This window comes from Nycticebus coucang, chromosome 3 (genome assembly GCF_027406575.1).
Source record: "Nycticebus coucang isolate mNycCou1 chromosome 3, mNycCou1.pri, whole genome shotgun sequence".
Classification (NCBI taxonomy): Eukaryota; Metazoa; Chordata; class Mammalia; order Primates; family Lorisidae; genus Nycticebus; species Nycticebus coucang.
The window spans coordinates 59295840-59417735 of NC_069782.1; the positions used below are offsets into that span (position 1 = coordinate 59295840).

The following is a 121896-nucleotide window of genomic DNA, read 5'->3' on the forward strand; positions in this document are numbered from 1 at the left end:
GCAGTGGAATATTAAATAGTAGTGAAAAGGAATGACCAGTTCTCTCTCCGTGTGTCTCTCAGTCTCTGTATTTCTCTGTCTCTCTCCACATCTCTCTCTTGCTCTCACTCCCACTCTCTCCAGCTCTACCTCTATTTCATCACAAATGTGGTTGAAAAACAAAAGCATCCTGCTGAATGAAAAAGAAATTCAAGTTGTGAAATGCTAGTACAGTGTGATATTGTTTACATGGATTTAAAACACCATAGCACTCTTCCTTGTTTGTGGATACAATTCTGCATGTGAAACAAGATACAGATTACAGAAGTGATAGTATCCTTGGTGGACAAAAATACAGTGGTATTTTTTTAGCTTTCAAGGAAGAGCAGACTGCTGCAGGTCAGTGGCCAGAACAGAATGTGAGCAGATGATTAGCACAGCCAGGCGGTCAGTATGATTGGGGTGGCCAGTGTGACTTGATGCAGTCATCTGTGCTGGGGTCCCCTGAACAAGATAGGGCTTTATAGGAAAGGGCCACTCAGGCTGTGAATTCTGGAAATTGTGCACAGAATGTGAGATTGCATACATTTTCTGGATTTTCTTTTTTTGCGTTAATTTTTTTTAAAAAATTATAGTACACCAAAGAAAAACACAGGCTTATCTTTAAAAAAAATTTTTTTTTGCAGGTTTTTGGCCCGGGCTGGGCTCAAACTTGCCACCCTTAGCATACAGGGCTGGTGCCCTACTCCTTGAGCCACAGGCGCCACCCCTCTTAAAACTTTTTTTTTTTAATTTGAATAAATTATAGTAGTTGGCACAGTGATCCACACCTGCAATCCCAGCAGGGGAGGCAGAGGTGGGGGGATCACTTGAAGCTAGGAGTTGGGCCCATAGCAAGATCCCATCTCTAAAAAAACAAAAAATTAGGCATGGTAGCACATGCCTATAGTCCCAGCTACTTGGGAGGCTTGAGACGGGAGGATCACTTGAGCCCAGGAGTTCAAGGTAACAGTAAACTATGACTGGACCACTGTACTCCAGCCCGGGTGACAGTGCCAGACCCCATTTTGAAAAACAAAAAAAATTACAATAAAGAAAAATTGACTTTTTCTTCCTTTTGGTACAGACCTCTGTGATTGTGGTGATAACCATGCTCTAGTTAAAGAACAGTATTTCTTTTTCAGAGACTTTATTATTTATTTATTTTTGAGACAGAGCCTCAAGCTGTTGCTCTAGGTAGAGCTCTGTGGCATCACAGCTCACAGCAACCTCCAACTCCTGGGCTTAAGTGATTCTCTTGCCTCAGCCTCCCAAGTAGCTGGGGAGAGCCCATCACAATGCCCAGCCATTTTTACTTTTGGTTGTAGTTGTCATTGCTGTTTGGCAGGCCCAGGCTGGATTTGAACCCTCCAGCTCTGGTGTATGTGGCCGGTGCTTTAGCCGCTTGAGCTACAGATGCCAAGCCCAGAGACTTTATTTTTTAAAGCAGTCTCAGATTCACAGCAAAATTAAATGGAAAGTACAGAGAATTCCTACATATCCACTCCTAGCTGCATAGCTTCCCCCTTATCAATTGTCCCCCATGGAGCAGAGCATTTGTTACAGTCACTGAGCCTCAGGCCCTGCATGGTGGTTCACACCTGTTCTCCCAACACTCTGGGAGGCTGAGGTAGGTGGATTACCTGAGCTCACAGGTTTGAGACCAGCCTCAGCAAGACCCCCATCCCCCCACCACCACCCCCATCTCTAAAAATAGCCGGGCATTGTGGCAGGCACCTGTAGTCCCAGCTGCTCAGGAGGCTGAGGCAAGAGAATCGCTTGAGCCCAAGAGTTTGAGGTTGCTGTGAGCTGTGACACCACAGCACTCTACCCAGGGCTACAAAGTGAGACTCTGTCTCAAACAAACAAGCAGAAAAAAGGAAAACAATCCCTGAGCCCCCATGGACACATCCTCATCACCCAGAGTCCACAGTTCTCATTAGGGCTCACTGTTGGTGCTGTACGGCCTGTGGGTTTGGACAAATGTACAGTGACATGTCTCCATTATAGGATCACACAGAGCAGTCCCGCTGCCCCCAGAATCCCTTGGGCTCCGCCTGTTCCTCCCTCTTCCCCACAAAACCTGGCAACCACTGATCTTTTTACTATCTACATGTGACTCTTCCAGAAGGTCTTAGAGTTGGAATCACGCAGTAAATAACCTTATCTGATTGGCTTCTTTCACTTGGTAATTTGCATTTGTGGTTCTTTCATGTATTGTTTATTTATTTTTCTGAAACAGAGTCTCACCATGTCGCCCTTGGTCGAGTGCTATGCTGTCTCAGCTCACAGCAACCTTAAACTCTTGGGCTCAAGTGAACCTCTTGCTTCAGCCTCCCAAGTAGCTGGGACTACAGGCACCTGCCACACCACCTGGCTAGTTTTAGAGGCGAGGTCTTGCTCTGGCTCAGGTCTCAAACCTGTGAGCTCAGACAATCCACCTGCTTCAGCCTCCCACAGTGCTAGGATTACAGGTGTGAGTCACTGAACCTAGCCTGTCTTTTTTTATTTTTCGAGAGATAGACTCTTGCTCTGTTGTCCAAGCAGGCTCATAGCTCACTGAAACCTCCAATTCCTGGGCTCATGTGATCCTCCTGCCACACTACTGTAGCTAGGATTGCAGGCTCACTACTGTGCCTGGCTAATTTTTTTTTTTTTTTTTTTGTAGTGACGGGGTCTCACCATTTTGCTCAGGGTGGTCTTCAACGTCTGGGCTCAAGTGATCCTCCCATCTCAGCCTCCCAAAGTTCTGGGATTCCAGGAGTGAGCCACTGTGGGTGGTTTCAATCATGTCTTTTCATGGTTTGATAGTTCGTTGTTTTTTCGCAATGAATACTCATCGTTTGTCTGGATCTACCACAGTTTGTTTATCCACTCACCTACTGAAGGACATCTTGGTCACTTCCAAGTTTTGGCAGTTATGGATAAAGCTACTATAAACATCCATCTGTACAAGTTTTTGCGTGGACATAAATTTTCACCTCCTTTGGGTAAATATCAGTAAGTACAATCGCTAGATCAAATGGTAAGAGTGTGTTTAGTTTCTAAGAAGCTGACAAACTGTCTTCCAAAGCAGCTGTGCCATTTTGTACCCCACAGCAGTGAAAAACTGAGACTTCCTGTTACTTCACAGACAGTGGGATTTTTAATCACGGAGAAATCTAGGGAGAAAGAAGTGATTTCTTTGATATTCTGCTTTTTAAGAAAAGGTAGTATGAAAAGACTTTTCATATTGTTTTTAAAAATCTACAAACATTTAAAATGGCTGCATAATGGACCTTATCTTATTATTGTATCATAGTTTACCAAGGTTTTGTGTTAAATGAAAATTATAATAATGATACCACAAGTATTGTTATGTGTAAATATTTGCATATTTCTTCAAAGTGGATTCTCAGAGTGGGAAATACTGGCTTGAAAAAAGCAAACATATTATGATTCTTGGTACATATTGCCAAGCGCTCTCTAGAAGGCTACAATTTATGCCAAAAGCAGTAAGCTGAAGCAAGATTCTGTAATTTAAAAAGAAAAAATTACGATGAAAATAGACAAAAGAGGCTAGGCACAGTGGCTCATGCCTGCAGTCCTGGCATTGTGGGAGGCCAAAGCAAGGGGATTGCTTAAGCTCAGGAGTTCGAGACCAGTCTGAGCAAGAGCATGACCCTGTCTCTAAAAAAAACTAGCCAGATATTGTGGTGGGTGCCTGTAGTCCCAGCTACTCAGAAAGCTGAGGCAAGAGGATCACTTGAGCCCAGGAATTTGAGGTTGCTGTGAGCTGTGATGCCATGGCTTGAAAAAAAGCAAACATATTATGATTGAGAAGACTTTTGTGACAGAGTGAAATTGTCCAAAGCGGACAGAGTGAAATTGTCTCGCAAAAATAAAAAATAAAAATAAATAGACAAAAGATGTCTCATTTTCAAATAGCAACTCATGTCTTTGGAGTCTCTATGAAATTGAATGTCTTCTCTGGTGTGTCAGGGTGATTGATTTGTTTGTCTCACCAGGGTATTTGTGATTTCTCTATGTTTTTTTCCGTCTCTTTGAAGGAATATTAATACAAATTGATTCCAATTAGCTCTTTAAATTTTAGGGCTTTTATTTTATTTATTTATTTATTTGCAGTTTTTGGCCAGGGCTGGGTTTGAACCCTCCTCTGGCATATGGGGCCGGCGCCCTACCCCTTGGAGCCACAGGTGCTGCCCATAGCTCTTTGAATTTTAAAGAGGGACAGCTCAGTCCATTCCTTTACCATTTCTCCCACTGCTGTTAAATTTAGAGAAAGCTTTGACATTTCAGAGAAGGAAATCCAGTTCTTTCCTTTCTTTGTAGTCACTTGGAAAGTGTAGTTTGATCCTCAGTATTTAACCCTTCAGAGTACCTTGGTATTGATAGCACCTTAGCTATGGGCTCCATAACAAATTACTCCAAAACTTACTGGCTAAAAGCATCTATAAAAATTTATCATCTTGGCTCGGCACCTGTGGCGCAAGTGGCTGGGGCACCAGCCATATACACCTGAGCTGGCGAGTTCGAATCCAGCCCCGGCCGCCAAACAACAATGTTGGCTGCAACCAAAAAATAGCCGGCAGTTGTGGCGGGCGCCTGTGGTCCTAGCTCCTTGGGAGGCGGAGGCAGGAGACTCGCTTGAGCCCAGGACTTGTAGGTTGCGAGCTGTGATGCCATGGCACTCTACCCAGGCGGACAGCTTCTGGCTCTGTGTCAGAAAAAAAAGAAAAATTATCATCTTTCACTTTTCTGTGGATCAAGAATTCAAGGGTGGGTGGCGCTTGTAGCTCAGTGGGTAGGGCCTGGGCCACATATACCCAAGCTGGTGGGCTTGAACCCAGCCCGGACCACCTAAACAATAATGACAACTGCAACAATAACAACAATAACAAAAATGTAGCCGGGCACCTGTAGTTCCAGCTACTTGGGAGGCTAAGGAAAGAGAATTGCTTAAAGCCAAAGAGTTTGAGGTTGCTGTGAGCTCTGACACCACGGGTGACTGTGGCTGGTGCCCTAACCACTGAGCTATGGGCACTGAGCCTGTTTATGTGTTTTTTTATAGTTGTTTTTATGCTACAACAGCAGATCAAGTGGTTGTGATAGAGGCTGAATGATACACACACCTAAAATATTTACCTGTTAGCCCTTTACAGAAAAAGTTTGTAAAAGACCAAGGCAGAAGCTGCAATTTCTTTTATGATCTTACCTTGGAAGTCATATCCCATCATAGTTTTTTCTCACATACTTATTCATATCAGAACCAGGAGTCTAGGGTACATTTCCATAATCAAACACAATGAAAACATTGATAATCACGCTGGTCCTCTATCTTGTAATTTTGCCTATACTGGGACATAGTAAAATACGCTGAAAATAGGCCCAGCCTATTATTATTTTGTAATTTCTTGGCACATGAAGGCTGGGCATGGTGGCTCACACCTGTAATCCTAGCACTCTGGGAGGCTGATGAGGGTGGATTGCCTGAACTCATGAGTTTGAGACCAGCTTGAGCTAGAGCGAGACCCCCTCTCTAAAAAAAATAGCCAGGCATTGTGGCAGGCACCTGTAGTCCCAGCTACTTGGGAGGGTGAGGCAAAGGAATTACTTGAGCCCAAGAGTTTGAAGTTGCTGTGAGCTATGACACCATGGGAGACACCGTCTCCAAAAAAAAAATTCTTTTTTCTTAGCACATGGAGCTTGGAATTATTCGTACGAGAATTAGGAGAATTGAAGGTCACATAAGGGGTATAAAAATACTGAGGCCTAGGCTATAAAAATATAGGCCTATTGGCTCAGGCCTATAATCCCAGCCCTTTGGGAGGCTGAGAAAGCAGGATCACCTGAGGCCAGGAGTTTGCCATCAGCCTTGGCAACATAGCAAGATCCCATCTCTTGGCCAGATGCAGTGGCTCACGCCTGTAATTCTAGCACTCTGGGAGGCCGAGGCAGTTGGATCGCTTGAGCTCAGGAACTTGAGACCAGCCTGAGCAAAAGCAAGACCCCATCTCTATTAAAAATAGAAAAAAGTAAGGCAAGAGGGTTGCTCGAGCCCAAGATTTGGAGGTTGCTGTGAGCTATAATGCTATGGCACTACTTGAGACTGTCTCAAAAAAAAAAAAAAGACCCCATCTTTAAAAAAAAAAAGAAATAGGCTTGGCACTTGTAGCATAGTGGTTATGGTGCCAGCCACATATACCGAGGCTGGCAGGTTTGAACCCAGCCCAGACCAACTAAACAACAATGACAACTGCAACAAAAAATAGCTGGGTGTTGTGGCCAGAGTTTGGGTTGCTGTGAGGCTATGTGTTAAAAATAGCTGGGTGTTGAGCCCAAGAACTTGAGGTTGCTGTGAGCTGTGACACCACGGCACTCTACCAAGGGCCACATAGTGAGACTCTGTCTCAAAAAGAAAGAAAAGAAAAGAAATATCAGCAGGGTGCAATGGTATGTGCTTGTCGTCCCAGTTACTCAGGAGGCTGAGGCAGGAGGATCCCATGGAATCAGCCCAGGAATTGAAGCCTTCGGTGAGCTCTGATTATACACTGCACTCTATCCTGGGCAGAGTGAGACCCTGTCACAAAAAAATAAAAATAAAAAAAAGTATGATGTTATGGCACTCTACTGAGGGCAATAAAGTGAGACTCTGTATTAAAAAAAAAACCCTTTGGACAGCACCTGTGGCTCGAAGGGGTAGGGTGCCAGTCCCATTTGCCAGAGGTGGCAGGTTCAAACCCAGCCCCGGCCAATAAAAAAACGACAAAAAACAAAACAAAACAAAAAAAACCTTTTTTTTGTAAACATGGGGTCTTACTATGTCACCCAGGCTGGTCTTGAACTCCTAGCCCCAAGTGATCCTCCCACGTTGGCCTCCCAAAGTTCTGGGATAACCACTATGCCTGGCCTTGAGACAGAGTCTCACTATGCTGCCCTCGGTAGAGTGCCGTGATGTCACAGCTCACAGCAACCTCAAACTCTTGGGCCCAAGAGATTCTCTTGCCTCAGCTTCCCAAGTAGCTGGGACTACAGGCCCCCGCCATAACACCCGAGTTTTTTTTGTTGCAGTTGTCATTGTCATTTAGCAGGCCTAGGCCAGGTTCGAACCCTGCCTGCCTTGGTGTATGTGGCTGGTGCCGTAACCACTGTGCCACAGGTGCTGAGCCCATTCCTACCTTTTTTCACTTATTCCTCTTCCCCTTCTTGCTGTAGGGAACATCGTCATGATGTCTGGGAGCATAGCAGCTATTCCCCAAGGGGAATGCTTCGAGGGTGACCATAGTGATATTCAACGATAAGGTATGTAGCACTTTTTTTAGCATGAGTTAATGAATTTAGTTGCCTGATCTTGTACATAGTCAAATGTAATCTCAAAGTTTGATGTAGTTTGAAGTAAAGGTCTACTTCTTTCTCCAAAATAATTAATTCAAGCCAGGCATGGTGGAGCATGCCCGTAGTCCTAGCTACTCAGGAGTAGGTGAGAGGATTGCTTGAGGTCAGGAGTTTGAAGATGTAGTACACCACAATTGGGCCTATGAATAGCCACTGCACTCCAGCCTGGACAACATAGCAAGACCCCATCTTTTAACACTACTACTAATAATAATTCATTGTCTTTCACCATTCACTGAGCTATATTACCAACTTCATTATGTAAAAATTGTAACACACATACACATAAGACTTGGTTCATAGATTCTGTCTCTACTTTTGTAGGTAGGACCACATAGTTGTAATTCTTCTAGCTGTGTCATATGTTTTTGCATTTAGTAAGGCTGCCTTCCTCCTTTTAATTTCATTTAATTTCCTTCTTCTCTTGATTCTTCTGCATGAAAATCTGAACTGATTTTTCTTTTTATTCTTTTTTTTTTTTTGCCCTTGGTAGAGTGCTGTGGCATCACAGCGCACAGCAACCTCAAACACTTAGGCTTAAGCAATTTGCTTGCCTCAGCCTCCAGAGTAGCTGGGACTACAGGGACACGCAACAACACTTGGCTATTTTTTTGTTTTTAGCAGGCTGGGGCTGGGTTTGAACCCACCAGCCCTGGTGCATGTGGCCGGCGCCCTACGCACTGAGCTATGGGTGCTGTGAGCTGATTTTTCAATCGTCCTGCCTTTCTTCCTCAAAATTTCAAGTCAGAGTTTAGGACTTTAGACACCTCTTTATGTTGTTTGGTTCAGGCCTGCTATCTTCCAGAAATGAGTCACTTCCTTTTTCTCTTGTTATTTTTTAGGCTATTCTGGGGGTCCACGATGGATCTTGCCAGCCCCTCTGGTGACGTGTCCACCATTATCTCACTTGATCGGCACCATCCTCTCTAGAAAGAAATGCTCTTATCTCTCCCATGGTACAGATGAAGAAGTCAAGGTTCAGAGAGATTCTCTAAGTTGTCCACTGTTGTGTGATTCAAACCTGGGCACCTAACTCTGGAAGCTAATTTAACTCCTGCGTGGCCTTGCCTTCTTTTTGGAATGTGACTACTCCCGTAGAGTCACTATCTTCTAGAGTCTACTCAAGGAATAGAAGCTCATCAGCAGCCACAGAAGACTGCTGAAATCCCCAAACCCCTGCCCTGTGGCTTCCCCCAACCTTGTGTCTCTGGCCTCCCAGGGGGAAACTGAGGTGGCTTGGACAGTAGCCAATGCTCCCAGAAAACAGCAGAAAGGAACCTAGAATTTTCCAGGGCAGAGGGAAGTATCAGGACACACAAAGCAGGGACCTATTACTCAGGGGCAGTTACCAGTGTGTCCAGTCCCGCAGAGCCCCCAGTAGAATGTGCCTTCACCCACACCCAGAATCAATCACCTCTCCTGTGACCTGTAACTAATGACATTTCTGTAAACTCTTCATCTCTCTGATCCTTTCATCCTCATGACGGCTTTACCCAAGCTCCTGAGCAGGAGCAGAAAACCCACTAGTTTAATGTGTCAACACACAGGAATCGAGCGGCTACCATGTGCCAGCCACACTGGCAGGGACTCCGCAATGAGCAGGATTAACACTGTGCTCCTTCCGGGGACAGCTGGCAGTCTAGAAAGTAAACAGACCAGGCTCAGAGACGGCTTGTCCCTCTCTGAGCAACACCGAGACCAACAGCCTCCTTGTTCCCTGGAACCTGTCACCTGCCTCTCAGGATTATTCCATCAGTCTGAATCATTCCATCAATCCATACATCAGTAGGAGAATCTGGCATCACTGGGGATCCCCCAAGGAGGTGGCTATTGGCAGGCTGGCTGCCCACTGACCACCAGCCAGATCCAGGTCTGTGTCCCAGGAAGGGCATAGACTTAGGTATTGCCTGGTTCTCTCAGCTACCCAAGTGGCTCTGCAGGGCTGACTCATCCTTGAGACACTGTGCCCAGGGCCTGTGAAACTTTTAGGGGCTTACGAACATATTTTAATTTTAATTTCTTTTAAAATTAGAAGAAAGAGCTGGGCACGGTGGCTCATGCCTGTAACCCCAGCCCTTTGGGAAGCTGAGGCAGAAGGATTGCTTGAGGTCAGGAGTTTTAGACTAGCCTAGGCAGCATAGCAAGACCTCATCTCTACAAAAAATTAAAATTAGCTAGGTGTGGTGCACATACCTGTAGTCTCAGCTACTCAGGACACTGAGGCAGGAGAATCGCTTGAGCCCAGGAGTTTGAGGCTACACCACTATACTCCAGGGTAGATGGCAGACCAAGACTTTGTCTCCAGAAATAAATGAATAAACAAATAAAAATAAAGTTAGAAGAAAAAAAGAAATAAAATAATGACTATATAATTAGACTTCGGTCTGGATTGTATTTATTATTATTATTATTTTTTTTTTTTTTTGAGACAGAGCCTCAAGCTGTCTCCCTGGGTAGAGTGCTGTGGCATCACAGCTCTCAGCAACCTCAGCAACCTCAGCAACCTCCAACTCCTGGGCTCAAGCAATTCTCCTGCCTCTGCCCCACCAAGTAGCCGGGCATAATGCCCGGCCATTTTTTTTGGTTGCAGCTGTCATTGCTGTTTGGTGGGCCTGGGCTAGATTCGAACCCACCAGCTCAGATGTATGTGGCTGGCGCCCCAGCCGCTTGAGCCACAGGCACCGAGCCTGGATTGTATTTATTTTTATATGACTGCAATTGTAAAATATAATTATTGCTTTTTTTAAAATGAAAGAAGGAGACCAGGAAGGCAAAATGCCTGGGGCCATAAATCATAATGTAGCCTTAGTGTTCTATGCCCAGGAACTCCAGCCCTCCCCAGGCTTCTGTAGGGAGAGCTGACCTTTAAAATTTTTCTTTTACTTTTTAGAGACAGACTCACTTTGTTGCCCTTGGTAGAGTGTGGTGGCGTCACAGCTCACAGCAATCCCCAACTCTTGGGCTTAGACGATTCTCTTTCTTGCCTCAGCCTCCCTGGTAACTGGGACTATAGGTGCCCACCACAACGCCCAGCTATTTTTTTTTGTTGTCATTGCAGTTTGGCTGGGGCTGGGTTTGAACCCGCCACCCTCAGGATATGGGGCTGGCGCCCTACCCACTGAGCCACAGGCGCCGCCCGGGAGATCCAATCTTAATCTCTGCACAGTTATTACTCTGTCACTCAACTCCTCAGCACACTCAGAACAAAAACTTCAATTCTTGTGACCATAGCCACCAAAGCCCCATCATCTTCCTGCAACTCTCCCCAGCCCTCTCTACTCCAGCCTAACTGGCTTGCCTCCTCTGTGGTCACAGAGCTCATTCCTGCCCCAGGGCCTTTGCACTTGCTGTTCCTGATGCCTGGAGTGCTTTTCCTAGTTCTTATCACAAGTGACTCCTTGTTGTCATCCTTCCTTTAGGTTTGGCTTAAATGCCATCTACTTTGAGAAGCTCTCCTGGATGCCCCCAGCTAACGCAGTCCCCTCAAGTCACTTGACTCTGCCTTAATGTCTCCATATCATTCACTGAAATTCTCTCATTTGTTCATTCACTGTCTCTTTTCTGGTTCTAGTTATCTATTGCTACATAACAAGTCACCCCAACCTTTATTATTATCTCATGCAATTTCGGGAACTGACTGGGCTCATCTGGGCAGTTCTTGTTCATGGCCTCTCATGGGGTGATGGTCAAATGGTGGAGGCTTCCTGGTGCATACATCTGGTGGTTGATAATGGCTGCCCACTGGCAGATCAGCTGGGGCTACTGTCTGCAACACCTACACGGGATGTCTCCATGTGACTCAGGCTTTCTCCCATCATGGCAGTGGAGTTCCAGGAAGGAGCGTCCAGAGAGGCAGCAAGGAAGGAGATGAATCATCACTTATGACCCAGACTGAGTGGAGGGGTGGTGTTACTTCTGCCATATCTATTAGCTAAGGAGGGCACATAGGCCTTCCCAGGTTCAAGTGGGAGGCCCTAGATCTCAGCTCTTGTCAAAGTGCATGAAGTTCACAGGAAAGAAGAGCCAGTGGGATGGGAGAGATCATTATAGCCGTGGGGTTTTCTTTCTCCTTTTCTTCTGGTAAAATATAAATAACATCATTTACCTTAGCCATCTTTAAGTGCACAGTTCAGTGTTGTTAAGTACACTCTTAGTGCCTCCAGAACTTTCCACCTTCCCAAACTGAAACGGTGTCCCCATGAAACACTAACACCACCCCTGCCCCCGCACTGACCATTCTCCTGTCCAGCTCTGTAAATCTGATGACTCTAAGGACCTCCTGTGGAATCATACACGGTTTGTCCTTTGTGCCTGGCACATTTCATGGAGCACAATGTCCTCAAAGGTCATCTGTATTGTAGCATGTGACAGGATCTTCTTTTTCCTTCTTCTTTGTTTTTTAGAGACAAGTTTTCTCTCTGTCACCCAGGCTGGAGTGGTGCTCACAGCAGCCTCAAATTCCTGGGCTCAAGCAATCCTCCTGCCTTTGCTTCCCAAGTAGCTGGGAGTACAGGTGAATACCAGCACACCTAGTTAATTTAGAAAATTTTTTTGGCCAAGCACAGTGGCCCATGCATGTAATCCTAGCACTCTGGGAGACTGAGGTGCATGTATTACCTGAGCTCACAAGTTTGAGACCAGCCTGAGCAAAAGCATGACCCCATCTCTACTAAAAACAGAAAAGCTGAGGCAGGAGGATCACTTGAGTCCAAGAGTTGGAGGTTGTTGTGAACTATGACACCATGGCACTCTACCTAAGGCAATAGCTTAAGACTCTGTCTCAAAAAAAAATTTTTTTTTTTAGACACAAGGTCTTGTTATGTTGTCCAGGCTGATCTCAAATTCCTGGCCTCAAGTGATCCTTCTTCTACTTAGGCTTTCCAAAGTGTTACTATTGGTGGTGGTGCCTGTGGCTCAACTGAGTAGGGTGCTGGCCCCATAAGCTGGAGGTGACGGGTTCAGGCCCAGCCTGGGCCAAAAACTGCAAAAAACAAACAAACAAACAAACAAAAAAAAACACACAAAAAACAAAAACCAAAGTGTTACTATTGGTATTGGTATTATACGCATGAGCCCTGCACCTGGCCAAGATTTCCTTCTTTTTTTTTTTTGAGACAGAGTTTCACTATGTTGCTCTTGGTAGAGTGCTGTAGCGTCACAGCTCACAGCAACCTCAAACTCTTGGGCTTGAGTGATTCTCTTGCCTCAGCCTCCCAAGTAGTTGGGACTACAGCACCCGCCTCAACGCCCGGCTAAAGATTTCCTTCTTTTTAAAGGCTGTATAATACTCCATTGTATGGATAACCCACATTGTATTTACCTATCCTCTGTTGATAGACGTGTGGGTTGCTTCTACATATTAGCTACGGAGAATAATGCTTCTAACAACACAAGTGTCTTGGTCTATTTGTGCTGCTGTAGCAGAATACTTGAGTCTGGGTAATTAATAAAGAACACAGATTTATTTCTTAGTACCTGGTGGCTGGGAAGTCAAAGGTCAAGGGGCCAAATCTGGCAAGGAACTTCCCCGTGGTGGAAGGTGGAGAGAGAATGTCTCAACTCATCCTTTATTAGGAACACACCCAGTAAAAATAACTAACCCACTCCTGAGATAATGGCATTAATCTGTTCACGAGGGTTTTGGCCACTCACCTCTTAAACATGCTGCCTCTCAACGCTGTCGAATTGGGGATTAAATTTCCAATATACGAACTTCGGGGAATACATTCAAGCCATGGTAATGAGTGTTCACATAGTTCTTTGAGACCTTACTTTCAATCCTTTTGGGTATATACTCAGAAGTGGAATTGCTGAATCAGATGATAATTTTACTTTTCTTTTTCCTTTTCCCTTTTTTTTTGTGTTTTTTGGCCGAGGCTGGGTTTGAACCCACCTCCTCCAGCACATGGGACTGGCGCCCTATCCCTTTGAGCCACAGGCGCCGCCCTTTTCTTTTTTCTTTTTATAGATAGTCTCATTCTCTTGCCTAGGCTAAATTGCAGTGGGGTGGTGTCATCACAGCTCACTATAGCCTCAAATTCCTGAGTTTAAGCAATTCTCCTGCTTTAGCCTCCCTATTAGCTAGGACGACAGGTTAATTTTTAAATTTTGCAGACGCTTAATATGTTGCTCAGGCTAATCTCAAATTCCTGGCCTCAAGTAATTCTCCCGTCTTGGCTTCCCAAAGTGCCAGGATTATAGGCACAAGCCACCATGCTTCGCCCAGTATGATTTTTCAGAAATCATACTATTTCCTGCAAGGGCTGTACCACTTTACATTTCCCCATTGCCCAGTGTTTTCAATTTCACCATATCCTTACCAACCTTTACTATTTTCTGCATTTTTTTTTTTTTTTGGCAGAGTCTTACTCTATCACCCTGGGTAGAATGCCGTGGTGTCATAGCTCACAGCAACCTTAAATTCTTGGGTTCAACCGATCCTCTTGCCTTAGCCTCCCAAGTAGCTAGAACTACAGGCACCTATCACAATGCCTGGCTAGTTTTTAAAATACTTTTAGTAGAGATGGGGTCTTGCTTTTGCTCAGGGTGGTCTCAAACTCCTGAGCTCAAGCAATCCACTTGCCTTGGCCTCCCAGAGTGCTGGGATTACAGGCGTGAGCCCCTGTACCCAGCCTATTTTCTGTTTTCTGGTAGTACCTGTCCTAATGGGTGTTAGCTGGTTGTTAATGCTACTGCTAGAGAATAGAATCTTCCTCATTCCCCCTTGGAATGTCATCTCCAGGAAGGCAGCTTTCCCTGGGGTGTACAGTGTAGGTGCTCAGTTACCGCAATTTCCCAGTGCTTTCCTGAAAAATCCCATGTTCCGTAACATCACCCCCTGAACATAGCAGGGCTAATTAAGGGGAAAATAGAGCTGGAAAGAGAAGATAACAGCGCACAGCACTTTGTGTCCAGAGCACTAAGAAGACCAATGAGTATCCTGCTTAAATATCTACCCCAGGGAAACCTCCCCTGGCATCTGTGTGCCTGCCTCCCTTGAGATGAGGGCATTTGCTTCTGGGACAGATTGTTTTCAACCCAGTTCAACTCTGAACCAGCCTGTGGACTTTATTAACATATTGCTCCAGCCTACAATGTCTTTAGTGGCGTCTTTAGCTGAACTTGAACTTCCCCAGGGAAGAGAGCAGAAAGTATAGTACTTCTTGAAGCTCTGAAGAAACCAGGGAAACCAGTCAGTCATAAGACTGTGAAAGCCAAAAATGTAACTCAGCCACAAAATTCAGCCACAGAATGCAGCCGTGGAGCCCAGTGCAAAATCCAGCCACTACTTGCTCCAAAGGAAAGCACTTGTGTAGCTCTTTGCTTTTCTCTCTCTCTTTTTTTCCTTTCCTTTCCCTTCCCTTCTTCCTTCCTTCCTTCTTTTTTTTTTTCATGTCATAATGATGACTTCTGGGAATTTTATTTTAGTCTATTATATTAACATCTTTTAAAAATTTTTATTTTTTTAAATTGACAATAATGGTATATATTTGTGGGTACAATGCGATTTTTTTAATTAAATCATAGCTGTGTACAATAATGCATTTATGGGGTACAATGTGCTGGTTTTATATACAATTTGAAATACTTATAACAAATTGTCTTTCCTTCCTTCCTTCTTTCTTTTCTTTTCTTTTCTTTCTTGACAGGGTCTTGATCTGTCACCCAGGCTAGAGTGCAGTGGTGTGAGATCACTGCAGCCTCCAACTCCTGGGCTCAATTGATCCTCCTGCCTCAGGTTCCCTAGTAGTTGGGACTACAGAGTTGTTTCACCACGCATGGCTAATTCTTTCCAATTTTTGTAGGGATGAGATCTCTCTATATTGCCCAAGCTGGCTTCTAACTCCTGGTCTCAAACTATCCTTCCTCTTCAGCCTCCCAAAGTGCTGGGATCATAGGCATGCACCACCACATCTGGTTCTCTCTAAGATTCTGAGGGCTGGGCATGGTGGCTCAAGCCTGTAATCCTAGCACTCTGGGAGGCTGAAGCAGGTGGATTGATCGAGCTCAGGAGTTCTAGAACAGCCAGACAAAGAACGAGACCCTGTCTTTAAAAATAGTTGGGCATTGTGCCTATAGTCCCAGTTACGTGGGAGGCTGAAGATAGAGGATCACTTGAGCCCAAGAGTTTGGTGATGCTACAGCACTCTACCCAGGGCAAGAAAGTGGAACTCTGTTTCAAAAATATTCTTTTCTGGCTCAGTGCCTGTGGCTCAAGCGGCTAAGGCGCCAGCCACATACATCTGAGCTGGTGGGTTCAAATCCAGCCCAAGCCTGCCAGACAACAATGATGGCTGCAACCCAAAAATAGCTGGGTGTCGTGGCAGGTGCCTGTAGTCCCAGCTACTTGGGAGGCGGAGGCAGGAGAATCCCTTGAGCCCAGGAGTTGGAGGTTGCTGTGAGCTATAATGCCATGGCACTCTACCCAGGGTGACAGATTGAGGCTCTGTCTTAAAAAAGAAAAAAAAAAATCTTTTTTTTCAAACATTTGTTCCTCTTTAATTCTGAAATCATGTGTGAACTTCTGAGTCATCCCAACGTCTACCCACTTTCAACCAGTTTGGCCTGGATGAGTTATAGTGAGAAAACATGTGGTAACATTCTGTGGTGATTGAATTTGTCATTGGAGGCAGGATCCCATGCCATGCTCTAACAGGCAGCCCAGCTGGGTCTGTAAAAAAAGTGGGGGTGTTGGTGGCTTGGCTCCTTCCTAGCTGGGCATGCTCAGGCATGTCACTTTCCTGTTTCATCATCTGTAAAAACGCAACACTCGGACAGCTGTGCTTACCCAAGGGCCCTGAAGTTAAACACTTGGTGAATGTCCTGATGTTGATGTCTTGAAATTTCTAATTAATTTACCTTTGAACTTGTGCTTTGTAAGTTGTTTCTGACGGAACAACAGAGCATGCTCCAGAGCAGAGGACCCCTGTGTGTGTAGGATAGCATTCAGTGTGTTCCGTGAGCACAGAATTCCAGGGGACTCATTTTCCTGGGAATTCAGCAAGATTCAAATGAGTGTATTGTGTTTGGGACCGGATGAGCCAGACTGACAGCCCTGAAAGGTGATGCTTTCCATGTGAGCCAAACCTTTCCATGTTGCTTCTAACTCTGGAAGAAAGCAACAGTGTTCTAATAAATTTGCATGGTCAAGGATCCCTATTCTACCTTTTCCTACTCAACTTACTGTCCCATGTTTGCCAACTCCTTATGCTGAGGGCAATAACAAAGCAAAAGTGATTGACAACAAGCGGCTCCTCTTCGTTTTCATTCTTAGCAGAAAGCCAAGAGCAGAGCCGCCTGGTAAAATGTGCACAGATCAGGAAGGAAAATAAAAACCCTGTGTTTGTTCTGTGTAGTATTTCTACTGTGCTGATGAGAACAAATATACATACTCACAGACAAACTTCAAAATATGAATTGTGTCATTGAGTTGTTGTTTTTAAAGGGACAGGGTCTTGCTCTGTTGCTCAGGCTGCAGTGCAGTGCTGTGATCATAGCTCACTGCACCCTCAAACTCTTGGACTCAGTCATCCTCCATCCTTGCCCTCCTGAGTGGCTGGGATTACAGGTGTACCAACACACCTAGCCAATTTTAAAAAATTTTATTTTAGACAGAGTCTCACTTTGTCCCCCTCAGTAGAGTGCCATGGCGTCACAGCTCACAACAATCTCAAACTCTTGGGCTTAAGCAATTCTCTTGCCTCAGCCTCCTCAGTAGCTGGGCCTACAAGTGCTTACCACAACGCCCGGCTATTTTTAGAGACAGGGTCTCACTCTTGCTCAGGCTGGTCTTGAATTCATGAGCTCAAGCAATCTTGCCTTCCGAGTGCTGGGATTACAGGCATGAGCCACCATGCCTGGCCGTAATTTTAAATTTTTGAATGATAGGGGTCTTTCTAGGTTGCCTAGGCTGGTCTCCAACTCTTGGCCTTAAGTGATCCTCCTGCCTCAGCATCCCAAAGTGCTGGGGTTACATCTGGCCAACATCCTTCTTTTCTTGGCTGCCAGCCAACCTTGTGCTTGCTTCCTGGTGAGCTGCCTGGTAAGATTCTGCCCTCTGCACATCCCCACTGCCAGCCGCCATGCAGGTCACAATGTGGGAGCCTTGGTCCCGTTGCTGGCTATTATTGGCTGTCCTGAGCTCTCCTGCAGCATGTGTTACGGTCCACCTTCTGCACTGTTTGAAAGCCTCTAATTTTTAAATGCAACTAGGGTTTGTTTTAATTAGTTGAGATATGCAGACACACCAGACACACATGAAGATGTCAGCACCCAGAACAGAGGCACACCATACCACATGGGGCCGTACAGGTCAGTCGGGGGCACAGGGAGCATGGAAAAACGTGTCCTAGAGTCTTTATCGTGATTTCCATAGGAAAGGCAAGGCAGGGTATGATTTAGGATAGGCTGGTTTTGAGCATTTTAGCAGGCCCTGGGGCATAAAGGCTGTCCTTACTTGCTTGGTACCTGGCTCCAGAATAATTAGGGCAGAGGAATGTTGGCCTGAGGTGTTGGAGCTCTGTAATGGAGGTGGGGGTGGGAGCTTTGCATGTGAAACTCATATACCTGGGAAATCCAGCTGTTTGTGAACTCTAGAAATTAGCTAACCCTGGGAGGGGCTGCCTCTCTGGAATCAGTAAGTCTCAAGTTAGCAAAACCTCAGAAAACACAGAAACTAAGACAGGTGTAATGCTTACAGTCCCCAGACTCCAGAGGCGGGAGGAATCACTTGAGCTCATTAGTTTGAGGCTGCTGTGAACTATGATCACACCATTGCACTCCAGCCTGGATGACGGAGCAAGACGGACGGACGGAAGGAAGGAAGGAAAGAAGGAAGGAAGGAAGGAAGGAAGGAAGGAAGGAAGGAAGGAAGGAAGGAAGGAAGGAAGGAAGGAAGGAAATGTAGAAACAAAAAAGGCACAGTGAAAGACCTCCCTTTCCTTGTGATTCTGCTCACCCACTTCCCTGTACCGCTGCACCTTGCCCTGGGTCCCTTGCTCTGCCTGCCTTCTTTTTCTTTTTCTTCTTCTTTTTTTTTTTTTTTTTTTTTGCAGTTTTTGGCTGGGACCAGTGTCCTACTCTGTTGAGCCACAGGCATCGCCCTGCCTGCCTTCTTTTAATGACAAGACTCTGTCCTCAGCCCCATCTACCACTTCTAGTCACCAGCTATCACCTTCATTTCTTGTGATTTCTGCAGCTCTGGACTTTCTGGGAGGCCCAGGCCTATGAGCCCAGCTGCTGCCCAAATGTGCTTTTGTGGACTTCCCTAGTAGTTCTGGGGGAAATACTGTCCCTCAACCCCCAGGCCCGATCTCCAGGTAGCATCATCCTGAACCTTCACCTTTGCTTTCATACAGTCCTGATAGTTTTACCTGCTTTTTCTTTTTAAAGACAGGGTCTCATTCTGTTGCACAGGCTGGAGTGCATTGACACAGTCGTATCTCACTGTAGCCTTGAACTCCTGGCTCAAGGAATCCTCTTTCTTCAACCTCCTGAGTAGCTGGGTCTGCAGGTTCCCACCACCATGCTTGGCTAATTAAAAATATTATATTTTTTCTCTTTTTAGAGATAGAATCTTGTTACGTTTCTCGGGCTGCTCTTGAACTTCTGGGCTCAAATGATTCTCCTGCCTCAGCCTCCTGAGTTGCTGGGATTACAGGCTCAGGGCACTTGCGCCCGGCTTTACATGCTCACGATCTCTCGATCTCGAAAGCCCTCTCTTTGCTCCGCCTTGGCTCTGCATGCCTGCATTTTCCAGGCCCAAGGCCAATTTCCTGGACTCACTGCAGAGTCCAGGACAGTCATGGTCCCTGCCCCAGGGAGTTCATGGTCCATTGGGATCTGGTATTCCGCCTCTGATCAGCACCCATGCCCATAGCTCACCGCAGCCAGAGGGGGCACCTTGAAATCCACCCGGGAAGCTGTTGATCCAGATTAAGGCCAGTGAGGCTGAATTATTTGATAAAGTCTTACTGAAAACCAAATTTGAGGATCACCCTGGGAAAAGACATACCAACCAAGTTGTGTGTGTTTCAAACTCTGTTATAAGTTGGAATGCTTGTATAAGAAAGTTTAGAGGCTGGAAGTGGTGGCTCACGTCTATAATCCTAGCACTCTGGAAGGTTGAGGTGTGAGCTCAGGAGTTTGAGACTAGACCGAGCAAAAACAAAAGCCTATCTCTACTAAAAATAGAAAAACTAGCTGGGTGTGCTGACAGGTACCTGTAGTCCCAGCTACTTGGGAGGCTTGAAGCAGAAGGATGGCTAAACCCAAGAGTCTGAGATTGCTGTGAGCTACGACAACACCACTCCACTCTAGCCAGGAGAACAGAAAACAACCAAAACAAACACAAGCTTGGGAGTAGGGAGGGGGAATTCCTCATGTCACAGTTACTGCCTTTTTTCATTGGAGGCTACAGATTGCAACGTAGAGGTTATAATATTCCAGGTGTGAAACAACCAGCAAAACTTCATGATTCAGAAACAAATCAGCAAAACATGATTTAATAACAAAAAAGGGCTGGGCAGGGTGGCTCCTAGCACTTTGGCAGGCCCATGTGGGAGGATTGCTTGAGCTCAGGAGTTTGAGGTTCCAGTCAGCTATGATTGTACTACTGCACGTCAGCCTAGGTGAGATGGAGCAAGGAAAAAAAAAAACGTACTTTATATTCATGTACCACTTACAAGTGAACTTGTTGCCTCCTTCTGGAGGCAGAAGAATTTCCCTTCTGAACCAGAAGCCCCCTCCGAGCCTCCACTGGCTCAGGCTTCCCTTCTGTTTCTAGCCCTGGCCACACATGTCCCTATTTTCTGCTTCCCCAAGGAGGCAGTTGCCAGGAGACTGAGCAGGGGTGTCTTCACCTGTTCTTGCACAGTGCCAGAAGCAGTGTTCCCTGTGCCCTAGCTGGCATGGGTGCGGTGGCAGAGAGAGAGAATGGCCAGGCTTTCCCTCTCACCTTGCTTTCACTGGGACTTGTTTTCCTGCTCCACCAGGCTCCTGGGTCCCCAGAGAGTTGGCCAATCAGCCCAGGAAAGGGACTTTACTTGCAAGTCTTACTAGTGCTAAGGGGCAAAATCCAAATTACCACCCACCTGTGTACCCAGCCTCGCTGCAGGGCTTAATAGCTGGAACCTGCAAAGACATCCAAATCAGATTCCAGTAACTTCCTTTTACGATCTCCTAGAAAGAAGCAGCCAGCCCAGAAAAAGGGAAGTGACCATCCAGGGCCACACAGCATGGGGGTGGGGGATGTGGTGCGGTAGGGAGTGGGGAACACAGATCAGGGCAGAAACAGGGAGAGGAAAGCCCAGGAGCATGGCCAGAGATAGTCCCTGACTCAGCCTGGCCCAGGGCAGGGAGTGAAGGTCCAGATGGATTCAAAGCTCAAATATAAAAATATAAAGCATCAGCTGTGCATGGTGGTTCATGCTTGTAAACCTAGCACCTTGGAAGAAGGTAGGATCACTTGAGGCCAGGAGTGACCAGCAACATAGCAAGACCTTGCCTCTACAAAGTGTTTAAAATTATTCAGGCATAGTGGCATGCACCTCTAATCCCAGTTGCTTGGGAGGCTGAGGCAAGAGGATGGCTTGAGCCTAGGTTTTCAAGGCTGCAGTGAGTTATGATGAAGCCACTGAACTCCAGCCTGGGTGATGGGGCAAGACCCTGTCTCTAAATAAATAAATAAACAAACTATAAAAGAGTAAAAATATCTTCCCAGAAAATCAAAGCAACTGTCTACCTGTACAATTTAAGTACCAAAGAGACTTTTGTAAGCAAAAGTACAAACTCAAGCTTGCAACAGAAAAAGAAAAAGACATTTCCTCCTGTAAAAACTAAAAACTCTGGATGATAAAATATACCACAAAAAAAAAATTTCTGTTTTTCTGAGATAGAGTCTCGTTTTGTCATCCTGGGTAGAGTGCCATGGCATCATAGATCACAGCAACCTCAAGCTCTTGGGCTCAAGTGATTCGAGTAGCTGGGACTATAGGACCCTGCCACTAAGGCTGGCTAGTTTTTCTGTTTTTAGTGGAGACAGGGTATCACTCTTACTCAGGCTGGTGTCAAACTCCTGAGCTCAGGAGGTCTACCTGCCTCAGCCTCCCAGAGTGCTAGGATTACAGGCATGAGCCACCACTCCCAGTACCACATAATTTTAGAGTCAACAATTCAAACAAACAGGCTCAGTGGTCAGGATGCTGGCCACACACCCCAGGGCTGGTGGGTTCGATCCTGGCCCAGGCCTGCTAAACAAACAAATAAACAAATAGCCTGGCATGTGGTGGGCAACTATAGTCCCAACTACTAGAGAGGCTGAGGCAAGAGAATCACTTGAGCCCTAGATTTTGAGGTTGCTGTGAGCTGTGACACTAGGGCACTCTACCAAGGGTGACAAAGTGAGACTCTATCTCAATAAAAGAAAAAAAATTCAAACAAATGGCAAAAAATGCATATGAATGGAAAAAACATAATTCCATAGGGGAAAGAAAAGGATAAGAAATGTGAATAAGTAGTATCCAGAAAACAAATTCATGTCACCTGAAATCATATGAAGAGATACTCAAATAGTCTGGGGTCATGAAAAGTATATTGGCAAAAATTTAAAAAATGGTAACACTCATTGCCCTTCCCTTGTGGCAGGTGGGCCCGTGTTCTCCAGGAAGGTTTGAACACTTCACCTAGCAACATGCAATTTGGATCAAGTCTGGTCTTGTCTCCTAACTGTGTCATTCACAGAGCAAACGGATCTAATTTTCATAAAGGTCAATAGCATTTTTTTCTATATAGATCATCTTTCCATTATTACATATAGTCATTGCCAAACTCGGAGTCACCTAGATTTTCTCCTAGGATTTTCATTGCTTTATGAGATTTTTTTTTTTTTTGAGACAGTCTCGCTATGTCCCTCAGTAGAGTGCTGTAGCGTCACAGCTCACAGCAACCTCCAACTCCTGGGCTTAAGCGATTCTCTTGCCTCAGCCGCCCAAGTAGCTGGGACTATAGGCGCCCGCCACAATGCCCGGCTATTTTTTTGTTGCAGTTGTCATTGTCGTTTTAGCTGGCGCCGGCTGGGTTCGAACCCACCAGCCTGGGTGTACATGGACAGTGCCATAACCACTGTGCTATAGGCTCCTGCTTTATGAGATTTTTAAAAAATCTGTCTTTTTTCCCTAATAGCTTGAAACAGACATCTGAAGTTTTTTTTTTCTTCTCCCTGTCCTTTCTTTCTCCTTCCTTCCCTTCCTTATGTATTTCTCTCTCCCTTTCTCCTTCCCCCTTCCTCTTGAACCACCCCTTAGAATTTTGTGTTTTATATCTAGGTCTATGACCCTTTGCGTGTGGTAAAATACATATAACATACAACTCACCATTTCAGCCATTTTTAACTGTGCAATTCCACAGGTCACATGTATTCATATAGTTGCACAACCATCACCACCATCCATCTCCAGCACTTTTTCCAAATAGAAGAATTTGCTCTGTTAAACAATAACTCTCCACCTCCCTCCCCAGCCCCTAGTAACCTATAGTCTACTTCCTGTCCCTGTGAATTTCCTTATTCTAAGTACTTGTTATGATCCCTTTTGTGCTTGTTTTAGTGAAAAGCGTAAGGTCTATATCTAGCCTTATTTATTAATTGCATATCCAATTGTTCTAGCACCATCTATCAAAAAGACATCTTTTCCCATCAGATTGCTTGGGTTCCTTTGTCAAAGATCAATTGCTTGAATTTGTGTTGTGGACTTATGTTATAGTTGTGGACTCTGTGTTCTGTTCTATTGATCTATGTATCTGTTCTTTGCCAATACCATGCTATTTTGATTACCGAAGCTTTCCAGAAAGCCTTGACATTGGGTAGCCTCAAGTCCTTCAACTTTGCCCTTCTTTGGTATTGCATAGACTATTCTAGGTGTTTGCCTTTCTATAAACACTTTAGAGTCAGTTTTGTCAATATCTGCAACTTGGCAACATCTCTTACAATTAAAAATACATAAACTCGCTACTGTCTGTTTCTCTGAGAGATGGTCACTACTCTGTCTGTGAGGCACCATCCCTTAAAAAAAAATCCCAAGACATAGTAACCCTTCACCCAGCAATTTTGCTACTAGAAATCTTTCCCATAGAAATACAATCATTGGCACCTATGGGTATAAATATAAAAATATTTATTGCAGCATTTTTGGGTTTGTGGTTTTAGTAGGGGAAATAAAACCTATAAACAAGTGAAAACCCATCAATAAAGGTGTGGTTGAATAAATTAAGATTAATCCATATCATGGAAAATTATCAAGCAATTAAAAAGAATTAATTCAGGCCAGGCACAGTGGCTCATACCAGTAATCCCAGCAGTTCAGGAGACTGAGGCAGGAGGATCGCTTGAGGCTAGGAGTTAATACATCAGCCTGGGCAACACAGAAAGACCCTATCTCTAAAAAAAAAAAAATAGGAAAAAAGTAGACAGTGTGGTAATGCAAACACCTGTAGTCTCAGATGCTTGAGATGCTGAGGTGGGTGGATTGTTGGAGCCCAGGAGTTTGAGGTTGCAGTAAGCTATGATGATGCCACTGTATTCCAGCCTAGATGACAGAGCAAGACCCTATCTCAAAAAAAAAAAAAAAGTGAATTCAGACTTTAGAAGGTGGTTTTCATAAAATATAAAGGCTTTCTGGAATAAAACGTATACTAATATGATTTAATATTTATAAAACAATGACCCTATCTTTTCTACACACACACATACACACTTACATATATACTTACACAGACAGACACACATCTGCCTTCCTTCAGTGAGCCAGAGAACAACCAGTAGAAAATGCCATAGATTTTTAACTTGAAGAATGACCAAAATTAGAGAAAATAAGAGAAAAAGAGAAAGTAGCTTATTATTATTTAAAAATAGCAGCTCTTCTCTCTAAACCAGTCCTGTCCAATAGAAATACGAACGTAAGCAAAATAGGTAATTGGAACTCTTTTAGGAAGCATTTTTTTTGTTTTGTTTTTGACAAAAGGTCTCACTCTGTTGCCCAGGCTGGAGGGTAGTGGTATAATTGTAGCTCGCTACATTCTCGAACTCCTGGGCTCAAGCAATTCCTACCTCAGCCTCCCAAAGTGCTGGGTTTACAGGTGTGAGCCACCATACTCAGTCACAGAAACCACATTTTAAAAAGTAAAACTCACACCTGTAACCCCATCACTTCTGGAGGCCAATGCAGAAGGATCAACTTAAGGCAAGAGTGGGACCCCGTTTCTACTAAACATGGAAAAATTAGTCGGGCGTTGTTCTGGCCACTTGTAGTTGCAGTTACTTGGGATACTGTGACAAGAGGATCACTTGAGCCCGGGGGCTTGAGGGTGCTGTGAGCTAGGCTGACGCCATAGCACTCTAGCCTGGGTGACAGTGTGAGACTCTGTCTCAAAAATATACAAATAAAAAATAAAAACAAAAGTAAAACTGTATTCCTGAAACTAAGAAAAAATTGGGCTCATAGTCCTAAAGTTAAGAAGAAAAAAAAGTAAAACTGATATGTGTCATTGATATTCTTTCTTCCTCTTCTTTTTTTTCTTTTTTGAGACAGTCTCACTATGTAGCCCCTCAGTAGAGTTCTGTGCCGTCACAGCTCACAGCAACCTCAAACTCTTGGACTCAGGCAATTCTCTTGCCTCAGCCTCCCAAGTAGCTGGGACTACAGGTGCCTGCCACAATGCCCGGCTATTGATAGAGACAAGGTCTCGCTCTGGCTCAGGCTGGTCTCAAACTTAAGAGCTTAGGCAATCCACCCGTATTGGCCTCCCAGAGTGCTAGGATTACAGGCGTGAGCCACTGTGCCCGGCCCTCTTTCTTTTTTTCTGTGTCAGAGTCTCACTTTTGTCCCCAGCCAAAAACTGCAAAAAAAAAAAAAGATAGTTGGCTTGGCGCCTGGAGCTCAAGTGGCTAAGGCACCAGCCACATACAACCTGAGCTGGCGGGTTCAAATCCAGCCAGGTCCTGCCAAACAACAATGACGGCTGCAACCAAAAAATAGCCGGGCATTGTGGCGGGTGCCTGTAGTCCCAGCTACTTGGGAAGCTGAGGCAGGAGAATCGCTTGAGCCCAGGAGTTGGAGGTTGCTGTGAGCAGTGATGCCACAGAATTCTACTGAGGGGCGACATAGTGAGACTGTCTCAAAAAAAGAAAAAAGTTCTGTGGCCTAGGTTCAGATTTGCTTGAATGACTCTGGTGAGTGATCTGGTGGCAGTATGCCTCAGTTTCCCCATCCATGTAACAAGATGATAGCAGAGCTTGCCTTGGGGGATCTGTTGTGACTTATCTAGCCTGACCCCCTCTTGGGCCTTTCCAGGTCGCCCACCAACCACCCCCCTCACCCTTACAGCCTTACTTCCAGGCATGCAGCCAGATTCTTGGTCATGTCCTCAATATTCCCTGCTGCCAGCTGCTTCCTGTGATCAGACAAAGAGGGCTCTGTCCCAAGCCACCCCAGCCACCCCAGCCAGGTCAGGCCCAGCGCACCCCACACACCACAGACTGCAGGAATCTAACCCCTCCATTGTCATGTCTCCTTGTCCCCAACCTTGGCCCTGTGCTCCTGGACACACCCTGCCTGCCCTGTCTCCATCCCTTCCCCAAGCCAGTGCCAATGGACAGCTGGGAGTCTCCTGGCCCTGGGCACACAAAAGGAGGCCTCTGGGACTGCTCAGAAAGTCAGAGGGAGGGTGGGGCTGAATGGACTCTGAGTGTCTTTACTGGGATGACAGTGGCAGTGGGGCTGTGGGTGTGGCTCAGGGTGACAGTAATAGTGTGACAAAAGGACAGCAGCAGGTGACAATGTAACAGGTACTGGGAATGATGGAAAGATAGTTTGACAGCAACCAGTGACTTTGTAATTTTTAAAAAACCACTAGGGATTGGCCTCATGTTGGCAGGCAGGCTGTGATACAGTGACAAAAGACCATAAAGACAAAATGTATTAATAAAGGGCCAGGGACTGCAGGAGACTGTTGCAGTGAGAGGCCACAAAAAATTACACAACAGTAAGACAGCCTGAGACCATGGTTAACAGCAGGGAAGTGGCTGATGGCTTTGATGACAAGGTAAGACCAATGCAGGACTTTGCCACCTCTAAGGCCATCAGGGGATTTGACCCTCTCCCTGGATCTGGAAATTCTCCCCCCTCCACAAGACAGATCCCACAACAGAACCTCAAGACACCAAATCCCTGGCTGGGCCTCTTGGGCTCCATTTTGCCAAGTGTGAGTGACGCTGGTGTCCAGTGTGCAGGGTCATTCAGCAGCATCAGAGTCAGGGGAGTAGGGAAGTGATGGTTGGTGTCTTCGTGGGACCAGATCTGCAGGCAATGTGGATGGACTCTGCTGCCTACAGAATGTCCAAGTGTGGTCACTCTTTCTGGTGATGTCTGTTGTTTCTGCTGGCAGTACTACTGTTAATGGGTAACAAGGTCACAGCAGCAAGGTGCAAGTGTAAAAGTGACAGAAGATGGTATGATGTACGGGGCAGCCTAGTAACCAGAATGATGTCTCATGGACAGGTGACAACGACACAGGGCGTGGTAACAGGTGGCCAAGGAGTAGGAACTTGGCAATGATGCAGTTTTGATGAGGGACTATACGACGTGCTTTGCCTTTGTCACAGACCTGGGGTGGCACTATGATATGGGGGGCAGGATTGAGAGCCTAAATGACCCTTTGTGACAAGGAGAAGCAATAAGGAGGCAGTTGGGTGACACTGTCCATGTGACCACATCGGGAACAGGCAGCAACACACATCACAGAGCAGGATAGTCATACCACTGGCCTCTTCTCACAGTTCCTGTCCTCCCTCATGCCCTCTCCTCTTCCTCTCCCCCACAGCTCCAGCCTCACTCAGTTCTGGCATGTTCTAAGCTCTCTCCTTAGGCCCTCTTTTCTGATTTGCCCCTTCTATTGAACCTCCAAGCTCCCCTTCCTAGAGAGAGGACTCCTCCCTTCCCTCCCCTCTTAGGGTCTGTCCCTCTAGCTTGGGAGTGTCCAGGTCTGTTTACTAAAACCAACATTGAGAGACACTCGAGAGTTAGACCAAGACCTTCCCTGCTGGGATATGGAACGCTGAACAGGGGCTGGGGAAATCTCTGTGTGAGATGCCTTCTCTCTCCCCTTTCCCAATACTCCCAACCCTGGCTGCAAACATTCTTCACAGACCCTCCGCAGACTTGACAGTCCCTTCCTCACTGTACCACTCCTGGGGACCACCGCCCTGCCTTGAAAGTAATCTGATAGGATTTTGTGATGTGGGCTAAGCTTACTGGAGTTAGATGATATCTCAAAGTAGTTTTGATTTGCATTTCTCTGATGATTAAGGATGATGAGCATTTTTTCATATGTCTGTAGGCCATGTGCCTGTCTTCTTCAGAGAAGTTTCTCTTCAAGTCCCTTGCCCAGCCTGAGATGGGATCACTTGTTCTTTTCTTGCCAATATGTTGGAGTTCTCTGTGGATTCTGGTTATTAAACCTTTGTTGGAGACATAGCCTGCAAATATCTTCTCTCTGAGGGCTGTCTGCCTGCTTTATTTACTGTGTTCTTGGCTGTACAGAAGCTTTTTAGTTTGATTAGGTCCCAGTAATGTACTTTTGGTGTTGCTTAATTGCCTCGGGGGTCCTCCTCATAAAATATTCTCACAGGCCGATTTCTTCAAGTGTTTTCCCTGCACTTTCTACACCATGGAATATTATGCAGCCTTAAAGAAAGATGGAGACTTTACCTCTTTCATGTTTTACATGGATGGAGCTGGAACATATTCTTCTTAGCAAAGTATTTCAAGAATGGAATAAAAAGTATCCAATGTACTTTGCCCTACTGTGAAACCAATTTATAGCTTTCATATGAAAGCTATAACCCAATTATATCCAAGAGTAAGGGGAGAGGGAGAGGAGGGGGGGAGGATGATTGGTGGGATTACAACTACTGTGCATCTTACAAGGGTACATGTGAAATTTACTAGGTGTAGAATATAAGTGTCTTAACACAATAACTAAGATAATGCTGCGAAAGTAATCTGATGGGCTCATGTGAGAGACCCATCTAGCAAAAACTACGAACCCCAGTGTAGGGGTCTGAATTACGGTGAGGCTGGACAAGCTATGCAACTCTGCATGCCTGAGTCCACTCATCTATAAAGCAGGGATTATGAGAGTATCTCCCTCACAGGCTTTGTCTGGTCATTAGACGAGATAATGGGTATGAAACTCTTAGCACCAAGCCTGGCATTTGCAAGCACCCAATAAATACCAGCTCAAATTGTGATATGCTATGTACTTATTGCATTCTAGAAGTGTGATGATGGAAGCACGGTTAGCACAATAAGCTTTGGGAACACAATAGGGTAAACTGACAATTTAGGGGGTAGGGAGAGGCTTTTTGAACTGGGCTTTGACAGATGTGTAAAAGTTTTCTGGGTGGGGTAACAGCTTCAGGCTCAACAAACAACTTCTGACAGATTCCCATGTTAAGGGTTACCTGTGCTGTCAGTTCTCAAAGGTGGGAGAGTGGCGAGTAACCTAGAAATTTTACTTTCAATAGGGAAATTTACTTTCAATTCTTAAGTGTGCCCCCCACCCCCTTTAGCAGGTGGAGAAACAAAGGCTCAGAGATGTGAAGGTGCAGACATTTTGGATTCTTTACTTCCTCATGTTGGGAATCAGATGAAAAATGTAGGTCTTTGACCCAGGAAACGCATCCTCATCCCTTGTTCTGGTTACATTTTTAGGGGCCCAAGGAAGGATCTTTTAGGCGCCCAGTATAGTTAAGAACACAGGCTTCAGGCTCCAAGTAAGTTTCCGATGTCAAGCTCCTAATTCTCCTCGCCCAGGAGAGAGGGAGGCGGCTTGGGAGGATGTGGGATGGCTCCCAGGTGAGTCCTGGGGCCTCCGGGCCCTGGCTGGACTCCAGGATACCCCAAATAGGAGCCCCACCTCAGGGCCCCCTCCAGCTTGATCTCGATCGGAAAACACGGCCCCGGCAGGCGCCCCTCTTCCCTGAGCCCCTCGCCCACCCGCCGTCCTACCCATCGCGTCCCTCGAAGTTTCACTCAGAGTCCCAGACCCTCCTTCCAGCCTCAGCTTCTTTCTCCGCCCCGAATCAGATCCGAGTCCCCCGCGGGATCTAAGAGGTGCAAACGCGCCCTCCTCCACCCAGCTCCTCCCGCCCCGGGAACGCGGCCGGGTCGGCCTCCAGTCTTCGCGTTCCGGTCCCGGCCCCTGGCGCGGCCGGAGCCGTCCCTCCAGCACCCAGCCCCGTGCGCTCACCGCCGCGCCCGCCCCCACGCGCGCTGCCTAGAAAGTAGGTGAGGACGCGGGGCGAGAGCAGGGGCGCTGGTGGAGGGTGAAGAAAGCGCGGACCTGAGAAGGGGGACCGGGCCGGGGAGGGGGAGAGGATTCCTTTGTTTGCTGCTGGGCAGCCCGGGGCCCAGCCCCCTCCCCTCTCCGTCTACCGAGTAAGACTCGGGGATCCGGCGGGAGGGGCTCCTCCCGGGCTCTCGGCCTTCACCCTCAGGTGAGGGCAGAGCCAAGCGAGATCAGGGCCCGGGGGCCTCTCCGTCCTCTTCCCTGCCGGGTGTAGATCGTCTCAGCCTGCGGGCTCCCGGGGCGCCCCCTTCTTGTCTGCCCAGGCCGGGACTCGCCTCCCTCGCTCGCCAACTCGTTTCCCCTCCTGTGCTCCGCGCGCTGTCCCTGCTCATTCATTCCACAAACGCCGGGGCGGGCTCACGTAGGCGGGCGGGCGGAGCGGGTACCCGGTCAGGCCAGGCCAAAGACCCCCGCCCGGGGCAAACTCGGGTGGACGGGAGCGTTTGCGGGCCCCTAGGTTGCCTGGAGAGGGCGTCCTCGGAGAGCTCACTGGCTTGGGCAGCTTGGAAGCAAGAAGAAGGCGTTCCTTTCCAGCTAGACGACCTTCCAGAGGGTCTCTCGCTTCTTCGGGGACCTCGGGGCACCCTGTCCGGCTCAGAGAGGGGCGTGCCCACCGCTACACAGCGTTCTCCCAGCCCATTCTCACCCGGCCCTGATCCCCTCCTCCCTAGGACCTGAAAAGGACCAGGGGTCAGCGGGGTCTGGCTTCCACCCTCCAAACTTGGGCTGGTCATCGCTTCCGCCCTCTCCTCTTCCCATCCTTCCAGGCTCAGGAAAGAGCCACAAACCAGGGTTAGGGGGGAGGCGCCCTCTGCCCCCTGCCCTTTCTCTGCTTGGGCTTCAGCTGAGGCCTGGCACCTCGCTGATGGCGCCGTGGTCTCAGTCTGCCCAACTGGGAAGGGGCATTGAAAGCCACCCCTTCCGTGCTGGGCAGAGGCGTGAGCTCTGCGTTGGGAAATGGCAGAACGTCCAGCATTCTGCAAGTCTCCCGCAGACCTGCTACCGCCTCTACGCACACGCCTCCCTCTCCACTCAGCCTTCCCGTCTGGATTCTGGGAGTTTCCTCAATGCCACCCGCTTCCCACGGCACCAGCTTCCTGCTCCTCTCTCTCCTCTTTCTCTCTCTTTGGACTGGACACCACCCCCAGCCTCCTGACTCGCCTGTCTCCCCTGGGGCCCCTACAACCCCTGGCCACCCCATCTAACAAGTATTTCTGACCTTGTTCTTCTCACTTAAAGCTTTTCAAGGGCTTTCCATTGCCCTTGACATACAAGGAGAGCCCCCAGTACACAGCAACACCCACCCTTGCAGGGCCTGGCCCTCTCTCCTCTGCCCTGCACACTCCACACTCTCCTGCCCCAGGACTCTATCTGTGAGACATCACACTCCTCCTGGAAGCCTCCTCTGCTGTTCACCTGCTTCCACTCCTCAGGGTTGGACATGACCTGGGAGCTGCCCCCTCTGGCAGCCAGTACACTCAGTTCCCCTGATTGCATCAGGTATCTGGTGGCCAGGGACTGGGGATTCCTCTGGGCCTGAATCTGCTTCCATTCCACAGCCTCCAAGGAACACATCATGGCTCTGGAGAGGGGTCAGCATTTGGCAAGGGAAGGTGCCGGAGCCCTCACCTTGGCACAGGGCCACTTGGCTCAGCTCCTGCTGGCTTGGACGGCCCTGTCGTGTGTGGCCGGTGGCCAAGGCCGCTGGGATGGGGCAGTGGAACCTGCAGGTCCTGGACGTGTGCGAAGGTGGGGCAGCCCAGGCATCTTGCATGGATGCGTGGTACCAAGGATGTTTAAAGACCCCTTGGGGTGTGGGCTGGGCTTTCCTGGGGCCAGAGAACACCCTGGGGATGTCCAGGCTGGCAGGGGCTCACTAGACACATGTGCTGTCCCTGAAGGCCCCACATGTGTGGCTCCCATTTCCACGCCTACTGCTGCCCTGGTTGGAGGACACTGCCTGGCGGGAGCCAGTGTATTGTTTGTGAGTGCATGTCCCTCTGGAGGTGGGGGGTGCAGGCCAGAGTGCTGGAGCAACTTCTGTACCTGCTGAAAATCCACCCTAATGTACAAGGGGACTTGGCTAGCATACTCTGGCTGAATCACAGGAACTGCCCTCAATCTTTTGGGCCACGCTGCCAAATTTATTTTCTCTTTTTCTGTCAGTCCATCTCTGTCTCTCTATTCCTGTCCATACCCCCAATCTCTCTCTGTCTCTGGCATTTGACTCCACTCCCCAGGAGGGCTCCCCACCTACTTATCCAGGGCCCCAGTTGCTTTTGCTTCTTTTCTCCCAGCTCAGCTGTTCTGGCCCAAAGAGCATCTCTTTTCTGATGGCTCTAGTAGAATCCTAGAGGGGGCCAGGTGTGGTGGCTCATGCCTATAATCCCAGCACTTTGGGAGGCTGAAGTGGGAGAAACCCTTGAGCCTTGGAGTCCAAGTCTGCTGTGCACAATGATCCAGCTACTGCACTTCATCTTGCGTGACAGAGTGAGACCCTGTCTCCAAAAAAGATATATATGTATATATCATTCCACCTACCTAACCCAGACTGAGAGTCCGAAGATACCCCATGCAAAAGGGGGTGGGGCTGTTGTGAGCAGAGCCCAGGGTGTGGACAAGTAGTGTCCACTTCAGTGCTCCAGCCAGTCTGGGCACTGACAGAGTGGGGATAGCGCTAAAGCTTGGTTCTGCCTTACCTGCCATCGCTCTGCCCATGCAGCTGTCTGCAGGTGCTCCTGTGGGGAGGGCTTCTGCTTTCAACCCAACCTGTGCACCTGTGTGGATGGGACCCTGGCCCCCAGCTGTAGGGGGGGGCAAAGGTGAGTGGGAAGCAGCCCCCAGAGAGGGGAGGAGAAGGTTACAGGCTTCCAGATGCCACCAGAGCGTTCCCTGGCTCCACCTTACTATTTGTCCCTTCTCCCTGTCCTTAGTGTCGGGGTGCAGTGTGAGCTGCATGAATGGTGGCAGCTGCCGGTGGACATCCTGTCTGTGCCGGCGGGGCTACACAGGCAATGTGTGCGGGCAGCATGAGTAGCCCACAGGGGTCCCCTTACACACCTGGGCCTGGGATCTCAGAGGGTCAATCTCTGTAGCCACCTGCCAATTGCCACCCCTCCCCACCCCGTCCCTCTTCCCAGATCAGAGATTGGAGGGGGCATGCTCATCATCACCATCTTATCACTTGGTCTTGGCCAGATGGTGCAGACCTGGGTGAAGATACTCTGTTGCCCTCCCTTCTCCCTCCACAGCTGTCTGTGACCATGGCTGTTACAATGGGGGCCGCTGCATTGGGCCCAACCTCTGCACCTGTGTGTATGGCTTCATGGGGCCCCAGTGTGAGAAAGGTACCAAGTGGGCAGTGGGGATAGGAGACTGGCAGGGGAGGGGAAGGGGTTTCCTGGCAGCTCCCAAAGACGTGGCTCAAGCAGCCTCCTTCCTGTTGCTGGGGCAGTCTGAAGACATTTACTTGTCTGTTCTCCAAAACATCTGTCCTTCCCTGACTCTGAGTGAGGACCTGTGTTGGAGCCTGGTAGGAAAGAGAGAGAGTGCACTATTCTGAGAGGCAAAAGAGAACATTCTGACCCAGGGATTTCAAGGCTACAATAAGGATAGAGGTGGCACAGCTCTAGAGGGTGCAAAAGGTACAGAAACCATCTACTCCAGGGAAGAGGAGGCAGGGAGGGCTTCCTGGAGGAAGGGATCCCTCAACTGGAGCTCACAGGTCTGGTCTGAAAATTGGTGGAAAAGGTGGTCCCCCGGGGCAAGTGTTTGGCTGAGGGACCTGCAGGCCGTCCAAGAGGCAGTGGACACCCAGACCTGGGATAGAGGGGGGATTGGGCATTAAAGAGTAGACAAAAAGAAAAAAAAAAAAAACGGAACCCACAGGGGACTGAGAAGGAGAAAGGGAAAGGGAGCAGTCATTTCGTGGGAGCCCAGGTTTGTGAGATTTTCAGACTCAGGAGATGTCAGTATGCCCAGCATGGTTGAGGAGCTAAAGAAGACAAAGGTGGGCAGTGTGCTGGGACTGATGCCAGTGGTGGGAGTGGGGGAGGGGCAGTGCATCTGTGACCGAAGATAGGCTGGACAGAGGGCAGCAATGGATTAGGTGCTGGGGGAGCTGGGGTGGGGAAGGTGTCCTGGGCTCAAGGGTGGGGCTTTTGGAAAGACTTTGATAAGAAAGCAGAACTGGAATATAGGCTGTTTGGAGGCCGGGTGAGCATGGAGTGCTGAAGGGATGTAGGGTCTGTGGGGAGGGGTGAGAGAAGAGAGACCCGGAGTGAGTGGTGGACAGTGAAAGCCCCATAGGGGCAGGGCTAGGTGCCAAGGTTCCTGGAACTGGGTTTTGGCTTAGGGAGTCAGGATAGCTGGGGGGGTCTCTGTGAAGCCCCTCCTCTGTAGAGGCCTAGAAGGGGGTGACTTTGGCTGCTTCTTCTGGGAGGGGCTGCCCTTGGTTGAGTGCCAGTCCCTTTATTGGAAACATCTGGAGGATGGAGACAGAAAGTCATTTCTGAGCTCATGTATACAGGGGGTTAGGAGAGGCATGGCAGCCACCTTGGGCCAGGCCCTGGAGATCAGTGATGTGATGTGGGCTCAGAGCATTTTGGGAGATGGTGGGTCTCTCTTAAAATTTAAGAGATCTGGCAGGGCCAAGCAAGTGTCAAGGATTAGACAGGCTCTTCAGCTGAGCACTCATGGGCCCCTGCCTAGGTCTGAAGGGGAGTGTGGGCTTGGCAGGGGATGGGGGCTGTTAATCAAACAGGCCCTAAACTTTGTGGGCTTGGAGGTCCTGGCCACCCTTTTGTAGGTTGGTCAGGGAATTCTTTGAAGACAAAGGGTTTTAAAGGCAAAATAGGAGTTCGTTAGGTAGGCAAAGAAAGGAAAGGCATTCTATCCAAGAAGGGGAACAGCATGAGTACATGCTCTTGTAGTCAGGAATAAGCCTAGCATGTTGGTGCAAAGAGGCTGAGAAGGTGGTAGAGATGCAGAGCCTGATCTGGGTCAGGGACAGCCCATATTCAGCTGTCTATATCTGCCCTGCAGACTACCAAACTAGACCCTGCTTTGGCCAATTGGGCCCTGAGGGGTGCCGCCACCAGCTGACGGGCCTTGTGTGCACCAAGGCATTTTGCTGTGCCACCGTGGGCCGTGCCTGGGGCCTTCCATGTGAACTCTGCCCTGCACAGCCACACCCCTGCCGACGAGGTTTCATCCCCAATATCCACACGGGGGCCTGCCAAGGTGAGTAGAGTCAGGGATGGAAGCCCTGGGAAGCCAGGGCTGAGTGGAAGTCTTTATCCACCTTGGTTCTTCCTTCTGACAGGCCTTTCACTCCCTTGCCCGGCTCTATCCTTGCAGATGTGGATGAGTGCCAGGCCATCCCAGGCCTTTGCCAGGGGGCCAGCTGTGTCAACACAGTGGGCTCCTTCCTGTGTCGCTGCCCAGCTGGACACCGGCTCAGTGACAGTAGTGCTACATGTGAAGGTGGGTGACCAGAAGGGACACAACCTGGGACCTCCTCTACGTTCTGGGTAGCCCAGTCTTCCCTGCAGGGAGGCAGAGGGGTTGGTCTATGTGGAAGTGGATGAGTATCTCTGTGCCGGGCCTGTGCTGTGGAGGCGACTGCACCAACGTAGTTGGTAGCCAAGTGTGCACCTGTCCCGTGGTTTCACCAGCAGCCTGGATGGCACCTGCTGCCTGGGTGATATGGGTGTCTCCAGGAGGGGCTGGAGGAAGCAAAGGCAGGTCCCCTTGGGCATTCTGGCTCTCCACCCATCAGCCTCTTTGCTTTCACAGACCCTGGTCTGGGAGCCCTTCTGGCCCCTCCACCTCACACCTTTTAGCCTTCTAGTCTCCTGTCTTACACTCTTTATTTTTTTTATTTTTATTTTTTATTTGGGACAGAGTCTCACTATGTCACCCTGGGTAGAGTGCCATGGCGTCACAGCTCACAGCAACCTCAAATTCTTGGGCTTCAGCCATTCTCTTGCCTCAGCCTCCCAAGTAGCTGAGACTACAGGCAGCTGCCACAACACCCAGCTATTTTTTGGTTGCAGTTGTCATTGTTGGTTAGCTGGCCTGGGCTGGGCTTGAACCCGCCAGTGAATGTGGCTGGCACTGTAACTGTTGTGCTGCAGGCGCCAAGCCTGTCTTACACTCTTAACTCCATGTCTCCTAAGCACCTCTGTCTCTTGGTCTCTCTATCCCCCTCTTTCCAGCCCCAAAGAACACCTATGTTTCCCTCTACTCTGTCTTTGGAGATGGGGAAACAGGCCTTGAGAGGAGAGGTTTGCTTGAGTCAACTGAGCAAGTCTAGAACTCATAGATAATCACACACAGCTCCCTAGACCCCCTCCCCACCACTTCCAGGGTGGGGGTCTCTGGGCTTTGTCTGCCCCTGAAAACCCACCCTCTTGCAACTCCCCACACTCCACCTGGTGGGGGGATCCCACCCTCTGGGTTGTCACTTCTTTTACTTTTCTTTTTTCTTTTTTGAGACAGAGTCTCACTATGTCGCCCTGGGTAGAGTGCCATGGCTTCAGCTCACAGCAACCTCAACCTCTTGGGCTTAAGTGATTCTCTTGCCGCAGCCTCCTAAGTAGCTGGGACTACAGGCACCTGCCACACGTCCTGTTATTTTTTGGTTGTAGTTGTCACTGTTTTTTGGCAGGCCCGGATTCAAACCTGTCAGCTCTGGTGTATGTGACTGGCACCCTAGCCACTGAGCTATAGGTGCCAAGCCCTGGGCTGTCACTTCTCGTTTTGCGTCTTGATGCGATAGTGTTCAGGTTTGTAGAGGACAGGGCTGCTCAGGAATTGGATGCTGGCAGTGGCGGGTGGGCAGAATCCTGGCTTGGGGAGAGGTGAGGGGGCTTGGCAGTTTCCTAGCATCATCCTGGGCCCCTCAAACTGGGTCTGTACCAGGCAGGACTGAGAATACTGTGTTTGGAGATCAGCCAGCGTGCTGTGGCCAGCTCCAGACTTTCCACCTCTGGGGTCTTGGCCAGCACAGGGGGGCAAGGGGTACTTTTGGTCACATCCCTCGATTGCCAACCAGCAGAGGCTGGATTTGAACCAAGTCAAGTTGTCTCTGAATATAGCTTTGGAATCAGTGGTGGGTTCCAACTGTCCACTGAGCTGCTGTAGACTGCAGGGCCTTACACAACTGACTTAACCTCTCTGTGCCCCAGTTTCCTCATCTGTAAAGTGGGAGATAATAGCAGTACCCAGCTCATGGAGTCATGCAAGATCAAGAAGTGATTTGAGGAGTGATTTGTAGAGGCGGGTACATGGTGGGATGCTCAGTACATATATACAGCCACACTGAAGTCAAGGCTGTGACTGCTTAGCTTGCAATGGGTGCTTAAAACAACGATGGCCTCATTTTTGGTAAAATTCTTTTTTATTTAAACTTTCTATCCTTTTTTATTTAGAGATAGGGTCTTACTCTGTCATTCAGGCTGGAGTGCAGTGGTGTCATGACAGCAGCCTCAAACTCCCAGGCTCAAATGATCCTCCTGCCTCAGCCTACTGAGTAGCTAGGACTATCCAGCTAATTTTTGTAGATGCTGGATCTCACTATGTTGCCCAGTCTGGTCTCCAACTCCTGGCCTTAAGTAGCCTCCTGAATAATTGGGATTATAGGTGTGAGCTGCCACACCCAGCTGCCTGTTGAAACTCTAATACTTTGTCTCTGTCTCTCCTACTTGACAGGCAGTTATTTGTCAGCTGCCTTGGAGGGGACCTGACTTCTCACCCTCCTCCCCCACATACACACACTTTTGCAGCTGTGTGACCTTGAATGAGTCTGTTGACCTCTCCTCATTTGGGCAGGCCCAGCTCCCTTTGAGGGGTTGTGATGCTGCTGGGAGGAAAGAGCTCTGACTCCCGCATATGTTTCTGGGGAGACACCCAGTGCACAGGGTAGGGCTGGGGAGGAGGAAACATTTGCATATCTCCCTAAGTTGGAGTAGCTGCCAGTTGCCCTCCCAGCTGATGGGAGGGGGTTCCCAGCTGTGAGATGCTGGCCAAGATTTGTGGGGTTTTAAGCCTAAAAATACACTCTTTGAGTCAGAGCCTGAGAATCTGATCACTGTATAAAGCTGCTGGACTCAGGGGTATGGTGGGAAGCGGAAGAGTGTCCATGGTTTTCAGACACAGGGAGCCTCTGCCTCCATCTCCCCAGGGAGCCTCTTATTTTCATCCCTGTAGGTTTCCTGTCAGTCCTGTAATGCTCAAGGCCAGCAAGTGAGGACATAGCTGAAGATCTCACTGTCCCTGCCTGAACTCCTACCAGGGCAGCCCTCCCCCACCAGCGGGATCTTCCTCAGTGTGGTTGAATACCTGCAGTGATGGGGAGCTCACTGCTAGTACCAGCTTTGGATATTGGAACACTTGCTCAGAGTGAGCCCAAATCTACCTCTGTGATAATTTGAATATCTTGGTTATGAAAGCTGGTAGCGAGTGAGAATTGGCCACATGCTAGACTTTTCATCTAGGCAACCCTCTTCTAATGTGAGATGAGTGCTCAGAGTGTGCCCAACTTATGGATGGGGTAACCGAGGCACAGAGAGGTGAGACCAACTCTACAGGCAGTGCCCAGTGCAGCTGGGATTTGGGTCCAGGTCTCGTAACTGATGTCCCCTCCCCATACTCATTGGCCTCACACTGCCCTCCTGCAGACCACCGGGCAGGAACCTGCTTCTCTGGGCTCTTCAGGGGCCACTGTGCTGGAGATGTCACTGGCCACTACACTCGCAGGCAGTGCTGCTGTGACAAGGGCAGATGCTGGGCTGTTGGGCTGGTCCCCGAGCTATGTCCTCCTCAGGGCTCTGGTGAGTAAAGCTTGTTTGTTTAGATTGGGGACCTAGGGCAGCAACAAGGACCCGGCCTCACCCCTCCGTCCTTATAGATGAGTTCCAGAGACTGTGAACCCAGGAGCTCCCCCTGCCACTTGCCCGCCATGGCCTGTTCCCTGGCTTCCCAGGCATTGGGTCCAACGTCAGGGGTCCTGGCCTTGGGCCAGCGCGACACAGTCCCCATGTGTCCAGTGGGCATGGGGTCCCCAACCTGGGCCCTGGCAACTCCAACATTGGTGAGTCCTGAGACTTGTGGGGAGGGTTCCAAGACTGGGGGTGGGATGGACCTGGGTCTGAACAGCAGGGAAGGGGTCTAGGCCTCAGAGAGAAGATCAGGGCTTTGCAGGGGAAGTCTGGGCCCTGGCACAGGGGTCTGAGGTGGAAGATTTAGGTCCAGAGTGGGAGTCTGGGCACCCCTGAATGAGGGTCTAAGTTCCAGCCCTAAGGCAGGGCTCTCCAGGGCATGGGGGACAGGGTCCTAGTGTCAGAGTGGGTGTCTGGGCCCCTCCCATAGGCACAGCTGCCCTGAACCAGACCGTAGACATCTGCCGGCACTTCACCAACCTGTGTCTCCGTGGCCGCTGCCTGCCCACCCCTTCCGGCTACCGTTGTGAGTGTGGCATGGGCTACACTCAGGACCTGCAGGGCGAGTGCACTGGTGAGTAGTGCAGCCGGGTGGAGAGGGGTGGCATGCCCTGCTGAGGCTGGAGCTCAGGGTCCTCTGCCTGCAGATGTGGACGAATGCACCAGCAGCCCCTGCCACCATGGAGACTGTGTCAATACCCTGGGCTCCTACCACTGCCGATGTCACCAGGGCTTCCAGGCCACGCTCACCAAACAGGCGTGTGTTGGTACGGCCGCCATCCATCCGTCCATCTGAGAGTGGGGATGATGGTGAGGAGACCCAGCCTGGGCTGGGGACCTCCTGAGTGCCCACATTCCTCCCTGCAGATGTGGATGAGTGCATTGCCAGTAGTGCCTTTGCCACCTGGGCCACTGTGTCAACACAGAGGGCAGCTTCCAGTGTGTCTGCAATGCAGGCTTTGAGTTCAGTGCTGATGGCAAGAACTGTGTGGGTGAGTTGAGGGTGGACAGGTGGGCAGAAGGCTTCTGGGCCCCACTAGCTGCCCTTTGTGGCCGCTTTGAATCTTCATTCCTGCACCATCACCCACCTCCCTCTGGTGATGTCTCCCCAGCTCACCTCTGAGCCCAGCAGCCCACCTTAGACCTTTCTCGTCACCTATGCACCTCAACTCATTCCTCCTTCTTGAACTTCCAGTGGCTCACAAGACCATGCCAGTAGCCACCTGACCCGGGTCTGAATGAATCAGGGTCCCTCTCCTGTCCTCTGATGGGCGAGAATGGACAGGGAGGGATCTGGACCTTGGAGATCACCCTTCATTCAGGCTTCCCGTGGGCTACAGGTGGGGCATGGACCTGTGCTCCACCAGCCACAGCTTGTGGGAACTAGTGGTGACCCTTTTCACTCTGTCACCTGGCTTAAGGAGATCTGCCGTAAGTTCTCTGTCATGTGAAAGGACTTCATCCTTTCTATGTTCATTCATCTAAAAGAAATTTTTTTTTTAGCATTTTTATTGATGTGTAATCACAGGCCATGAAATGGGCCATTTAAAGCATGCAATTCAATGGGGGTTTTTTTTGGAGACAGTCTTACTTTTTCATCCTGGGTAGAGTGCTGTGGCGTCACAGCTCACAGCAACCTCAAACTCTTGGGCCCAAGTGATTCTTTTACCTTAGCCTCCCAAGTAGCTGGGACTACAGGCGTCTGCCACAATGCCTGCCTATTTTTTTTGTTGTAGTTGTCATTATTGTTTGGTAGTCCTGGGACAGGGTACAAACCCGCCAGCCTCAGTGTATGTGGCCAGCACCCTAACTGCTGAGCTACAGGTGCCAAGCCTATTTCCACATTTTGCTGTGAACATTTATTTATACATTTTTGTGTGGGCATTCATTCATTCATTCATTCATTTTTTCCCTGTATATACCATCCTTTATTGTTTAAAACTGACACTTTGGAAAAGAACTAATTTTTGTACCTGCCACCTTCCTTTAGATTAGACTATTTTCTTCCACTTCATTTACTAAAACACCTTTTTATTTTACATTTTTAAATTGTGCAAAAATATATATAGAATAAAATTTGTCATTTTCTCCATTTGTAACGGAACAATCTGTTGGCATTAAGTAGGTTCACAGGGTTATGCAACCAGCACCTTGTTTATTCAATTTTTTTGCATTTTTTTAATCATGGAAAATTACATTTAACAAAATGTATCATTTTAAGGAGTTTTTAATTAAAAAAATAAATTAAGGGACAGGATTTTACTCTGTTGCCCAGGCTGGAATGCAGTGGCTCGGTCATAGCTCCACCTCCTGGGCTTAAGCAATCCTCCTGACTCAGCCTTCCCAGTACTTGGGACCATAGTTTAATACTACTGAACCCAGCTAATTTTTACAATTTTTTTTTAGAGATTGGGTCTTGCTGTGTTGACCCAGCTAGTCTCAAACTCCTTGCCTCAAGGGATCCTCTGGCCTTAGCTTCCTGAATTGCTGGGATTATAGGCATGAGCCACTATGCCTGGCCTATCTTTTTTTTTTTTTTTTTGAGACAGAGTCTCAAGCTGTTGCCCTGGGTAGAGTGCTGCGGCATCACAGCTCATAGCAACCTCCAACTCTTGGGCCCAAGTGATCCTCTTGCCTCAGTTTTTCTATTTTAGTAGAGATGGGTCTCACTTTTGTTGTTGTTGTTTTTGTTTTTAAGCAGGCTTGGGCCAGGTTTGATCCCACCAGCCCCAGTTCATGTGGCCAGCACCCTAACCACTGAGCTATGGGTGCCCAACCCCATCTTCTTTAAATGAATATTCAGTAGCATTAAGTAGCAACCACCACCTCATTTGTATTAGTATTTGTTGAAAATCTACTGTAGATATATCTGAAGCCATATCTGAACAAGCAGCTCTGGTTGTGCCCCAGAGAGCTTGCGTCCCAGCAGACAGACTAACCAACATACAAGCAGACACTGACACCCTCAGTGTGTGCGGCTTCCACACCCTAGGAAGGGGGTCAGCCCTGGGACCTGAGGAGTGAGAGGGAGGGCCCAGAGTAGATCTGGCATCCGGCCTCACTGCCTGGACCCAGCTTACCCTGGTGAGTGTCCCCAGACCATAACGTGTGTGCGACCAGCCCCGTGTGTCTCAACGGCATGTGTCTCAACAAGGATGGCAGCTTTCTGTGCATCTGCAACCCTGGCTTCCTGCTGGCACATAGTGGCCACTACTGTGTTGGTAAGGCTCAGGACAGCAGAGGGAGACGAGGGAGATTGGAGGAAGAGAAAGAAGAGAGGGATGAGGGGAAAAAAGGGAGGAGAAGAGAAGGGCTCCTTTGAGCCACAGGCGCCGCCCGGCCTGGGTGAATATTTTGTGAGGAGGACTCCCCAAGCAATTGAAGCAGTGGGTTCAAACCCAGCCCTGGCCAAAAACTGCAAAGAAAAAAAGAAAAAAATATTCACCCAGGCCGATTTCTTCAAGAGTTTTCCCTGTACTTTCTTCAAGTATTTTTATAGTTTCATGTCTTAAGTTTCAATCTTTAATCCAGTGAGAGTCTATCTTAGTTTTTTTTTTTTTAATTACTTGTTTTTTTTTTTTTTTTCTTTGTAGAGATAGAGTGTCACTTTATGCCCCTCGGGTAGAGTGCCATGGCATCACACAGCTCACAGCAACCTCCAACTCCTGGGCTTAAGCAATTCTCCTGCCTCAGCCTCTCGAGTAGCTGGGACTACAGGCGCCCGCCACAATGCTGCTATTTTTTGGTTGCAGTTCAGCCGGGGTCGGGTTTGAACCCGCCACCCTCAGTATATGGGGCTGGCGCCTTACCGACTGAGCCACAGGCGCTGCGAGTCTATCTTAGTTAATGGTGAAAGGTGTGGGTCCAGTTTCAGTCTTCTACAGGTCGCCAGCCAGTTCACCCAGCACCATTTGTTGAATAGGGAATCTTTCCCCCACTGAATGTTTTTAATTGGCTTGTCAAAGATCAAATAAGAGTAAGTAGCTGGATTCATCTCTTGGTTCTCTATTCTGTTCCAGACATCTACTTCTCTGTTTTTGTGCCAGTGTAATGCTGTTTTGATCACTATCAATTTATAGTACAGTCTCAGGTCTGGTAGCGTGATTCCTCCTGCTTTGTTTTTATTGCTGAGTAATGTTTTGGCTATTTGAGGTTTTTTCTGATTCCATATAAACGAAGTATTATTTTTTCAAGATCTTTAAAATATGACAATGGAGCTTTAATAGGAATTGCATTAAAATTATACATTGCTTTGGGTAGTATAGACATTTTAACAATGTTGATTCTTCCCAGCTGTGAGCATGGTATGTTTTTCCATTTGTTAACATCTTCAGCTATTTCTTTTCTTAAAGTTTCATAGTTCTCTTTGTAGAGATCTTTCACGTCCTTTGTTAGGTATACTCCCAAATATTTCATGTTCTTTGGCACTACTGTGAAAGGAATAGAGTCCTTGACCGTATTTTAGGCTTGGTTATTGTTGGTATATATAAAGGTTACAGATTTATGGGTGTTGATTTTGTAGCCTGAGACATTGCTGTATTCCTTGATCACGTCTAAAAGTTTTGTAGTAGAATCCCTAGTGTTTTCCAGATATATGACCATATCATCTGCGAAGAGTGAAAGTTTGATCTCTTCTGATCCTATGTGGATACCCTTGATCACTTTTTCTTCCCTAATTGCAATGGCTAAAACTTCCATTACAATGTTAAAGAGCAATGGAGACAATGGGCAACCTTGCCTGGTTCCTGATCTAAGTGGAAATGATTTCAATTTAACTCCGTTCAATATGATATCGGCTGTGGGTTTGCTGTAGATGGCCTCTATTAGTTTAAGAAATGTCCCTTCTATACCAATTTTCTTAAGTGTTCTGATCATGAAGAGATGCTGGATATTATCAAAAGCTTTTTCTGCATCAATTGAGAGAATCATATGGTCTTTTATGTGCTGAATTACATATATAGATTTACGTATATTGAACCAGCCTTGAGAACTTGGGATAAATCCCACTTGGTTGTGGTGTATAATTTTTTTGATGTGTTGTTGGATTCTGTTTGTTAGGATCTTATTGAATATTTTTGCATCAATATTCATTTTTCTTTTGTTGTTGGGTCTTTCCCTGGTTTGGGGATCAAGGTGATGTTTGCTTCATAGAATGCGTTGGGTAATATTCCTTCTTTTTCTATATTTTGGAAGAGGTTTAGTAATATAGGTACTAGTTCATCTTTAAATGTTTGGTAGAATTCTGACATAAAGCCATCTGGTTCTGGGCTTTTCTTTTTAGGGAGATTTTGTATAGTTGATGCTATTTCAGAACTCAATTGATACAGGCCTGTTCAACATTTCCACTTCGTTCTGGCTAAGTCTTGGTAGGTGGCTTACTTCCAGGTATTGGTCAATTTCTTTCAGATTTTCATATTTCTGAGAGTAGAGTTTCTTGTAGTATTCGTTAAGGATTTTTTGAATTTCTGAGGGGTCTGTTGTTATTTCATCATTACCATTTCTGATTGATGAAATTAGAGATTTTACTCTTTTTTTCTTGGTTAGGTTGGCCAAAGGTTTATCTATTTTATTGATCTTTTAAAAAAACCAACTTTTGGATTTATTGATCTGTTGTATAATTCTTTTGTTTTCAATTTCATTTAATTCTGCTCTGATTTTGGTTATTTCTTTTCTTCTTCTGGGTTTGGGCTTGGAATGTTCTTCCTTCTCCAGTTGCTTGAGATGTTCCATTAAGTTATTAACTTCCTCTCTTTCCATTTTCTTGAGGATGGCTTGAAGTGCTATAAATTTCCCTCTTAGGACTGCCTTTGCAGTATCCCAGAGGTTCTGGTAATTCATGTCTTGATTGTTGTTTTGTTCCAAAAATTTGGTGATTTCCTTCTTAATCTCATCTATAACCCATCTATCCTTCAGCATAAGGTTGTTTAGCTTCCATGTTTTTGTATGAGTATGCAGATTCCTGTTGTTACTGAGTTCAAACTTTTATTGATGCAAGTAATCATTTCTATTTTTTTAAATTTGCTGAGGTTAGATTTGTTGCCTAGCATGTGGTCGATTTTGGAGTATGTTCCATGGGCTGATGAGAAGAATGTGTATTCTGTTTTTTGGGGATGAAATGTTCTGTAGATGTCTGTTAAGTCCAGATGTTGAATGGTTACGTTTAAATCTAAAATTTCTTTGCTTAGCTTCTTTTTGGGGGTCTACTCAGCACTGCTAACTGGGTGTTAAAATCTGCAACTACTATGGAACTGGAGGAAATCAAGTTGCTCATGTCTGTTAGCTCATGTTCTCTTATAAAATGAGGTGCATTCTGGTTGGGTGCATAAATATTAATAATTGAAATCTCATCATATTGAGATTACCTTTAACAAATATGAAGTGTCCATCCTTATCCTTAATTATTTTGGTTGGTTTAAAGCCTATTGCATCTGCGAATAGGATTGCAATGCCTGCTTTTTTCTGCTTTCCATTTGCCTGGAGTATAGATCACCATCCCTTCACCTTGAGTCTATATTTGTCTTTTAATGTAAGATGCGATTCTTGTATGCAGCAGATATCTGGCTTGAGTTTTTGTATCCAGTCAGCCAACCTGTGCCTCTTTAGAGGACAATTTAAACCATTCACATTAATTGAGAATATTGATAAGCCTTTTGAGAGTCCGCTGGACATTTTTAATCCTTTTGCTACTGTGGAAGTTGGAATTTGATCAAAATTTTCTGGGTGGGTTTACTTTTGTGGTGGGTTTACTTATGCTGGTCTTTATGAAGGATAGGTCTGAGAATATCCTGGAGAGCTGGTTTAGTAATGGCAAATTTCTTCAACATGTGAATGTCATTAAAGTATTTAATTTCCGTCGTAAATGAAACTCAGTTTAGCTGGGTACTGGATCCTGGGTTGAAAGTTATTTTGTTTTAGGAGATTAAAAGTCGATGACCATCCTCTTCTAGCTTGAAAGGTTTCAGCAGAGAGATCTGCAGTTATTCTAATATTCCTCCTCTTGTAGGTGATGGTTTTCTTTCATCTGGCTGCTTTCAGAATTTTCTCCTTCATATTAACTTTAGTGAAATTGATTTATGATGTATCTGGGAGATGTCTTGTTCGGGTTGAGTCATGCTGGAGTTCTGAAACTGTCTGCTATCTGAATTTCAGAATTTCTTGGCATGTCTGGAAAGTTCTCCTTCATAATCTCATAGAGAAGAGACTCTGTGCCTTTTTTTTTTGCAGTTTTTGGCTGGGGCTGGATTTGAACCAGCCACCTCTGGCATATGGAGCCAGTGCCCTACTCCATTGAGCCACAGGCACTGCCCCGAGACTCTGTGCCTTGTGAAGGCACTTCGTCACTTTCTGGGATCCCTATAAGACGAATATTGCTTTTCTTCGAATTATCCCAGAGCTCTCTGAGAGAGTGATCTATTTTTGCCCTCCATTTCTCTTCCTCTTTGAGAGTTTGGGAGTGTTTGAAAGCTTTGTCTTCAATGTCAGAAATCCTTTCTTCTGCTTGCTCCATTCTGTTACTGAGGGATTCTACTGTGTTTCTCAGATCTTTGAGGGCTGCAACTTCTTGTCTCAATGTGTCAAAATCTTTGGTCATTTGGTCTGTGAATTTTGTTGAATTCTTGAGATATCTTTTGGGTTACTGCTTGGAGTTCTAATTCTATCTTATTTGCTATCCAGATTCTGAATTCGATTTCTGACGTCTCAGCTATTTGTTTGTGTGTGGGATCTTGTGCTGTGTCTGTCCCATTGATCCTTGGGGGAGTTGATCTACTTTGATTATTCATATTGCCAGAGTTTTTCTGTTGATTTTGCCTCATGATTGTTTTTCACTGTTGCCTCTGGCCGTCCTCAGAGTTGGGGAGGTGTCTCTCCAAGATTAGACCCCGGCGGGATCACTCTATTGTTGCTGGATCTTTGTAGGGAGTGACCCTGTGCAGTTCCTTTGGGGCTGCCCCAGCCAGGGAGTTCTGGTTGTGGGAGCAGCTCCGGAGTGTGACACACCCGGATCCAGCAACAGGGTGGGGGGTGGTGCACACGGTTCTGGGAGTGTCTGGTGCCCAGTGACTTTGGCACAGAGGGTCCAAGGCTCCAGCAGTCTCTGGCCAGGAGAAGGGCTCCACGCAGAGGCAGGAAAGGCTCCGGAGGGCACGCAGAGTCCCTGGCCAGATGAGCAGGCCGGTGCGGAGGCAGGGAGGGTACAGGAGGCAGGACGCGGGGCTATGCAGCTCCGCAGTTCCTGGTCAGGGCCTGCGGAGGCCCGGCGGGCGTAGGTCGTGGGTCGGTGGTCATGGGGCAGCTCTTATGGAGGTCCAGGCGGGCGCTGATCGCAGTTGCGGCGCAGCTCTTACCTGAGCCCTGTTTTTTGTTGAATTCACTCTCCTGCCTCTCTTGAGAGTCTCCAATTTTACAGAAAAGGTCTCAGCTCCAGGTGACTTTTCTGTAAAGTTGGAACTTGAAAGGAAAGGAAATTCCCTGTATGTGTGTCTCTTTTCGCATGTCTGCTGATGCTGCAAACATGCTTGCACACACATGGCACATGCACACACCTGCCCCGTCCCTTCCCAAACAGTCCTTCTGCCTGAGTGGAAATAAAAGGAGCTGGGACATGGCCACGTTCCACCACCTTCTGGGCCAGTGGGGCAGGGAAGACACCTGACTCCCCCGTGAAAGCATATTTTGGAGCCAGACCACTCAGAGTTCCAGTTCTGACCCTACTGTCTCCTAATTGAAAAACCTTGGCAAGTTAACTTCCCCTTCTGTCTCTGCTTCTTTGTGAAGCAAAGATAACAGGAGGATGCAGTTCAGCAATGTTGTGAAGATCAACTGCGTTAATATATTTAATTTATGTACAACAGTGCTTGGCAGGAAAAAGTAAGCACTCTTTAATGTTAGCAGTTATCATTGCTTTTATTTTTGTTATGGTACTGCCGTACAGAAGTCTGCTCCACAGGTTCCAAACTGGGGACAGATTTGCCCCCCAGGGGTCATTTGGCAATGACTGGAGAAATATCAAGGAGAGTCCTACTTGGATCTCATCGGTAGAGGCCAGGGATGTGCTGGACCTTCTGCAGTGCACCAGACAGTCTCATACCAAACACTGACCCAGCCCCAAATGTCAGGGGTGTCCAGGCTGAGAAATCCTAGTTAGGGGGAAACGAGGCAACCTCGGGGCAGAAGCTGTGGGCTTGGAGAGTCTAAGATCTCTGGTGACATCATCCTCCTTCCATAGACATCAACGAGTGTGCACTTGACCCTGAAGTCTGTGCCAACGGCATGTGTGAGAACCTCTGGGGCAGCTACCGGTGCATCTGCAGTGTGGGTTATGAGGCAGGCACTGAGGGCCAAGACTGCAGAGGTAGGCAGGCCAGTGGGCAGGACGGGCAGGTGGCCTCTCCCACTGCAGACCCCTCATCTCTCTCTTCCCTCCACCCCACAGATGTGGATGAGTGTGCTCTCAGCAGCCTTCTGTGTGACAACGGGTGGTGCCGGAACAGCCCTGGCAGCTATAGCTGCTCCTGCCCTCAGGGCTTCAGCTTCCAGCAGGACACAGAGACCTGTGAAGGTACAGAGTTCCATGTTTGTGCGAGCACATGCCCACACACACAAACAGTGCACACACACGTATGCTGCGTGTATGCATAGGCACACACGTGCTCAGAGGTCCTTAATTACGATTAAAGACTGTATTTGCACACACATATTTACACACTCAAATACATGTGCTGCATGAGATGTGTATCCACAGCTGTGCATCCACATGCCCACACTCTTAGGTTGCACGTGGTGTGTACACACACAGGCTGCATGTAATTCAGCTGCACACTGTGTGTGTGCACACAGACACGTGCTCAAAAACACTTCAATATACACCTGCATTCACACACACTCAGACATGCACCCAGACACACGCACAGGCACACATAATGCACTCAGGCACATGTGCAGCATGTGCACACACACAGGCTCAAAGACACGTGTACTCCTGTTCATATGCACTCTCAAGGACACACATAAACTCCCATCCACACACACCCACACTCTCCACACTCATGCTCACAGCCACACAAGGTGTACTCAAAGACACACACTTACATGCACATCCACACCCTGTGTGCATTGTTAACACTCAGTTACACATTCTTGCGCTCACTCAAGACACACACATTCCAAGCCACTCCCCCACCACCACACACTCAGGACACACACACTCAAAGGCAGCATGTAAGCACACACATTTGGACAGTCACACTCAGTCACACAGGTGCACACTCAGCAACACCTGTGTACACATGAGCCTCTGGAGTACCTGCCCACCCACCCTGCCCCAGTGTGACTCTGTCCCTGTGTCACCAGTGCCCTCCACATGTCCTCCTTGGATCCATTATGTCAGCAGTTCTCAACCTGTGGGTCACAACCCCTTTCGGGATCAAACAACCCTTTCACAGGGGTCGCCTAAGACCATCCTGCATATCAGATATTTACATTACGATTCATAACAGTAGTAAAATCGCAGTCATGAAGTAGCAACGAAAATAATTTTATGGTTGAGGGTCAACACAACATGAGGAACTGTATTAAAGGGTCGCGGCATTAGGAAGGTTGAGAACCACTGCATTCTGTTCATTCTCTGCAGCTGCTCAGCTCCAGCTGCCTGCTCCCTGCCTCCACATCTGGATTTTCCTCATCTGTCACAATCCTCTCAGAAGTCAAGGTTCCCCATGTTGCATGTTCACAGGACCTGGCCCTCAGCATTCACACGGGCAGGCTGTGATACTGTGATTTATAACAAGGAATATATGAAGGCAGACCTCCCCATCCACGGGCCCTGTACCTGCAGGGTCAGCCAACCTTAGATCAAAAATATTTAGGAAAAAATCAGTAAAAAATAATACTCCCTGGGGCAGTGCCTGTGGCTCAAGGAGTAGGGCGTCAGCCCTATATGCTAGAGGTGGTGGGTTCAAACCTGGCCCCTGCCAAAACTGCAATCAAATAATAATAATCCAACAATTAAAAATAATACATATAATTCTGGGCATAGTGGCTCCTGCCTGTAACCCCAGCACTTTGGGAGGCTGAGGTGGGAGGATCACTTGAGGCCAAGAGTTTGAGACAAGCCTGAGGCAAGGCCCTGTGTCTACAAAAGTTTTGAAAATTAGCCAGGCATGGTGGTGTGTGCTAGTAGTCCCAACTACTTGAGAGGCTGGGGTGGCATGATTACTTGAAGCTGCAGTAAGCTATGTTTGCACCACTGCTCTCCAGCCTGGGTGACAGAGCAAGACCTTGTGCCTTTAAAAAATAGTCATCAGCTGATGTGAGAGGGTGCATGGGGACAAACCTTACACACCCGTTCACTGAAGGGTTCTATGCTATGGTGAAGGAAAAACAGTTTGGTTTTCCTGTCTCTCCCATCCCCCTTTTATTTGAGACAGTCTCACTCTGTTGCCCTGGGTAGAGTACAGTGGTATGTTCATAGCTCACCGCAACCTTGAACTCCTGGACTCAAGTGACCATCCTGCCTCAGCCTCCCGAGTAGCTAGGACTACAGGCACCCACCAGTATGCCTGGCTGATCTTTCTATTTTTAGTAGAGACAGAGTCTCGCTCTTGTTCAAGCTGGGCTTGAACTTCTGAGCTCAAGTGATCCTCCTGCCTTGGCATCTCAGAGTGTCAGGATTATATGGGTGAGCCATCACACTTCACCAGTTTTCCTATGTTTTGCAGTGTACGTACATATGGTTCTTTGAGAATACCCATACTCATATTGATTTCCGTGCTTTCTGCCAACACATGCATGTACCTGGGTGCACCCCACGCTATGGGCTTCAGTAGCTGCTAGGGAGGAGGGGTGCAGGCCAGGTGAAGCACTTCTTCCTGCAGCTCACAGCTTGGTGGGGGCTGTCCCTGCAGACGTCGACGAATGTTTGTGCAGCCCCTGTGTGAACGGCGTGTGCTGGAACCTGGCCGGCTCCTACTCCTGCAAATGCAGCCCTGGCAGCCGGCTGGGGCCCTCTGGGACCGTGTGCCTGGGTGAGTGGCCCCTGAGACCTGCAGAAGTCGAGAGGCTGGGCATCTCCAGGTCTGGGCACAGAGATGGGCACAGTGGCTGAAGCAGGTGACCCATCTCTGTCCCTGCAGATAGCACCAAAGGCACCTGCTGGCTGAAGGTCCAGGATAGCCGCTGTGAGGTGAACCTTCAGGGAGCCACCCTGCGCTCCGAGTGCTGCTCCACCCTTGGAGCTTCCTGGGGGAGCCCCTGCGAGCGCTGCGAGACTGGTAACACCCTCCTTGGCTGCCCAGGCATAGCCGCTGTGCCTGCCCATCCGCCCACGGGAAGCTCTGGGTGAATGGAATAGCTAGAGAGTGACTTCTTTCTCCATGCCCATTTTCCCAATCGCAGACCCCGCCTGTGCCCGTGGCTTTGCTCACCTGAAGGATCTCACTTGTGAGGGTAACACCCTGCCCTGTCTGGCTCAGCCCTGCCTCCTGAGCCCACACGCAGGCAGGGGTGTATAATGGGTATTCCAGGGAGGGGCCCCTGGAGTCTTTTGAGATTAAAAAAGGAAGTTCCCCCTCCCCGTACCCAGGTCCTCCTGAGGCTCCCCAGTCCCCACTGCCAGGGTCCCTGCCTACATCCCCAAGGACAGCTTGGGCTCCCCGAGACCCCAGGGACAGCCAGACAACACCCTTCTGTTTCTGGGACCCTCCACCTGTCTTCCTTAACTCCCACTGCCCAGATGTGAATGAGTGTGAGGTCTTCCCTGGGGTCTGTCCCAGTGAGCACTGCCTCAACACTGCTGGCTCCTTCCGCTGCGAGTGTCCTGAGGGCCTGATGCTGGACACCACTAGTCAGCTGTGTGTGGGTGAGTCCGGGGAGGTCCACACACAGAGCCACCTGCCTTTCCTTCAGACCCTCTACTCCCCAAATGGGAGACTCCTCATAGGAGAAGGAAGGATTTGGAGGGTCCTCCTCTGGGACCCTCCACCACCAGCAGACGTTTTGCAACCCCTCTCTTCATTGGTCCCCTAGAATTTAACTGCACCCACTACAGGAGTCTCATTGCAAATAGTAAAATCTTGTGAAATAATTTTGACAATGTTTGCTTATGCTCTGGGTTTGAGGACCAAGCACCTCTCGTATCTGTGTTAAGATGCACATGGAAGACTTTTGGCCTTGCCTGTGGAACCTCCTGGAATGGTTCACCCTCAAGTTCAAGGATTCTGGAATATTTTTTCCCCAGAGCAGGGTTTCTTGACTTTGGTACTATCAATACCTTGGACTCATGAATTCTGTGTTGTGGAGGGCTGTCTTGTGCACAATGGAGTGACTGGCAGCATTGCTGGCCTCTGCCCACTCAGTGCCAGTTGCAACCCCCTCCCAGGTGTGGCCCTCATGGCTCTCAGTGGCCCCTGTTGGGGGGAATCACTCCTAGTTGCACCCCCCTCCCAGGTGTGGCCCTCATGGCTCTCAGTGGCCCCTGTTGGGGGGAATCACTCCTAGTTGCACCCCCCTCCCAGGTGTGGCCGTCATGGCTCTCAGTGGCCCCTGTTGTGGGGAATCACTTCCAGTTGGGACCCCTCCTTCTGGATGTTTGTCCTTTCTGTCTTCTCTGGGTGGGATCTTTTATCTTCATCTTCCCTGTGCTTGTTAAGACAGGCTCACCGGGTTCTCCAGCCATTTCTTGGCCAAAAGCATCTGTCATCCAGCAGATAGGGGTCCATGTTCTCTCTCTGTTTTCTTCCATAGTCCCATCAACCCATTTGTGTCTGTCAATCAGAAGGCTCATGGGCCTGGGTAACCCTTCTCATTTATTTTTTCTGAGACAGGCTGGAGTGCAGTAAGCATGATTATAGCTCACTGCAGCCTTGAACTCCTGGGCTCAAGCAATCCTCCTGCCTCAGCCTCCTGAGTAGCTGGGACTGTAAGCATATGCCACCATGCCCAGCTAATTTTTTAAATTTTTTGTAGAGATGAGGATCTTGGTGTATTTCCCAGGCTGGTCTTGAACTCCTGGCCTCAAGTGATCCTCCCACCCCTGCCTCCCAAAGTTGAGAAAACAGGCATGAGCCACTGTGCCCAGCCTAGAAACTGTCTTTCTAGAAGTATTATATTCTAGAAATTCATCTTCAAATGAACCCATTGAAATGTAAGTTATTTATTTATTTATTTGAGACAGAGTCTCACTCTGTTGCCCTAGGTGGAATGCCATGATTTCATAGCTCACAGCAACCTCACACTCTTGGTTTAATCGATCCTTTTGCCTCAGCCTCCTGAGTATCTGGGACTACAGGCGCCTGCCACAACACCTGGCTATTTTTAGAGACAGGGTCTTGCTCTTGTTCAGGCTGGTCTCAAACTGCTGGACTCAAGCAATCCACCCACCTTGGCCTCTCAGAGTGTTAGGATTATAGGCATGAGCCCCCATGCCAGACTGAAATGTATGTTACTTTTGTAAAGAGAGCAAAATTGCTCTTGATCAGGTGTTGGCAAACTTTTTCTGTAAAGGAATAGAGAGAGTATATATTTTTGTTACAAATCAACATTGCCTTGCAGTACAAAAACAGCCACACATTATATATAAGTGAATGGGTATGGCTGTGTGCCAATAAAACTTTATTTGGAAAAATGGGCAGTTGGCCCTGGAACTATATGTGGCTGAAACCCTGTCTTAGACCTTCATCTCTGGAGTTGAGGAGGATTCGGCTACTGTCAGAGTGTCCAGAGAGAGTTTTATGGATTAAGCACACAATTTAGAGCCAGCTTGCCTGGTTTAAACTCTGATTCTATCTCTTAGTAACTGTGTGGCCTTGGGCAAATTAACTAATCTTTTTAGGCTTCTTTGCCTGTGAAATGGGTATACGATAGTATTTTTTTCTTGGCATTCTTTTTTTTTTTTTGGTAGAGACAGAGTCTCACTTTATGGCCCTCGGTAGAGTGCCGTGGCCTCACACAGCTCACAGCAACCTCCAACTCCTGGGCTTAAGCGATTCTCTTGCCTCAGCCTCCCGAGTAGCTGGGACTACAGGCTTTCTTGGCATTCTTTTGAGGATTAAATGGATTGAGGAGCTCAGAACAGTGCTCAGCACATGGTCTACACCCAGGCAGCTCAAGTTATAATTGTCACAGTATGGCAAGGACTGAACCTGGTGACTGTTCCTCTGTGCAGATATGAGGCTGGAGCCATGTTTCCTGCAATGGGACGAGGATGATTGTGAGGCCCCTTTGCCTGGCAAGTACCGACTGGACGTCTGCTGCTGCTCCATTGGGGCCGCAAGGGGAGCTGAGTGTGAGGCCTGCCCAGAGCCCAACTCCCCAGAGTTCGCCAGCCTGTGTCCACGAGGACTGGGTTTTGCCAGCCAGGACTTCTTATCTGGCCATCCGTTCTATAAAGGTGAGGTTTGGGTAAGGGGACGCAGCACAGGCAAAAGCTTGGAGGTGGGACTTATGTTGGGATGCAGGGAATGTAGGAATGTTTCAGAACTAAGAGCCCAAGGAGGACTTGGTTTACAACTCAGGGCATCGGAGGTCTTGGTGATGGTTTTTACCCTGTGCTCTAGATGTGAACGAGTGTAGGGCGTTTCCAGGCCTCTGCATACACGGCACCTGCCACAACTCTCTGGGCAGCTTCCGCTGCTCCTGTGCGGGGGGCTTTGCCCTGGATGCCCAAGAAAGGAACTGCACAGGTGGGTCTCTACCTCTTGGAGAGGGGGTGAGGCTTGCAGGGATGGAAGTCTTGAATCAGACACAGAGACAAGGCCCATTCTTTAAGCACCTCTTGTGTCTGCTTGTGTGTTGTGTGACCTAGGGCAGGTCATTGCTCTCTGCACTGCAGGGATCCCAACTGCAAAAGGAGGGGCTGGCAGAGGTGACCTCCAGGGGCTTTGAGGCCGTGGGGAAATTCTCTGCCTTTGTCTGGTGTTCATTTAAGGTCCCTGTATTTCCCCAGCTCCACTTAGCATCTTGGAACTTCTGTGCGGCCTTCATGTCTACAGACATGGAGACCCTGTCCCGTCCCATGTCCCTTGGTCTGTGCCCCCCTTATGCCACAGACAGGGAGCCCCTGGCCTGTACACCCTCATGCCACACGCATGGGCCCCTAGCCTGTGCACCTTCTCTCCACAGACATTGATGAGTGCCGGATCTCCCCTGACCTCTGCAGCCAGGGCACCTGTGTCAACACCCTGGGTGGCTTTGAGTGCGAGTGTTTCCCTGGCTTCGAGAGTGGCTTCATGCTCATGAAGAGCTGCATGGGTTGGTGGACTCAGGCTGAGGGCTTGACGGTGCACTGGGCTGGGTGATGTGGAGGGAGGAGGGTGGGGATGTCACCTCCTGGCCGTGGGTGGAGGGGCAGGTATGAGGAGGAGCTGCAGACCGTGTGAGTGAGAGGGAGTCTGGGCACAGATGTCTGGGAGTGAGCAGCACACCGGGGGTGGACAAGGTGGGAAGAGGAAAGAGGGCAGGACCCTGCAGAGAAGCCTGGGGAGCGGTGCCAGCTAAGAGGCCTCCTGCCCCATTGTTCTTATTCATTTGATGAACATTTCAAATGTGTCCTCTAAGCTAGGGGCACTGCAGGGAACTGGAGCCTAGGGCACCATTTTCTTGGAGCTCATGGCCTAGATGGAACTTGATAAATCCCCAGAGAAAAGGTAATTGCAGCTGCGTGTGGTGGCTCAGGCCTGTAATCCCAGCACTTTGGGAGGTCAAAGTGGGAGGATCACTTGAAGCCAGGAGTTCGAGACCAGCCTAAACAAAAGTGAAACCCTGTTTCTACAAAAATATTAACACTAGCCAGGTGGGTACCTGTAGTGCCCGTGATACAGGAGGCTGAGGCAGTAGGATCACTTGAGCCCACGAGTTCGAGGCTGCAGTGAGCTGTGATGACACCACTGTGTTACACTCTAGGTGGATGATGGAGTGAGACACTGTCTCAAAAAAATAGAAATAATACAAAGTAAATGCAAAATTGCCACTGTCAGAAGCACTTGAAAGGGCCTTGTGGTCTGATGGGAATGTGGCCCCATTTGGTGGGGCTGGGAAGAGTAGGAGTGGACAAGGTGAGGAGAAGCTGAAAGAGCAGTGTGGAGAAAGAACAGCATGTGCCAAGGCCCTGGGGTGGGCCTGAGGGAGGGAAGGAGATGGGTGTGGCTGGGGGGTGGCGAGTGGCTGTGGCGAGACTTCCATGCCTGGTGGGGCTAAGTCTCGGCTGCCTGGTATGTTCTGCAGGGTGGGGTGGGAGACTTCTCAGCATCTTCTTCAGTGACTCCAAGAGTGTCATCCTTGCCACCAAATTCTCCTGAGAATCCCAGCCTCTCTCCTTGTGTGACTGGTCTCTGCTTCTCCCAGCTCAGACCCCAGTCACCCAAGCCCAGAGTGTCAAGGCTATCCTGGCTTTGGCTGGGGTTAGGACCCTGAGGAGGTGGTAGGGAGAAGCTTCCACAAGTCACATCACACCTGTGTACTGTCAGCATCTTCACAGCTGCCCTCTCTTTCCACACACATGTTCAGATGTAGATGAGTTTGCCAGAGACCCGCAACTCTGCCAGGGAGGCACCTGCACCAACACAGATGGGAGCTACAAGTGCCAGTGTCCCCTGGGCCATGAGTTGACAGCTGAGGGCACTGCCTGTGAGGGTGAGTGTGAGCCAGAGTGAGTGCCTGTCTGTCTGGTAAATGGGAATTGTATAAATGAGATGGTGAGCATGCGTATTTGTCTCTGAGGCCACACCTGTGTGTGAATGTGCATCTCTGTATGTGAATGGTTACCTGGGTAAGGTGGTAGGAGTGTGTATTTGTGTGTCTGAATGAGCATACAGATGTGTGTATCTGTGAATTGTCTGCAAAGGGCAAGCATTTGCGTGTGAGTGGGTGTGAGGGTGTGTTTCTGAGTGAGTCCGTGTGAATGTGCAGGTAGGTGAGTGCATCCCTGGTATGGATGAGAATTTACACAAGGATAAGTGTGTTTGTGTGTGAGTGGGTATGAAGTGCACTTGTGAGTGTGCACCTGAGTGTGAGTGTGCATTTGGGGGTAGATGTTTTTCTACCGGGGTAGCATGTTCGCATGCAAGTGGCTACAAGGATGTGTTTCTGAATGAGTCTGTTTGTACCTGAGTGTGAGCGTGTACCTGGGTGTCTTGTGTTCACATAGAGTGAGTGTCTTTGCATGTGAGTGGCTGTGAGGGTGTGTTTTCAAGAATGTGTATGGGCATGTGTGTGACCCCATGTGGTGGCGTGCATGTGTGTCTGAGTGTGTCTCACAGATGGTTGATGGGCACAGGCCAGTCCTTCCCCTGGCTCTCCGCCCCACCAACCGTGTGCTCCCTCCACAGACATTGATGAGTGCTCCCTGAGTGATGGCCTCTGTCCCCAGGGCCAGTGTGTCAACATCATCGGTGCCTTCCAGTGTTCCTGCAACACTGGCTTCCAGGCCACACCTCACTGCCAGGGCTGCATGGGTAAGACTGTGCCTGTCTGCTGGCCCCACTCTAGTCCCAGTTATAAAGACGGTTCTTCCTGCCTGCTCTGCCCTAGGCCTGCCCCAGGCCTGCCCCAGTGCTCCCTGCCCACCCGTCTCCCTGCAGACATCAATGAATGCCATGTCTGGAATGGCAGGTGTGATGCCCACTGCATTAACACCAAGGGCAGCTACCAGTGCATCTGTGGAAAGGGCTACTTGCTCATGCCCAATGGCAGGGCGTGTGCAGGTGGATGGACACGACCTTTCCTGCTGCCTGGGAAGTGGGTAAGGAAGAGAGTGTGTTAGTTGGGCCCAACCTGGCCAGGAGCCCACCACAGCCCAGGATCCTGGCACAGCCAGCCAGACTCAGGGCACCTGCTGCCTGGCATAAGGGCCTGGCTCCAGGAAGGCTGCTGACCTTGCAGGAGAGACCTTGGGGCTCTCACTTCATCCCTGCCTGCCTGTAGCCCAGTTCCCCTTTCCGCTCCCCCAGACGTGGATGAGTGTGAAGAGAACCCCGACATCTGTAACTGGGGCCAGTGCACCAACATTCCAGGAGGTCACCGCTGCCTCTGCTATGAAGGCTTCATGGCCACACCAGACATGAGGGCGTGTGCTGGTGAGAAGCAGGGACTGTGGGGGTGGAGGAGGCAGCATCAGAATCCACATACCATGTCTTCCATAAGGACTTGGACAAACCCCAGGTCCTGTGCCTGCCATAACAAGAGAAAGAGAAGATGAGGCTTTGCAACAGCACTTGATGTTCCGCTCAGGGGTCTCCAGTGCCCTGAGTCCACTCTCCAAAGCCCACAAGTTCTCATTTATAGAAGCAGAGAACCCCGAATCTTGTTCTTTTTGACTCTGTTTGTTGAATACTCGCCATGTGCCCAATACCTGTTGGTGGGTCATGTCCTGCTCCACCTGCAGGATAGGCTGCTCTTTAAGATCACCAAAGACAAGGCCAGGTATGGTGGCTCACGCCTATAGCCCCACCACTCTGGGAGGCTGAGCCAGGTGGGTCCCTTGAACTCAGGAGTTCGAGACTAGCCTGAGCAAGAGTGAGACCCCGTCTCAACTAAAAATAGAAAAATTAGCCAGGCATTATGGTGGTCACCTGTAGTCCCACCTGCTTGGGAGGCTGAGGCAAGAGGATGGCTTGAGCCCAGAAGTCTGAGGTTGCTGTGAGCTGTGACGCCACAGCACTCTACCCAGGGTGACAGAGTGAGACTCTGTCTCAAAAAAAAGATCACCAAAGACAAAGGGGCTTTTGCAGAGGAAGGTGAACAAGTGGGAAAGAGATTCAGAACTGTGTTCTCCAAGTCTTCCTTAAGCATTCCTGGGATGTTTGGGTGGTGGTCATTGTCCTCACCAGCTACATGTCATCCTGCAGCTGGAAAGAATTAGGCTGAGTGCCCTTTCAGGGCAAAGCTGAAGACAGAGTGGGGAATTTATAGGAAGTAACAGTGCCACTCCTGACCAGAAGTCTGGTCCAGGGCAGGGGAGCTTATGTGCTCCAGGTCACAGGAATCTCAGGGAGCTTCAGAAAAGAAATGCATTTAAGGGCTAGACGCTGTGGCTCATGCCTGTAATCCTAGCACTCTGGGAGGCTGAGGTGGGTGGATTGGTTGAGCTCAGAAGTTTGAGACCTGCCTGAGCAAGAGCGAGACCCTATCTCTAAAAATAGCTAGGTGCTGTGGCAGGCACCTGTAGTCCCAGCTATTCAGGTGGCTGAGGCAAGAGGATCACTTGAGCCTAAGAGGTTGAGGTTGCTATGAGCTATGATGCCACAGAACTCTACCAAGTGTGACAGAGTGAGACCCTGTCTCAAAGAAAGAAAGAAAGAAAGACAGACATTTAGGGAATTCTGTCTGCTCCATACACATATTGCAGATCCACTGGGCACATTGGCATAAAGGCTCTGAAAAGTCCTGCAGGAGGAAAACCTGGTTGGGTTTGTTGAAGCCTGCATTCCCATAAAATCCTTTTGGAAATACATGCCTGCTGTGTTCCTTGGAATATGTGCTGTGAAATGTTCATAGGACACTCATGGCTTTCCAGGGTGGAACCCGAGGGAGTTCCCACTCCTGGAGATGAGCTGAGGGGTTCTGCGTGGCAAGATGCTCAGGATGCCCTCCAATCACCACCCACTTCCTCTCTTGTCACTCCATTACCCAGCCCTAAGGCCTCATGCCCTCTGCCCTTACAGATGTGAATGAGTATGACCTGAGCCCCCACATCTGCCTGCATGGGAACTGCGAGAACACAAAGGGCTCCTTTGTTTGCCACTGCCATCTGGGATACATCATCAGGAAGGGAGCCACGGGCTGCTCTGGTGAGCCATCAGTCAGAAGTACAGGCAGGGGGACCCCAGAGGGCCAGCTAGGGGGGTCACAGAGCTGGTCAGAATTTATCCTTACAGATGTCCACTGATGAGGTCTTGTGTTAAAGCAAGAGCAGGACCAAGTGCTATGGCTCACACCTATAATCCTAGCACGTTGGGAGGCCAAGGCTAGGATCACTTGAGGCCAGGAGTTTGAGTCCAGCCTGGGCAATATAGCAAGCAAGACCTTGTCTCTACAAAAAATAAATGGAAGGAAAATTAGCTGGGCTGGTGATGCACGCCTTTAGTCCCAGCTACTTGAGAGGCTGAGGCAGGATGATCACTTGAGCCCAGGAATTCAAGGTCCTAGTGAGCTACAACCTCATCACTGCTCTGGCCCGGGTGACAGAGCAAGGAACAAAAATAAAAAGGCAAGAACAGAGCCTTAGGCTTGGTGCCTGTAGCTGAAGCGGCTAAGGCGCTAGCACATACACCTGAGCTGGCAGGTTCAAATCCAGCCCTGGCCTGCCAAACAACAATGATGGCTGCAACCAAATAATAGCCAGGCATTGTGGTGGACACCTGTAGTCTCAGCTACTTGGGAGGCGGAGCCCAGGAATTGGAGGTTGCTGTGAGCTGTGATGCCATGGCACTCTACCCAGGGTGACAGCTTGAGGCTCTGTCTCAAAAAAAAAAAAAAAAAAAACGAACAATGCCTTATAAAGCTCCGCTGCTCAGCGGGGCAAACCCCAAGGGACTGTAGCAGTATTTCCCAAGTACAAAAGCCTGATAATTTTATGTGACACAGAGACACATTAAACATTTAAATAGTTATTGTTGGGGTGGTGCCTGTGGCTCAAGGAGTAAGGTGCTGGCCCCATATACTGGAGGTGGTGAGTTCAAAACCGGCCCCAGCCAAAAACAAAACCAAAAACAAAATAAAATATCACTTGGCCTCTAATAAAGTTCTTTAAAAAAAAACAAACATTTAAATAGTTATTGCATTAACTGCCTATCGCTGGCATAAGAAGTCTTCACACACGTTGTGACTTAGAAGTTTATTCTCTTTCCAGAACAGTAGTTCTGGAGGTCAGAAACCTGGGATCAAGATGCTGGCAGGGTTGGCTCCTTCCCAAGGGAAAGAATCTGTCCAGTGCCTGCTGGGAGTTCCTTGGGTTGTAGAGGACTCCAGTCTCTGCCTCTGTGTTTGTGTGGTCATCTTCTCTGTGTGTCTTCACACGGCCTCTTGTAAGGACACCAGTCACTAGACTGGAGCCCACTCTAGACCATGATGACCTCGTTTTGGTCACATCAACAAAGACCCTGTTTCCAAACACAGTCCCATTCACAGGGGTCAGGGATTAGGGCTCAAATGCACCTTGTGAGGGGACACAATTCTCCCTGCTCCAGTTATGTAGTTATTTTAATGTGTGCTAGAAACAAAAGTTGCATAATAGAGCATCAAACCCATGACTTCTTAGAGGTCATTGATGCTGATATAAATTTTTCATTTAAAACACATTCACATTACTGATGAAGAAACGTGTAGTGCATAGTGGCTACTCAGGTATGAACCTCACAGAGATTGTAAGGGTGATGCATATAAAGACTGAAAGTGCTGGTTTGGAGATGGGGCATGTTTGTTAGGATGGTTGCTCTCAGTGTCTACCCGAAGTCTCCCATGCTGCCATTTCAGACTATTTCTGGAGGGCTGTTATAAGCCGTGTCTAGTTTAGGGGTTTTCCTCTTGGGCTCTGGATGAGGATAGAAGCTCCCTGGGTGGGTGTGAAGGGGCTTTCTGGGACAGCCCTTCCCCTAGGGAGGGAAAGTTCTTGCCCTCTCACCCACCTTTGTGCTGAGTTTCCTCTTCTGTTACTGGATGCCATGGCGGTGCTCCCTTTCCCCTCAGATGTGGAAGAACGCGAGCTCGGTGGACGCTGTGACACCCATGCCTTCTGCCTCAACATTCCTGGAAGTTTCAGCTGCAGGTGCCAACCAGGCTGGGTAGGGGATGGCTTCAAATGTCACGGTGAGTACCTAGAAACAGGGGGTCAGGACAGTGGGGCCCAGTGGTGTCTATGGGGGCCATTCAGTACTGGGGTTGGAGGGTCTGCCCCCTTGCAGTCTTCTAATGTGCACACCTGGGGGTTCTGGGCTCTGTTGCCTGCAGACCTGGATGAATGCACCACCCGGGAGCACTGGTGCAGCCCAAGAGCTGACTGCATCAATGCCCCTGGCTCCTACTGCTGCACCTGCCACCAGGGCTTCTCTGGGGATGGGTTCTCCTGGGAAGGTGAGATCAGGGGGTGTGGAAGGGCAGGGCCCACGAGGGGAAGGAATGGGTGCCAGATTCATGGTGTCCATGATGGTCATTTGGCCTCCAGACTCACTCTGCCCTAACCACTGTGCCATGGGTGCTGGGGATGCTGTATCCTCAGTCCAGGGGGCTGAGACTTAGAGTCCCCTGAACTGTGAAGTGCATGGGACGCTCACTTGCTTCCTGGCTGCCCCTCACCCTGCACAAGTGTTTCCCATCTCTGCCCATCCTGGCCAGAGTCCAAGTGTCCAGAACCACCTCTCTTCTCTCCCTGGCCCTAGCTTGTTCATCTGCTTCCCACTCCCAGGTCAAAGGTCTGAGTGCTACCTGCTCAGGACTTTGGGTGGTAGTGAAGGGTTTGCGTGACCGGAGGGCCCCTCAGACAGGGACAAATGTGCTGAGAATATGGAGCTCTGCAACCATGGGCAGTGCCTGAACGTGCCCGGTGGGTACCACTGCGAATGCGAGATGGGCTTCCACCCCACTGAGGATCACCGGGCATGCCAGGGTGAGGCTTGGGCTTGGCAGGGCAGAGGACAGAGTGGTGGGTCTCTGTGGCAGACTGCCAGGTGGGACAGGCTGACCTGCAGTCCCCACAGATGTGGACGAGTGTGCTCTGAGAAACATCTGTGCATTCGGGAACTGTAAGAACCAGCATGGAATGTTCCGCTGCATCTGTGAGGGTGGCTACGAGCTGGATCGTGTAGGTGGCAACTGCACAGGCGTGGGGTCAGCTGGAATCAGAAGTTGAGCATAGGGGACACAGCTCACTCCCTCCCTATCCTCAAATTTCTCCTCAGATGTCCTCCTGTGGAGGGGCCTTGCCTGAACTCCCATATAAAACAGCCCCTCTAACCTCCTGCACCTGTTCCCCTGCTGAATAAATTCAGCGAGTGAATGAAGTGCCCCCTGCACCCCAGTAGCAGAAGGCCTCTCCCACCTGTGTATGTGTGTGTGCATGCTTTAAGTGGGCACATAGGTACAGGCCACAGGTCTCTGTCACAATGAGATACTCTGCCACTGTATCTTAAAAGCAGCCACAGACAAAATGGAAATGAGTGAGCATAGTTTTGTGTGCTAATAAAACTTTATTACTAACAAAGAGCAATGGGCCGGATTTGGCTCACAGGTTGGATTTTGCCAACCCCTGGTTTGAAAGTGTTTTCTAAATGTAGGTTAAGCGACCAGACTCATACTGTAATCCCAGCACTTTGGGAAGCCAAGGATAGAAGATCACTTGAGCCCAGGAGTTCAAAATCAACCTGGACAACATAGCAAGATCTCATCTGTACCTAAAAACAATAATAATAATTAAAAATTAGCTGAGAGTATTGGGAAGACCACTTGAGCCCAGCAGTTTAAGGCTGCAGTGAACTATGATTGTGCCAGTGCATGCCAGCCTGGTTGACAGAGCAAGACCCCATCTCATACATACATACATATGAGAACCCAGAGCAGTTAGAGTTTTAATTATAGGGGCCAAGTAGGATGGAGCTGGGGAGGGGGTTCAATAGGACAGGGCAAACTGAAGAACTGAAGGCTCCTCTCCCCTTGGGGTTTCTCCCCAGGGAAGGACAGGTTCATCATCCCACAATCTGATGCCTAAGAGTGGCCCCAGGGTGAGGTCTGTGGCTTTCCAGGAGGGGGCCTAGGAGGGGGCTGAGAGAGGGCTCTTTGCTAGAGACAGTATGTCCTTCCCAACAGATGTCAACGAGTGCGCAGACCCAGTGAACTGTATCAATGGTCTGTGTGTCAACATCCCAGGCAGCTACTTCTGCAACTGTCCCCTGGATTTTGAGCTGAACCCCAGCGGGGTGGGCTGCGTGGGTGAGCCATAGTTGACTCTGTCTGGGGATTTGGAGTCAGTGGAGATGGGCAGGGCGTGGTCTGGGTCATTGCATATGTCAGCCTGTTCAAATCTACCGACTCCTGACAAACAACCCATGGGCTGGTCCTGGGCCAGAGTGGTTGCCCTGTCGCCTGTCGGGATACAGCCTCATACGTGCTTATGCATGCACATGCAAAGATTTTCCTCCCCCACTTGCCAGCCTTCCCTTTCTGCTTGTTTAGACACTCGAGCTGGGAACTGTTTCCTGGACACGCACAACCGAGGGTATGGTGGTGTTTTCTGCAGTGCCGAGATTGGAGTTGGTGTCACCCGAGCCTCCTGCTGTTGCTCCTTGGGCCGGGCCTAGGGCAACCCCTGTGAGCTGTGCCCAATGGCCAACACCAGTGAGTCCCTGTGAGGCAGACAGGCATGGTGACCTGAGCCTTAGGAGGACCTTAGGTGACAGGGAAACTGAGCACTAAAGAGGGAGAAAGGCTTGTCCTGGCTCATACAGCATGCTCTCGGCAGTTCTTCAGGGTTGCTTTCTGTGAAGGCAAAAAAGACAGAGAGTGTACTGTGCAGTGTACTAGGGGCTGGTGATTAAGAGGATGAACTCTGTACTCTGTGCCTCACCCTTAAACCAATAGTTTAAGGACTGTGAGAGTAGATCTATCCTAAGGGTTTATTTCAGGCATAGCCATGGCTCAGGAGAAAACAGTGGAGAAGTGGGTAAGGGAAGGCTTCCTGGGGAAGAGGAAGGTTTGAGTGAGGTTTTGGAGGATGAGTAGGAGTTTTCCCAGCAGAATAGGGGAAAGAACGTGCAATGCAGTGGGAACTCTATGTGCAAAGTCCACACGTGTGAAACAGGGAGGTACCTGTCCACTTAGGTGTGTGCATTTGTGAATGTCCAGGGTCTTTCTTCCAAGGGGGAAACTCGCAGTCCCACTGAGGTCTGGTTTTTGTCAGAAGGAATCATCTTCTCATCTGCAGACATGATCCCTCTGCTCACATATTGAATGTGAACTCATGTTTGCACACAGGCATACAGGCATGCGCGCGCGCGCGCACACACACACACACACACACTGCATCCCAGACAACCATAGGACTGGCCAAAGAGTTAAGGGGCCTGCAGTTGGTACAATACAGGGATGGGGCCCACTCTTGAGTCCTTTTTAGGGGACCGTCCCGCCTACTTCCTCTAAGCTTTGCCGGAATAGCCTGTACTATAGCCCCTCACAGAAATCTGTTTCTTCTTGCAGCTGAGTACAGAACCCTGTGTCCTGGTGGTGAGGGCTTCCAGCCCAACCCCATGACTGTCATTCTGGAAGGTGAGTTTCTGGTGGACCATCCATCCATCCATCCATGTAGGGGCTGACTTTTCTCTCACTCTTGCCTTACCAAAGTGCAGAATTGAGCAGCTTTTGGTGGGGAGGGGAGCACATCCTCCCACCTGGAGACTGCACAGCTGGACCAAACTGTGCTTTTGGTTTATGATGAACTTTTTATCTGTTCTTTCAGCTATTTCTTCCACTTGTTGGTTTATTGATTCATCCTTCCATCCACTCATCCATCCATCCCTCCTCCATTCACCCATGCACCTGTCTATCCACCCATCCATCCAATCATCTTCCATCTCTCCATTCCTCCCTCTCTATTCATTTATCCATCTATGCCCCACCCATCAATTCATTCACGCATGTACCCATTCATCCATCTATTCACCTATCCATCTACCCACCTACCTATCCACTAATTCACCTTCTCATTCACTAATGCACTTTCTTATTCATCCATCCACTACTTTTCATATCCACTGCCCATCCATCCATCCATCCACCCATACACCCATCTACCCATCCATCCACTCATCTACCCGCCCATCTATCCTCCCATCCATCCATCCACCCACCCATACGCCCATCTACCCATCCATCCATCCACCCATATGCCCATCTACCCATCCATTCACTCATCTACCCACCCATCTATCCTCCCATCCATTGTATCCACAGAGAGTGATAGAGGTTGGAGAAGACATTCCATCCAGAAGAAACTGTATGGTGGATGGAAGGGTGAACTAACAGATGAAGGGAAAGGAGTTGAACTTGGGGTGACATGAACTCAAGAGAGTCTTGGTTCAGCCCCTCCAAATGTCCAACAGCCATGGGATAGCTCTTGGGAATCCTTGAGGGAACCCTGGAGAGCCCAGGGCAGGACATAGATGTCCCCTAAGTTCCCTCATGGATTTAGCTTCCAAGCATGGCTTCCTTACTTCTTGACAGACATTGATGAGTGCCAGGAACTGCCAGGGCTATGTCAGGGGGGTGACTGCATCAACACTTTTGGCAGCTTCCAGTGCCAGTTCCCACTTGGCTATTACCTCAGTGAGGACACCCGCATCTGTGAGGGTGAGCATGGACTCTCTTCCTCCTCCTCCCCCTTGTCTAACCTCTGCCCTCTGCCCTCCACCCAGTTAGAAGTTACCTGGCTTTACAACCTGACCAAGACCCAGAGTAAAGAGTGAGAAGGAAGACAAGAGAAGTAATAGCCCCACCTTTCCTCCAAGCATCACTTCATCTGTCTCCCTGCTGGTCTTGTTTGAATGTGACAGTAATGGTCAACAGCTACCTGGTGTCTAGGACTGTGTGACACCACTGTGCTGAACATCCTTATTTGTCATTCATTCAGTCCCCACAACAGTTGTCCCATGGAGGGATGTGTTCCAATCGGATCCCATATTCAGACGTAGAAGCTAAGTCTTGGCTGGGTGCAGTGGCTCGCACCTGTATTCCTAACACTCTGAGAGGCTGAGGTGGGTAGATGGCTTGAGTTCAGGAGTTTGAGACCAGCTTGAGCAAGAGTGAGACTCTGTCTCTACTAAAGATAGAAAAACCATCCAGGCATTGTGCTGAGGCAGGGGATCCCTCGAGCCCAGGAGTTGGAGGTTGCTGTGAGCTGTGATGTCATTGCTCTACCCAGGGCACAGAGCGAGACTCTATCCCTCCCCTGAAAAAAGAAAAAGAAACTAAGCCTCTGTGAAATTAAGTGACTTGTCCAGAAGTACTAGTAGTAAGTAGTAGAGACAGTCTCTAAGGCTGGCCATTCTGATTCTTAAATCTGAACCCTGTTAATGCAACATACCAAATTTATTTATTCCTTCCTTCACTCATTCACCCATCTATTCATTTATTCATCCTTTTTCTTCTTTTCAACACTCATACACAGCCAGACATGGAAATTAGAACAACATTTCTTTTATACTGAGCAATAATACTGTTTAGAAAATCAGGGAAATGGTGAAGGAAAAGAGAGATCTAAGATCTAACTAATAATTTTCTTTGTACATGGGTGTAGGAGCTGTTGACTCAAAATCAGGTCTCAAAATGCTTCAATAGGCCAGGTGCTGTGGCTCACGTATGTAATTCCAAAGCTTTGGGAGGCCAAGGCAGGAGGATCACTTGAGGCCAGGAGCTCAAGACCAGTCTGAGCAACATGGTGAAACCCTCCTCTCAACAAAAAGGGGAAAAAAAGTCAAAATGCTTGAATAATATTTCGTACCTCCTTATCTCCTCCAACCCTTAGAACTTTCTTCAGGTTCAGTAACTCTTCTTTTTCTAAAAAATGTAAAGTATAGGGCAGTGCCTGTGGCTCAAAGGAATAGGGCGCCAGCCCCATATGCCAGAGGTGGTGGGTTCAAACCCAGCCCTGGCCAAAAACTGCAAAAAAAAAAAAAGTGAAGTATAAAGTTAGGTTATTGATTTTGGATGTTTCTTCTTTTACAATGAAAGCATTTACAACTATACATCTTCTGAGCACTACCTTTACTGTATCCTATAGTTTTAGTATGTTGTGTTGTTGTTTTCATTCATCTCAAAGTATTTTTTATTTCCCATATAATTCCTTCCTTGACCAATTGATCAAAATGTTTTAATTACACATTCTTTTCTAGTTCTCTTTCTGTTATTGACTTCCAGTTTGATATCATTGTGGTTGAAGAAGATAAGTCATATGATTTTAACATTTTAAAATTTATTGGCTCAGCACCTGTAGCTCAGTGCTTAGGGTGCTGGCTGTATACACCAGAGCTGGCAGGTTGGAACCGGCCCAGGGCCTGCTAAACAGCAATGACAACTATAACAAAAAATAGCCAGACCTTGTGGCAGGCTATTGGGAGATAGCCTCCCAGCTACTTGGGAGACTGAAGCAAGAGAATCACTTAGGCCTGAGAGTTTGAGGTTGCTGTGAGCTGTGACACCATGGCACTCTATCGAGGGCAACATTGTGAGACTCTGTCTCAAAGATAAAATAAAATAAAATAAAATAAAATTTATTGAGATTTGTTTTGTGGCCTAATATACACATATATGGTCTATTCTGGAGAATTGTCCATGTACACTTGAGAAAATGTGTTGCTAGGTTGCACGTTTTCTAGCTGTCTGTAAGGTCTAGTTGGTTCACGGTGTTATTCAAGTCCTCTGTTTCCTCATTGATCTTTAGTCTAGTTATTTATCCACTGTTAAAAGTGGAGTATTGAATTTTTCAACTATTATTGTAGAGCTTTCTAATTTTGCCTTCCTTTTTATCAATTCTTCATCAATATTTTGGGGCTCTGTCATTAGGTGCATATATGCATAATTGTTATATCTTCTTGATGATTTGACCATTTTACCAATATATAATATCCTTTGTGTCTTACAGAAGTTTTTTTTTTTTGTAGAGACAGATTTTCACTTTATTGCCCTTGGTAGAGTGCCGTGGTGTCACACAGCTCACAGCAACCTCCAACTCCTGGGCTTAGGCGATTCTCCTGCCTCAGCCTCCCGAGTAGCTGGGACTACAGGCGCCCGCCACAATGCCCGGCTATTTTTTTTTGTTGTTGCAGTTTGGCCGGGGCTGGGTTTGAACCCGCCACCCTCGGTATATAGGGCCGGCGCCCTGCTCACTGAGCCACAGGCGCCGCCTGTCTTACAGAAGTTTTGGACCTAAAGTCTGTTTTATCTGAAATAGCAGCACCAGCTCTCTTTTGGTTACTATTTCCATGGATTATCTTTCTCTAACTTTTCACTTTCTTTTTTTTTTTTTTTTGAGACGGAGCCTCAAGCTGTCACCCTGGGTAGAGTGCTGTGGCATCACAGCTCACACCAATCTCCAATTACTAGGCTCAAGCGATTCTCCTGCCTCTGCCTCCCAAGTAGCTGGGACTACAGGCGCCCGCCACAATGCCTGGCTATTTTGTTGTTGTTGTTGTTGTTGCAGCCATCATTGTTGTTTGGTGGGCCCAGGCTGGATTCAAACCCTCCAGCTCAGGTGTATGTGGCTGGTGCCTTAGCCGCTTGAGCCACAGGCCCAAGCCTAACTTTTCACTTTCAACTTATTTGTCTTTGGGTCTAACTGAGTCCTTTATCAACAGGACATTTTTATTGTTATCCATTCTGTCGACCTCTGTCTTAATTGGTTTATATAATTAATTATCAATAAGGAAGAACTTCTAATATTTTGCTATTTGTTTTCTTTCTTTCATTTTTTTGAGACAGAGTCTTACTTCGTTATCCTGGATAGGGTGCTACGGCATCATAGCTCATAGTAACCTCAAATTCTTGGGCTCAAATGATCTTCTTGACTCAACCTCCCAAGCAGCTGGGACTACATGTGGCATCTGCCACAATGCCTGCCTAGTTTTCCTATTTTTAGTACATGTGGGGTCTTGCTCTTGTTCAGGCTGGTCTCAAACTCCTGAGCTCAAGCAATCCACCCACCTTGGCCTCCCAGAGTGCTAGGATTACAGGTGTCTGCCACCTCGCCCAGCCCTTGCTATTTGTTCTCAATGTGTGTTATATCTTTTCCATTTCTCAATTCCTCCATTATTGCATTCTTTTTTTATCGATTTCTTTTCTAGTGGACCATCTTGATTCTACTCTTGGTCCTTTTCCTGTATGTTTTTAGTTCTTTTTTTTTTAGTTGTAACCTTTGGGTTTTAATAACAACTTTACAACATCAATGTTGAATTAATACCAACTTATTTTCAGTAAACATAAAAACTGCTTCTTTATAGTTTTTTCTCCCACCTTTATATGGTTATTGTCACAAATTACATCTTTACATATGGTGTGCCCAATTAACATATATTAATAGTTATCATTTTACGTACTTGTCTTTTAAAGAATGCAGGAAAAAAATAGAAGTTTTCCCCAAAATGAAATACTAGTGGCTTTTGTATTTGCCTATGTAGCCACCTTTATCATTGTTTCTATTTTCTTATATAGTTTTGAGTTACTATCTAGTGTCTTTTCATTTCCATTTGGAAGATAATAGAGATAAATTCCTTTCATTTTTGTATATCTGGGACTATCTTAAATTCTCCTTCATTTCTAAAGGATAATTTTGCCAGATATAGCATTCTTGGTTTATAGTTTTTTCTTTCAATGCTTTAAATAATCATCTCACTGTTTTCTGGCTTCCACAGTTTCTGAAGAGAAACCAATTGTTAATCTTACTGAGGATCTTTTGTCATGATGTGTTGCTTCTCTGTTGCTACTTTTAAGATTCTTATGTGTGGGGAATGGTAGGCAGACACTTAAAAATGCCACAGCAGTCTCTTACAGCAAGTTCTTTCTCTATCATGTCTTTCCCTGATTATTGTTTAAGTTTTTTTTTTATTGTTAAATCATAGCTGTGTACATTAGTGCAATCGCCTATTGTTTAAGTTTTTAACTGGATTCCAGAGTTCTGCACAAGTTGATTTTGTTAGCTTTTGCCAGCTCAATAGTTTTTTTGTGGAGGAATGGAGCCATGGAGTTCCCTAGTCTGCTATTTTTGATGACATCACTCCTAGCACGCTAATATTCTGCCACCTGTTTTTGCACCCTTTTTTTGAGACCAGAATCTCATTTTGTCACCCTTTGTAGAGTGCCATGGTGTTACAGCTCACAGCAACCTCAAACTCTTGGGCTCAAGTGATTCTCTTGCCTCAGCCTCCCGAGTAGCTGGGACTACAGGTGCTTGCCACAACACCTGGCTATTTTTTAAGAGATGGGGTCTTGCTCTTGCTCAGGTTGGTCTCAAACTCCTGAGCTCAGGCAATCCACCCGCCCTAGCCTCCCAGAGTGCTGGGATTACAGGCATGAGCCACCATGCCCAGCCTTATTTACATTTCTTAAATGGTTAAAAAAGATCAAATGAAGCATAAAATTTTGTGACCCATGAAAGTTATATAAAATTTGAATTTTAAGCAGGGTTCATAAATAAAGTTTTCTTGCAGATATCAATGAATGTTCCACACACTCGGGCATGTGTGGCCCCAGCACCTGCTACAACACCCTGGGAAACTACACCTGCATCTGTCCTGCAGGGTTCCTGCAAGTCAGCGGCAGCCACTGCCTGGGTAGGAAGTGTGATGACCCAGGGGCTTGGCAGCTACAAAAGACTCATGTGGGCATGGGGGAGACTGCTGGGAAGTCTTCGAAGAGCTTTGTTTGGGAGAGGAAAGAGGGAGCATAAGCATATATGAAGTGCTGATATGTGACAGTGAACAAGGCTGCAGGACTCAGGAGCCCAGGGCTGCCAGGAACAGTTTGCCCAGGTTGTGCACTGCCCAGAAAGAGGCTAAAAGATGAATGGCACCACCAAGTGTATTATGGGGGAGACCACAAGTGATTTTCAAATTCACTCCATGAATGATTTCCCATATGCTTCATTTTCTCTTCTTCTAACTTGAGCAGCCTTTACCCACAATCTTCTCCTTACCTCCACTGCAGATATGAGGAAGAGTGTCTGCTTCCAGCACTATAATGGCATGTGTCAAAAACAAGCTGACTTCCAATGTGACCCAGAAGATGTGTTGCTGCCCTTACAACATTGGCCGGGCCTGGAATAGACCCTGTGAGGCCTGCCCCACCCCTGCCAGCCGTGAGTTCTCTCCAGCCTGGGCCTTCCCTAGCATAATTTTTATGGAAATACAGTGCATCTAGAACTCCTAAATTAATCTGCCTTCTTCTGATGAGAGCTGGAGAGTGGAAGTTGCATCCCCATGTATGGAGAGTAATACTTTAGGGAGGACAAGGAAGCTTTTCTTCTATTTTGCAGATTTTGAGAATTCAGGATGGACCAAGAGAGCTTTCATTGGTGGGCAAAGCCTCTTGAAGACTCACAGAACTAGCTGGCCTTGGTGGGGGGGGGGTAGAAGAAGGAGGGGTCAGCAAGTGCCCAGGGTCAGGGAGGAAAGCTCAGCTGGTTAGAGAAAGCCTGGACCCATGGGCTGAGGAAGGAACAGACTTAGAAAAGCTCAAGGAAGACTAGAATCCTTGTGAAGACATTTGTCAGGCTGAGGGAAGGTGTTCCAGGCAAGGGAATAGCAGAAGCAAAGGATTAAAGGCAAGACCAAGCAGAGCACACTGACAGCTGGGCTGAGACCTGCTGGGATGATCTAGCAGCTAGCCCGGGCAGCTGAAAGATGCAGGAGGGGCAGCCATCAGAAGGGGGCAACCGGGGCTTTACAGCTATGTTCATTTCTTTCTTTCTTTTCTTTTCTTTTTTTTTTTTTTTTGAGACAGATCCTCATGCTGTCACCCTGGGTAGAGTGCTGTGGTGTCACGGCTCACAGCAACCTCCAACTCCTGGGCTCAGGTGATTCTCCTGCCTCCGCCTCCCAAGTAGCTGGGACTACAGGTGGCCACCACAACGCCCTGCTATTTTTTGGTTGCATCATTGTTGTTTGGCAGGCCTGGGATGGATTCGAACCCGCCAGTTTGGGTGTATGTGGCTGGCGCCTTAGCCACTTGAGCTGCAGGCGCCAAGCCAGCTATGTTCATTTCATAGGGCTGCCATAACAAATTACTGCTAATGGGGGGACTTTAAAGATCAGGAACCTGGTTGGGCTCATGCCTGTCATCTCAGCACATTGGGAGGCTAAGGCAGGTGGATCCCTTGAACTCAAGAGTTAAAGACTAGCTGCACAATATAGCAAGACTCCATCTCTACAAAAGTAGAAATATTAGCCAGCCCTGGTGGTGCACAACTATAGTCTCAGCTCTTTGGGAGGCTGAGACAAGAAGATCACTTCAGCTCAGGAATTTGAGGTTACAGTGAGCTATGACAATGCCACTGCACTCCAGCCTAGGTCGCAGAGCGAGACTGTTTATTAAACACACACACACACACCCAGAAATTTATTTTTGCCATCAGGGCTGTGTGTCCTAGGGTTTGAGGAGAATCCTTCCTTGCCCCTTCCTCAGGCTCCAGGCATTTCTTGGTTTGTAGCCACATCACTACCATCTCTGCCTTAGTCCTTACATTTGGCTTCTCCCAGCATCTGTGTCCCTTGTCTTCATATGAGGACATCAGTCATTGGATTTAGGGCCCACTCTACTCTGGTACAATCTCATCTAAACATGATTACTTTGCAGAGACATTGTGTTCAACTGAGGTCTCATTCAGAGATTCCAAGTGGATGAGAACTTTTTTGGGGGGGCGGGGGATGTTCAACCCAATAGACAGTCTAACGCTGAGCTGAGTTCTAAGAAATGACAGTAAGGAAGACCCAGCCTCTGTCTCCTCTCAAACTGTGCAGTCTGGAAGGAAGCTGTAGACAGACCAGATATCACCCATGAGTCTGTGCTGGGACTTAGATACCTGCCCTAACTTGTGCCCTGAACCTGAGGTGTGGGTGGAATATGGCAAGGCAGAGGTTTGCCCCAGCGAAGAGGTTGCAGAAGTTGGTCTGTTTTCATCATGGCAAAGGCAGAAGAAGGAGTGAGGGCCCAGACAGGGACCTGGAGAAAGGTGTCGAGGTGACATTGACCAAATACCTGCTTACATCCATCGGGTAGGCCCAAGGACATCTGCTCAGACTGGGGGTCATGTCAGGCAGGCGACATCTGTAGCAGAATGTAACTGGAGAGTGTATTGCTCAGGAAGCCCAAGGGTGACCCTTTCCACTGTCCTGGGCCAGAGCAGCTGGTCAGAGAGAGGCCTCCATTGGTTGCCTAGAGTCTGCAAGGTTGAAGTGGGCTTCACTGGGAAAAGCGAGGGGAGAGGGGCCCTCCAAGCAGGCAGAACGGCAAGCACAAAGTATAGCATGTACCAGGAGCTTTGGCGGCACTGTTGGAAGGAAGTGTTTGGGGTCTAAACTGAAGAGTCTGCATCTCCTGGTGAGGGCGATGGGTGTGATTAGCGGAGATAAGCAAAGTCCCATCTGTGTGTTGGAAAATCACACTGCACAAACAAATGGCAGCCTTTACCCCAGTGCCAAAGTGTAAGGAGTGGCGGTGTGAAGGCTGGGCTCCCTGAGGAGGTGTCCCCACAGGGTGGGTGGTGGGCATCTGGCCTGTAGCCCCAGACCCACCCCTGCTTTCCTCTGCCCCGCCGACTACCACGTCCTGTGTGGAAACCAGGTGCCAGGCTTCATCGCTGACATCCACACTGGGAAGACACTCGGTGAGTGTCTGCAACCCCCGCCTCCCTGCCCCGCCCCACACCTCCAACTCACCAGGAATCCTAAGAGTTGGAGTATTTTCATTAAATTGTTATTCATTTTTTAATGATAATGAAATATGCACAATATAAAATGTACCATTTTAACCATCTTTTATTTTTATTTTTGATATTTATTTATTTTATTTTCTTGAGACAGTCTCACTTTGTCTCCTTTGGTAGAGTGCGGTGGCATCACAGCTCCCAACAACCTCAAATCTTGGGCTCAAGTGATTCTCCTGCCTCAGCCCCCCAAGTAGCCGGGACTACAGGTGCCCACCACAACGCCCTTCTATTTTTAGAGACAAGGTCTCACTCTGGCTCAGGCTGGTATCAAACTCATATGAGCTCAGGCAATCCACCTGCCTTGGCCTCCCAGATGCTAGGATTACAGGCGTGAGCCTCTGCACCTGACCTGATATGTTATTCTTATCTACAGCTTTTTCCCCCTTTTTATTTATTTATTTTTTTGAGACAGAGTTTCACCGTGTCACCCTTGGTAGAGTGCCATGGTGTCACAGCTCAAAGCAACCTCAAACTTTTGGGCTTAAGCGATTCTCCTGCCTTAGCTTCCCAGGTAGGTGGGACTACAGGCTCCTGTCACAACGCCCAGCTATATTTTTTATTATTATTATTAAATCATAGCTGTGTTGGGCGGCGCCTGTGGCTCAGTGAGTAGGGCGCGGGCCCCATATGCCGAGGGTGGCTGGTTCAAACCCAGCCCGGGCCAAACTGCAACAAAAAAAAAGCTGGGCGTTGTGGCGGGCGCCTGTAGTCCCAGCTTGCTCCGGAGGCTGAGGCAAGAGAATCGCGTAAGCCCAAGAGTTAGAGGTTGCTGTGAGCCGTGTGACGCCACAGCACTCTACCTGAGGGCGGTACAGTGAGACTCTGTCTCTACAAAAAAAAAAAAAAAAAAATCATAGCTGTGTACATTAATGCAATCATGGGGCACTATACACTGGTTTTATAGACCATTTGACATATTTTCATCACATTGGTTAACATAGCCTTCCTGGCATTTTCTTAGTTATGTGTTAAGACATTTATATTCTACATTTATTAAGTTTCACATGTACCCTTGTAAGATGGACCATAGGTGTAATCCCACCAATCACCCTCCCTCCGCCCATCCTCCCCCCTTCCCCTCCCTCTCCTTCTTCCCTATATTCTTAGGTTATAACAGGGTTATAGCTTTCATATGAAAGCCATAAATTAGTTTCATAGTAGGGCTGAATACATTGGATACTTTTTCTTCCATTCTTGAGATACTTTACTAAGAAGGATATGTTCCAGCTCCATCCATGCAAACATGAAAGAGGTAAAGTCTCCATCTTTCTTTAAGGCTGTATAATATTCCATGGTGTACATATACCACAATTTATTAATCCATTCATGGATTGATGGGCACTTGGGCTTTTTCTGTGACTTAGCAATTATGAATTGGGCTGCAATAAACATTCTGGTATAAATATCTTTGTTATAATGTGATTTTTGGTCTTCTGAGTATATACCTAGTAGAGGAATTATAGGATTGAATGGCAGGTCTGTTTTTAGATCTCTAAGTGTTCTCCAAACATCTTTCCAAAAGGAATGTATTAATTTGCATTCCCACCAGCAGTGTGGAAGTGTTCCCTTTTCTCCACATCCACGCCAACATCTCTGGTCTTGGGATTTTGTGATATGGGCTAATCTTACTGGAGTTAGATGATATCTCAAAGTAGTTTTGATTTGCATTTCTCTGATGATTAAGGATGTGAGCATTTTTTCATATGTCTGTAGGCCATGCACCTATCTTCTTCAGAGAAGTTTCTCTTCAAGTCCCTTGCCCAGCCTGCGATGGGATCACTTGTTCTTTTCTTGCTTATACATTTGAGTTCTCTGTGGATTCTGGTTATTAAACCTTTGTCAGAGACATAACCTGCAAATATCTTCTCCCATTCTGAGGGCTGTCTGCTTGCTTTACTTACTGTGTTCTTGGCTGTGCAGAAGCTTTTTAGTTTGATCAGGTCCCAGTAGTGTGTTTTTGAAACTGCTTTAATTGCCCCGGGGGTCCTCCTTATAAAATACTCGCCCAGACCGATTTCTTCAAGAGTTTTCCCTGTACTCTCTTCTAGTATTTTTATAGTTTCATGTCTTAAGTTTAAATCTTTAATCCAGTGAGAGTCTATCTTAGTTAATGGTGAAAGGTGTGGGTCCAGTTTTAGTCTTCTACAGGTTGCCAGCCAGTTCATCCAGCACCATTTGTTAAATAGGGAATCTTTTCAACACTGAATGTTTTTAATTGGCTTGTCAAAGATCAAATAATGGTAAGTAGCTGGATTCATCTTTTGGTTCTCTATTCTGTTCCACACATCTACCTCTCTGTTTTTGTGCCAATACCATGCTGTTTTGATCACTATTGATTTATAGTATGGTCTCAGGTCCGGTAGCGTGATTCCTCCTGCTTTGTTTTTATTTCTGAATAATGTCTTGGCTATTCGAAGTTTTTTCTGATTCCATATAAAACGAAGTATTATTTTTTCAAGATCTTTAAAGTATGACAGTGGAGCTTTAATACGGATTGCATTAAAATTGTATATTGCTTCGGGTAGTATGGATATTTTAACAATGTTGATTCTTTCCAGCCACAAGCATGGTATGTTTTTCCATTTGTTAACATTTTCAGCTATTTCTTTTCTTAGAGTTTCATAGTTCTCTTTATAGAGATCTTGCATGTCCTTTGTTAGATAAACTACCAAATATTTCATCTTCTTTGGCACTACTGTGAATGGAATAGAGTCCTTGTCTGTTTTTTCAGCTCGACTATTGTTGCTATATATAAAGGCTACCGATTTATGAATGTTGATTTTGTAACCTGAGATGCTGTGTATTCCTTGATCACTTCTAAGAGTTTTGTAGTAGAATCCCTGGTGTTGTCCAGATATACAATCATATCATCTGTGAAAAGTGAAAATTTGATCTCTTCTGACCCTATATGGATACCCTTGATCGCCTTTTCTTCCCTAATTGCGATGGTGAAAACTTCCATTACAATGTTAAAGAGCACTGGAGGCGATGGGCAGCCTTGTCTGGTTCCTGATCTGAGTGGAAATGATTTCAATTTAATTCCATTCAATACGATATTGGCTGTGGGTTTGCTGTAGATGGCACCTATGAGTCTAAGAAATGTCCCTTCTATACCAATTTTCTTAACTGTTCTGATCATGGAGGGATGCTGGATATTATCAAAAGCTTTTTCTGCATCAATTGCAAGAATCATATGGTCTTTGTTTATTAATTTGTTTATGTGCTGAATTATATTTATAGATTTACATATATTGAACCAGCCTTGAGACCCTGGGATAAAATCGACTTGGCTGTGATGTATAATTTGTTTTTTATTTTATTTTATTTTTTTTATTGTTAAATCATAGCTGTGTACATTAGTGCAATCAAGGGGTACAATGTGCGGGTTTCATATATAATCTGAAATATTCTTATCAAACTGTTCAACGTAGCCTTCATGGCATTTTCTTAGTTACTGTATGCAGGCATTTGTATTCTGCATTTAGTAAGTTTCAACTGTACCCATTCTAAGATGCACTGTAGATGTGGCCCCACCCATTACCCTCTCTCCACCAAAACCTCCCCCCTCCCTTCCCCTTCCTTGGCCCTTTCCCCATAGTCTTGTGCTATAGTTGGGTTATAGCCTTCCTGTGAAAGCTATAATTTAGCTTCATAGTAGAGCTGAGTACATTGGATACTTTTTCTTCCCTTCCTGAGATACTTTGCTAAGAAGAATATGTTCTAACTCCATCCATGTAAACGTGAAAGAGGTAAAGTCTCCATCTTTCTTTAAGGCTGCATAATATTCCATGGTATACATGTACCACAATTTGCTAGTCGATTCGGGGGTTGATGGACACTTGGGCTTTTTCCATGATTTAGCAATTATGAATTGGGCTGCAATAAATATTCTGGTAGAAATGTCTTTGTTATATTGTTTTTTTTTAAATTTTTTTTCCTTTTTTTATTGTTAAATCTTAGCTGTGTACATTAGTGCAATCGCCTGTACCCATTCTAAGATGCACCATAGATGTGGCCCCACCCGTTATCCTCCCTCCACCAAAACCTCCCCCCTCCCTTCCCCTTCCTTCCTTTCCCCATAGTCTTGTGCTATAGTTGGTTTATAGCCTTCATGTGAAAGCTATAATTTAGCTTCATAGTAGGGCTGAGTACATTAGATACTTTTTCTTTCATTCCTGAGATAACTTTGCTAAGAAGAATATGTTCCAGCTCCATCCATGTAAACATGAAAGAGGTAGAGTCTCCATCTTTCTTTAAGGCTGCATAGTATTCCATGGTATACATGTACCACAATTTGCTAGTCCATTCTTTGTTATACTGTGACTTTTGGTCTTCTGGGTATAAACCTAGTAAAGGAATTATAGGATCGAATGGCAGGTCTATCTTTAGGTCTCTAAGTATTCTCCAAACATCCTTCCAGAAGGAACATATTAGTGTGCATTCCCACAAGCAGTGTAGAAGTGTGCCCTTTTCTCCACATCCATGCCAACAGCTCTGGTTTTGGGATTTTGTTATGTGGGCTAATCTTACTGGGGTTAGGTGATGTCTCAAAGTAGTTTTGATTTGCATTTCTCTGATGATTAAGAATGAAGGGCTTTTTTTCATGTGTTTGTAGATCGTGCGTCTGTCTTCTTTAGAGACGTTTCTCTTCAAATCCATTGCCCATCCTGAGATGGGGTCTCGTGTTCTTTTCTTGCTAATATGTTTGAGTTCTCTGTGGATTCTGGTTATTAGACCTTTATCAGAGGTATGACCTGCAAATATTTTCTCCCATTCTGAGGGCTGTCTGCTTACTTTACTTACTATGTTCTTGGCTGTGCAGAAGTTTTTTAGTCTGATCAGGTCCCAGTAGTGTATTTTTGATACTGCTTCAATTCCCCGGGGAGTCCTCCTCATAAAATATTCACCCAGGCCGATTCCTTCAAGAGTTTTCCCTATACTTTTGTCAAGTATTTTTATAGTTTTATGTCTTAAGTTTAAATCTTCTATCCAGTGAGAGTCTATCTTAGTTAATGGTGAAAGGTGTGGTTCCAGTTTCAGTCTTCTACAGGTTGCCAGCCAGTTCATTCAGCACCATTTGTTAAATAGGGAATCTTTTCAACACTGAATGTTTTTAATTGGCTTGTCAAAGATCAAATAAGGGTAAGTAGCTGGATTCATCTTTTGGTTCTCTATTCTGTTGCAGACATCTACTTCTCTGTTTTTGTGCCAGTACCATGCTGTTTTGATCACTATCGATTTATAGTACAGTCTCAGGTCTGGTAGCGTGATTCCTCCTGCTTTGTTTTTATTTCTGAGTAATGTTTTGGCTATTCAAGGTCTTTTTCTGAATCCATGTAAAACGAAGTATTATTTTTTCAAGATCTTTAAAGTATGACAATGGAGCTTTAATAGGAATTGCATTAAAATTATAAATTGCTTTGGGTAGTATAGACATTTTAACAATGTTGATTCTTCCCAGCTGTGAGCATGGTATGTTTTTCCATCTGTTAACATCTTCAGCTATTTCTTTTCTTAAGTTTCATAGTTCTCTTTGTAGAGATCTTTCACATCCTTTGTTAGGTATACTCCCAAATATTTCATGTTCTTTGGCACTACTGTGAAAGGAATAGAGTCCTTGACTATTTTTTCAGCTTGGTTATTGTTGGTATATATAAAGGCTACAGATTTATGGGTGTTGATTTTGTAGCCTGAGACATTGCTGTATTCCTTGATCACTTCTAAAAGTTTTGTAGTAGAATCCCTAGTGTTTTCCAGATATACAATCATATCATCAGCGAAGAGTGAAAGTTTGATCTCTTCTGACCCTATGTGGATACCCTTGATCGCCTTTTCTTCCCTAATTGCAATGGCTAAAACTTCCATTACAATGTTAAAGAGCAGTGGAGACAATGGGCAACCTTGCCTGGTTCCTGATCTAAGTGGAAATGATTTCAATTTAACTCCATTCAATATGATATTGGCTGTGGGTTTACTGTAGATGGCCTCTATTAGTTTAAGAAATGTCCCTTCTATACCAATTTTCTTAAGTGTTCTGATCATGAAGGGATGCTGGATATTATCAAAAGCTTTTTCTGCATCAATTGAAAGAATCATATGGTCCTTATTTTTTAGTTTGTTTATGTGCTGAATTACATTTATAGATTTACGTATATTGAACCAGCCTTGAGACCCTGGGATAAATCCTACTTGGTCATGGTGTATAATTTTTTTGATGTGTTGTTGGATTCTGTTTGTTAGGATCTTATTGAGTATTTTAGCGTCAATATTCATTAGTGATACTGGTCTATAATGTTCTTTTGTTGTTGGGTCTTTCCCTGGTTTGGGGATCAAGGTGATGTTTGCTTTGTAGAATGTGTTGGGTAATATTCCTTCTTTTTCTATATTTTGGAAGAGGTTTAGTACTATAGGTACTAGTTCTTCTTTAAAGGTTTGGTAGAATTCTGACGTAAAGCCATCTGGTTCTGGGCTTTTCTTTTTAGGGAGATTTCGTATAGTTGATGCTATTTTGGAACTTGATATAGGCCTGTTCAACACTTCCACTTCATTCTGGCTAAGTCTTGGTAGGTGGCTTACTTCCAGGTATTGGTCAATTTCTTTCAGATTTTCATATTTCTGAGAGTAGAGTTTCTTGTAGTATTCATTAAGGATTTTTTGAATTTCTGAGGGGTCTGTTGTTATTTCATCATTACCATTTCTGATTGATGAAATTAGAGATTTTACTCTTTTTTTCCTGGTTAGATTGGCCAAAGGTTTATCTATTTTATTGATCTTTTAAAAAAACCAACTTTTGGATTTATTGATCTGTTGTATAATTCTTTTGTTTTCAATTTCATTTAGTTGCGCTCTGATTTTGGTTATTTCTTTTCTTCTGCTGGGTTGGGGTTGGAGTGTTCTTCCTTCTCCAGTTGCTTGAGATGTCCCATTAAGTTATTAACTTTGTCTCTTTCCGTTTTCTTGAGGAAGGCTTGCAGTGCTATAAATTTCCCTCTTAGGTCTGCCTTTGCAGTATCCCAGAGGTTCTGGTAATTAGTGTCTTCATTGGTGTTTTGTTCCAAAAATTTGGTGATTTCCTTCTTAATCTCATCTATAACCCATCTATCCTTCCGCATAAGGTTGTTTAGCTTCCATGTTTTTGTATGAATATGCAGGTTCCTGTTGTTATTGAGTTCAACTTTTATTCCATGATGGTCTGAGAAGATGCAAGGAATAATTTCTATTTTTTTTAATTTGCTGAGGTTAGATTTGTGGCCTAGGATGTGGTTGATTTTGGAGTATGTTCTGTGGGCTGATGAGAAGAATGTGTATTCAGTTCTGTTGGGATGAAATGTTCTGTAGATGTCTGTTAAGTCCAGATGTTGAATGGTTGAGTTTAAATCTAAGATTTCTTTGCTTAGTTTCTTTTTGGAGGATCTATCCAGCACTGCTAAAGGGGTGTTAAAATCTCCAACTACTATGGAAGTGGAGGAAATCAAGTTGCTCGTGTCTGTTAGAGTTTCTCTTATAAATTGAGGTGCGTTGTGGTTGGGTGCATAAATATTAATAATAGAGATCTCATCATATTGAGTATTACCTTTAACAAATATGAATTGTCCATCTTTATCCTTAATTATTTTGGTTGGATTCAAGCCTATTGCATCTGTGAACAGGATTGCAACGCCTGCTTTTTTTGCTTTCCATTTGCCTGGAATATAGATGACCATCCCTTCACCTTGAGTCTATATTTGTCTTTTAATGTAAGATGCGATTCTTGCGCTTAAGCCCAGGAGTTGGAGGTTGCTGTGAGCTGGGTGAGGCAATGGCACTCTACTGAGGGCCATAAAGTGAGACTCTGTCTCTACACACACACACAAAAAAAATGCGGTTCTTGTATGCAGCAGATATCTGGCTTGAGTTTTTGTATCTAGTCAGCCAACCTGTGCCTCTTTAGAGGACAGTTTAAACCATTCACATTAATTGAGAACATTGATAAGCCTTTTGAGAGTCCAATGGAAATTTTTAATCCTTTTGTGACTGTGGAAGTTGGAATTTGATCAAAATTTTCTGGGTGAGTTTAGTTTTGTGGTGGAGGATTGGTCTTTATGGAGGATAGGTTTGAGAATATCCTGGAGACTGGTTTAGTTATGGCAAATTTCTTCAACATGTGAATGTCATTGAAGTATTTAATTTCTCCGTCATAAATGAAACTCAGTTTAGCTGGGTACTGGATCCTGGGTTGAAAGTCATTTTGTTTTAGGAGATTAAAAGTCAATGACCATCCTCTTCTAGCTTGAAAGGTTTCAGCAGAGAGATCTGCAGTTATTCTAATATTCTTCCCCTTGTAGGTAATGGTTTTCTTTCGTCTGGCAGCTTTCAGAATTTTCTCCTTCATATTAACTTTAGTGAAATTGATTATGATGTGTCTGGGGGATGTCTTGTTCGGGTTGAATCGTGCTGGAGTTCTGAAACTGTCTGCTATCTGAATTTCAGAATCTCTTGGCATGTCTAGAAAGTTCTCCTTCATAATCTCATGGAGAAGAGACTCTGTGCCTTGTGAAGGCACTTAGTCACTTTTGGGGATTGTTATAAGACAATATTGCTTTTCTTCGAATTATCCCGGAGCTCTCTGAGAGAGTGATCTGTTTTTGCCCTCCATTTCTCATCCTCTTTGAGAGTTTGGGAGTGTTTGAAAACTTTGTCTTCAATGTCAGAAATCCTTTCTTCTGCTTGCTCCATTCTGTCACTGAGGGATTCTACTGTGTTTCTTAGATCTCTGAGGGATGCAACTTCTTGTCTCAATGTGTCAAAATCTTTGGTCATTTGGTCTTTGAATTTGTTAAATTCTTGAGATATCTTTTGGGTTACCGCTTGGAGTTCTAATTCAATCGTATTTGCTATCCAGATTCTGAATTCGATTTCTGACATCTCAGCTATTTGTTTGTGCATGGGATCTTGTGCTGTGTCTGTCCCATTGATCCTTGGGGGAGTTGATCTACTCTGATTATTCATATTGCCAGAGTTTTTCTGTTGATTTTGCCTCATGATTGTTTTTCACCATTGCCTCTGGCTGTCCTCAGAGTTGGGGAGGTGTCTCTCCAAGATTAGATCCCAGGGGGATCACTCTATTGTTGCTTGATCTTTGTAGGGAGTGACCCTGTGTAGTTCCTCTGGGGCTGCTCCAGCTAGGGAGTTCTAGTTGTGGAAGCAGCTCCGACATGTGACACACTCGGATCCAGCAACAGGGCAGGAGGTGGTGTGCACAGTTCTGGGGGTGCCTGGCACCCAGTGACTTTGGCACAGAGAGCCCAAGTCTCCAGCAGTCTCTGGCCAGGAGAAGGGCTCTGCGCAGAGGCAGGGACGGCTCCAGAGGGCACGCAGCTACCAGTATCTCTGGCCAGATGAGCGGGCCAGTGTGGAGGCTGGGAGGACACAGGAGGGAGGACGCAGGGTTGCACGGCTCCCGCAGTTCCTGGTCAGGGCATGCAGAGGCCCGGTTGGTGCGGGGTCACGGCACAGATCTTACGGAGGTCCGGGCAGCGCCAAGCCCAGGAATTTGAGGTTGCTATGAGCTGTGACACCACGGCCCTCTACCCAGGGCAACAGACTGAGCCTCCCGTGTGCCAAAACCATCTCACTCTGTCCCTAAGGGTTAAGGCTGTAAGGCAGCTCAGTCCCCGCCTTTAGGCTGCTCAGTTACTAGGTTACTAGGTGCCACCCATCCTTGCTCTGGGACCCTAAGGGCGGAGCTTGCCAGGGCAGTTCTCTCACACAATGGCTCCCTGCAGCCCAGCTCAGGGGCTCTGTCTGGGGCCCCAGACAATGCCCAAAGTTCTCCCCAAGGCAGTTCAACTGAGTGCCAAGTCCAAAAACACCGAAACAGTTCACAGGTAAGGCCTTTCCAGCTTGCAGTCTCACTGTTGTTGGTACATACAGTTGCCAGCGTGATTAGGTTGATCGAACACATGCAACTGCTTGCCAGTTTCCCACTGTTTTTGTCCTCCTCTTGGGGTCCAGAAGTCCTTTGCTAACTCCCTGTATCCTCAAAGGGATGATTATAGGCAGACCCCACCAGCCAGAGATGTCTGGAGTCTTATCTCCCCTGACTTACCATGCCCAGTTGCAGGGAAGCTATTACTCAGCTGCCATCTTTAATCTGATCTCCGTGATGTATAATTTGTTTGATGTGTTGCTGGATTCTGTTTGTTAGGATCTCATTGAATATTTTTGCATCTATATTCATTAGTGATATTGGTCTATAATTTTCTTTCCTTGTTGGGTCTTTTCCTGGTTTGTGGATCAGGGTGATGTTTGCTTCATAGAACGTGTTGGGTAGTATTCCTTCTTTTTCTACATTTTGGAACAGGTTGAGTAATATAGGTACTAGTTCCTCTTAAAAGGTTTGGTAGAATTCTGACGTGAAACCATCTGGTCCCGGGCTTTTCTTTTTAGGGTGATTTTGTATGGTTGATGCTATTTCAGAACTTGATATAGGCCTGTTCAGCATTTCCACTTGATTCTGGCTAAGTCTTGGAAGGTGACGTGCTTCAAGTATTGGTCATTTTCCTTCAGATTTTCATATTTCTGAGAATAAAGTTTCTTGTAATATTCATTAAGGATTTTTTGAATTTCTGAGGAGTTTGTTGTTATTTCATCCCTGTCATTTCTGATTGATGAAATTAGAGATTTTACTTTTTTTTTCCTGGTTAGGTTAGCCAAAGGTTTATCTATTTTATTGACCTTTCCAAAAAACCAACTTTTTGACTTATTGATCTGTTGTATAATTCTTTTTTTTTTTTTCAATTTCATTTAATTCTGCTCTAATTTTGGTTATTTCTTTTCTTCTGCTGGGTTTGGGGTTGGAATATTCTTCCTTTTCCAGTTGCTTGAGATGTCCCATTAAGTTGTTAACTTCCTCTCTTTCCATTCTCTTGAGGAAGGCTTGCAGTGCTATAAATTTCCCTCTTAGGACTGCCTTTGTGGTATCCCAGAGGTTCTGATAATTTGTGTCTTCATTGTCATTTTGTTCCAAAAACTTGGCAGTTTCCTTCTTAATCTCATCTATGATCCAGCTATCATTCAGCATAAGGTTATTTAACTTCCATGTTTTTGTATGAGTATGCAGATTCCTGTTGTTACTGAGTTCAACTTTTATTCCATGGTGGTCCGATAAGATGCATGGAATAATTTCTATTCCTTTAAATTTACTGAGGTTAGACTTGTGACCTAAGATGTGATCGATTTTGGAGTATGTTATGTGGGCTGATTAGAAGTATGTGTTTTCAGTTATGTTGGGATGAAATGTTCTGTAGATGTCTGCTAAATCCACACGTTGGGTGGTTAGGTTTAAATCTAAAATTTCTTTGCTCAGCTTCTTCTAAGAGGATCTATCCAACACTGCCAAAGGAGTGTTGAATCTCCGACTATTATGGAGCTGGAGGAAATCAAGTTGCTCGTGTCTGTTAGAGTTTCTCTTACAAATTGAGGCACATTCTGGTTAGATGTATAAATATTAATAATTGAAATCTCATCATATTGAGTATTACCCTTAACAAATATGAAGTGACCATTCTTGTCCTTCCTTACTTTTGTTGGTTTAAAGCCTATTGTATCTGCAAATAGAATTGCAACACCTGCTTTTGTGTGATTATCATTTGCCTGAAATATGGACAACCATCCTTTCATCCTGAGTCTATATTTATCTTTTAAGGTAAGATGTGATTCATGTATGCACCAAATATCTGGCCTGAGTTTTTGTATCCAGTTAGCCAACCTGTGCCTCTTTAGAGGACAGTTTAAGCCGTTCACATTAATGGAGAGTATAGATAAGTCTGGTAAAATTTTGGGTATCGAGTTTTTTGAAAGCTCAGTGGACAGTTTTAATCCTTTCACCACTGTGGAAGTTGGAGTTTGATCAAAAGTTTCTGAGTGAGTTTACTTTTGTAGTAGAGGATTGGACTTGTCATTATGGAGGATAGGTCTGAGAATATCCTGAAGAGCTGGTTTGGTTATGGCAAATTTCTTCAACATATGAATGTCATTAAAGTATTTAATTTCTCTATCATAAATGAAACTCAGTTTAGCTGGATACAGGATCCGAGGTTGAAAGTTATTTTGTTTTAGGAGATTAAAAGTCTTGACCACGTTCTTCTGGCTTGGAAAGTTTCAGCATAGAGATCTGCAGTCATTCTAATATTCTTCCCTTTGTAGGTAATGGTTTTCTTTTATCTGGCTACTTTCAGAATTTTCTCCTTCATATTAACTTTAGTGAAGTTAATTATGATGTGCCTGGGGGATGTCTTATTTGGGTTGAGTCATGCTGGGGTTCTGGAACTGTCTGCTATCTGAATTTCAGAATCTCTTGGAATGTCTGGAAAATTCTCTTTCATAATTTCATGGAGAAGGGCCTCTGTGCCTTGTGACGCTACTGCATCACTTTCAGGGATTCCAATGAGGCAGATATTAGCCTTCTTCAGATTATCCCAGAGCTCTCTGAGAGAATGATCCGTTTTTGCTCTCCATTTCTCTTCCTCTTTGAGAGTTTGGGAGCATTCAAAAGCTTTGTCTTCAATGTCAGAAATTCTTTTTAACCATTTTTAGATGCACAAGTTCCATGGCACTAAGTGTGTGCAGATGGCTGCACAGTGATCACCACCCTGCATCTCCAGAACTTTCCCATCTTCTCAGACTAAAACTCTGTTCTTGTGAAACACTAACGCCCCAGCCCCAGCACCCACCTTCTACTTTCTGTCTGTGAATCTGACAACTGTAGGGGCTTCCTGTAGTGGCATCACACGGATTTGTCCTTCACCGAGGATAATGTCCCCAAGGTGCATATGTATAGTAGCATGTGTTGGGATGGTCCTTGTTGAAGTTGATCATTCAGGCTGGGTGTGGTGCCTCATGCCTGTGTTCCCAGCCCTTTGGGAGGCCAAGGATAGAGGATCACTTCAGGCAGGAGTGCAAGACCAGCCTGAGCAACATAGCAAGACTCCATCTCTTAAGAAAAAAGAAAAAGAAAAATTAGCTGAGCATAATGACCCAACACCTGTAGTCTCAGTTTCTTAGCAGGCTAAGATGGGAGGATCTCTTGAGCCCAGGAGTTTGAGGCTGTAGTGAGCTGTGATCAAGACCCTACACTCCAGCCTGGGTGACAGAGTGTGAGACCCTGTTTCAAAAAACAAACACCCCCCAAAACAAACAAACAAAAAAACCTACATAGTTTTGTTCAATTTAACCCCTGCATGCCAAATTTCAACTGTGCGGCGTTTAATTGATGAACCCATGTTCAGTTGTTTTAATCCCATGAATATATTTTTATTTCAAAAAAAAAAAATTAGAACATGACAGATAAAACTCACCTCCCAGTCACCACCTCTAATCTGCCCTGTGCCTCATAGGAGGTCCCCAAGCTTTATATCTGGAATATTTTTTCTTTTTTAAAAAAACCAAATTACTTATAAATACTCCTGGAATATTTCTTTCTAGTTTTTTCTGTGTGTATTATGCACATAGATCCCCCACTGGAAACATATGGCATTATTTTCTAGGGAGATGCATAAATTATATGATACCTAACATATTCATCTGAATCATGCTTTTTTTGCCCCAAATATGTCTTGAAGAACCAGCTAGGTTACTGTTTGCAGTGGGTTTCCCTTTTTGCCTGCTTTGGAATATTCTGTGGCATGGATTCGACACATCGCAAGTTGTGGGCCAGTCCCCAACTGGTGGACACTTAGGTTGTATGTGTGTGTGCCTGTATATATACATATAGAGAGCTATTTTTATATCAACAACCGTTGTTTATATCTTAACAACTCTGTTAAGATATAATTCATATACCACATACTTCAGCCATTTAAACTGCCCACTTCAGCTGGGTGCAGTGGCTCGCATCTGTAATCCCAGCACTCTGGGAAGCCAAGGCAGGTGGGTTGCTTGAGCTCAAGAGTTGGAGACCAGCCTGAGCAAGAGGGAAACCTTGTCTCTACTAAAAAAAAAAAAAAAAAAAAAAAACACTAGAAAAACTAATCAGGTGTTGTAGTGGGCACCTGTAGTCCCAGCTACTAAGGAGGCTGAGACAAGAGGATCACTTGATTCCAAGAGTTTGAGGTTGCTATGAGCTATGATGCTGGGGCACCCTACCAAGGGCAACAGAATGAGACTCTGTCTCAAATAAATAAATAAAAATAAATAAATAAAGTGCCCATCTCAGTATATTCATAGAGTTCTGCAACCATCACTTCAGTTTAAGATCAGAACCCTTTCATCACTCACAAAGAAAACCTGTCCCTGTGAGTGATCACTCCCCTTTCTTCCTCCCCTCATCCCCCAGCAGCCACTAATCAACTTCCTGTCTCTACTGATCAGCCATTCCTATAAACGTAATCATACAATAATTGTTTTTTGTGTGTTTTTTGGCTTCTTTCACTTAGTGGAACATTTTTTTTTGAGACAGAGCCTTAAGCTGTCACCCTGGGTAGAGTGCCATAGCACCACAGCTCACAGCAACCTCCAACTCCTGGGCTCAAGCGAGTCTCCTGCCTCAGCCTCCCAAGTAGCTGGGATTACAGGTGCCCGCCACAACGCCCGGCTATTTTTTGGGTGCAGCCATCATTGTTGTTTGGCGGGCATGGGCTGGATTCGAACCCACCAGCTCAGGTGTATGTGGCCTTAGCCACTTGAGCCACAGGTGCGAGCCCACTTAGTGGAACATTTTAAAGGCTCCACCATGTTGTGGTGCAGGTCAGGGCTTCATTCTTTTAGTTTATTCCTGAAGATTGCTCCAAGATACAGACATCTCCCATTTTGCTATGCGTTCATCAGCTGTCCTTGCAAGTTTCTTGCTAAATGCTTCCTCATGCAGCTCTCCTGTTCACACACAGAGCTGCCTCTTTCTTGTAGGCCTGCTCTTTAATTGAGAAAGCCGTGCTCTGTCTGCTCTTGCCTTTCCTATCACATCCTGGCCTCTTTCTGGTGTGAGTGGGTGTGTCCTGGACACAGGAAGATTGTCTGTATATATGGTCATAGCATCATCTCCCAGACTTCAAGGCTGGTGGGTCCCTTAGCTCAGGATCCCCAGAAGTCCCTGGGGGGTGGTGCTGGGCTGCCCTCGATGGCTTATGTCCTCTGCAGACATCGACGAGTGCAGAGAGATCCCCAGCATCTGTGCCAATGGTATCTGCATCAACCAGATTGGGAGCTTTCGATGCGAGTGCTGCAAGGGCTTCGACTACAACAGCATCTTGCTGGCCTGCGAAGGTGCCACCTCTTCCCTCCCTCCCTAGTCCCGGGGTCTGGGTGGGATGCTGGCCCTCCACAATGCTATCTAGGTGAGTCACTTGGACTCTGTGGCCCTCAATTTCCCCATCTGTGTAAGGGGGATGTCACCTTTCCAAAGGGCCTCCATCCCACAGAAGCACCTTCACTCCAGTTCTGGCTGCTCTTAGAGGGACCACCTGCTCCAAAGCAGGAGCCAGCTGGCAGGGTGGGGTTCTTCTCAATCCTCACCTTGTGCACTGTATTTGCCCAGATGTGGATGAGTGTGGCCAAAGGGACAGCTCCTGCCAGCAGAATGCTGACTGCCTCAACATCCCTGGTAGCTACCGCTGCAAGTGCACCTGCGGGTACAAGCTGTCACCAAGTGGGGCCTGTGTGGATGAGCAGGGCCCATGGGGAGGCAGTGGGGGAGACCTTACCAAGGCAAGGAGTAGGCACGAGAGGGAGCTGGTCTGTCTTACCTGTGATCTGGGTAGGGACTGGCTCTGGCTCCATTCAGGTCTTTCTCTTGTTTGTACTAGTAGAAGGCTGGGGGTATACAGAAAACACCTGTTAACAGAACAGTTATGGGTCAGGTGTGGTGGCTTATGGCTGTAATCCCAGTACTTTGGGAGGCCAACATAGGAGGATTATTTGAGCCTAGGAATTTGAGACCAGCCTGGACAACATAGCAAGACCCTATTTCTACAAAAAACTTTCAAAATTACCCAGGTGTGGTGGCTCATGCCTGTAGTCCCAGCTACTCAGAAGGCTAAGGCAGAAGGGTGACTTGAGCCCAGGAGTTTGAGGCTACAGTGAACAATGATCACACTACTATACTCCAGCCTGGGAAACAGAGCCAGACCCTATCTAAAAAAAAAAAAAAAAAAAATGTTATGAGGGTGAAATAGGATATGATGGAGATGAGAGATGAGCAGGCTACCAACAGCCTGAGGCCCTAGATGGGAGCTTGATGAGGAGGCTTCAAGGCATGTTCTGGCTCCCCTATGGCAATGTGGGAGGACTCAGGCAAAACCTGTGGGGTGGGGGAACCCCACCCTGCTGCACTCCCAGGACGGAATGAGTGTCAGGAGATCCTGAATGTATCAGACTAAATAGGCTTCTCAGCAAGGAATAGAGATAGGGACATTATAAATGAACAAGGGGTCAATTCTTCTTTCAGGGGGGTGCCCTCAGGCCACAGACCCATTTTCAGTGGGGAAGAAGACATAGTTAAAATGTATATGCAGCCTGAGCAAGAGCAAGGCCCTGTCTCTACAAAATATAGAAAACATACCAGGTGTGGTGGTGCATGCCTATAGTCCCAGCTATTCAGGAGGCCGAGGCTGGAGGATCACTTGAACCCAGGAGTTTGAGGCTGCATTGAGTTATGATGATGCCACTGTGCTATAGCCTGGACAACAGTGCAAGAGCCTGTCTCAAAAAACAAAAGCATATATATGCACCCAGCAACAGAGTTTCAAAACATATGATGTAAAAATCAACAGAACTGAAAAAGAAATAGATGAATCCACAATTATAATTGGCAACTTCAACATGCCTCCTTCAGTAATAGAGAGAACAAGGAGTCAGAAAATCAGTGAGGATATAGAAGACTTGAACATCACCATCAGCTGCCCTGACACTTATTCTAGAACACACATTCTTCTCAAGTGCAGAGGGACATTTACCAAAGAAGATTATATTCTGGGCAACATAACAAACCTTAACTAATTTAAAAGAATTGGAGGCTGGGCATGGTGGCTCATGCCTGTAATCCCAGCACTCCGGGGCCTGAGGAGGATGGAGTGCTTGAGTTCACAGGTTTGAGACCAGCCTGAGCCAGATCAAGACCCGTCTCTAAAAATAGCCGGGCATTTTGGCAGGTGCCTGTAGTCCCAGCTACCTGGGAGGCTGAGGCAAGAGAATTACTTGAGCCCAAGAGTTTGAGGTTGCTGTGAGCTATGATGCCATAGCACTCTACCGAGAGAGACAAAAACAAACAAACAAAAAAGAATTGGAGTCACACAAAGTAGGTTATCAGATGTTAGGGAATGAATCTAGAAAGCAATCACAGAAAGATGCCCAGAAAGTTCCCAAATATTTAGGAATTAAACAACGTACTCGTAAATAACCCATGGATCAAAGAAGAAATCATAAAGGAAATTAGAAAATATTTTGAAGTAAATGAAAATGAAAGCATAACATATCAAAATGTGTGAGATGCAGCTAAGAGAATGTTTAGAGGCAAATTCATAGCATTAAAATGGTATTATAGACACTTACGAGTACAAACATCATAGAATAGTTGGTAGGTTAACATACAGAGTCTGGTACATGAGTGCCCAATTAGTAGAACCCAGTGCTGTCAACTCAACTTATTTGTGTATAGAAGTACAAGGAAGGTTCTGTCCACTCAATGCTGGTGACCCTACCTTCCCGCCTTCTATCTCACTCTCATCTCCCCTAGATACATTGATGAGTGTACTACTCTTTTGGGGCAGGTGTGCCAATTTGGCCAGTGTGTCAACACAGATGGCTTCTTCCACTGCCTCTGCCAAGATGGCTTCAAGCTCACAGCTGATGGAAACAACTGTGCAGGTGAGTCTCCCCACGGTGCTGGCAGTCGTCTTAGTCAGCCCCTGCTTCATGTGTACATATAGTTGTTACTACTGAGCAACCACGGTTTCATTTAATATCCATGCATATATGTTAAGGTGTTTTTTAGAAAACCTAAACCAGCACATCACTTCCATGTTTTCATGGGGTTTGTGGTTTAGGGTGAGGCTGTCTTGAAAATATAAATTTTCTGAAGTAAGGAATAGAAGTGCTAAATGGGCATCACAGAAACTCTGTGGGGAATCTGCAGGCAGCATCAGGTTAGGAATCTCACTCTCATCTCCCCTAGATACCATCTGGCTCTACTTATTACCCCACGAGGGTCAGAGAGTCCTCCCCCAGGCATCTCTGCTGTCCTGAGTCTCAGCCTCTACCCCACAGCCAGGACTGTCACGGACAGAGCTTGTCCTAAGGCCCTTAGTCACTGCAGTGTTGGCCCCAAACCCAAGTAAGCCTCCCACCTCCTAGCTGGCACTGGGTGCCTTCTTCCTCTCCACAGACACCAACGAATGTCTCAGCCTTGTGGGAACCTGCCTGCCAGGAACTTGCCAGAACCTTGAGGGGTCCTTCCGCTGGTATCTGCCCCCTTGGCTTCCAGGTACAGAATGACCACTGCGTTGGTAAGTGTTCAGCTCCACCCCCAGCTCTGGGACTAGGGAGGAGGCTCTGGGCTTCTATCTCCCCCTCAGTAAAATGGGAATACCAGCTGGAGTTGTGGTGAGGGTAGACTTAATGTAGCTTCATATGCTATTACCACCGTTATGATTGTTATTGGACTGGACAGCAGGGCTTTCTCTCTGGGGCCCACAGTTTTCCTTGTAATCCTACAACATGGATATGGTTGTGGGGGTCTCACTGTACCTCAGAGCACCCAAATGTAAAACTCACTTGGTTAATGGTGGTCAAGTTCTGGTCTGGCCTAAACTCTACTAGTGTAATCACCCATAAGGGTCACTTTGTAACACGTAGATTAACCTGGATCTGTCTACCCTGATCTCCTCTGGCCCATTCATCCACCTGGGCTAGCCTTGTTCATTGTGGTCTAACCTGGACTAACATCTGGTCTGACCTATGGTCTAACATCTAACCTGAGTAGGTGTGTTAGTCTGGGCTAACCTGAACCAGTCTGTCTATCCGAGCTAGCCTAGTACATGTGAACTAACTCCATCCAGCATAGACTAAATTTATCCAGTCTCTGTTAGCTTTGACAAGTTTTACTCTCTAACAGTGAACTCTTCCTGACCCATGACCCTTACTCTGGAGATACCTGCTGGGAAAAACCCACAGACATGCATAGTGCTACTCTACGCTATAGCTCACCCTGAGTCCTCAGGGCCCTTTTCCCACTTCAGTCCCCGGGCCTTTCTTTTTTTTGAGACAGAGTCTCAAGCTGTTGCCCTGGGTAGAGTGCCATGGCGTCATAGTTTATAGCAACCTCAAAGTTTTGGGCTTAAGCGATTCTCTTGCCTCAGCCTCCCAAGTAGCTGGGACTACAGGCGCCTGCCACAACACCCAGCTATTTTTTGGTTGTAGTTGCCATTGTTGTTTGGTAGGCCCAGGCTGGATACAAACCAGCCAGCTCTGGTGTACATATCTGGTGCCCTTGCCACTGAGCTACAAGTGCTGAGCCCCCCTGAGCTACAGGTGCCAAGCCCCTTGGGCCTTTTAGGCTCTGTCCCTACTCCACCTGCCTCTCTTCACAGCTGAGGCCTCCTCTCCTGGTGGAGGTCCTACTTTGCATCCCCCCCCTCCAGCTTATGTCCCTGTCCCTCTAGACATTGATGAATGCTCAGAGGAACCCAGACTTTGTCTCCTTGGCACCTGTACCAACAACCCTGGGAGCTTCCACTGCCTCTGCCCACCCAGCTTTGTCCTCTCTGACAATGGACACCATTGCTTTGGTGAGTCTGAGCCCAAAAGGGGCTTGGGGAAGATGGTAGGAGGTAGGGCAGGGAGGGATGAGATGACCCGGAAAAGAGGGTTGTGGCTTCTTATATGTGTCCAGGATCTTTGCGACTCCAGATGTGCTTCTCTGCGCCTTATGGCCAGAGAGGTCACATCTTCAGAGGGCTAACCAGGTCTACTCTGGGTTAGCCTGGATCCCTGTGGTTTAAGTTGACTTGTGTTGGCCACAGCCATCGTCACTGGTTTAGTTTCATCCAGTCTGAGGTAGCCTAGGCCACTCTGAGCTGGCTTCATCTCAGCTGGAGTAGCCTTGTCCACTGTGGGCCCAACCTGAGCCAGCCACTTCTTTTACAGGTTAAGGACAACAGGGGGAGAACAGAGCCTACAATTCAATTCAACCAAAATTTACTGTTCTGGGGGGCAAAGGGCCTAGTGACAAGCCAATCCCTGTGCCGGCCTGTGAGGACTTCTCCAGCCATTGAGAGTCCCAGCCTGAGGAATGGAGGCTTGGAGTCTCAAGTTCAGGGTCCTCTGGTCTCTGAAATCAGCTGGTTTGCCTCTCTAGGAAGGGCCTTCTGACCCAAGAATAGCCAATGGTTGAGTTTAACCATTCTTCCTGCCACAGGGAGGAAGAATGGTTAAACTCACTTCACATCATAGCAGTGAAGTGGGATGGGACATTTCTGCCAGGAATTCCCAGCTGTCTAGCCAAAGTCCCAGGGCAAATCTTCATTGGCCCAGAGTGGGTCACATGCCCATCCTCAAACTGATCACCATGGCCAGAGTCGTGGTGTGTTCTGATTGGCTGCTGGTGGGCTCACTAGGTCTGCCCATCTGCCAAGTCTGGGGTTCAGGGGGCCAGAAGAGAAAGTGGGCACTGCTGATGTCTCTTAGACAGATACCCCCACCCCACAGACACATGGCAGAGTTTCTGCTTCACCCGTTTCAAAGCCGGAGAGTGCTTGGAGCCCAAAGCTTTCAACACCACCAAGACCCGGTGCTGCTGCAGCAAGAAGCCAGGGGAGGGCTGGGGTGATCCTTGGGAGCTGTGTCCTCAGGAGGGCAGTGATGAGCACCCTACCCCTGCACAGGGTCTCCTCTCATTGTGGGCTCCCTCCTTCCTCTCTCATTCTCCCCTTACACTCCCCCGCACCCACGTGGGAGTCCTGGTAGCTGACTCTGACTCCTCTCCCTCTCTCCATGTCCAGACACCTTTCAAGAGCTCTGTCCCTTTGGCCATGGAGCAGTCCCAGGCCCAGATGACTCTTGAGAAGGTGAGCCCCTTGTTCACATGCTAAGAGCCCCTCCTAGACCACCCAGCCCTGTCTCTTCTCTGCCTGGGTCCCCAAAGTCCCAGGCTCCCTCTGAGATGCACGGTGATCCTGGACACTGCCATCCTGTAGCCTGGGATCCTGTCCCCCAGGGCCTTGAGTGTGGCTGGGGTGCTAGGGCTGATGACAGTCTCTGTGTCTGCAATCCCTGCCCACAGATGTGAATGAGTGTACAGAGAATCCTGGCGTGTGCACTAACTGCATGTGCATTAATACTGATGGCTCTTTTCGCTGTGAGTGTCCCTTCAGCTACAGCCTAGACTTCACAGGCATCAACTGTGTGGGTGAGTGACCAGCCCTTGCCCTGGCCTCCACCCAGGAGAGAAAGGAACAGCAGAGTAGGACAGACACCCCCAGGTCAGGATCCCATCCTCACCTGCTGCCTCTCTCTCATTCTGCCATTTCCTCCCTTGGCCCTTCACTCTCTCAACTCATTCACTTACTTGTTCACGCTCTTGCTCGCTCATTCATCCACTCCCTTATTTACCCCTTTGAGCACTCGTCCTTTCACTTGGCTACTCATTCACTTATTTATTGCCTTATTTGCTGCCTTGTTCACTCATTCCTTCACTTGGGCACTCATTCACTCACTCCCTTGATCACTCATTCACTCATTCCCATATTCAACTCATTTGTTCACTCATTTACTCACTCACTCTTGCTAACTCATTCATTCATGCTTTAATCCACTTATTCAGTCACTCACTCATTCACCCATGCGTTCACCTGTGTACTCATTCACTTATTCATTCAATCATTCTTTCACTTATCCGTTTATTTACTTATTTATTTGTTAGAGATAGGGTCTTACTATATTGCCCAGGACATCCTCAAACTCTAGAACTCAAGCAATCCTCCACCTCAATTTCATTTATTCATTTAAGCCCTCATTTACTCACTCCCTTTCTCACTCATTCATTCATTTATCTGCTCATTCACTCACACATTCATTCATTCATTGAACCTGTCCCACTCAGCTGCCCCCTAACCAGCTGGGATGTGCATCACAGCTGGCCCCATCCTGTCTGTGGCAGTCAACAGGGAGGCAGACAGGATGACACTGAGGGTGGGGGACTCTCTGCAGGCACTGACCTCACCACCATTTTAACCCCACTCAGACACAGACGAGTGTGCCATCGGCCACCGTGTGGGGAAGGCACATGCACCAATGTCATTGGAGGCTTCGAATGTGCCTGCACTGATGGCTTTGAGTCAGGCCCCATGATGACCTGTGAGGGTATGACCCTGCCTGCCCAGGACTTGTGCTGTGAGATGTGGATGCCTGTCTGGGGGCCACCTTGGGGGATGGAGTGGAGGTCTCACAGGCAGACTCCACCAGCTGGCACCTCCCCTCTGCCCCCAGACATTGACGAGTGTGCCCTGAATCCACTGCTCTGTGCCTTCCGCTGCCACAACACTGATGGCTCATACCTGTGTACCTGCCCCGCTGGCTACACCCTGTGGGAGGGCGGGACACTGTGCCGAGGTAGGCCTACACAGCAGAACAGTGGAGACTGCACTTGCAGCCACACTGGAGACATGTTTTACTGGCATCAGTGACCTGGGTTTGCTACTAAATATCCTGCAATGCACACAGAACAGCCCCCACCACAAAGAGCCTTCTAGTTCCCAATGTGCATAGTCTCAAGGGTGGGAGGCCCAGGGCTGATTCAGGGTCAGTGTTCCAGGGCCTGACAGAGTCACATGGGCAAAGGATGCAAATTTTGCGGGTTGATTCTTGGACTCTGAGAGCTGGACAGGAGCTAGGGGCTCCCCGCCTGGGAGGGGACAGGCATTGGGCAGATCTGCAGGCACCTTCCCTGTCCTGTCTCAGCTGATGGTGGGTGATCTCCAGGCCCCCAAAGCCTGGGGACAGGCCATGGGGTGCCTGGATTGGCTGACATCTATTCCTGGTCCTCCTGAGATGTGGACGAGTGTGCAGATAGACTGCAGGACTGCCACACCCGGGGCATGGTGTGCAAGAATCTCGTGGGCACCTTCGTGTGCACATGCCCCCTAGGCATGCGGTTCCGGCCCATCTCTGGAGAAAGCTGCACAGGTATGAGGGTGCTACTTTTGGAGTACAGGGAGCCCCCACCACAGAGGGGAGCGGTCAGAGAAAAAGGGTATGAGTCTACCCGGGGGTGACCTTTGTAGTTGTAGGGGAGGCTGGACTGGGAGGGCATGGCCTCCCTGCCTGCCTGCCTTGCCCCTCCCACCTCAGATGAGGACGAATGCGGTACCCAGCCCAGCCTCTGCGCCAATGGCTACTGCATCAACACTGTGGGCAGCTTCAGGTGTGACTGTGATGAAGGCTTCCGGCCCAGCCCCACCCTCACTGAGTGCATTGGTGAGTGTGGTCAGGCCTGGGGGCAGTGGCACAGCCCCTTGCCAAGTCACAGTGCCACCTGCCCGTCTCACTGTGTGAGAGCTCCCTGAGGCAGCCTGGGGAATCCAGGGCATCAAGGGAGTGCTCCAGGAGTTGAGGAGCTGATGCAGATGCATATGTCCACTGCACACCCTTCCATCCTCTTCCTCTTGTCCCTTTGGTCATGTCCAGGAAGAGCAGGCCACCTCCCTCAGCCCCGTCTCCAAAGTATCATGCCCTGGAATGGGCCCTCCCCTGGTTTCCTACTTCCTAAGAGCTAACTCCACCCATTGGTCTTGTCTGTTCTGTGTATCCAGATCCCTCCTAGACACGCCTTTCTTCAATGCCCCCCAAAATTCAGCTTACACCAAAGCAAGCCCAGAATATTTGCCCCCAGGTCAGCCTCCTAGCATGACCTGTGGCCTCCTGCCCATTCTCTGCAGACATCCGGCAGGGGCTCTGCTTCTCTGAGGTGCTGCAGGCCAAGTGTCAGGCTCAGTCCAGTGGCAGCAAGGCCATCACCAGGGCAGAGTGCTGCTGTGGGAGTGGCCGGGGCTGGGGGCCCCACTGTGAACTCTGTCCCCTACCTGGCACCTCTGCCTACAGGAAGCTGTGTCCCCATGGCTCAGGCTACACTGCTGAGGGCCGAGGTGGGTGCCCCCACAACCCGCAAGCTGAGAAGTGGGGGAGTTTGCTCGAGTTTGCGTGTCTGTCTCCTAGCACGTGTGAGACACTCCGTGTGTGTGCATGTATCTTTGTGCCGGCAGGTATGTAAGCCAGTACACATACCCTGTATGTGTGCAAACACTTGGGCATCAAGCCAACAGATATGTGAGCTGGTATGTGTTCTTTGGTTTTCTTCGTTTGCTTGTTTTTCTTGTTTTAGAAACTGGGTCTCCCTCTGTCACTTAGGCTGGAGTACAGTGATGTCATCATAGCTCACTGCAACCTCCAACTTCTGATTCTCTCACCTCAGCCTCCCAACTAGCTGGGACTATGGTTGCCCACCACCATGCCCGGCTAAGTATATATTTTTTCATATATTTATTTGTGCATGTGTGTGGGTGACACTGTCTTGCTCTGTCATCCAAGCTAGAGTGCAGTGTTGTCATAATAGCTCATTGCAACTCAAACTCCAGGGCTTGAGTAATCCCTGCTACTCCAGCCTGCCAGAGTGTTAGGATTATAGGCCTGAGACAGTGTCTGGACTAAGTTTTTAAGTTTTTATAGATACAGACTCTCAATATATTGCTCAGGCTGGTCTTTGAACTCCTGGCCTCAAGAGATCCTTCATCCTCCCAAACTGCTGAGATTATAGGCATGAGCTGTCATGATCAGCCTGTTCTTTGTGTGTGTAGGCTCCTTAGTGAGTGTGTAAGGGATGGTGTTGTTGTGTCTATGTCAACTTGCTGAGGCATCTATGCCACCTGTCTGTAGACTAGAAAACAGAGAGAGGGAGTGAGCTGGCCTGTATGTTCTGGGTTCTGAAGAGTGAGTGAGGGTAGAAACATGAGTATGTGTGAGTGTGTGAGGATAGATGCATGAGTGTGTGTGTGAGTGAGGGTAGATACATGAGTGTGTGAGGGTAGATACATGAGTGTGTGAAGAAGTGAGCGTAGATACATGAGTGTGTGTGAGCGTGTGAGGGTAGATACATGAGTGTGTGAGAGTGTGTGAGGGTAGACACATGAGTGTGTGTGAGTGTGTGAGAGTAGATACATGAGTGTGTGTGAGGGTAGATAAAAGAATGTGTGTGAGAGAGTGTGAAAGTAGATACATGAGTGTGTGTGAGGGTAGATACATGAGTGTGTGAGTGTGTGAGAGAGTATATGAGGGTAGATATGTGACTGTGTGTGTGAGAGTGTGTGAGGGTAGACACATGAGTGTGTGTGAGTGTGTGAGTAGACACATGAGTGTGTGAGGGTAGATAAAAGAATGTGTGAGAGTGTGAGACGTGGGTGAGGGTAGATACATGAGTGTGTGTGAGTGTGTGAGAGAGTATGTGAGGGTAGATACATGACTGTGTGTGTGAGTGTGTGAGGGTAGACACATGAGTGTGTGTGAGAGTGAGTGAGGGTAGACACATGAGTGTGTGTGAGTGTGTGTGAGGGTAGACACATGAGTGTGTGTGAGAGTGAGTGAGAGTAGACACATGAGTGTGTGTGAGAGTGAGTGAGGGTAGACACATGAGTGTGTGTGAGAGTGAATGAAAGTAGACACATGAGTGTGTGAGAGAGGGTGTGAGGGTAGATACATGAGTGTGTGTGTAGTGCTTGAGTCTGAGTATATGTCATTAAGCATGTCACGGAGGGTGAGAAAGCTTATCCCAAGTGACCAGTGGTGACTCTGACAGGACTGGGGAGAAAGAACCTTTTTGATGGTGTGCTGGGGGGACAGATGAGCTCCCAAGTGTAAGTAGGTTTTGCTGTGTTTCTGCAGGAGCATCTGACCTTGTGGCTGGAGTGTGACATTGTACATGTGCTTGTGTGGCCCCGTGGTGGTGCCCTAAGGAGGTGTTGCTTGTGAGGCTGGATGCGGAGGGCTGGGGGCTGGTATTCTCAATGCTCAGTGGAAGGAGCTTCATCAGCATGTCCTGCTGGTTTAGGTGCAAGCTGCGGCCATGCGGGCCAGGGTGCAGGGAGGGGACCGGAGGCTGTGACTGCCTCTGGGGGAGGGCATGCCCCAGTGGCCAGAGATGGCCAGCCTGTCAGCTCCAGCCTCGCCCACCCTGCTTATCCCCAGATGTGGATGAGTGCCGTGTAATTGCTCGCCTGTGCCCCCACGGTGAGTGTATCAACAGCCTTGGCTCCTTCCGCTGTCACTGTCAGGCCGGATATAAGCCAGACACTGCTGCCAGGGCCTGCCTGGGTGAGCCCCACTCCCCCAGCCCTCTGAAGCCCTGGCCAGGCCCGGCCCAAACTTCCCTGGAGCCATCCAGTTTGCAAGCATTGGTTTTCATTTACAAAATGGTGCCCACATCATAAAATAAAAAGAGAAAACCAAGAGGGGAAGCAAAAAGTTCTTCCCCACACTTCTACTCCATTTGAGCTAATTTTCCTGTTGTTATTTCTTCCATTTATTGTGTACCTCCTGAGATTTTCAGTTATATCTTATAGCAAGTATTCATTTAAATCAGAGGGAGGGGCTTGGCGCCCATGCTCAGTGGTTAGGGTGCTGGCCACATACCCTGGGGTTGATGGGTTTGAACCCAGCCTAGGCCTGCTAAACAATGACAACTACCCAAAAAAAAAAAAAAAAAAATACCCGGGCATTGTGGCAGGTGCCTCTAGTCTCAGCTACTTGGGAGGCTGAGGCAAGAGAATCGCTTAAGCCTAAGAGTTTGAGGTTGCTGTGAGCTGTGACACTACAGCACTCTACTGAGGGTGACATAGTGAGACTCTGCCTCTAAATAATAATAATAATAATAATAATTATAATAATGATAATAAATAAATCAGAGGGATGGGGCAAATCAGCCTGTCCCTCCTCTTGCTTTTGTAAATAAAGTTTTATTGGCACACAGCCTTGCCTGTTTGTGTACTTAGCCTCCATGACTGCTTTGTTAATACAAAGGCCACATTGAGTAGTCATGACTGAGATGATATGCCCTGCAAAACCAAAAATACTGTGTTTTTACAGAAAAAGTGTCAATTTCTATGTAAGTCCACAGATTCTGGATGGCAAGAATCTAGGGGGCGGTGCCTGTGGCTCAGTCGGTAAGGCGCCGGCCCCATATACCGAGGGTGGCGGGTTCAAACCCGGCCCCAGCCAAACTGCAACCAAAAAATAGCTGGGCGTTGTGGCGGGCGCCTGTAGTCCCAGCTGCTCGGGAGGCTGAGGCAAGAGAATCGCGTAAGCCCAGGAGTTGGAGGTTGCTGTGAGCTGTGTGAGGCCACGGCACTCTACAGAGGGCCATAAAGTGAGACTTTGTCTCTACAAAAAAAAAAAAAAAAAAAGAATCTAGGTGGAGCCCCCAGCCTCTGATTGCCCCCACCCCGGACCTGGAATGTCTGTCTGACCCACCCCCTGCACCCTGCTACCCCTCCAGATGTGGACGAATGCAGCCAGGCCCCCAAGCCATGCACCTTCCTCTCCAAGAACACTAAGGGCAGTTTCCTGTGCTCCTGTCCCTGTGGCTACCTGCTGCAGGGAGATGGCAGGACCTGCAGAGGTGACGTCCTTACCCCTACCCACCCTGTGTCCTCTGGGGCCCTGTCTCCACCTGCCCCCTGTAGCCTCTGTCCCTCCCATCTGCTTGGAGTTCGGCATCACTTCCAAGGGCTTTCTCCTGCTGCCCCTGTGCCCTGAGGTGGCAAAAGCAGCCACCAGGAAGCCCACAGTCCCTGCCAGGCCCTGTCCTGACCATGCTGGGTCTGTCTATGTCGCAGACCTAGACGAATGCACCTCTAAGCAGCACAACTGCCAGTTCCTCTGCATCAACACCATTGGTGACTTCACCTGCCGCTGTTCCCCCTGGCTTCACCCAGCGCCATGAGGCCTGCTTTGGTGAGTGACACTTGTCATCCCAACCTTCATGTTTTTGTTCACCATAGAAGTACCAAGAGCCTGGTCTGTGCCAGACATGGTTGAGTCAGGTGTGACTTGAACAAAGTCCTTGCCTATTGCGTGCCTGCATCCTGGTGGCGTCTACAACCTCCTGCCTCCTTCCTCACTCTTGGGAGATGGGAGGCCCTCTGACTGGGGCCCAGGGCAGCTCCTCTTACCCCTAACAAGTCCTTGCTGGGTCTTTCCCCTTGGGCCTCCCAAGAATACTGAAATCCCAGGAGCTCAGAGTCCAAAGGGGAAGTTGGTTCAAATACCAAAGCTGCAAGGGCATTTGCTGCTGCATTGCTTCTTGGTGTTTTGTGACCCCCTAGAGAAACAGATCTTCCCCAAGGGCCAAGCCCAGCTAAGGTTCCTACAAATTCACTCATCCAGCATCTACTGAGCACCTACTGTGTGCCAGGAAGTGTACCAGACCAAAGGGCAGCAAACTCCAGCCTGCCAGCCAAGTCTGGCCCCCTGCTCTCCTTTGTTAATAAAGTATTATTGATACACAGACACACCCACTTGTTCTCCTATCATCTGTGGCTGCTTTTGCACTATAATGGCAGAGTCAAGTCTTGACACAGAGCCCTTTACAGAAACAGAAACAGTTTGTCCAACTCTATTAAAGAGCCTGGAGGACAGCAAGGAATATAAGAGGCAGAGCCTGCTATCCTGATGAAACTTCATTTTTAGCAGGAAATTGGACTAGAAACAGACATAAAAATAAATTAATGCAATATCATGTTAGAAGGTGGTGCATGGCATGAGAGAAAGAAAAAGTAAAAGCAGAAGTTCAGGAAAGAAGGATAGAGCTGCATTTTTTGATTTATTTTATGTATTTATTTTTTATTTTATTGATTTTTTTTTTTTTTGAAACAGAGTCTCACTTTGTTGCCCTTGGTCAAGTACTGTGGCATCATAGCTCACAGCAACCTCAGTCTCAGGGGCTCAAGCAATCCTGTTGCCTCAGCCTCTGAGTAGCTAGAACTACAGGCACCTACCACAAGGCCCAGCTATTTTTAGAGATGGGGTCTAATTCTTGCTCAGGTTGGTCTTGAACTCCTGAGCTCAAGCAATCCACCTACCTTAGCCTCCCAGGGTGTTAGGATTACAGGTGTGAGCTACTGCACCCAGCCTTTCAGGCTGTTTTAGAGACAGGGTCTCACTGTCTCCCAGGCTAGAGTGCAATGGTGTCATCATAGTTCACGTCTCAAACTCCTGGGCTCAAGTGATCCTCCTGCCTCAGCCTCCCAAGAGGGCTACAGTTTTAAAAGAGGGTTCAGGTGAAGTTTCATCCAAAGGGGACATTTGAACAAGGATTTGAAAATGAGATGCATTTCTCTTTTTATGCCACAATAAAGTTTTTGGACCAGCTATATGGGCCAGGGCGTATGCACCCCATGGGGGTCATATACAGAGCAAACCCACACATGACTCCTTTTCTCAATCACTAGAATAGGGTTATTCTAGTGTATTATTGATACACAGACACACAGAATGCACCTCTAGGCAGCACAACTGCCAGTTCCTCTGCATCAACACCATTGGTGACTTCATCTGAGACTCAGCTTGATGAGGAATCAGCAAACTTTTACTGCAAAGGGTCTGAGAGTAAAGATTTTCAGCTTTGTCGTCCACAATTGTTTCTGCTGTTGTAGTGACAAAGCAGCCTGAGATGCTATATAAATGAATGAACATTGTTATGTGCTAATAAAACTTTACTGATACAGACAGTGGGCCAGATTTTGTCCCACGGGGTCCCCATTTGCTGATGGATAAAGCAGAAAATCAAACTTGCATGACCATAGTAGCCCACCCTGACACTTGGTTTGCTTTGCTGAACACAGGGAGAGAAACTTCAGATGGTGCTGGGCATTTCCAGCAGCAGTCTAGAGCTAGTCTAGCCCCTTGAGTGACAGCTCAGGCAGCTACAGGAGTCCCATGTCCCCAATATCTGTTATACCCGAAAGAGATTCCACATTCCCACAGGGATATGCCTAGTGTTGAGAATGTCTAAGGGCCAGGCAAAGTGGCTCATGCCTTTAATCCCAGCACTTTGGGAGGCCAAAGTGGGAGGATCATGTGAGATCAGGAGTTCAAGACCAGCTTGGGTAACATAGCAAGACCCCATCTCTATAAAAAATTTAACAATTAGGCAGTTGTGGTGGCATATACTTATAATCCCAGCTATTCAGGAACCTGAGGTGGGAGGATGGCTTGAGCCCAGGAGCTTGAGGTGCCAGGGAGCTATGGAAGCCAAAATCAGGATTCCCCACCAGGAACTTATTGTTCATTACCTATACCCCCAATTTGAGTGCAGTTTACCAGCCCTGGACCATTAGCACCATAGCAGTGCTCCCTGGTAACCTAGCTGTCTTGATTGAGATTGCCGTAAAAAAATACAGTAGACTGCAAAGAGTGGGATCTGGCAATTCAAATCCAAAAACATGTAGATATGGACCTCCATGCCTACTATTCTACTTTTAGGATATTGTTCTAAAGAAGTCATCACAAATACACATGAAAATTTACTTAATCATGTTGTTTAAAAAGGTGAAAAATTAGAAAAATCTTAAGAGTTTAATTGCCAGTTAGTGAAATGAAGTGGGGAAAATCCACAGCATCTAAAGATGAGGTGACCATTAACAACATACAGAAGCATACTAAGACGAAGAATATTTAAAGACAAGTAAAGATTATTAAATTAAAACAAATAGGAAAAAAAAAACATATACTGGGTGGCTTAAACTACAGAGATTAATTTTCTTACTATTAATATTTTACTCTTTTACCGGGCACTATCCTAAGCCCTTTATGTGATGGGGTTAATTAAATTCTCACAAAAAATCACAGCAAAATGGGTATTATCATCTCCTTGTTACAACAGAGGCAACCAAGGCGCAGAGAGGGTAAGTAAGTTGCTCCAGGCCACACAGCTTTAAGACAATGGAGATGAGATTTAAAGTCCCTTATGCTTATGGGCACTATCTCAAATATCAGTGGCCATTCTGGGAATGGTCATGGGTCACAGAGGGGGAAATTGAGGCATGGAGAGAGTGACTTGATTGAAGTCACAAGGGGTCAGTTAGTGGGACACTAGTCCCTTAACCATCAAGGAACCCCTCCCTTCTCTGTCTTCAGCAAACAATAATGAGTGCTCAGCCCAGCCTGGCCCATGTGGCACCCATAGTCTCTGCCACAATACCCCAGGCAGTTTCCAATGTGAGTGCTATCAAGGCTTCACCCTGGACAGCTCTGGCAGCAGCTGCAAAGGTAGAGTCTGGATTTGGGTGGTGCCTAGGGATGGTTCTGAGGACTGCCTAGTGAGCTGTCTCTCCCTCTCTCTCTTCGTCAGATGTGGATGAATGTGATGGGCACCATCACTGCCAGCACGGCTGTCAGAATGAGCCAGGGGGCTACCGCTGTGGCTGCCCCCAGGGCTTTACCCAGCATTCCCAGTGGGCCCAGTGTGTAGGTGAGTGGTGGAGGCTGGGAAGATTGCTCAAGGCTAGGATTTCAAGACCAGCCTGGGCAACATAGCAAGACCCTATCTCAAAAAAAAAAAAAATAGCCAAACATAGTGGCATATGTTTGTAGTCCCATCTACTCAGGAGGCTTGAGGCAGGAGAATTGCTTAAGCTCAAGAGTTTAAGGCTGAAGTGAGCCTTGCACTTAGGCTCTGAATTCAGATGCAGAAGTGAGTTGAAAAGACCAGATGTGGTGGCTCACACCTGTAATCCCAACACTTTGGGAAGCCATGGTGGGAGGATTTCTTGAGACCACCCAGAGCAACAAAGCAAGACCCCGGGCTGGCATTCTTCCTTTCTTTCTTTCTTCAAGATGCCAAGCCATTCTCTCCCTCCTTTTCTCCCCCTCCCTTTGTCTTCCCTTCTCTCTCTGCTCTCTTGGCTTTCACTTTCTCATCTCTTCCCCCCACTCTCTTCCCTTTCTCTAATATAAAATACACTTAATACTTCTATATTCTCAAGAAATAAAAAGCAAGACCCCATCTCTATAATAAAGAAAAATTAGCCGAGCTATAATCCCATCTATTTAGGAGGCTGAGGCAGGAGGATTGGTTGAGCCCAGGAGTTCCAGGCTGTAGTGAGCTGTGATTGTTCCACTGCATTCCACCCTTGACAACAGAGTGAGCAAGACCCTGTTTCTGAAGAAAAAAAACAAACAGAAGTAAGCTGAAAAACAGCCACTATCCCAGCCTAGCAGAAGAGACAGGGATGAATCAGACCACTAATTAGATTATCAAATGGGGACAAATTTGCCCCCAGAAGACATTTTGAGGACATTTTTTGTTTGTTTTGAGACAGAGTCTCACTCTGTCACCCAGAGTAGAGTGCCGTGGCATCATGGTTCACAGCAACCTCAATCTCTTGGGTTTGCGTGATCTTGCCTCAGCCTCCCAAGTACCTGGCACTACACACACCTGCCACCACACCCAGCTAGTTTTCCTATTTTTAGTAGAGACAGGGTCTCACTCTTGCTCAGGCTGGTCTTGAACTCCTGAGGTCAAGTGACCCTCCTGCTTCAGTCTACCAGAGTGCTAGGATTACAGGTGTGAGCCACTGTGCCCAGCCTGAAGACATTTTTGATTGTCATTTGGGAGGTGGGTGCTCATGGCAACAAGTGGGTGGAGGCCGAGCCTGCTACACTGTAGGGATGGCCCCACCCCGGAGAATGATCCTGCCCCAAATGTCAATAGCTCTGATGACAAGAAAGCTTGCTCAGGATCATCCCACAACTTAGGATTTAGGGCAAGTGTTGAAAACTGCTTTGAAGGCCAGGTGCAGGGTGCATGTCTATTATAATCTCGGCACTTTGGGAGGCTGAGGCAGGAAGATTGCTTGAGGCCAACAGTTCAAGAATTACCTGGTGAAATAGCAAGACTCCATCTTTAAAAGAATTTTTTTTTTAGGACAGAGAGAAATGCTTTCAAGGAAAACCATGGAGTTTGGGGCAGGAGTGGGGGTTGTCGAGGGCAGACCTAATCCAAGGGTCAGGGTGAGCTTGCTGGAAGCTCTGACATCGGACCTGGGCTCTGAAGAAATGTTTCAGGTGGATGGTTTGGAGGCAGGGAGGATGTGAAGGCCACTCCCTCCCCACCTCCCCACCTGCCCACCCACAGACAAAAACGAGTGTGCACTGTCACCTGCTGCCTGTGGAAGTGCTTCCTGCCACAACACCCTTGGTGGCTTCCACTGCGTCTGTCCCTCTGGCTTCAACATTGACCAGATCCTTGGAGGCTGCCAGGATGTGGACGAGTGTGCCGGACGGGGCAGCCCCTGTAGCTATGGCTGTGCCAACACGCCCAGTGGCTTCTTGTGCGGCTGTCCACGAGGCTTCTTCCGAGCTGGTCAAGGGTGAGAGACTGGAGGGGGGCAAGCAGAAGTCATGCTGGGGGCAGCCTCATGTATTCACACCCGTATGCATGCAGTCTCATCTGTGCCCATATCCCTAGGGACACTCACGTGCCAGTAGTACACCCTGGTTTGCACAGGTGAAAATAGCAGCCCTCTGTGTGTGCTGGCCCCCTCCATATATATCCCCAGGCAGACTCATGTAGATTTGCAAATTCCACTAAACGCATGTACTTGCATGAGCCATCCTCCATGTGTGCACACAGGTTGGCACACACTCACACCCCTGGGTATGTTGAGGCACATTTATCCATCCCAACGTACATGTCATCTCCCTCCTGTGTTCACACCTAGGCCCAGGTGAGCCAAGGGATTCACAAACACATACCCCCTATGCACATGGGTCACTCCAGCACACATGTGGAGGCACATTTGGACATGGATATTTCCAGCATGACTCTGGAGTGTAGAGGTGGGGTGGGGAGAGATGGTGGGGAGTCCCACTAGCCTGCCCCTGAAAACCCACCTACCCTGCCTGTCCTGACCCAGGCACTGTGTCTTCGGCCTGGGCTTCAGCCCCCAGGATGCCCAAGAAGAGAAGGAGTTGCTCTCTCCCGAAGCCTGCTACAAATGCAAGATCAACAGCCTCTCCCCTCAGGACCGGATGCAGCGAAGCATCCTCAGGGACAGCCAGGTGACATGAGGGCTGCACTGGGTTGGGAGGCTATGCCAGGGGAGAGACCAAAGGTGAGAAGGAGCCTATTGGTCTGGCTAAACCAGTCAGTCCTCTCTAAAAAGCACCAAACTTCACATCCCAGGTTGTCCCCCATGTCATGGTAGCCACCCAGTCTTTTTTTTTGGGGTTGCAGCGGTCATCATTGTCTGGCAGGTCGGGGCTGGATTCGAACCCGCCAACTCAGGTGTATGTGGCTGGCGCCTTAGCCGCTTGAGCCACAGGCACGGAGTCTGCCCAGTCTTTTTGTAAGGCATCAGCCCCAGGGTTTCCCTTCGGGGGCTCTGTGGGGCACACATTCCCTGAGCACCCTGCCCCACTCCTGGTGATGAGTCAGGCATCTCCCACACAGACCCTGGCTGGGCTGGGATGCTTCCTGTGGGTCCCTTTTATGGTACGTGAAGGCAGGAGAAATACCTGGGTCCCTCCAACCCTGCCTGCACCCTGGAATCTGTCACCTCATCACCTCCTGGCTTGAGCAGCCCTCCCTCCAGCACCTCTGGATTTAGCAGGAATGGGCTCCAGAGCAGCCTGTGTAACAGCCTCTGCCCTGTAGTTCTCCCTGTCCAACCTTCCTGTGTATGCATCCCTTAGGGCTATTTTCACAAACTCTTAGCCCAAGTCAAGTCCAAACCCCTCCCAGCCTAAGTCTTGGGGAAGTAAGTGCTTCCCCTGGGAGCATCTGGGAGAGGGTCCTCTTAGGCACCCCACCTGGGATACCCACCTAGCATCTGCCCTTGCACCCTCTTCTTGTGACTGAGGTGCTCCTGAACCCACCTCGTCTCTGGAAACCTCAGGGATCTTCCCTGTGCCCATCAGTGACAGCAGAGCAAGCCTGTGTTTTTGTTTCCTACTTCCTCAGGCCACAGGAAGACAGTTTTGTGGAGGACAGTTTTGCCACTGATTAGAGCTCCTTGCTCCACCCCCCACCCCCACCCCCAAAGAGTCCCTGAGGCCACTATGGGTCAATCCTGTAGCTATCACCCAATGGATCTGAAAAGTAAATCTTTATTAACCACCTGCTGAATGCAGGTATTGCTCCAAGCATGCTGCAATTTTAGACTCTCAATGTTTAAAACACTCAGGAAAGTTTAGATGCTACTGTTATCCACATTTTATAATGGAGAAACTGAGACTCAGAGAGATTAGGTCAAATGCTCAAGTCACAAAACTTGGAAGTGGTGGCTCCCAGATTCCATGGCTCCCACAAAAACAAGCTATTCTTTATGAGCAGTCCTAGTTTTTGTGGCCAGGTGTCCTGGGCTCTCTGCAAGTCACCACCTTCTGAGATCATTGCTTTATTTCATTTCCATCACTGATCTTGGAAGCCATTATCCCAAGATCACCCTCACTGCAGACAACTAGGACCTAAACTCCTTCACACCTAGTGAATACCTACTACAATGGCTTGGGCACTGTAATGGAGTAACAATAAGCTAGAAAAAGAAAAGATCCCTGCTCTGGTGAGGCAAATATTCTAATAGGGAGATACACAAGAAATTAATAAGGAGCTAGGTGTGGTGGCTCTCGTCTATAATCCTAGTACTCTGGGAGTCTGAGGAGGGTGGATTGCTTGAGCTCATAGGCTTGAGACCAGTCTGAACAAGAGTGAGACACATCTCTAAAAATAGCCAGGTGTTGTGGTGGTCACTTGTAGTCCCAGGATTACAAGAGGCAAGAGGATTACTTGATTCCAAGAGTTTGAGGTTGCCTATGATGCCACGGAACTCTATCCAGGGTGACAAAGTGAGATTCTGTCTCAAAAAAAAAAAAAAAGGAAAAAGAAAAAGAAAAGAAATCAATAAGCACAAAATTTATATCATGTTTTATAACACATGATATGAAGAATACATGATAAATGCTATGGGAAAAAAACAAAACCAGAAGTAGAATAGGGGCGTTGGATTTGAGGGACTTTCAATATTAAATTAAATGCCCTCTCTTTCCCTCTAGTTGTTTTTTTCATCCCCTTGCTGGGAAAAATTGAGGCTGTATATATTATCCCATATTTAACTATTATTTTCTGCAAACTTCTCAAGGGTAGAGACTGAATCTATCTGATTTTCTGCCTAATTCCCAGCCATTTGTGCTCAGTAAGAGTGAGTGCGGTGATTGCCAGGGCTCCTGGAATGGGTATAGACTCCAGCAGGGAAAAGCTATGCTTTGTGCCTTTGCCTGCAATACCCACAGACTGCCATCAGGTGTCAGTAAGTGTATGAGTCTTAGGAACACTCTTAGGGAAAGAAGGATTGAGCTTACCAGTACTGAGGGGCTGGGAAACAGAGATAGCTTTTGCTGCCTGGAGTGTAAAGGGAGGGCACTTGGAGTGTAAGTGGGGGGAGGGGGACATGATACTCCCTCGGCATGTAAATGAGGTGAAACACACACAGCACTGCCAAGAGCAAAGGAGAAGAAATCACCGATAACCTCCTGTGAGACTGGATACGTCACCCTGCCCAGGGTAGCCTGCCACTGAGGCTCCAGCTGCCAGGACCAGGAGGACACTTCAGAGGAGCTCAAACAAAGAGGGGTTTGTCTTTTGCACAGAGGGCTGTCAAAGAGAGCCAGATGCAGGAAATGCAGCGGAAGCTATTGGGCAACTCTTCTGTCTGGTCCTTGTTCTTTCCTCTCTGGCCCAGCTTGATGTCCTGTTTCTTTTACTGTGAGCAGAAACAAGGGGCTTCTGCAGAAAGCTCCTTCTTCCTAACACCAGCCATCCTGGGATGTCTCTGAGTGACCTTAGGGCTCTTGGACCCAATACCATTGGACTGACACCTGGTTACTGGTTCTCTGAGGGTAAAAGCTCAATTCCCTTAGCCCAGGTGAGCAGGGTTTCTGCCTAGGCCCCTCAGCTGAGACTAGGGGTCTGTTGGATTCATTGTGCATAAAAGTGGCCTCTCTTTGTTTTTGCCTGAGAACCAGCCTTAGCCTTAAGCTGCTGTGGCTAACCACAGCCCAAGCTAACCCCTGGCCTGTGGATGAAAGGTAGACATGAGAAGCCAAGGTCAGAGGGCACTCAATGTCCTCCTCCTCCTTAGAGATTCATTATGAAGTCTCTCTCCTCCCCCCGCCCCCCAAGATAGTCTCACTCTGTCCCTGAGGCTAGAGTGCTGTGGTATGATCACAACTCAATGCAACCTCAAATTCCTGGGCTCAATCAATCTTCTCACCTCACCCTCCTGAGTAGCTGGGACTATAGGTACATATCACCATGACTGGCTAATTTTTCTATTTTTTGTAGAGATGGGATCTCACTATGTTGTCCAGGCTGGTCTTGAACTCCTACCCTCAAGAGATCCTCCTGCCTTGACCGCCCCCCCAAAAGGGCTGGGATTATAGGCATGAGCCACCCTCCGTCCCCAGTCCCACAAGTCTCTTCTTTGATCCCAGGGCAAATTCTGATTTGCCCACTGGCTCTGACTGCCCACCTGGTCTTCTTTTCAGGTGAGCTTGGCCACCCTTGACTCAGAGGCTCTGCTGACCTTGGGCATGAACCTCTCACACCTGGACCAGGCTAAACACATCCTGCAGTTGTTACCAGCACTGGAGGGCTTGGGGGGTCGGGTCCGCTATATCATCACCCATGGCAACAAACAAGGTTTCTTCCGCATGCATCACCTCCATGGCCTCAGCTCCCTGCAGCTGGGGCACAGGAAGCCAACTCCTGGAACTTACCAGCTGGAGGTGGTGAGTGTGGCATGGCCCCGGAGTACCCGGCTGGAGGGGTGGCTAGGACCAGGGGCTCAGGCCTTGAGGTTAAAGGTGCAACTGCAGCTGCTGTAGTTGGGGATGGACCTCTGACCTCCCATCCCATCCAGAGGATGAAGATTCTGGAACTGGGAAGAACTGGCTGACCAGGTGAAACCCTAAAACTCAGGAATAGTAAAATGCTACACTATGACCTCAGGTGAGCCTAGCCTCTTCCTGGGCCTCCGTGCCAGCCCAGACACTCCGACACTCAGTTTTCCTGAAGAGAGCAAGAAGCCACTGTGGTGCACACCCTCCACCCCATAGTCAAGGTCGGGGAGGGGCCCTTGGTCACTGTATCTGGTCAATCACAGGCTTAAACTTCTGTACGCACTGTGGTTCATCCAGGAGGGTTAGCAGGACATGGGAATGGGCAGCTGGGGTGGGTGCAGGCTTGTCCTCCAGAGCAGAAGGGCTGGTGGGGTCCGCACAGTGACTTGCAGCAGAGTTTGCCCTTCCCAGGTCCCAGACTAGGGCTCCCAGGATGCTTTTATATCAGAAGTGGAGATAGCAATAAAGTTATTTTGGGTTAAGTTGGAAGCCCCTTGGCAAGTTCCACACTGCCCTTGGCAAGGCTGACTGTCTGGGAAGCCAGTGGCCCTGTGCATTCCCCAATAAGGATCATTGTAGATCCTTTTATAGTTCATAAGCAAGATAATTGGGTTTTCCCACTATGTGTGAGATGTTCTGATGGCACATGTCTGACACAAGGAGAAAAAACAAAATGGTTCACACTGCTGATCACATACTGCATATCATACACCATCCAGAGTATGTTATGCCTTTGCATACCAGACACCATCCAAAGTATGTTATGCTATTGACTCCTTTGGTTGTCATTGCAACACTGGGGAATAGATGCTGTTGTTACCATTCCCATTTTACAGATGGGAAAACTGAGGCACAGAGAGGGCAAGTGACTTAGCCAAGGTCAGGCTGGGTTGAAGGTCCATGCCATCCACCACCACCCCATCTTGCCTGGTTCCAGGCTGGGTTGGATCTACTGACATCTATTGGGCAGGATACTCATAGTCAGTTGCATTAACCCATTTATGCCAAGGTTGAAATTTTTGAATTTTTTGCATGACTTTTAAATTTTCTTTATTTTTTAATTTTGAGACAGAATCTTACTCTGTCACCCTGTGTTGTGGTATCATAGCTCACAGCAACCTCAAGCTTTTGGGCTTAAGAGATCCTCCTGCCTCATCCTCCCAAGTAGCTGGGACTATAGGAGCCCACCACAATGCCTGGCTAGTTTTTCTATTTTTAGTAGAGATGGGGTCTCACTTTTGCTCAGGCTGGGCTCAAACTCCTGAGCTCAAGCAATCCACCCATTTCTGGCTCCCAGAGTGCTAGGATTACAGGTGTGAGCCACTGGCGCAAGGCTTTTGCATGACTTGTTGACAAGCTCCTAGCACACCACTAACTGCAGCAATGACTAACTGTATGTACCACGTGATAACATGTACCCTCAGGAGGCACACTTGTGTGAAAAACCAGACCTCGACAATGACCTTAAGCAGGAGGATAGAAATAACTCCGACAGCAGTACCATTCCAATAATGGAACATGAAGCATAAACTAGTTAATGACATGCAGTCAGCATGTGCTGTGTGCTACGTGTGTTTGGATTGTGGTGTATTTGGTCCACAAGAAACCCCTCCAAAACAGGTAGTATTATTACCCCCGTTTTATGGGGTTATGTGCAGAATTGAGGCCTAGAGAGCTTGAGGAACCTGCCCTTGTTTTAGCCTGTTACCCAGGCTGGAATCAGTGGCCCAAGCATAGCTCACTGCAGCCTTGAACTTCTGACCTCAAATCATCCTCCCACCTTAGCCTCTTGAATAGCTGGGGCTACAGGTCCCCAGCACTATGTCTGGCTAATTTAAAAAATTTTTGCAGAGATGGTGTCTCACCATGTCACCCATGCTGGTCTGAACTCCTGGGTTCCACCAATCAATCCTCCTGTCTCGGCCAAACTGCTGGGATTCCAGGCATGAGCCATTGTACCCACTCCATTTTACTGAAACTGCATGCAGGCTGGTTCCTGACCCCCAAACCAATAGGGTATTCCCTAGAGATGGTGTACTTGGTTTTCATCTAGAACTTCTCTGTTGTGATGTAAACTTACGTTGCCTCAGAATGAGGACAACAGTCAGGGGAGTCAGACCTCCACCTGCAGAGCTTGTCTCTAGTGCCTGGCCCCAGGACTCTACCTTTGGCCAGGTTGTGGCCCACCTGCCTGAGTATAAGAGCTTACAGAGGGCTTCTCTGTCCATCAGCCAGGCTCACACAGCCCTGGAATCTGGGTAGAGCAAGCCCAGTGACCCTCATTTTCCAGGGGTACCAAGACAGGGAGCAATTGTTTCAAGGTCACCATCTGGGAAGTACAGGCTACAGCCAATGCTGGTGCTGGGCCCTTGGGAAGCTGTCTTCTTTGAAGGCTGGGGGAGAGGCATCCAACCTGCAGGCCTGTGAACCGGCTTGAATGCTGATTTTGTGAGGCCTTTTCTTGTTTATCTGTGGTTTCCGAGTATCCACAGACTTTTTTTTTTGGCTAATCAGCTTTCCTTAGTGTTTGGTTATTTAATGTGTGGCCCAAAGCAACTTCTCTTCCAATGTGTGTGTGTTGGGAGTACAGTTTGGGCACCCCTGGTAGTTCTTAGGGTAGGGAAGATCCTGTGTGATTCACCCCTCTTTCACACCTTGACTTGCACTGAACCTCATATAGAAACATGACAATCCCCCCCCTACCAAAGGTTTATTTAAAAGTTATAGAAAAGCAACCATCTGGCAGGGGCATTTTAGACCCAACCAGACCTTCGCAAGGACTCAGAGGGACACACAGGCATGGCTCAGGGTGGGTGGCATGAAGCTCAGGCAGGAGATGTATCCTAAAAGAGACTTCTCTATAGGATCCCCTGCCCAGGGTTGATGCCACTCTCTGGGCTACCTCCCTCTTTCCAGCTGCCCGGGAGTAGGTGTTGGTGGGGGAGAGAACAGAGGACCACGGCAGCAGGCACAGGGATTAGGAGTTGGCCCCAAGGACAGAGGGGCAGGTGGCAGCTGGGCTGTAGGGTGATTGATGGTTGTGGCGGAGAAGTTCCAGCCTCTCTTCTACTGGTGGATCCCGGAGATGAGTGGATGCTCATGGTCCTGCAGGTAGGATAAGAGAGGCCAGAGTGGAATTGTGGACTATAAATTAATAAGAATACAAACATTGGCCTCTGCTCCTGGCCCCTGGCACAGGCAACCTGAAATTTTTACAATTTCCCAAGTGATAGGCAAATCTTTTGTTTGGTTCCTGCCCTGTGGTTCCTGGCGCGGAGCTCCTAAAACCATTGCCTGGTTGAGTGGAATATCTTTTGTTCTAAGGAGGTGATTCATGGCTTCTGGGTGAGGGCTGGTCACCAGAAGGATCAAGCCATGATTAGAAGTTTTAAGATTTCAGCCACCATCCTCTGGAGAGGAGAGAAGGCAAGAGAAGAGAGAGGGAGAGGAGAGGGACTAGAGATTACATCAACAGTCGGCCATGCCTACGTGATGATGTCTCTGTAAAAAGGACTAAATTATGGGGTTTGGGGAGCTTCTGGGCTGGCAAACATGTTTGTGTACTGGGAGGGGCACCCCAATTCCTGCCTTTGGTACCCTTCCAGGCCTCATGTTAAGCATCTCTTCCCTCTGGCTGTTTACTGATATACTTTGTAATTTCTTTTTTTTTTTTTTTGAGACAAGGTCTTGCTCTATTGCCTAGGCTGGAGTATAGTGGCATCATCATAGCTCACTGCAGCTCCTGGACTCAAGCGATCCTTCTGTCTCCTGAAGTGCTGGGACTACAGGTGTGAGGCACCCTGTCTGGCCCTTTGTAATTTTTTTTTTTTTAAGAGACAGAATCTCACTTTATCGCCCTCTGTAGAGTCCTGTAGCATCACAGCTCACAGCAACCTCCAATTCCTGGGCTTAGGCAATTCTCTTACCTCAGCCTCCCAAGTAGCTGGGACTACAAGTGCCCGCCACAATGCTCAGCTATTTTTTGTTGCAATTTGGCCAGGGCCAGGTTCAAACCCACCACCCTCGGTATATGGGGCTGGCGCCCTACCCACTGAGCCACAGGCACTGCCCTGTAATATCTTTTATAATTATAATAAAGTAATAGATGTAAGTAAAACGTCTCCCTGAGTCTTGTGGGCCACTCTAGCAAATGATTGAGCCCAAGGAAAGAACCCTGACTTATAAGGGCTCAGTCAAAAGTGTAAGTGACAACCTGCTGCTTGTGACTGGCCTCTGAACTAGGAGCAATATTGTAGGACTGAATCCTTACCCTGTGGTACCTGACACTATCTCCAGGCAGGGAATGTCAGAATGGACTAGGATTGGAGGACGTCAGGCTGGAATCCTCTGGACAATGGCTTGGTGTGGGGGCTCCTACAGCTGTCTATTCACTCACCTAGTTTCATGTCAGCACTTGCTGAAGCCCCCCTGGGCAGGCTCAAGGCAGTGGATAGGACCCTAGTATATGAACCTACAGGAGCTAACCGCACAGCCATGGTGGGAATCCCCTGTCCCAGTGTGAGGTGATTTTAAACCCTCAGCCCTCAGCAAAGATAATGGGCAGAAGATGATTACATGACCAAGAGGCTGTACTTGGATTAGCCACTGTTGGAAAGGAGGCATTCCTCTTGCCACTGGGATCTCTAATCTTAAACAAAGGTAGCTTGGAGTTTCCAGAACTCAACTTCTTCTTCCCAGCTTGAGAGCCTGCCCAAGAGATGAAGAGAGAAAAAGATAAGCTCTCCACCAAGACCCCTTCAGCACCTAGATACAGTTGAACCTGAAGCCATTGGCTGGTTATTTGAACTGATGAGTTTCCCATTGGTTTGAGCTTTCTATCTACAGTAATGTACAGATCCAGATGGTGAATTGGTCAGTTGGTCATTCACTCCATCCCTCACCCACCAGCAACTGGCCGCCAGCACTCTACCCCCACTCAGAAACTGAGAAACACAGGGGCCTGGGTGGGAAGGATGGTCCCTGCAGATGCAAGTCTGGGGTCTCACACACCTTGTAAGGTCATCTGGGTGTTGTGAAGTTTTGGGTGAGTCTTGTTCTGTGCATCCAGAAACTTGATGGCTCTTTGCACTACCTTGGTCTGTGGGTTCCCACACACCAACCTATGTCTCTTGGGGAAGTAGAATCTGGTAGATAGAGAGGGGGTGCCCTAGTTAGGGTGTAACCAGGGAACAGAGATGCATCTGAGACCTACCTGCCACCACCCAACCCCCCTCTTTGCTCCACTTACATCACGGCAGGCAGGTTGCAACTTCCGCTCACCTCCTGGTGCTGGTAACCCTGAGCACGACGCAGCACAGCCCACACAGGGCGGGGATGGTAAGCCAGGCAGCAGTCCTCAAAGACACCTGCAAGCACATGGCCGCCCCCACACTCGTGTCTATGTATGGCAGAGATAGCCACACATGGAGGCACATATCATGGCCCTTCCAGGCCTGGCAGAAGCCAGCAGAGGCTGAGGGACAGCCTGGCTCACCCTTAGCCCTTGATATTGGGACACCAATAGGAGTTGGAGAGAACCCCCAGGGAAGGATGTAGAACCACCAAAAGAATAGGAAACAAAACTACTTCTACTTCTGCTCTGGGAGAGGGGACAAAGGACAGATACAGCACCTAGGAGGAGCCAGACCACTCCTCCCAGCCTAGCCAACTGGTTGTCTGCTCCTACTCTAGGCTGGTCCATCCGCACATGGGATTGGCTCAAATACCTCTTCCTCTAGTCCTCATCACAGTGACCACTCAAGTCTCCCTGGCCAGAAACTGGAAGTTCTATGAGGTTTACCTAGAACAAAAGCATTTAAAGTTCTCTAGGTGTCAGATGTCTGGACAACACAGAGATGAATCAGACTTAGTGTTGGCTTACAGGAGCTCTTGGCCTGGTGGAGACAGAGAAGTTGATCTATGAAGAGAGGGGGATGTGCAGGGACTGGAGGTGCCCAGGGGAGGAGGAGGAGGTGATCATACCAGAAAGGCCTGGAAGATAAGATGGTGGGGAAGGCCAGGATGAACTCATTCACCCCACCTTTGAGGTTCTCTGAAATTCAGCTCTGCCAGACCTTGCCTCTTTGGCATCCCCTCAACCACGACTCCTGAGGGCAAGGGGCAGAGGAGTCCATTGGAACCTCTGGAACTTCGGGCTGCAGTGCCAGGCAGGTGGTTCCCAAGGCGGGGGGCCACCTTACCCCAAGGATCAAAGTGCTGGGGCTGGGCCTGGCTCTGATAACAGAACAATGAGAACAAAACTCAGCACCTCCTGGGCAAAGGCTAACCTCTCAGACCCAAACAAGGGGCAGGATGGGCCAGGAAGGTTGGGGACATGGGTCTTCTGCCTGCCCAGGCTCCTGGCTAGCTGCTGAAACTCAGGGAATACAGACTCAGTGTCAGGCTCCTAGGGAGCATTGCATGCCCAGAGCTATCTTTTGGTGTCTGTAGTCCTCAAGCACCTGCTCTAGGGTTGGGGTAAGGGAAGAGGGAGGGGTTCGCCGTTAATAACAGGAATGATTATTATCAGTGTTGCTGAACACTGGGCCCAGTGTCTCCTATGCATCAGCTCACTGGACCTTTAAATCTGGTCTGTGTAGTGGGAGTTTCCTATTCCAGAGAAGAATGAGGCTCATAAAGACTGAGTGGCAAATCTCAGTTGGACTGTATGGATGCGGATGGGGATGGAGATGGGAATCCACCGCTGTGGTCTCCAAGGTTCTGATCTCTAACCCTTGGCCCTCAGCCCTGAAGAGTTAGGATACTGTGATGTGTCCCTGGCTATAAGTGGTTTTGCCCACAGCTGAAGCCACCCTCTATTACTCCAGTTGCTGGAGTCTTGCAAAGAAAGCACCACAGGGGGCTCTGGAAGGAGCTGGGGACCCTCTGTCTCTACCCCCCACTCCAGGAATTATTCAAGTGCCAAGAGCAGGAGCCACCAGAGAATTCAGTAGAGTGGGATGGGGGGGGCGGAGGATTGAGGGATCTTCTGAAAGAAAGAGGAGAAAAATGGGTAGAGACAGAGAACAAGGAAGATGGATGAGTCCAGGGAGGCAGGGTACGTATGGCAGAAGATAGTACCTTGGGCATGGACACCAGGGGCCCATGTCCCCACTGACCCGGCCACCAGGCAAGCCAGAAGCCACAGGTTCATGCTGCAGGCTGGTCCTCCTCCCTGGGTGCCTGGAGGGATTAATGGGTCCACCTTGAAGAGGTGGAAAGGGATGATGATGACCCTCAGGAGGATGGCAGTGGGCACTAGGACACCCCCTTCTCAAGCTATTCCCCAGGGTACTCAGCAAGAAAAGGAGATGGCACAGAATGGGGACAAGTCTTGCTGGAGGGAGAGACCTACAGAAGGACTCACCGAGGTGCACTGGGGTCCAGGGAGCTGGTCTCTGCTGCTAGGGCACAACACCAAACTCTCTTGCTTGTGGGGCCCCCAGGGTGAAAGTCACTCTTTATAGGCAGAGCCCCACCTGGCCACCACCTGCCCGCCCTCTGCTGGTCCTCTTCTTTCTTTTCATACCCACCTCCTCTTGCAGACTCTGGGCTTCTCGCTCCTGCATAGACAGACAAAACCCTGCCCTCCCTCCATGAGTACCCTCACCTTCCCCCATCCTGGGCCTCCCCCTCCCTCTCCACTTCCCTCACCTGCATGTCCTGGACAGACACTGACTTCCTGAGGACAGGTCTTGGGCTGTCCAGAGCCCCTGAGAGGAAGGCTTTACAGCTGCTTCACACCCCCAAGCCACCTGCTCCCCTGGGTCCCCGACTTCACCCCATTTTTCTCTCCTTCCACACAATGGGGTGACTTAACATGTCACAGACATGTCCTAATTCTGAGAATAGGCAGGTCTATAGAAACAGAAAGTAAGTTTGTGGTGGCCATAGAGTGGGGGAGGGGAGAATGAGGGTGTAAAGAGAGTGATTGCTCAATAATATGGGCTTCTAGGCTGGCAGTGATGGCTCACACCTATAATCCCAGTACTTTGAGAAGCTGAGACAGGAGGATTGCTTGATGCCAGGAGTTCAACACCAGCCTGATTCTCAAAGCGAGACTTTGTTTTCTACAAAAAATTCTGAACATTAGCCAGGCATGGTGATGTGCACCTGTGGTCCCACCTACTTGGGAGGCTGAGGCAGGACCATCCATTGAACCCAGGAGTTGGAGGCTGCTGTGAGTTATGATCAAGACACTATGCTCTACCCTAGGCAACAGAGTGAGGTCCTGTCTCTAAAAGAAAAAGAGTAAGGGTTTATCATTGTTCTAAAGTTATATAATGGTGATGGTTGCATAACTCTACAAGTGTGGTAAATCTCACAGAATGGTGCACTTTCCATGGGTGAAATGCATGCCTGGAATGTGAATTTTCTCTGACATAATCTTGAGAATAATCTCAACAAAGTGTTATGAACAGCCATCACGACAAAGAAATGCTCTGGCTTCGGAAGAACAGCTGGAAGCCCTAGGTAGCCATGCCTGAAGCAAGCATAGCAAAATTCACCAAGAAGGCATTTCTTCTTTCCTCTGGGAAACTGGGACCCATCTCGGACAGAAGCAAAGGGAGCCGGGAGGTGGGGGTGAGGGAAAGTGGGCAACAGGGAAACCACAGAGGCCTCTCAACTGATAGCTTTTAACTTTTCTTTTTGCAGGTTTTTCCAGGGCCGGGTTTGAACCCATCACCTCCGGGTATATGGTGCCGGCACCCTGCTCATTGAGCCACAGGCGCCACCCAGCTTTTATCTTTTCATCGCCCACATCCTTAGCTACATTTGACCCCTTGGAACCCCTTTCTCATTTCTCCTATTCTGGGCCAGGCCACGGGGCTTAGTGGGTGGAGCTTATAGCCAAGGTCGGGGCTTACTGAACAGCGCTAAGAGCCGGGGAGGGGCTGAGTCGGTGGAGGTTTATAGTGTGGGCGGGGCTTGATAAATGGTACGTTAGGTTGGAACCCGCTTATATTGCCCCCCACCCCCTCCCACTCTGGCAGATCAAATGCCCAGCGAGCCAGTTGCCGCCCTCAAGTCAGTCCTGGGCGTTGCTCCAGTTCCTCCGCCTCTTCTTCTGGTGCGTGAAGCTGGGCCCGGACGCCGCTCCGCGTGGCTGCGGGCGTGGGGACGCAGCGTGGTGGTCCGGGGCCAGGCTCCCCGCTACGGCCCACTGCCCCATACCTGGGGTCGGGCAGCGGCCAAGACTTGACCTTAGGAGGGGTGTGAGCCCAACTCCCTGACTCCCCTCTCTGCGTGTCCCACCGCAGCCTTCGGGGGAAGGGGGCTCACCTAGGGTATATTGGGATGTGAGAGCTCCGGACCCAGGTGTCCAGGCTGGAGCCATGATGCTCAGGGAGGGAACGAGGCCCTGAATTAAAGCCCAGAATTCTGAAGACGACAGCTGCTAGAGGGCCAGATCACAGTTGGGGTTTAACCGGGGGAAGCCAGGCCTCCTCCATTCCTGAAGCTGCTGGAGGCATTAAGTATCATCTACCACTAGCAAGGGGCCCTTTCTCTTCAAGTGTGAAATGAGCACAGCTAGGGAGATGGAAGCTTCCCCACCCCATTCTAGCTTCTGATAGGGGGCAGTTGTGATGATGGGGGCAGTTGGGGATGGTCTCCAGCCTCAGAGCCAGCAGGGTTCAGAGGATTGGCAGGGGTCTTCCTTACCCAGTCGCTCCAGTGGCTGGGTGGTGGGCAGGGGAGAGGAGGACTCTTAGGAAGCACACCCACCCCCACCACCCTGGGAGGATCCTCCCAGGTACTCACAGTTGGCCTAACTGTTCC

General features: G+C 47.9%; 2 protein-coding genes across 7 annotated transcripts; one reads left to right on the forward strand and one right to left on the reverse strand.

Moving 5' to 3' along the window:
• Positions 1 to 29310: 29310 nt before the first annotated feature.
• Positions 29311 to 112699, forward strand: FBN3 (fibrillin 3). Its single transcript, XM_053583428.1, is given in 68 exon segments — positions 29311 to 29321; positions 29553 to 29749; positions 29963 to 30175; positions 31248 to 31286; positions 31374 to 31608; positions 31716 to 31798; positions 32537 to 32626; positions 32739 to 32843; positions 33066 to 33161; positions 34858 to 35055; positions 35173 to 35298; positions 38496 to 38648; positions 38726 to 38908; positions 39187 to 39330; positions 39404 to 39523; positions 39624 to 39647; positions 39650 to 39748; positions 41855 to 41977; positions 47983 to 48108; positions 48190 to 48315; positions 50660 to 50779; positions 50888 to 51025; positions 51150 to 51200; positions 51487 to 51612; positions 53917 to 54141; positions 54308 to 54433; positions 54873 to 55001; positions 56256 to 56381; positions 57077 to 57202; positions 57329 to 57451; positions 57698 to 57823; positions 59411 to 59536; positions 61434 to 61553; positions 61695 to 61817; positions 62224 to 62349; positions 62441 to 62563; positions 63546 to 63668; positions 63912 to 64073; positions 64932 to 65000; positions 65955 to 66080; positions 70931 to 71053; positions 71427 to 71473; positions 71475 to 71577; positions 74032 to 74103; positions 89320 to 89445; positions 89717 to 89897; positions 91913 to 92043; positions 92561 to 92637; positions 92639 to 92681; positions 93837 to 93962; positions 94882 to 95031; positions 95175 to 95240; positions 95456 to 95581; positions 96416 to 96439; positions 96442 to 96534; positions 96661 to 96783; positions 97222 to 97356; positions 97522 to 97647; positions 98109 to 98315; positions 100408 to 100533; positions 101714 to 101836; positions 102054 to 102133; positions 102135 to 102171; positions 105355 to 105486; positions 105569 to 105688; positions 107354 to 107588; positions 108135 to 108279; positions 111763 to 112699. Coding segments are annotated over 68 exon segments (8421 nt in total). The 3' UTR covers positions 112102 to 112699.
• Positions 112700 to 114811: 2112 nt separating this feature from the next.
• Positions 114812 to 121654, reverse strand: CCL25 (C-C motif chemokine ligand 25). 6 transcript variants are annotated; one of them, XM_053582586.1, is made up of 7 exons: positions 119770 to 121306; positions 119483 to 119698; positions 119197 to 119320; positions 117365 to 117482; positions 117127 to 117260; positions 116692 to 116823; positions 114812 to 115221 (listed from the first exon to the last, which is right to left on the reverse strand). In XM_053582586.1, coding segments are annotated over exons 3-7 (459 nt in total). In that variant the 5' UTR covers positions 119270 to 119320; positions 119483 to 119698; positions 119770 to 121306; the 3' UTR covers positions 114812 to 115219. The 6 variants fall into 6 exon arrangements, with proteins under 6 accessions (XP_053438561.1, XP_053438562.1, XP_053438559.1 ...); XM_053582587.1 differs by having other exon boundaries at positions 116710 to 116823; positions 119483 to 121654; XM_053582584.1 differs by having other exon boundaries at positions 119483 to 121306.
• Between the last annotated feature and the right edge of the window lie 242 nt (positions 121655 to 121896).

What these genes read in the sequence shown, in the direction of transcription:
- CCL25 (XM_053582586.1), bottom strand. Translation starts at nt 119,269, where the DNA reads ATGAACCTGTGGCTTCTGGCTTGCCTGGTGGCCGGGTCAGTGGGGACA. An exon ending in TGCAACCTGCCTGCCGTGAT is followed by an intron (nt 117,261 to 117,364) that starts GTAAGTGGAGCA and finishes TCTATCTACCAG; the next exon opens with ATTCTACTTCCCCAAGAGAC. An exon ending in CACCCAGATGACCTTACAAG is followed by an intron (nt 116,824 to 117,126) that starts GTGTGTGAGACC and finishes TCTCTTGGGCAG; the next exon opens with GCTCTCAAGCTGGGAAGAAG.